This window comes from Salmo trutta, chromosome 23, assembly GCF_901001165.1.
Source record: "Salmo trutta chromosome 23, fSalTru1.1, whole genome shotgun sequence".
Taxonomy (NCBI): Eukaryota; Metazoa; Chordata; class Actinopteri; order Salmoniformes; family Salmonidae; genus Salmo; species Salmo trutta.
In genome coordinates this window covers 39,671,167-39,794,278 of record NC_042979.1, presented here as the reverse complement: position 1 = coordinate 39,794,278, position 123,112 = coordinate 39,671,167, and the positions used below count along the sequence as shown (strand labels likewise).

Here is a 123,112-nt window from a genome sequence, read left to right as displayed (position 1 = left end):
GAAATAAGTACACTTTACATGTTGCATTTATTTTTGTTCAGTATATATACACTGCTCAAAAAAATAAAGGGAACACTAAAATAACACATCCTAGATCTGAATGAATTAAATAATCTTATTAAATAGTCAAAATGAGGCTCAGTAGTGTGTGGCCTCCTCGTGCCTGTATGACCTTACAACGCCTGGGCATGCTCCTGATGAGGTGGCGGATGGTCTCCTGAGGGATCTCCTCCCAGACCTGGACTAAAGCATCCGCCAACTCCTGGACAGTCTGTGGTGCAACGTAGCGTTGGTAGATGGAGCGAGACATGATGTCCCAGATGTGCTCAATTGGATACAGGTCTGGAGAACGGGCGGGCCAGTCCATAGCATCAATGCCTTCCTATTGCAGGAACTGCTGACACACTCCAGCCACATGAGGTCTAGCATTGTCTTGCATTAGGAGGAACCCAGGGCCAACCGCACCAGCATATGGTCTCACAAGGGGTCTGAGGATCTCATCTCGGTACCTAATGGCAGTCAGGCTACCTCTGGCGAGCACATGGAGGGCTGTGCGGCCCCCCAAAGAAATGCCACCCCACACCATGACTGACCCACCGCCAAACCGGTTATGCTGGAGGATGTTGCAGGCAGCAGAACGTTCTCCACGGCGTCTCCAGACTGTCACGTCTGTAACATGTGCTCAGTGTGAACCTGCTTTCATCTGTGAAGAGCACAGGGCGCCAGTGGCGAATTTGCCAATCTTGGTGTTCTCTGGCAAATGCCAAACGTCCTGCACGGTGTTGGGCTGTAAGCACAACCCCCACCTGTGGACGTCGGGCCCTCATACCACCCTCATGGAGTCTGTTTCTGGCCGTTTGAGCAGACACATGCACATTTGTGGCCTGCTGGAGGTCATTTTGCAGGGCTCTGGCAGTGCTCCTCCTGCTCCTCCTTGCACAAAGGCGGAGGTAGCGGTCCTGCTGCTGGGTTGTTACCCTCCTACGGCCTCCTACGGCCAGTACATCTCCTGATGTACTGGCCTGTCTCCTGGTAGCGCCTCCATGCTCTGGACACTACGCTGACAGACACAGCAAACCTTCTTGCCACAGCTCGCATTGATGTGCCATCCTGGATGAGCTGCACTACCTGAGCCACTTGTGTGGGTTGTAGACTCCGTCTCATGCTACCACTAGAGTGAAAGCACCGCCAGCATTCAAAAGTGACCAAAACATCAGCCAGGAAGCATAGGAACTGAGAAGTGGTCTGTGGTTACCACTCCTTTATTGGGGGTGTCTTGCTAATTGCCTATAATTTCTACCTGTTGTCTATTCCATTTGCACAACAGCATGTGAAATGTATTGTCAATCAATGTTGCTTCCTAAGTGGACAGTTTGATTTCACAGAAGTGTGATTGACTTGGAGTTACATTGTGTTGTTTAAGTGTTCCCTTTATTTTTTTGAGCAGTATATATATATATATATATATAAGTATGTATAGCTCAAACAGAAGTCCTATGGATTATCTTGGCAAAGGAGACAAAATGACAGAAAATGTGAATGACTCGTTCTGATATTTTCACATGAATTAGGTGTTTAATGATTTACACAAAATAATAATAATAAAAAAAAAATCTTAAACAATTCAGTACACTGTCAGAAATAAACAGTCATGTCTTCATGAGGAATTTGGCCTCATGAACATCGACCCTTAGACTTACAGCAATATCTCCAAGCATGACAGCAGGCACTCATCTAATATCCTAAAGCACACATTCATTTCCTATGAGGCTTTCCAGAAACCCATCCCAGAACTTTTAACCCTACAGATACATCCCCGTTGTTCCTGATGTCTGAAAGCAGGAAGTTGCCCCACTGTGAATGACAGAGACTATATCACTGAGTCTATATCACAGCAGCATTATGGCAAGCACTGCTGTCTTCACCTCCTTTCTTATTTCTGAAAGAGCGGTCTGAAGATTTACGAGACCGATCCCGTGTCGCTGCCACACCATTACAGCTATGGTTTTTGTAGTGTCTTATGTCAGAAAAGCCCTTTCCACATCTCTTGCAATAATAAGGCCTAACTCCAGTGTGGACCTGCATGTGGGCTTTGACATTGTTAGCTTGGCTGAAACCTCTACCGCAGACGTCACATTTGAATGGCTTCTCTCCCGTGTGGACTCGCTCATGCCTTTTGAGATTGGTGTTGACTGAGAAAGTCTTGTCACAATAACTGCATTTGAAGGGCTTTTCACCTGTATGGGTTCGCTCATGTCCTTCTAGAGCTTGCTTAAGAACAAATTTCTTTTCACAGTATTTACAAGCGTAGGGCTTTACTCCACTGTGAAGTCTCATGTGATAGTCCAAAGTATTTTTATAGGCAAAGTTCTTTCCACAAATGGAACAAGAGTATTGCTTTTGTCCCGTGTGACTTCGTTGGTGGTTTTTCAGAGTTAGCATGGAGCTAAAGCCGTTCAAACACACATCACAACTGAATGGCTTTGTTGAGGTTCCCACTCTCCTGGCGGTTCGCTCTCTCGTTCTCTCTCTTCTCTGTCGTTCCCTCTGCTTCTCTCCTTCAGCTGTGTGCCATTTTAGATTGTGTCGTCTCATTTGAAAATTGTACATAAAAGTCTTTCCACATAGGTCACACATAAATGGTTTGGTTGCCCCATGACGGTGCATGTGAGCTTTTAGGTCGGTGGACTGAAGGTAGCTTTTCCCACACACTTCACATTTGTACGGTCTCTCCCCTGTGTGAAGAACTTGGTGTCTCTGAAGGTTGGCTTTATGGCCGAAAGCAGCTCCACATGTCTCACATTTAAATGCCTTCTCCCCTGTATGAACAACCATGTGATTTTTGAGGCTGCTGCTTGTCATAAAACCCTTACCACACTCAGAACATGGGTGCGGACGTACACCTGTATGTGTTCGCATATGAATATTTAGGCCACCATGCTGTCTGTAACTCTTTCCACATACAGAACAGCTGTACGGTTTTTCACCGGTGTGGATTCTCTCGTGCTCGATAAGCAGTTTCCTTGATGTGAAACCCTTGTCACAAGTCAGGCACTTGAACGGTCTCTCCACTGCATGAACAAGCTGATGTCGTTTGAGATCTTTCTTGGTAGACAAAACATTTCCACAAATTTTGCAACTGAATGTTTTTTCTCTGTGGCGCAACATGTGATGTTCGAGCTGCTTGGACATTTGGAATGTTTTGCCACATTGACCACAAGTGAATGGCCTTTCTTCTGTGTGAATTAGCATCTGATGTACCAGTGTGTGAATTAGCTTGTGAGCTTCCAGTGACCCCTTCCTGCTGAAGGTCTTTTCACAAACATCACACTTGAAGGGTCTTGTGTGAGTTAGCTTGTGTTGTACCAGTAGGTTGTTCCGGCTGAAGGTCTTCTCACAAACATCACACTTGAAGCATTTGGTTTCTTTGGATCGTGTCCTTTTAGTAGTATTGCTGTTTTTCTGTCTTTCATGGCTGTCTCTCCCATTGTCCCCTGGCAGAGCAGCTCTCATATGCTCAACGTTGGATTCAGTGTCTCTCGGGGAGGGGTCTGTATTCAGTCCATCTGTGTCTCCCAGAGAGGAGTCATTCTCCAATGAAGATGTCTCTGTGGGTTTACTGCAAAAATTTGCTGGACCTAAAGACAAAAAGGATTATGAGTATACATATATACACAAACACATAAAAAACTATAAATTAAGCAGGTTTTACAAATGAGGATTATACAAAACTAATTTAATTCAAAATAAGTAGCCTTGTCCGAGCTAGAACGGCCCATATAACCGGAGCCTATAGATCTTCTGTTTATGTAGCATGAGGCATCTTGATGATGTACAAATAAAGCAGCTGGACAGGATGCTAGTCTGAATCTTTTTTTTACATTAGCATTAAAATAAACATACGTTTACCAGCCTGTGAATTGTTTTCAAACAACTGGGCCATATTCATTAGTGCACACTGTAGCAAAACGTTTTGCAAATGAAAGTGAAAACAAACATTCAGGTAGTCCCTTCCCCATAGACAGCGCATCCAATAGGTTAGCTAAGCTTCCCCCCAAGTCAATTTAATTACATTTGCCCATATTATGTAAATTACTCCTGTCTTTATAGAAATCAAATGATTCAAAATACTAAACCAGAGAGCATGATATAGCCACAGAGGATCATTAGTGTCTCCCAAAAAATAATTGTGGATGGTTTTAAAATCACAAACGCATAGCCTAAAGTTGGAAAGCGCGCAATTTCAGCAGCTTGGCAAATGCTCCGAATGTATGCAAAGAAAAAGAAAAGCATTGTTCAGAATGTTATTTTTTGCAAATAGAGTTATTATAATCTTAAATTTATGACTACCCAATTAGGTCTTCATGGGTACAAAAAGTTGGACCCCTTCCGAAATGGACCTGGGGCTTTCCCACCCGGACCCGATATACACTATCATTCAAAAGTTTGGGGTCACTTAAAAATGTCCTCGTTTTTGAAAGAAAAGCACTTTTTGTCAATTAAAATAACATCAAATTGATCAGAAATACAGTGTAGACATTGTTAATGTTGTAAATGACTATTGTAGCTGGAAACAGCTGATTTTTAATGGGATATCTACATAGGCGTACAGAGGCCCATTATCAGCAACCATCACTCCTGTGTTCCAATGACACTGTGTTAGGTAAACCAAGTTTATCATTTTAAAAAGGCTAATTGATCATTAGAAAACCCTTTTCCAATTATGTTAGCACAGCTGAAAACTGTTATTCTGATTAAAGAAGCAATAAAACTGGCCTTCTTCAGACTAGTTGAGTATCTGGAGCGTCAGCATTTGTGGGTTCGATTACAGGCTCAAAATGGCCAGAAACAAATTCCTTTCTTCTGAAACGCATCAGTCTATTCTTGTTCTGAGAAATGAAGGCTATTCCATGCAAGAAACTGAAGATCTCGTACAACGCTGTGTACTATGTTACGTACGTAACATAATGGGGGCTCATCCGGGATAATCCATTAAACCCACCGGACCCTGCAACACTGAGCTCTCTGTGGTAGGTAATTGAGGTGTGATGGTAGGTTGTGAGTTTGGATGACTTGTTTAGTTAGCGTGTATTCGGAAAGCTGCAATGTACAAAATGGCTGCCTCAGCCATTTCCAAGTTCTTTGAAGCGCCCTCTATTGATCGTTTGGTGGGGTTGCGGAAAGTAGACCTTTTCGCTATAGCTGACCATTATGGACTCTTCGTCCCTGAGAAAGCCCTAAAGGCTGAGCTTTTGGTGCTAGTCAGGGAGAATTTAGTGAGAGAACGAATTCTCTCGTTGAAAGAGGATGAGGGGGAGGCTTCAGGAGAGGAGAAGTGTAGACCTTCCGATGCCAAGTCGGAGGACGGTGCGGAGGAAGGGGTTGCTCGTACCCCCTTTACATTGCCCCGATTTGACTCTTTATCTGCTGCTTCGGGTCATTCAGACGGGACCGCTAGGCTGAAGGTGAGGCTGGCCCGTTTAGAAATGGAGCAAAAAGATAGAGACAAATGTAATTTGATCTAGAAATGAGGAAAACGGAAATCGACAAGGTGAGGATCTGACAACTGGAGCAAAGATGCTGGCTCCAGTGTGACTCCACACCCTGCTCATCATGAAGCCCACTTTGACATGAGTAAAAATATAGCTTTAGTCCCTCCATTCCGGGAGTTGGAAGTTGATTCCTATTTCTCTGCTTTTGAGCATGTGGCCGCTGCGCTGCATTGGCCACTCAAGGTTTGGCCGCTCCTGTTACAATGTAAATTGTCTGGGAAAGCCCAGGAAGTAGTAGCTGCTCTCTCCCTGGAAGACAGTTCACACTATGATACAGTTAAAACTACTGTGTTGCGGTGCCTGAAGCTTATAGGCAGCGCTTCAGGAACCACAAGAAACCCTCTCACCGTACGTTTGTTGAGTTTGCAAGGGACAAAGAGTCTCTGTTTAATCGCTGGTGTTCAGCCAGCAAAGCTAACACCTTTGCTGATATTCGGGAGTTGATGCTGTTGGATTTTTAAAGCAACCTTCCTGATAGAATTGTAGTTCATTTAAGTGAACAGAAAGTGGTGACATTGGCCCAGGCAGCAGTGTTGGCAGATGAGTACGTTGACACACAAGACTGTCTTTGGTGCACCTCGTTTTGAAGGCTGAACAATTACGTCATCAGTGCCTTGTTCAGGTCGCTTTTCCTCTGACAACCCTAAGCCTTTTCATGAAACCCGTGAATGTTTTTAATGTCACCAAAAGGGTCACGTGATTGCGGACTGCCCGGTTTTGAAAAATAAACCGAAACAGTCCCTGTCACCGTCCCCAAAAATGAAAAGTGTGGGTTTAGTCAAGTCTTTGGCTCGTCCGTGGGACCGAGTTATTGATTCAGCATTTGGGAAACTGGATCCTATCTATGCTCCGTTTATCTCTGCCGGTTGTTTTTCCTTAACTGGAGAACAAGCGGATCAAAAGCCCATACAAATCTTACGAGACACCGGTGCAGCGCAGTCAGTAATCGTTACTGATGCTTTACCCTGGTCTCCTGAAACGTATTGTTGCTCGTGTGTCATATTACAGGGTATAGACACAAAAACAGTACCTGTACCATTACACTGGGTCCACTTAGTGTCAGACTTGGTATCAGGACGTTTCCGTCACGGTGTAGTGTCTACACTGCCAGTAAAAGGAGTCACATTGCTACTAGGGAATGATATCGCTGGTGGTAACGTCACTCCTGTGTTTCAGTGGTAGTAGACAACCCAGAAATCAAAACAGCAAATGATAAATTGGTTCAAGCATTTCCCCATGTTTTTCCTGCTTGTGTGTTAACGAAGGCACAATCTCGAAAGCTAGGAGATGTGGTGGATTTGGCTAGTTCCATTTTTGAGAATGTTGAAGTAGAAGACAAAGCACCGGGTATTCCTTCTGTAAAGCCGACGGTTTTTACCCCCATAAAAACTAAGGCAGGGGAAAGCGAAATTGCGCCCCAATTACAAGACATTCTTGTGTCTGTCACCCCCGAGAAGGTGATTGAATGTCAAAAAGGAGACACCAATTATGTGATAAAGACCCCAGACCGAAGGCGTTCTTCCCGTGCGAGTCATGTTAATATGCTGAAAGCATATTATATACACGTGACTCTCCAGACAGCTCCTCAAGTAAGACGGTCCAGCCCGCCGTCTCCAGTGTGGCTGCGGTGGTGCTGAAGCCTGGCTGGGACCTAGAGGAGGATAAGGAGGACGGGTTGGAGTTACGCCATACGTTACAGCAGTGTGAACGCTTATGTAATTCGGAAATGCTGGAAAAGTTATCCTCTCAAATGGAACATTTGGATAACGATCAAACTAATGATCTTATCCTATTGATAAATAGTTTCCTCAATGTGTTTCAGGACGTTCCAAGACGCACGTCCATCTTGGAACATTACGTGGATGTGGGGAACGCTGCTCCTATACGTCAGCATCCGTACCGGGTTAATGCTAAAAAAAGGTCTTATTTATTACAGAATGACATGGCAAAACCCAGTAACAGCTCCTGGGGTTCCCCCGTGTATTCTTGTTCCTAAGCCTGACGGTACGTCTCGCTCATGTACGGACTATCGTCGAGTAAATGCCGTTACAAAGTCTGATTCTTTTCCTCTACCTCGCTTAGATGACTGCATTGATAGAATTGGCTCTGCTGCTTACGTTAGTAAGTTAAATTTGCTAAAAGGTTATTGGCAGGTGCCGCTGACCTCTCAAGCGTCTGACATCTTGGCTTTCGTTACACCTGATAACTTCGTACAATACACTGTGATGCCCTTTGGAATGTGTAATGCACCTGCTACTTTTCAGCGCCTAGTTAATATTGTGTTTGCAGATGTGCCAAATTGTACGGCTTACCTTGATGTGGTGATTAATTCGTCTACTTGGTCTGATCATCTCTCCACCTTAAAGTGTGTTTCAGCGGTTGGAGAATGCTTCTTTAACCCTCAATTTGGACAAGTGTGAGTTTGGGAAGGCTACTGCGACTTACTTAGGGAAGCAAGTGGGACAAGGTCAAGTGCGCCCAGTAACTGGCAAAGTGGAAGCAATTGTTGCTTTTCCTGCTCCCACGACTGGCCGCCAGTTGAGCAGATTCCTGGGGATGGTAGGGTACTATCATACATTCTGTAAGAATTTCTCGACAGTAGTAGCTCCCCTTACATCTCTGCTTAGTCCTAAAGAACCATTTAAGTGGTCCAAGGACTGTAACTATGCTTTTGAGTCTGCCAAAGCGCTACTTTGCAGTGCCACCGTGCTTGCCGCCCCCAACTTTGACAAACCTTTTAAGTTGGAGGTAGACGCTAGTATAGTGGGGGTGGGTGCGGTTCTCTTGCAGGAAGATGAGGGAGTGGATCGACCCGTCAGTTTCTTCTCCCGTAAGTTCAACTCGTGTCAGTCAAGGTACTCCACCATTGAACAAGAGACACTGGCTTTATTGCTAGCCTTACAGTTCTTTGAAGTATATGTGGGCTCTAGTGCCTTGCCACTACTAGTCTTCACGGACCATAATCCTTTGGAGTTTTTGAAGCAAATGTACAAATCAGAACCGCCACCTTATGAGGTGGGCTCTGGTTGTACAAGGATACAATGTACAGATGGCCTATGTGAAGAGCGTCGGCAACCACATTCGCCGAGCCCCATCACGGGTTTAGTAACTAGGGAAGCGTTAGGTTTTGTTACTGCAAACTCTTATGTTTGCATGTTTTGTGGTGGGCGTGTTACGTTCCCCAGTTTCTGTGTTGTGGTTTTGTTTGTATGTGTGTGTTTCAGGATGGCTTCCTGAAATTCCTTTAAGCAGCTGATTGGTCGGCCACATCGATGATTGGAGAGCTGACCCCGCCCCCTCGTCAGGATACAGCTGTATCCAATTACAGACTCCTTCTCCAGCTTTAAAAACCAGTGTTCCTTTGTAAGAGAAGAGAGCTGAGGGTTATATCATATGTTGGTTGTTTCCCAGAAAGCGATTTGGTGTGTACTATGTTAGTTGTTGCTGAGAGAGCTGATTGTTATGTTCACGGACAAGAGGCCCGCGGGCATAGCTAACCCGTAGTATTCACTGTTTATGCACACTAGGTAAGACCTGGGCGGACCACCCCCTGTATTTTGGTCAGCGCACCAGGTGGTGCTAAGTATAGGTAAGTAGTGGGTAGGCAGGTAAGGTAGGAGAGGGGGCTTTGACATTTACTTTCTTTGCTTTGGTTCCGTTCAGCCCCTTTCCCCCAAATTTACAGTGTGAAGGAATAAATTCCCAGTAAACGGTAAATTCTCTGCCTTTGTCATCCTTACTCGCACCTACAGTCCCATACCTCTTTCACTGCACGGGGAGTTGAGTTGAAGCAGGGTGTTCCGTTCCCTCTTCCTAGAGGCGTACGTAACATCCCTTCACAGAACAGCACAAACTGGCTCTAACCAGAATAGAAAGAGGAGTGGGAGGCCCCGGTGCACAACTGAGCAGGAGGACAAGTACATTAGAGTGTCTAGTTTGAGAAACAGACACCTCACAAGTCCTCAACTGGCAGCTTCATTAAATAGTACCTGCAAAACACCAATCTCAACGTTCACAGTGAAGAGGTGACTCCGGGATGCTGGTCTTCTAGGCAGAGTTCCTCTATCCAGTGTCTGTTCTTTTGCCCATCTTAATCTTCTATTTTTATTGGCCAGTCTGAGATATGGCTTATTGGCCAGTCTGAGATATGGCTCTGCCTAGAAGGCCAGCATCGAGAAGTCACCTCTTCACTGTTGACGTTGAGACTGGTGTTTTGCGAGTACTATTTAATGAACTAACCAATGAGCTGGGCTTTACGGGAGTATCCGGAAACCATGTCTCGGTCGCAAAATGTAGCTACTAACCTTGTACGACAGCATGCCTTTAAATTTTGGATAAAAATTATAAGGATATTCAGAGTTATGAAAACTGGTTGTTTTGCAAATGTTGAACTTATATGGCTACTAATACTTGGAAAGCTAAGTCAAAGTCCAAGTATACAGATTTGACGATATTCTTGCAGAAAAATGGAATATGAATGAGAATGTCTCTTTCACGATTTGCCCAAATGTAACTGGGGACTTCACACTAAAAGTCCTGTTGTTCAGTTATCCGTCTGAATCTTTGCACATACACTGCTGCCATCTTGTGGACACTATCATCATTACAACCAGAGTGATGACTATAACTATGACCTTTCTCTTGCATTTCAAAGATGGTGGTAGAAAAAGACCAGTTGGTTTTTTCTTTGTATTTTCTTCTACCAGAAGTATCGTGTTATATTCTCCTACATTCAATTCACATTTCCACAAACTTCAAAGTGTTTCCTTTCAAATGGTACCAAGAATATGCATATCCTTGCTTCTGGGCCTGAGCTACAGGCAGTTCGATTTTGGTATGTTTAGGTGAAAATTTAAAAAAAGGGGGCTATCCGTAAGAAGGGATATACAAATTTTTGTTTGCTTTTCTTTAAAAAAACAAAATTTCTAAGTGACCCCAAACTTTTGAACGGTAGTGTACATAAAACATTTTAATATAGAGAGACCTGTTCCATATAGACAGGTAGGATCCAAACCCAGTCCAATTTGAATGAAGGTAGCAGAAGATTTTTTTTTTAAGCTACTTTATTAACCAGGGCTGCGCCACAGTAGGGAGAGAGGTGCCTCTCTAGCAAGCAGGGGAGGGGCATTACTGTGACCAAGTGATGCAGGGAGCGAGAGACAGCAACCAACCAAGCTGACTCGTGCTATAGATGGGTTAGCTGTCAACGTCACAAAAAACTATGCACATGGTTCAATAGGGCAGAAGTCTGAGTTGTGTATTCTGGATGGCCAGATAGCTACCAACAATGACAAGAAACTGCCATTGTGGGGAATCGTGACTCGTTTCAGTTTTCATGATTGTCAACATCATGATCTGTATCTAAGTGACTAGTTTGAAGTTCCATAATGATCTTGATTTCATCAATTGAGTCCACTTTGATAGACAAATCTATTTCATCCATCGACATGGTTTCCAAGACCACTGATTCAGAATCTTTTGTTTTAGCTTGACCATTATCTTGCATTCATCTAGATTCAGGTAACAGGTTGCTGTAACACCCCCCTTTGACTTCGACAACTTCTATAGTTTAAAAACGGTACAGAAGCAAACGTGTGGATATGAACATTATCTTCAAAACATGTTTAAATCCTGTTTTGTTAAGAGTTGATAGTAGTTAAAAACCATAACTTCCAGCAAAATTACTCAATGACACCAACAGATCTTTCAGTAGGCTTGGGGATTGGAAACAGCAACCTTTCACTTACAGGCCCAACACTTAACCGCTAGGCCTGCCCTAGTGTCTTCCTTTTTTATGATGGTATAATATACAATCATTTACTGATAACTTGACACTCCCATCATCTATATCTGAGCTACACTATACATATCAAAGTATGTGGACAACACTTAAAATTAGTGGATTCGGCTATTTCAGCTTCACCCGTTGCTGACCGGTGTAAAAAACAGAGCACACATCCATGCAGTCTCCATGCCTCACCCAATGTGGTACGGATCTGTTCTTTTTTTAAATTCCTTATAGCTGGAACTTCCATCAGGAGCTAGCCAGCTAACTAGCTGCTAGTCTTTGTTAGCCACGGCTAGCGGTCCTCGCCTTTTTCCCCCCGGAATCAGCCAGCCTTAGCTCGGACAATCACCTGCCAGTCTGCACAGCGCGATATCAACCCAGAGCATATTGGACTGCCTCTCTCCACCATATCACCGGATTCCTGCCACTCTGGATCATTACACCGGATCATCGCAGCTAGCTAGCTGCAAACGAGTGGCTACTGTTAGCTAACGCCTCTGTCCCGAAGCAAGCACCAGCTAGCCTTGAGCTAGGCCCATATACCAGCTAATTCTAGGGCTACAATACCTCCTTTGCCAGTTGGCCTGGACCCTTTATTATCAACATGGAGCCCCGCCAACCCATCACGACTGGACTGCCGACGTGATTTCCCGATGTCTCAACAGGCTATTCTGTTACGATATCGCAGCAGAACCATCTACTAGCCCCGGGCTGCTAGCTTTTTCTGAACGCTGTGTCCCCTGCTTGCCCAGCATAGTTGTGACTATCGAACAGCACCCTGACTCACCTATTGCTACTCGTTTGACCCTATGATCACTCGGCTACACAGCTGATGCACCCTGGACTGTTTCAATAACACGGTACATCATTATGTTTACCTGTCGGCCCCAGCCTCGAACTCAGGTCCTGTATGTACCTAACTGACCCGCTCTGCTCATTCATCGCCATTTACCCGTTGTTGTCTTAGCTGTCCTGATCAACACCTGTGATTGCTTTATGACTCTCTAATGTCAATATGCCTTGTTTACTGCTGCCTTGGCTAGTTTTTATTGTTTTATTTCACTGTAGAGCCCTCAGTCCCGCTCAAAATGTCTTAGTTCTTTCGGCCCACCCCACACATATGCGGAGACCTCACCTACGTTAATTGATGCGTGACGATGAGAGAGGTTTCATCTCTAGAGGCAACGCATAGGTTTACCTCCACTGTACTCACATCATACCATACCCTTGTCTGTACATCATGCCTTGAATCTATTCTACTACGCCCAGAAATCTGCTCCTTTTATTCTCTGTCCCCAACGCACTAGACTACCAGTTCTTATAGTCTTTAGCCATACCCTCATCCTACTCCTCCTCTGGTGATGTAGAGGTTAACCCAGGACCTGTAGCCCCCAGTTCCACTCCTATTCCCCAGGCGCTATCATTTGTTGACTTCTGTAACCGTAAAAGCCTTGGTTTCATGCATGTTAACATTAGAAGCCTCCTCCCTAAGTTAGTTTTTTTCACTGCTTTAGCACACTCCACCAACCCTGATGTCCTAGCCGTGTCTGGATCCTGGCTTAGGATGGCCACCAAAAATTCTGAAATTTCCATTCCCAACTACAACATTTTCCACCAAGATAGAACTGCCAAAGGGGGTGGAGTTGCAAACTACTGCAGAGACAGCCTGCAGAGTTGTCACGCTTTCCAGGTCTGTGCCCAAACAATTTGACCTTATACTTTTAAAAATCCACCTTCACAGAAATAAGTCTCTCACTGTTGCCGCTTGTTACAGACCCCCCTCAGCCCCCAGCTGTGCCCTGGACACCATATGTGAATTAATTGCCCCCCATTTATCTTCAGAGTTTGTACTGTTAGGTGACCTAAACTGGGATATGCTTAACACCCCGGCCGTCCTACAATCTAAGCTAGATACCCTCAATCTCACACAAATAATCATGGAACCTACCAGGTACAACCCCAAATCCGTAAACACAGGCACCCTCATAGATATCATCCTGACCAACCTGCCCTCTAACTGCACCTCAGCTGTCTTCAACCAGGATCTCAGCGATCACTGCCTGCGTCCGTAACAGGTCCGCGGTCAAACAACCACCCCTCATCAAACACTCCCTAAAACACTTCAGCGAGCAGGCATTTCTAATCGACCTGGCCCGGGTATCCTGGAAGGATATTGACCTCATTCCGTCAGTAGAGGATGCCTGGTTATTCTTTACAAGTGCTTTCCTCACCATCTTAAATAAGCATGCCCCATTCAAAAAATTTAGAACCAGGAACAGATATAGCCCTTGGTTCACTCCAGACCTGATTGCCCTTGACCAGCACAAAAACATCCTGTGGCCTACTGCATTAGCATCGAATAACCCCCGCAATATGCAACTTTTCAGGGAAGTTAGGAACCAATATCCACAGGCAGTTAGGAAAGCAAAGGCTAGCTTTTTTAAACAGACATTTGCATCCTGTAGCACAAACTCCAAAAAGTTCTGGGACACTAAAGTCCATGGAGAATAAGAGCACCTCCTCCCAGCTGCCCACTGCACTGAGGCTAGGAAACACTATCACCACCGATAAATCCACGATAATTGAGAATTTCAATAAGCATTTCTCTACAGCTGGCCATGCTTTCACCTGGCTACCCTACCCCGGTCAACAGCTCTGCCCCCCCCACAGCAACTTGCCCAAGCCTCCCCATTTCTCCTTCACCCAAATCCAGATAGCTGATGTTTTGAAAGAGCTGCAAAATGTGAAGCCCCCCAAAAAAATCAGCTGGGCTAGACAATCTGGACCCTCTCTTTCTAAAATTATCTGCCGCAATTGTTGCAACCCCTATTACTAGCCTGTTCAACCTCTTTCGTATCGTCTGAGATCCGCAAAGATTGGAAAGCTGCCGCGGTCATACCCCCTCTAGACCCAAACTGTTACAGACCTATATCTATCCTGCCCTGCCTACGAAAGCTAAGTTAAACAGATCACCGACCATTTTGAATCCTTGAATCCTGAATACCTTCGCCGCTATGCTTTCCGAGCTGGTCATGGGTGCACCTCACGCTCAAGGCCCTAAACGATATCATAACTGCCATTGATAAAAGACAATACTGTGCAGCCGTATTCATCAATCTGGCCAAGGCTTTCGACTCTGTCAATCACCGCATTCTTATCGGCAGACTCAACAGCCTTGGTTTCTCAAATGACTGCCTCGCCTGGTTTACCAACTACTTCTCTGATTGATTTGACACACTGAACTGAGGGCCTGCTGTCCGGACCTCTGGCCGTCTCTATGGGGGTGCCACAGGGTTCGATTCTCAAGCCGACTCTTTTCTCTGTATACATCAATGATGTCGCTCTTGCTGATGGTGATTCTCTGATCCACCTCTACGCAGACGACACCATTCTGTACACCACTCACTGGCTGCCCATGGCCTTCCCGTTTTGGCCCATTTGCTTCTGTTTGGTTCCTAGTGATTAAGACTTTGGTTTGCTAACCATTATTCAAAATAACACAATTTGAAGGATTACCTGCACAGACTGACATCGCGTTAGTGACAGTGTTTGCTTGACTGACATTCCCTGGCAATGTTGAAGCCGCTGTCATTCCAGAGAACATTGAGAGACCTAAAACATAACAAGCATAATTACCTTTAACACACATTCACCTTTCCCTTTCTTCCCACAAAATTGTGTGATTTAGGCCTAAATGTATTTGAAAATAAATGATCAGTAGGCTAAGAACACCAATAACTAGCTTTAGCTAAAGCCTAGGCAGGTAGCCTAGTGGTTAGAGCATTGGGCCAATAACAGAAAGGTTGCCAGATCGAATCCCCGAGCTGCCAAAGTAAAAATCTGTTGTTCTGCCCCTGAGCAAGGCAGTTAACCCACTGTTCCTAGGCCGTCATTGTAAATAAGAATTAGTTCTTAACTGACTTGCCTAGTTAAATAAAAAAATAATGACTATTGGCTAGCTAGCTAGGTCTATAACACTCACCAACTGGTGGAATTGCAAAAATCATTCCATTGAGCAGAATATGTGTGGGTCCTTTCGGTTCTGCTTGTGCCTGCATTTTAGCCAGTGATGCTCTATAATTTTCAGCCTTCTCAGTCAATGCCTTCATATCTTCATTCATCTGCTCCACCTTGGTTTTCAGAACTTCATCCATCTGCTCCACCTTGGTCTTCAGTTTATCGTTCTCATTATGTAAACTTGAGGAGACCACTAGGAATAGTTGGCAAATTTTACGAATAGCCTCCTCTGTCACCAGATTCATAATTGTGCAAAGCTGTGAAGAGAAATTGAAAAAAAAAAATGTTACCTAAATAGTTAGTTAACTTAGCTGTGCAGTCAGCTACGCTCCAAAGAAAATTATGTGAAAACACTAAGTTAACGCGGCAGGTAGCCTAGTGGTTAGAGCGTTGGTCCAGTAACCGAAAGGTTGCGAGATCGAATCCCCAAGCTGAAAATCTGGCGTTCTGCCCCTGAACAAGGCAGTCTTCAAGCCGTCATTGTAAATAATTATTTCTTCTTAGGTGACCTGCCTAGTTAAATAAAAGGTAAAACATTTTTACAAAAAAAAAAATCCCACAATTAGCTAACGGCTAGCAGTTAGCTAACTAGCTAGCAACTACCGTAGATAAGGAAATTGCAGGAAGCTGGCTAATTTAGCCATAGTTACACCAAATATTCCTATAGTTGTTACACAACGTTGGATAAACTACTAGACAAGCTAGTTAGATAACGTTACGCGTTAACAGTACCATACGTTGCCACAGATAGAACAATGAGGCAGATATTTTTCCGGATGTATAACTAATTGGGTTACTTTAAAAACATATTTGACGCAGTTAGCTCAACTCTGTTCTCACCTCGCTCTCCGGATTGCAAACGTAAGAGTTTGGCACGGCGGTCAAAAATTTGCCAATTTCTGTCATTGCCGTCTCGACGACAACGGCCATAATAGATGTTGTTTCTAACTGAAACATTTTGTAAGCTGTAGCCATTTTGCCCTCACACTCACTCACATAACAGCTAGCCATCTGTCACTTAGCATCGGCAGTTCCTTCCTGTACGCCGCATTTTCAAAATAAAAGTACTCCTGACTTTTACTTGACATTGTTTTCTGGATAAAAAAAATTATCATAAAATTATACTTTGAACTTACTTAAACATACATTTATTGAAAATGCAAACAATTCATTATAGAATTCAATTAGCAAAGATAGAACGATAGAACTGTACTATTACATTTTAAAAACTATATTGGTGATGCTTTTCATTATAATCCCCTATGAAAAACAACAATAATAACACAATAGCAACACTGTTGCTGGAAGTTTTAATGGTTTTTAACTGATGTCAACTCTAAACCTTCAATTTGCATACTGGACCTTGTTCCAACTACACTACTGAAAGAGCTGCTTCCAGTGTTTGGCCCTCCTATATTGAACATAATGAACGGCTCGCTATCCACCAGATGTGTACCAAACTCACTAGTGGCAGTAATAAAACCTCAATTGAAAAACCTAAACCTTGACCCTGAAAATGTCAAAAACTATTGGCCTATATCAAATCACCCATTCCTCAAAAAAAAAAGCTGTTGCGCAGCAACTCACTACCTTCCTGAAGACAAATAATATATACGAAACGCTTCAGTCTGGTTTTAAACACTCGTGAAGGTGTTAAATGACCTTTTAATAGCGTCAGACCAAGGCTCTGCATTTTTTCTCGTGCTCCTAGACCTTAGTGCTGCTTTTGACACCATGTATTACACCAAGGTGAAGTTGGTTTTATATTCACACATTCGGCCATTCAACAGACATTCAACAGACATTTAACAAACATTTAACAAACATTCAACAGACATTCAACAGACATTCAACAGACATTCAACAGACATTCGCCAAAATCCATTTACAAATGTAAAAACCAATAACTAATTCATTGATTGTCACAGAAACATAAAAATAGATATGGTTTATTCTATAACTGTCTAGCATACTTTTAAAACCTTTGTTTTGAATACAGATTCCAATTTTGATTTGATAGAAATACATAAAATCTCTCAAATGCAATTTAAAGCTGATATAAATCGATAACTAATTCACCGTTTGTCACAGAAACATTAAACTAGATGTGATTTATTCTATAAATGTCTAGCATGCTTTAACAACCTTTGTTTTGAATAAAAAGTCCAGTTTTGATTTGATGGAAATACATAAACTCTTTCAAATGCAATTTAAAGCTGTATAAATCAATAACTAATTCATAGTTTGTCACAGAATCATCAAACTAGATATGATTTATTCTATATTCTTACAACCTTTGTTTTGAATACAATTTCCACTTTTGGCGAATGTCTGTTGAATGTCCGAATGTGTGAATATAAAACCAACTATACCTCGGTATCGAACACCACATTCTTTTGGAGAGATTGGAAACCCTAATTGGTCTAAATGGACAAGTTCTTGCCTGGTTTAGATCTTATCTGTCGGAAAGATATCAGTTCGTTTCTGCAGATGGTTTTTCCTCTGACAAATCAATTGTAAGTTTCGGTGTTCCTTAAGGTTCCTTTTTAGAACCACTATTGTTTTTACTATATATTCTACCTCTTGGTGATGTCATTCGGAACCATAACGTTGACTTTCATTGCTAAATCAAATCAAATCAAATTTGATTGGTCACATACACATGGTTAGCAGTTGTTGCCCACCCTGGAAGCCTGTGTTTCAACTCAGACAAAACAGAGATTCTCGTTCTAGGTCCCAAGAAACAAAGTGATCTCCTGTTGGATCTGACAATTAATCTTGATCTTACAGTCGTCTCAAATTAAACTGTGAAGGACCTTGGCGATAACTCTGGACCCTGATCTCTCTTTTGACAAACATATTAAGAATATTTCAAGGACAGCTTTCTTCAATCTTCGTAACATTGCAAAAATCCGAAACTTGTTGTCCAGAAATGATTATCCGTGTGAGAGACTCAGACTCAGTCTCAAACTTTGTCTTTATCGAAGACTCATCTCTTCAGTAGGTCCTATGATTGAGTGTAGTCTGGCCCAGGGGTGCGAAGGTGAGTTGAAATGCACTGGAGCGACGAACCGCCCTTGCTGTGTCTGCCTGACAGGCTTCCCTCTCTCCGCTGGGATTCTCTGCCTCTGACCGTATTACGGGGGCTGAGTCACTGGCTTACTAGAGTTCTTCCATGCCGTCCCTACGAGGGGTGCGTCACTTGAGTGGTTTGAGTCACAGACATGATCTTCTTGTCCAGGTTGGTGCCCCCTCGGGCTCGTGCGGTGAAGGAGATCTTTGTGGGCTATACTCAGCCTTGTCTCAGGGTAGTAAGTTGGTGGTCTGCGGATATCCCTCTAGTGGTGTAGGGGCTGTGCTTTGGCAATGTGGGTGGGGATTATATCCTGCCTGGTTGGCCCTGTCCGGGGGTATCGTCGGATGGGGCCACAGTGTCTCCCGACCCCTCCTGTCTCAGCCTCCAGTATCTATGCTGCAATAGTTTACGTGTCAGAGGGCTAGGATCAGTCTGTTATATCTAGTATAATTCTCCTGTCTTATCCAGTGTTTGTGTTTCTGAATAGCCCTTTGTGACATCTACTGGTGTAAAAAGGGCTTTATGAATACATTTGATTGATTGGTTGATTTAACAAAACAGGATTTTAACATGTTTTGAAGAGAAAATGTTTCTTTCCACATGTTAGCTTTGGCACCGTTTTAAAATATAAACGTTTTTAAAGTGAAAGGGAAGTGTTTCAGAATCATCACACCGTCTACTAATAGGATCCAGTGTCATACCATGAAAGTTTGCGTCATTGGGACGTTTTTATGGGGTACAGACACTGTCACCTGTTACCTGAATCTAGGGGAATGCAGGATGATGATCAAGCTAAAACAAATGATTCTGAATCAATGGTCTTGGAAACCATGACAATGGAGGAAATTGATTTTCAGCCCATCAAAGTGGAATCAATTAAAATAAAAAACCTACAAAAATATGATGTAGAACATTCTGTCAATAACAAACGTACCATATTGGGTGAGGCATGGAGACTCCATGGATGTGTGCTCTGTTTTATACACCGGTCAGCAACGGGTGAAGCTGAAATAGACGAATCCACTAATTTTAAGTGTTGTCCACATACTTTGATATGTATAGTGTAGCTCAGATATAGAGGATGGGAGTGTCAAGTCATCAGTAAATGTTGAAATGAAACAAATGCAACATTCTAAATCAATTAACTTTGAAACCATGATGTCTATCGAAATTGAATCAATAGAGGATATATTGCTTCAGGGCAATTGAATAAAATATATTTTCTCAGGTAAAGCAACAATTTTCAGAATCAGTCCCAGATAATTCAAATGTTACAAGAACTGAGGACATGATGGTCTAAATTATACCATCATAAAAAAGGAAGACACCAGGGCGGCAGGTAGCCTAGCGGTTAAGAGTGTTGGGCCTGTAAGTGAAAGGTTGCTGTTTCCAATCCCTGAGCCGACTATGTGAAAAATCTGTCTGTGCCCTTGAGCAAGGCACTTAACCCTAATTGCTCTGGATAAGAGTGTCTGCTAAATGACGAACATTAAAAAAAAGTGAATGCACTAGAACACTAAAACATCAATGCAGTGTTGCAAATCACAGGAGATCCAATGCACCCTTCCTTAAGATAAAAGGTTATTGCTCCCAGAAATCATTTGAAATGGAAGGACTGAATCCAAAAAATGTATAGACATCATTCAGAAGTCTCTTACAAAGGAAAAATAGTACACCAAGGGGACAGATTAAAGGCTACCCACTGAGCACAGATGTCAGATCAATGTCTAGTTTTGACTTACATTTGGTTGAGTTGTCAACTAACCGTGAATTCAACGTGAAATCAACAACGAATGTCACCATGTCATTGGATTTAGGTTAAAAGTTTGGTGAAAAAAATACAAAATGCCCTTACGTTGATTACCTTTTGCAAGTCCAATCAGTTTTCCACGTTGATTCAACTTCATCACATTGATTTCATTGGTTGAAATTATGTGGAAACAACACTGATTCAACCAGTTTTTGCCTAGTGAGTAGGCCCTTTAAGGGACCTGAGCGAAAGGTGGTAGCTGAAAAGATGAAAAACATAAAAGCTTTTAAATATTACAATGAGGCACTTTCCAGTGCAATTAAAGAGTCACTGTCTGCTTTTAACCAGAATGGAGTAGGTTCTAGCATTGATGTGCTGCGCAAAATGTAAACTTAACGGTCAGAACCTCGAACTTCCAATAATTTAGACAGCATAAATTACAAGCCATGCTGAACAAACAGTTTTTTAATGTGGAAACATTACTGTCATGTACAGTATGTGGTGCTGCATCAAAAAGGCAGACAGTGTGCAACACATTCCCACATATTTTGTTAATTAGACTTTCGAGAGCACAATTAAGTGAATTGAACACCAATTAGAACCCCAAAAATTGCATCTACCTTCTTCTCATGGAGAAAGGGAATACAAAATATGATCAATTATCTTCCAAAAATGTCAAACAAGATTGGAGGACACTACCGGGCTGTATCATTTGACATTTTAAATAACAAGCAAATTACTAACTAAAGCAAAGGGTTACCCAGGGTGCTTTGCGAACCATCCTGGCAAAAGTTGTGAGCCAAAAATACTAAGAAGGAAGTTAATTTAAGTAAAATATTTTGCAGAATACGATTTTTTTGTGATCACGCAAAAAGGTTATTGTAGGCCTGTATGTCATGGGCTGGATCTGAACTCTGGTCTCCCATGGGAGAAACCAATTCCCTCTTGGCACAAGGTTGACACTGACGCTGAAGTCGCAGGGAGGACTAACTTTATACATCAAACCCAAAGAAGTTCATACTTAGAATGATCTGTTTTCTTCATCCATCTGAGACAGTTTATCAATAGTCCAGCAGGTGGTGATCTTGTATGTTATATATTTGCACCCTGACCTGTATTACTGTAACATGACAAGACTTGTTCTCAACTTTTAACATAACATATTGTAGCTTACATACATATAAGAAAGCCTACTAACTTAGTTCGCTTTCAAACGTCTCATTTGGAAAAGGCCCACAGGATTGATTGTATGTAGAGTATCAAAACTCACTGTTTTCACAACTCCATATGTGTAGTTCCCTATCAGAATCATAACTCAAATAATGTAATCATAGTTTAGTATTAAACAAATAACAGTCATAGAAACACAGACATGTTTAAGACTCTTGAAATGAACCATTGGATTAAATTGTTTTGGCAAGATGAAATTGATAAGCCTATTGAAACTGATTATTGATTAGGCCTATTGAAATTCTGTAGGCTGTTAGAAAGGAGGGAGGAGGGAGGGGATACCTAGTCAGTTACACAACTGAATGCATTCAACTGAAATGAGTCATCCCCATTTAACCCAACCCCTCTGAGGGGAGGTGTTTTACGCTGAGTTGCAACATGCAATCATCCAACCGAAATGTGTTTAGGGCCCTCATGGCTAGAGCCCGCCCTGCACACAAGGCTATAGAGACAGTAATGATTCGTTAGATCACTCTAAAATCAAACAAACACAGCACATGACAGACGGCACAGCTCAAACATGAGTTCCCTGGATAATCAGATGGGTAAGTACACTCAGTTAATAGTATATTAACGTTCTTGTTGTATATATGATACTTGTATGAAAGGAAGTTAAATGTAATAATATCGTCAACTAGAATTGGTATTTATATCAGTAGACTACTGTAGTGCAAACCCATCAGGTCAATGCAATAATACTTTATATATTTTGTTCAGTTATCATTAAACGGGTCAATGTACACAAAGTATGCTCCTTTATACTAACTTTTCATTCAACTAACAGTAAACATGTAGAAATACTGCTGTCAAACATACAGTATATTAAGTATATCCAATATAGCTAAATTCAAATTACTTTATTGTAAAATGTCAGATCTTCTTTTGTGGTTGACACAATCAATAATAAATACAGAGATAAATACAGAGCCAGTACCCAGTTGCCAGGTTTTCATTGTTTTTCTCTTTTTTTTATGTTAAATGTGTCGGGTTAAAAAGGACACCATCAGCTGCATGTTTAATTAGCACAGGTTTCTTAGTTTCCTGCACATTTGTTTTTCTGCATATGTATTGAATTATGGCAGTACCTGCCCTGCTTGTAATTTCATGTTGATGGTTGGAGAATTTAAAAAAAAATGTCTCTTAAAAACTATTCTATGATTTTTAAGAAGATGTTGAGACACTTTTTAAAACATACAATAAAGAGCATTTTTGATAGTGCAAAATGATTTTATTGGACATGTCATGTGATTGAGTGGGATCTCCATGGAATATCAGAAGAATAATATGACTCAAAGTAACATCACATGAATCTATGGTCAATAAAATATACTGTAGCCAAAAGGACAATGTAAATGAATCGAAATCTTGAAAAGGGGCAAACATTGCAAACATGCAATTCTGTGCCAATAGTGAAGACCTTGTCTTTGTCAACCAACAGAGCAGGCAAAGCAAAATGATGAGCTGAGGATTGTTTTGGTTGGGAAGACTGGAGTTGGGAAGAGTGCAGTAGGAAACACCATCCTGGGAGAAACCACTTTTACATCCAAGTTATCTTCCTCCTCTGTGACATTGGTGTGTGACAAAAACAAAAGGAATGTGGATGGGCAAATGGTTGCTGTCATAGACACTCCAGGCTTGTTCGACACCAAATCTACCCAAGAGGAGATACTGAACGAGATCAAAATGTGCATCACTTTTGCTGCTCCTGGTCCCCATGCGTTCCTGATTGTGATCCAGCTGGGTAGATATACAAACGAGGAGAAAGAGGCGGTGAACATCCTCCAGCAGATCTTTGGCAAAGAGGCAGAAAAGTACACCATAGTGCTTTTCACTCGTGAAGATGATCTACAGGGAGAAAGTATTGAATCATTCATTATGGGAAGTGAAGTTAGTGCAGATTTAAAAACCTTGGTCTTTGAAGCATGCCACGGGAGATATCATGCCTTCAACAACAGAGACCTCAATAATCGCTCTCAGGTCTCTGAGCTGCTTGAGAAGATCAACAACATGACCATAATGGATGGAAGACAGCACTACTAGACCAACAAAATGTTCCAAGAGGCTGAGAGAGCGATTGAGGAGGAGAAAGATAGGATTCTGAAAGAGAAAGCAGACCAGACAAGGAGTGAAATGGAAGCACAGGAAATGAAATATGAAGGAACCGCTCTTGAGGAAGCGAAGAAGAAGCTGATGAGAGAAAAGGAGAGAGCTGCAAGAGATATAGCTGAAAGAAGAAATCGAGTTTTGAAAATAGCAGGCTTCACTCTTGCTGGAGCAGCTTCTGTTGGAGCAGCTCTGTTGGAGCAGCTTCTGTTGGAGCAGCTTCTGTTGGAGCAGCTTCTGTTGGAGCAGCTTCTGTCTGTTGGAGCAGCTGTGGTTGCCCTCAGGAAAGGGACCTGTGGAATACAATGACAGACAACAGTTTTGCCAGACTTTTAGTGTTTGCTGAAATGTTCAAACCATAATGATTAGGGGGAGCACATATTATACAGAAACACACTTATTTGGCATAACGTGTACATTTAAATAAACGGATGTGTTTAAAGATAAAAACATTTGAGGCGTTTGGTCTGAGGTACAGTTGATCCTAGGCTATGTAATTGTAGCATAATATCATACTTTATAAGTTTCACAGGTACTGTATATCCATATATTCAATATCCATATTTCCCAATATACTTCAATACTTATTGTATTGTCATTTTTCACTTTACAGTTTAAATCTGAATGTTTTCCTCGATAAACTATCATTAAATACATTTTTTTTAAATGGTTGGAAAAACTTCAGTGAAGCCTATTGCATGCAGAAATATGTTTTTAAAATAAAAGTTTCAGTGAAATGGAACTGTAATAAAAAAGCTAAGACAAAAACATTCTTGAATTGAGTTTGTTTATGGTTTAGAAATCATTTTGAAATGGAAATGTTGTTGAATTTAATATGCAACATACAAAAAATGTGCTGTGTTGTCAATAATTTACTTAATAAATGAATAAATAAATCACAAAAATAAGAGTGAAAGGAGACTGAGAGGATATCAGTAATGGCAGTGAATACCGGTGTTACAAAAATATGGCACTGATCAGTAGCATGAACGTTTGGTCTAAACACAGCTGTTCAGTCTGTCTAAAGCTATAATTCACATTTCAGTATTTCATGACTGAACTCTTGCTTCAGGTGCTAACAGCAATGACCTGAGACTGGTGTTGGTCGGCCTGAGTGGAGTGGGGAAGAGTGCAGCTGGGAACACCATTCTGGGCCAAAAGGTGTTTGATTCCAGAATCAGCTTCAAACCAGTAACACTGAAGAGTGAGAGACAAGAAGGAGAGGTGTGTGGGAGGAGAGTGATAGTAGTGGACACTCCAGGTCTGTCCAACAGTGACCTCTCTGAGGAGGAAGTGAGAGGGGAGATGAACAGGGCCATGACTCTGTGTGAACCAGGTCCCCATGCCTTCCTCCTGGTCATTCAGCTGGGTCGCTTCACAGAACAAGAGAAGAGCATAGTGGAGACACTCAAGGAGCTTTTACCTGCCAACATAGATGGAGACACAATGGTGCTCTTCACTTATGGGGAGAGACTGGAAGACACAACTATAGATCAGTTCATCCGCGAGGATAGCAATCTGGAGAAGCTGGTTAAGAAATGCAGGGGTGGATACCATGTGTTTAAAAACAATGACACCAACAACAACAATCAGGTTAGAGAGCTTTTAGAAAAAATAGAAACCAGACTACAGAAAAAGCAGAATAGCTGGTCATGGTGCTGGAAAGGGGCAGTTGGTTGCTTTATCGTCATTGCAGCAGTGATGATAGTAAAACTGTTGTTAAAAAGGTTACAAACACGTCCCCCACACATCCCTCCTGTCCCAGATTCCTGTCCTGTTCCTGACATGGTCTCTCCTGTCCCTGACATGGTCTCTTCTGTCCCTGACATGATCCCTCCTGTCCCTGACATGGTCTCTTCTGTCCCTGACATGATCCCTCCTGTCCCTGACATGGTCTCTTCTGTCCCTGACATGATCCCTCCTGTCCCTGACATGGTCTCTTCTGTCTCTGACATGATCCCTCCTGTCCCTGACATGGTCTCTTCTGTCCCTGACATGATCCCTCCTGTCCCTGACATAGTCTCCTCTGTCCCTGACATGATCCCTCCTGTCCCTGACATGATCCCTCCTGTCCCTGACATGGTCTCTTCTGTCCCTGACATGATCCCTCCTGTCCCTGACATAGTCTCTTCTGTCCCTGACATGATCCCTCATGTCCCTGACATGGACCCTCATGTCCCTGACATGGACCCTCCTGTCCCTGCCACTGTCCCTCCTGTTCATGAGTCATTTTGGGAAATGGTGACACCAAACAACATTATTTTCACAGCGGCAGTAGGACTGACTCTATTGGTCTTCATAAGAAAAATAATTAGGAAATAATGAGAGGTTGGTTGGATGGGACAGAATTTCCCACATCTGTGAGTGCCAAATGAAATGAATACTACAATTATACACCTAGGTTTACTCTTTTTGAATTTTTAGAACATTTCTTATTGAATGTTAAGAGAATGGGTGACAGGTTGTGTTTGAAGAATATTAATAAAACAATATAAACATGCAAAAACTGATTTAGAAAGTCTGGGTTATTATTGCTGGATATTATGCATATAAGCTATTGTATGGTTTTCATAAGGTCTGTTGTCACAAGAAAAACAAGTGAGGTCATACCGATGTGCATGTATTGCTACTTTGCAAACATAATCTGGGCTTCTATTGTGAATATGATTCTAGCTTTAAAGATAAGAACGTTCCAATGTGGATAGGTTAGGGTGAGTAGCCTAATAAAATACCTGCAGCCAAGATGCATAACAGGCATTGTTAAAAGACCTACACACAAGTTCAAACTAGTTGAAGTGTCTTGGGGCATTGAGAGACATGGGTGTTGAGAGTGATGGCATGTCTAAACCACCAGTGACTGTAACTATTCGCTCTTTGCCATCTGAAACCCTGCATTGGGTTCAGCTCCACATCCTCCTCATAACCAGAGTGAAACTATGCTGTAATTTAATCTGAACATACCAGTCCATGCCCTAAAAGAAAACAATGTTCAAGTAGTTCATTAGGAGGTATTATGTGCATAACTGCCCTCAGGTTGCTGCCCTCAGGTTGCTGCCCTCAGGTTGCTGCCCTCAGGTTGCTGCCCTCAGGTTGCTGGCCTCAGGTTGCTGCCCTCAGGTTGCTGGCCTCAGGTTGCTGGCCTCAGGTTGCTGCCCTCAGGTTGCTGGCCTCAGGTTGCTGGCCTCAGGTTGCTGCCCTCAGGTTGCTGCCCTCAGGTTGCTGCCCTCAGGTTGCTGCCCTCAGGTTGCTGCCCTCAGGTTGCTGCCCTCAGGTTGCTGCCCTCAGGTTGCTGCCCTCAGGTTGCTGGCCTCAGGTTGCTGGCCTCAGGTTGCTGGCCTCAGGTTGCTGGCCTCAGGTTGCTGGCCTCAGGTTGCTGGCCTCAGGTTGCTGGCCTCAGGTTGCTGGCCTCAGGTTGCTGGCCTCAGGTTGCTGGCCTCAGGTTGCTGGCCTCAGGTTGCTGGCCTCAGGTTGCTGGCCTCAGGTTGCTGCCCTCAGGTTGCTGGCCTCAGGTTGCTGGCCTCAGGTTGCTGGCCTCAGGTTGCTGGCCTCAGGTTGCTGGCCTCAGGTTGCTGGCCTCAGGTTGCTGGCCTCAGGTTGCTGGCCTCAGGTTGCTGGCCTCAGGTTGCTGGCCTCAGGTTGCTGCCCTCAGGTTGCTGCCCTCAGGTTGCTGGCCTCAGGTTGCTGGCCTCAGGTTGCTGGCCTCAGGTTGCTGGCCTGTCCTTGGTCTGTCTTTACACAGTAGTTATGATGCAAAACATTTACATTGCCACTATGACCAGTGGTTTGCTGTTGGGAGTTTTGGGCAGAGTTTAAGCATACTGTAATTGGACAAATGCATTTGTTAAAAGGTGAAATGCAAATTGACTGGATTTTTTGATCGGTTGCTAGGCTAACAAACAATAAAGTTATATGCCCAAATTTGATGCAAGATTAAAATCCTTCACGTCAAAGTAGAATATAGAAGAAAACTTCTAATTGATAGTGTAACAAACAGATTGTTTTCAGATAGGCCAGACTTCAACTAGGTTGAATATCATGGTATCATGGTAAGTAAACAGATCACGCAACAATGAATTACAAAAATATATTGTTTACTACAGTGTCATTACAATGTCAATAGTTCAAGCAGGGGTAAGCATGAGACATTCCATTGTTCATAATGTATTCTAGATTACAGTAGACAATTATTGCACTTAAGTTGTAGGACACAGCACTCTGTTTAAGAGATACTGTAGCGAAAGGCACAATATGATAACATCACAAAGGTAACTAAAGAGCAGCACAGCAAACAGTAATGGGCCACACCAAGCTACCAAGTTAACTACAACAAGTACAACTAGTCATAAGGGAGTCCTGATTACATTATAGAATATCAAGTTTCCCCCTTTCAAAATAACACATACGAACAATGAAACGTTGTGCACTACCTGGCATTGGTCCAAGATGCCACATCTAAACACAAACCATTTTTGCTCTTACTTTAATAAATGTAACAATACACTCAACATCAATACTGTAAAATCCCCCGTGCACTAGCACCGCAGCTTGGAGTCCAGCAGTTACCTCTCCCTGATAGGGCTCGCGCCCAGAATGCACCTTGCTCCCCATTTAAAGGGAAGGGGCGCAGGTGTGCGCAATCACCTCTTTAGCCCGGGAAGAAAGTAGACATAGTCAAGAACCGGGTTTCCACTAGTTACCACAGCCACAAAGTCCATATTGGCTATAATCGTAAAAAGTTCACCAAAACTAAAAATAGCCTTTTGGTCTTAATTTAAGTTTAGGCAAAAGGATAGCATTGCGGTTAAGGTTAGCAGTGTGGTTAAGGTTAGGGTTATAATCACATTTAAAGAAGATCATTTGTAGAAATAGGCAGGTTTAAGATTTTGTGGTTGTAATAACTAGTGACGGCCAATATAACAAAACACATTTTCCATAATACCAACATTCCAAATGAATACATGTAACCGTTTACACAGGCAATTCTGATATTTTTTCCACTAATTTCTTTTTAGATTTTTTTTTTTTTTTTTTACATCTGATATTTTTCAGAGTTGATCTAAATGGTTAAAAGACCAATTAATTAATTTCAAGATCAGAATTGGGCTGCCTGTGTAAACACAGCGAAGGAAATCTTGGCCCTGTTATAATAGTATTGCTGAAAATGTGCCTTCATATGCTCCAGCTACTTTATCTGCGACTGTTGAAAGTCATGCCATGTGGGCATATATAGCACTTGTCTGAGAGGTAGGTTAAAGTATAAAGATCAATATTGTATATAGTAGTAAAACATATCATAGTAAAACGTGTTTACAAGAGTCCTATTCTCTAACTATGTGTCAAATGATTTCATGAGAAAATGTTTCTTCTGTTAGGGTGTGGCCGATATCCTTGGATGAATCTCAATAGTTGTATAAGAACTTGTTAGGCACTTTATTAGGCTACACCCTAACAGCATTGTTAATAAGCATTCTTAAAACACCGACACAAATGTTCCAACCCTGAATGATTGACTACTGGCTCTTTGCCACCTGAAACCACCTGCATCCTCCTCACAAACAGAGTGAAACTAGGCCTCCTCACAAACAGAGTGAAACTAGGCCTCCTCACAAACAGAGTGAAACGAGGCCTCCTCACAAACAGAGTGAAACGAGGCCTCCTCACAAACAGATTGAAACGAGGCCTCCTCACAAACAGAGTGAAACGAGGCCTCCTCACAAACAGATTGAAACGAGGCCTCCTCACAAACAGAGTGAAACGAGGCCTCCTCACAAACAGAGTGAAACGAGGCCTCCTCACAAACAGAGTGAAACGAGGCCTCCTCACAAACAGAGTGAAACAAGGCCTCCTCACAAACAGAGTGAAACGAGGCCTCCTCACAAACAGAGTGAAACTAGGCCTCCTCACAAACAGAGTGAAACTAGGCCTATGCTTGAAAGGGCTGAATACGTGTTTTCACAGCAGCTATGAAGCAGACATTGGCTAGCTAGCCACCTCCAATAATTAACATAATGTCATGCCAAATAATGACAGTTGCTGTTTTGCATGACAGGCCCTCAGGATCAGCGGCGATTTTAGCATGTAAATCCTGGCCAGCAAAGACACTACACAACACAACACTTAGCAATACATCAATTGCACTACAACGGTGACAAACGGTGCACAGTGGTGGAAAAAGTACTCAATTGTCACACTTGACTAAAAGTAAGGATATGTTAATAGAAAATGACTCAAGTAAAAGTGAAAGTCACCCAGTAAAATACTACTTGAGTAAAATTCTTAAAGTATTTGGTTTTAAATATTCTCAAGTTTCAAAAGTAAATATAATTGGTAAAATGTACTTAAGAATCAAAAGTAAAAATCCTTTCATATTCCTTATATTAAGCAAACCAGACGGCATCATTTTCTTTTTTTGATTTAGCCAGGGGCACACACCAACACTCAGACATAATTTACATTTGTGTTTAGTGAGTTCACCAGATCAGAGGCAGTAGGGATGACCAGGGATGTCCAGGGCCCATCGAGCTTGCCTAGAGTTGAGGCGCTTGGCAGTGCGGAGATATTCCAGGTCCTTGTGATCAGTCCACACTAGGAAGGGACGTTCTGCCACCTCTAACCAGTGCCTTCACACCTCCAACTCCATCTTCATGTAACGCCTGTCGTTAGAATTAGACCAAGGTGCAGCGGAGGATGTGTATTCATTATTAACGATTTTAATGAACATAAACACTCTATACAAAACACGAAAAGAAACGACAGCAAACAGTCCTGTCTGGTCCCAAAATGAACACCACAGAAAACAATCCCCCACAAAACCCAAAGGAAACACATGCTCCTTATGTGTGACTCCCAATCAACAACAACGAACTTCAGCTGTGCCTGATTGGGAGCCACACACGGCCCAAAACAAAGAAATACAAAAAAACTAGAAAAATAACATAGAACGCCCACCCAATGTAACACCCTGGCCTAAACAAAATAAAGAACAAAAAACCCCTCTCTATGGCCAGGGCGTTACAGTACCCCCCCCCCCCCCCCCCCCCCCCCCCAAGGTGCGGACTCCGGCCGCAAAACCTGACACGGAAGGGGAGGGTCCGGATGGGCCTTCTTACGGCGGCGGCTCAGGTGCGGGACGTGGCTCCACCCTCGGCGTCGCCCTCTTAGGTGGCGCACCTGGCCGCGCCGAAGGTCTGGTGGGCAACCCTGACTGCGCCCGGCTGGAGGGCGGCAATGGCTGCGCCCGGCTGGCGGGCGGCGATGGCTGCGCCCGGCTGGCGGGTGGCGATGACTGTGCCCGGCTGGTGGGCGACACTGTTTGCACCCGGCTGGTGGGCAACCCTGACTGCGCCCGGCTGGAGGGCGGCAATGGCTGCGCCCGGCTGGCGGGAGGCGATGGCTACGCCCGGCTGGCGGGCGGTGATGGCTGCGCCCGGCTGACGGCCGACCCTTGAAGCGCCCAACTGGCGGGCGGTGATGGCTGCGCCCGGCTGGCGGGTGGCAATGGCTGCGCCCGGCTGGTGGGCGACCCTGGTTGCACCCGGCTGGCGGGCGGCGATGGTTGCGCCCGGCTGGCGGGCGGCGATGGCTGCGCCCGGCTGATGGGTGGCGATGACTGTGCCCGGCTGGCGGGCGTCCCTGGCTGCGTCCGGCTGGCGGGCGTCCCTGGCGGCTCCAGCGGCACTGACCCAGGATTCACCAGGCTGAGGAGACATGTTAGAGGCCTGGCCCTAGGCGTTGGCACAGGACTCACTGGGCTGGCGGGCGGCTCTGACTGCTTCGGACAGGCGGGCGGCTCTGGCGGCTCCGGACAGGCGGGCGGCTCTGGCGGCTCCAGGACAGGCGGGCGGCTCTGGCGGCTCCGGACAGGCGGGCGGCTCTGGCGGCTCCGGATAGGCGGGCGGCTCTGGCGGCTCCGGACTGGCGGGCAGCTCTGGCGGCTCCGGACTGGCGGGCAGCTCTGGCGGCTCCGGACTAGGGAGACCCACTGGAGGCCTAGTCCTGGGAGGTGGCACAGGACGGACCAGGATGGGGAGGCCCACTGGAGGCCTAGTCCTGGGAGGTGGCACAGGACGGACCAGGATGGGGAGACCCACTGGTGGCTTGGTCCTAGGAGGAGGCACAGGACGGACCAGGATGGGGAGACCCACTGGAGGCCTGGACCGAGGAGGAGGCACAGGATAAACCGGGCTGTGGGGGAGCACTGGAGTTCTGGTATGTACGCTCGACATGCTTACTCCAGGCTGAATGCCCACTTTGGCCCGGCACGGGCGGAGAGCAGGCATTGGGCGAACTGGACCCTCCCAGCGCTCTGGAGACACAGTGCGCAACGCCGGCGCAGGATAACCTGGACCGAGGAGGCGCACTGGAGACCAGACGCGCTGAGCTGGCACAACCCGTCCTGGCTCGATGCCTGCTCTCGCATGGCAACTGGGGGGGCTGGCATGTAGCGCTCCGGGCTATCAACGCGTACTGGGGACACCGTGCGCTTTACCGCATAACACGGTGCCTGACCAGTACTGCGTTGCCTCCTGTAAGCACGGGGAGTTGGCCCAGAATTAAATCCTGGCTCTGCCACACTCGCCGTGTGCCCCCCCAAAAAAATTTTTGGGGGCTGCCTCTCGTGTCCGTCACGCTCCCTTGCCTCGTACCAGCGCCTCTCAGCTATCGCCGCCTCGATCTCCCACTGCGGGCGGCGATACTCCCCAGCTTGAGCCCATATTCCACCTTCATCCAGTAATTCCTCCCATCTCCAGGAATCTTGAACGTTCCTCTCCATTTTTTCCAACGTCCATGAGTCCCGATAGATCTTCTCCTGGTTCTTCTCCTTCCTCCGCTGCTTGGTCCGTTTTTTGGTGGGGGTTTCTGTAACGCCTGTTAGACCAAGGTGCAGCGGAGGATGTGTATTCATTATTAACGATTTTAATGAACATAAACACTCTATACAAAACACGAAAAGAAACGACAGCAAACAGTCCTGTCTGGTCCCAAAATGAACACCACAGAAAACAATCCCCCACAAAACCCAAAGGAAAAACATGCTCCTTATGTGTGACTCCCAATCAACAACAACGAACTTCAGCTGTGCCTGATTGGGAGCCACACACGGCCCAAAACAAAGAAATACAAAAATCCTAGAAAAAGAACATAGAACGCCCACCCAATGTAACACCCTGGCCTAACCAAAATAAAGAACAAAAAACCCCTCTCTATGGCCAGGGCGTTACACTTCACCGAGAGTAGTTCTCAATTTCCCACGTCATAGTTCCTCTCAGCGGGATTAAGACAACGGAAAGGAAATGGCAGGGATCCTGCTTTTGGTCCTGAGCAGAACGCTGGGACAGGACGGACCCGACGTCCGAGGCATCGACCTCCACCACGAACTGACGGGACGGGTCCGGATGGATTAAGATGTGAGCTGTAGTGTACCGAAGCTTGAGGTTTGAGAATGCCCGGTCAGCTGCTGGAGACCATGTGAACGGAACCTTGGGAGAGGTGAGTGCTGAGAGAGGGGAAGCCAGGGTGCTGTAAACCAGGGTGCTGTAACCCTGGCTGAAGCGGCGGTAGAAACCCCAGGAAATGTTGCACTCTGGATGTGGGTTGAGGCCAATCCACCACCACTGTCACCTTGTCAGAGTCCATCTGAATATTTTCACCATCCAGGTCCCTTTTGTTTTAGTCACACACCGATGTCACAGAGGAAGATAACTTAGACGTAAAAACGTTTTCTCCCAGGATGGTGTTTTGCCTGAAACGAGCACACATTATACAGAAACACACTTATTTTGCATAACGGTAACATTTACATAAGCTGAAGTTTTTGAAGATAAAACATTTTAGGTGCTGGGTGCAGTTGATTCTAGGCTAATTGTAAAATAATATCATACTTTATATACTTTACAAAACATACAATAGGTTTGAATTTAATGTGCAACAAACAAAAAATAAATGTGCTCACGATAATCTACTTGATAAAATAAAGGTTTAATAATGGCAAATAAATAAACCCCCCAAAAAGAGGGAAAGGAGGTTACGAACATAAGAGAAAGTCAACTAACATGATTTACTTCAAACGTCTCATTTGGAAAAGGCCCAAAGGATTGATTGTATGTAGAGTATCAAACTTACTGTTTTCACAACTCCATATGTGTAGTTCCCTATCAGAATCATAACTCAAATAATGTAATCATAGTTTAGTATTAAACAAATAACAGTTATAGAAACACAGACATGTTTAAGACTCTTGAAATGAACCATTGGATTAAATTGTTTTGGCAAGATTAAATTGATAAGCCTATTGAAACTGATTATTGATTAGGCCTATTGAAATTCTGTAGGCTGTTAGAAAGGAGGGAGGAGGGAGGGGATACCTAGTCAGTTACACAACTGAATGCATTCAACTGAAATGAGTCATCCCCATTTAACCCAACCCCTCTGAGGGGAGGTGTTTTACGCTGAGTTGCAACATGCAATCATCCAACCAAAATGTGTTTAGGGCCCTCATGGCTAGAGCCCGCCCTGCACACAAGGCTATAGAGACAGTAATGATTCGTTAGATCACTCTAAAATCAAACAAACACAGCACATGACAGACGGCACAGCTCAAACATGAGTTCCCTGGATAATCAGATGGGTAAGTACACTCAGTTAATAGTATATTAACGTTCTTGTTGTATATATGATACTTGTATGAAAGGAAGTTAAATGTAATAATATCATCAACTAGAATTGGTATTTATATCAGTAGACTACTGTAGTGCAAACCCATCAGGTCAATGCAATAATACTTTATATATTTTGTTCAGTTATCGTTAAACGGGTCAATGTACACAAAGTATGCTCCTTTATACTAACTTTTCATTCAACTAACAGTAAACATGTAGAAATACTGCTGTCAAACATACAGTATATTAAGTATATCCAATATAGCTAAATTCAAATTACTTTATTGTGAAATGTCAGATCTTCTTTTGTGGTTGACACAATCAATAATAAATACAGAGACACTCACTGTTCATCAACAAGTACATCCGTTCATAATGGGGTCTCTGTGCGATATCTATTAATACATGAGCTTGTTTTCTTATGAGGGTGCTGTCCACAAACAGGAAATGATTACCCTCTTAAGTGAAACATTCAAGTTGATTATTTTGTTTATTAATAAATAACGAACTGAACTGAAACACAAGCCAGTACCCAGTTGCCAGCTTTTCATTGTTTTTCTCTTTTTTCTAAGTAAATGTGTCGGGTTAAAAAGGACACCATCAGCTGCATGTTTAATTAGCACAGGTCTCTTAGTTTCCTGCACATTTGTTTTTCTGCATATGTATTGAGTTTGATATTGTGAGGCTCACAATTATTTGATTGGACATGTCATGTGATTGAGCGGGCTCTACCTGGAATATCAGAAGAATAATATGACTCAAAGTAACATCACATGAATCTATGGTCAATAAAATATACTGTAGCCAAAAGGACAATGCAAATTGATCGAAATCTTGAAAAGGTGTAAACATTGCAAACATGCAAATCTGTGCCAATAGTGAAGAACTTGCCTTTGTCACCCAACAGAGCAGCCAAACCAAAAAGATGAGCTGAGGATTGTTTTGGTTGGGAAGACTGGAGTTGGGAAGAGTGCAGTAGGAAACACCATCCTGGGAGAAAGTGCATTCATGTCTAAGTTATCTTCCTCCTCTGTGACATTGGCGTGTGACAAAAACAAAAAGGACATGGATGGGCAAAAAATTGCTGTCATCGACACTCCAGGCTTGTTCGACACCAAATCTACCCAAGAGGAGATACTGAACGAGATCAAAAAGTGCATCACTTTCTCTGCTCCTGGTCCCCATGCGTTCCTGATTGTGATCCAGCTGGGTAGATTCACAGACGAGGAGAAAGAGGCGGTGAACATCCTCCAGCAGATCTTTGGCAAAGAGGCAGAAAAGTACACCATAGTGCTTTTCACTCGTGAAGATGATCTACAGGGAGAAAGTATTGAATCATTCATTATGGGAAGTGAAGTTAGTGCAGATTTAAAAACCTTGGTCTTTGAAGCATGCCATGGGAGATATCATGCCTTCAACAACAGAGACCCTAATAATCGCTCTCAGGTCTCTGAGCTGCTTGAGAAGATCAACAACATGACCATAATGGATGGAAGACAGCACTACTACACCAACAAAATGTTCCAAGAGGCTGAGAGAGCGATTGAGGAGGAGAAAGATAGGATTCTGAAAGAGAATGGAAATAAGACATGGATAGAAACTGAAGCACTGAAAGGTAAATATGGAGGAATTGCCCTGGATCGAGCAATCAAGGAGCTGACGCAAAAAAAGGAGAGAGCTGCAAGAGAGATAGCTGAGAAAAAAAATTGCATATTTGAAAGCAGCTGGCTTCACTCTTGTTGGAGTGACTTTTGGAGCCCTCACGAAAGGAACCTGCAATGTACAATGACAGACAACAGTTTTGCCTGACTTAGTGTTTGCTGAAACAAGCACAAATTATACAGAAACACACTTATTTTGCATAACGGGATACATTTACATAGGCTTAAGTTTTTGAAGATAAAACATTTTAGGTGATGGGTGCAGTTGATTCTAGGCAAATTGTAAAATAACATCATACTTTGTATACTGTCCAGATGTATCTATTTTTTCATGTTCATTCAAATTTCACAGCTATATCCAGATATATTCTATTTTTTTTAATATACAATACCTACTGTAGTTGTCATTTTTCATTTTAGAGTGTCAGTGTCAGGTTTTGCGGCCGGAGTCCGCACCTTGGGGGGGGGGGGGTACTGTAACGCCCTGGCCATAGAGAGGGGTTTTTGTTCTTTATTTTGGTTAGGCCAGGGTGTTACATTGGGTGGGCGTTCTATGTTCCTTATTCTATGTTTTTGTATTTCTTTGTTTTGGGCCGTGTGTGGCTCCCAATCAGGCACAGCTGAAGCTCGTTGTTGCTGATTGGGAGTCACACATAAGGAGCATGTTTTTCCTTTGGGTTTTGTGGGTAATTGTTTCTGTTAGTGTTTTGCACCTGACAGGACTGTTTGGCTGTCGGTTTTCTTGTTTTGTTTTGTATAGTGTTCTTTCTGTAATTAAAATAATGATGAAGACTAACTCCGCTGCACCTTGGTCTACTCTCTCTCACGACAGCCCTTACAGAATTACCCACCACAAGAAGACCAAGCAGCGGAGAAGAGGGCAGATGGAAGTCCAGGAGGACTATAGGAAGCAGCGCGCTTGGGAGGAGATGGCATCCTGGTCGCTGGAAGTATTGGAGGCAAGAATAGACTGGACTTGGGAACAGCTATTTGACCATTGCAGCAACCTGCCGGGGAAGCAGGTGGAGGTGAAGAGGCAGCCCCAAAAATTATTTTTTGGGGGGGGGCACACGGGGAGATTGGCGGAGTCAGGCGTTAGACCTGAGCCAACTCCCCGTGCTTACCGGAAGCGGCGTGGTACTGGTCAGGCGCCGTGTTATGCGGTGGAGCACATGGTGTCTCCAATGCGCGCTCATAGCCCGGTGCGCTACATCCCAGCCCCCCGCAAGTGCCATGCGAGGATGGAACCAGAGCCAGTCGGGGTGAAGTTGGAGGTGAGCGAAGGGAGTGAAGCAGAGACAGTGAAGGAGTTGATGGGGAGATTGGAGGAGAGAGATATGAGAGAGCTGCTGTGTTGGTGCATGAGGCACGACATTCGCCCTACGGAGCGTGTCCTCGAGTTGATGTCACCTGAGTCAGCTCTCCATACTCGTCCTGAGGTGCGTGCTAGCCGTCTGGTGAAGACTGTGCCAGCACCAGGCCTCCTGTGCACCTCTCCAGCCCTGCACGTCCTGTGCCTGCGCCCAGAACCAGGCCTCCTGCATGTCTTCCCAGCCTGGTGAGTCCTGTGCCTGCGCCCAAAGCCAGGCCTCCTGCATGTCTCCCCAGCCTGGTGAGTCCTGTGCCTCCTCCTCGGACCAGACCTCCAGTGGGTCTCCCCAGCCTGGTTTATCCTGTGCCTCCTTCTTGGACCAGGCCTCCAGTGGGTCTCCCCATCCTGGTCCGTCCTGTGCCACCTCCCAGGACTAGGCCTCCAGTGGGTCTCGCCAGTCCGGAGCCGCCAGAGCCGCCCGCCAGTCCGGAGCCGCCAGAGCCACCCGCCAGTCCGGAGCCGCCAGAGCCGCCCGCCAGTCCGGAGCCGCCAGAGCCGCCCGCCAGTCCGGAGCCGCCAGAGCCGCCCGCCAGTCCGGAGCCGCCAGAGCCGCCCGCCAGTCCGGAGCCGCCAGAGCCGCCCGCCAGTCCGGAGCCGCCAGAGCCGCCCGCCAGTCCGGAGCCGCCAGAGTGGCCCGCCTGTCCGGAGCCGCCAGAGTGGCCCGCCTGTCCGGATCTGCCAGAGTGGCCCGCCTGTCCGGATCTGCCAGAGTGGCCCGCCTGTCCGGATCTGCCAGAGTGTCCCGCCTGTCCGGATCTGCCAGAATGGCCCACCAGCCGGGCGCAGCCAGGGTCGTCCGCCAGCCGGGCGTAGCCATCGCCGCCCGCCAGCCGGGCGCAGCCAGGGTCATCCGCCAGTCGGGCGCAGCCATCGCCACCCGCCAGCCGGGCGCAGCAAGGGACACCCGCCAGCCGGGCGCAGCCATCGCCGCCCGCCAGCCGGGCGCAGCCAGGGTCGTCCGCCAGCCGGGCGCAACAAGGGTCGCCCGCTAGCCGGGCGAAGTCAGGGTCGCCCACCAGACCTTCGGCGCGGCCAGGTGCACCACCTAAGAGGGCGACGCCAAGGGTGGAACAGAGGCCACGTCCCGCACCTGAGCCGCCGCCGTAAGAAGGCCCATCCGGACCTTCCCCTTCAGTGTCAGGTTTTGCGGCCGGAGTCCGCACCTTTGGGGGGGGGGGGGGTACTGTAACGCCCTGGCCATAGAGAGGGGTTTTTTGTTTCCTTATTTTGGTTAGGCCAGGGTGTTACATTGGGTGGGCATTCTATGTTCTTTTTCTATGTTTTTGTATTTCTTTGTTTTGGGCCATGTGTGGCTCCCAATCAGGCACAGCTGAAGTTCATTGTTGTTGATTGGGAGTCACACATAAGGAGCATGTGTTTCCTTTGGGTTTTGTGGGGGATTGTTTCTGTTTAGTGTTTTGCACCTGACAGGACTGTTTGGCTGTCGGTTTCCTTGTTTTGTTTTTGTATAGTGTTCTTGCTTAATTAAATTCAAAGATGAACACATCCCCCGCTGCGTATTGGTCCACGTTCTCAGACGATGACTTCTCTGTTTCGTCTGACGAAGAAGACAGCCGTTACAGAATCTCAATAGTTGTATAAGAACTTGTTAGGCACTTTATTAGGCTACACCCTAACAGCATTGTTAATAAGCATTCTTAAAACACCGACACAAATGTTCCAACCCTGATTGATTGACTACTGGCTCTTTGTCACCTGAAACACAACATTGCGTGCAGTTCTGCATCCTCCTCACAAACAAAGTGAAACTAGGCCTGCAGTCGTGGCAAAAAAAATAATATTAATTTTCAAAGTCTGCTGCCTCAGTTTGTATGTTGTCAATTTGCATATACTCCAGAATGTTATGAAGAGTGATCAGATGAATTGCAATTAATTGCAAAGTCCCTGTTTGTCATGCAAATGAACTGAATCCCCCAAAAACATTTCCACTGCATTTCAGCCCTGCCACAAAAGGACCAGCTGACATCATGTCAGTGCTTTTCTCGTTAACACAGGTGTGAGTGTTGATGAGGACAAGGCTGGAGATCACTCTGTCATGCTGATTGAGTTTGAATAACAGACGGGAAGCTTCAAAAGGAGGGTGGTGCTTGGAATCACTGTTCTTCCTCGGTCAACCATGGTTAACTGCAAGGAAATACGTGCCGTCATCATTGCTTTGCACAAAAAGGGCTTCACAGGCAAGGATATGGCTGTCAGTAGAACTTCAAGGAGAGTGGTTCAATTGTTGTGAAGGCGGCTTCAGGGCGATCAAGAAAGTCCAGCAAGCGCCAGGACCATCTCCTAAAGTTGATTCAGCTGCGGGGTCGGGGCACCACCAGTACAGAGCTGGCTCAGGAATGGCAGCAGGCAGGTGTGAGTGCATCTGCACGCACAGTGAGGCAAAGACTTTTGGAGGATGGCCTGGTGTGAAGAAGGGCAGCAAAGAAGCCACTTCTCTCCAGGAAAAGCATCAGGGACAGACTGATATTCTACAAAAAGTACAGGGATTGGACTGCTGAGGACTGGGGTAAAGTAATTTTCTCTGATGAATCCCCTTTCTGATTGTTTGGGGCATCCGGAAAAAAGCTTGCCCGGAGAAGACAAGGTGAGCGCTACCATCAGTCCTGTGTCATGCCAACAGTAAAGCATCCTGAGACCATTCATGTGTGGGGTTGCTTCTCAGCCAAGTGAGTGGGCACACTCACAGTTTTGCCTAAGAACACAGCCATGAATAAAGAATGGTACCAACACATCCTCCGAGAGCAACTTCTCCCAACCATCCAGGAACAGTTTGGTGACGATCAATGCCTATTCCAGCATGATGGAGCACCTTGCCATAAGGCAAAAGTGATAACTAAGTGTCTCGGGGAACAAAACATTGATATTTTGGGTCCATGGCGAGGAAACTCCCCAGACCTTAATCCCGTTGAGAACTTTGGTCAATCCTCAAGAGGCGGGTGGACAAACAAAAACCCACAAATTCTGACAAACTCCAAGCATTGATTAAGCAAGAATGGGCTGCCATCAGTCAGGATGTGGCCCAGAAGTTAATTGACAGCATGCCAGGGCGGATTGCAGAGGTCTTGAAAAAGAAGGGTCAACACTGCAAATATTGAGTCTTTGCATCAACTTCATGTAATTGTCAATAAAAGCCTTTGACACTTACTGTATGAAATGCTTGTAATTATACTTCAGTATTCCATAGTAAGATCTGACAAAAATATCTAAAGACACTGAAGCAGCAAACTTTGTGGAAATTAATATTTGTGTCATTTTCAAAACTTTTGGCCACGACTGTATACTTGAAAGGGCTGAATACGTGTTTTCACAGCAGCTATGAAGCAGACATTGGCTAGCTAGCCACCTCCAATAATTAACATAATGTCATTTCAAAAAAGAACAGTTGTTGTTTTACATGACAGGCCCTCAGGATGCAAATGTTTATTCTTGTCCAGGGCTGACACATCTGATTCAACTAAAGAATGCAAGTAGGAGAACAGTTCATATTTGTCATTCAAAAGGAATGTGGCCCAATAGAAAAATCTGACAAAACTACTAATTTACGGAATCTATTTATATGTATAAAATAGATAAGGCCTAGGTAATATTAGGAGAACAAAACATTGGAATGCTTTATTGAATAAGGCATGGTTTGAATTGCTCCATTTCACTGTCATTAAAATGGAAAAAGCAAAACAGCAGTTCAATTTGGATCCAGGCTATAGTTTAAAGAAAATAAAATTATATATAAGAGTTAAGCAACTCGGACAATGATAATCACCTATATAGTTTACCAACTCCCCAAAGGGAGCACGTTTTCTTAGAGCATTGATAGCATGCAGGTCTCCGGACCGAGACATTGGGGGTTCGATTCCACCTTCTGACAGATCAATCTCCCTCCTTTCCATTACAATACTTTATGGAGTATATTTCAAGTAAGCATTTCATTGGACGGTGTATACCATGTGTATCCTGTACATACAAATAATAAAACTTGAAACTAGTGTATTCCTCATTGTTTTCAAGTTTTGCAGAACTAAAATAAACTTTGATAAAAAAAATATGTTACAACAATTCTACATAACAGCAGCTTATGAGCTTGGTGTAGGCACAGAATTATTCACCACCATATTACAGTACATGTTGTAAAAAATATCCAATTAAACAATATACTGTATATAGAAAAATCGAGTGTACAAAACATTAAGAACATCTGCTCTTTCCATGACAGACCAGGTGGGTCCTGCTTTTAATTACGTTTAGCTTATAAACGCTTCATAAAGACTTCATAATGCCTTCATAAGCACCACATACATGTTTTACAAAGCATTTATAACCGTGTCATGCTTAAAAAAGTGTTCATAATTGCAGCCTAACTGTGTGACATAATCACCAATGTCAAATGTGACATAAGCCACTATGTCGATTATGATATAAGCATGTGCTTTATAACGGATGAAATGTTGTGCTCATAGCTGCAGAAAGTAGTCTGGGGGTGCTGCAATGGGAGGGGGGGCGGGGGGGTTGCCTGTGCTGCAGATGGCTGTCTCAGTCCGGTAATACAGGACTTTTAAAGACTTTTAAATATACTTTCGTGATATTTGTTTTCATAACATTTATTTTTTTCTTGTGATTTTTCAGGGAGTGCTGCAGCACCCTCAGCACCCCTACTTCCCGCAGCTATGGTTGTGCTGAAGGATGGCATATGCTCTAAAGCACTGGTTCTCAATCTTGGTCATGGGGACCCAAAGGGGTGCACATTTTTGTTTTTTCCCTAGCACTACACAGCTGATTCAAATGATCAACTCATAAAAAGCCTTTTTGTGCTAGGGCAAAAACTGATTGAGGATTGAGAACTTCTGCTCTAAAGTGTTGTCATGTTAGTCATGTACATTACACCTAATCTCGTTCACAGACACTTCCACCCAAACACACGGAAGGTTTGGTGGACCAATGCATCAAACTTGGCCTTGATTAGTTCGGCTTAGGTTTCAAATCAAATTTTAAGAAAATAAATTGTGGACATAGGCAGGGTTTAGCCATAATTATGACTTTTTGACTGTGTTTAGTGACTATGACAAATACTTTAGTCAGTAAGGTCACACCTATAGCATTCTATGGTCACTCCCACTAAGGCCAACTTTGAATGGTTGATATCCCAGGCTTGTGTATGCAATAGCCTGGGGACAACGTTACATAAAGAAATACTTACCTTGATGAAAGCCCCCAACCTAAAGAAATTGATAGTGTCTTTCTTCTGAAATCAAGTTACTTGTTCCTCAGTACACAAACACAACAAAAACGAGCCCTATCGCGCGGTGCTGGGCCCAATCAGGTCTTTGAGACATTCACCCACTCCTCCGCTAAAAGATCAGCCACAAAATATTGGCACCAGTCTAACAGGTTGTAATCAAGCTTTGCAGGTCCATCAACTCATTTAAATACCTCTCACAACCTACAGTAACCTGTGGATCATGAGAGAACCTTAAATCAGCATTACATGAATAGCTTATTTAATGACACTTCATGTAGTGTCCCGTAATACTTAGTTTGAAGTGAGACACCTTCGGTCTTTCATAACAAATACATAAAGACTCTATATCACATGGCGCTGTACTTACTATAAAGTTAAACACCTTTGGTCATTCATAGCACATACATAAAGGCTTAATGATGTAAACACAAAGGTATTAACACTTAGTGATAATTCCTTAACAGCTTAAACAAATAAACATTAAAGACATGTTTAAACCATACTGTAACGACCCTGCCCAGGGTCATTACAATACTTTTTTATTTTACCTTTATTTAACTAGGCAAGTCAGTTAAGAACAAATTCTTATTTACTTATTTCCTTTTATTTGTCCATTTTTAAAACAATACAAAATTAATGAAGTTTCAAAAAGCCTGCAATGCAATTCCATTGAACATTACACAGGGCTGTGAATAGTGTAGCTTGACCCTGAGCTGGTGGATGAATGGTTTATTGCCTCTCTTATTGCCTCTCTTAACAAAAAGAGTTAGCAGGTCTGTTAGGAAATGCCTTTGTCACACCATCTGGATAAGGGCATTTCTGTGCTGTGCCAGAAACTGTAAATGGAAAGATGGGAAACTCCATTCAATTAGTATTATTATATTTGTCTGTCATTTACTAATCTCATGACGTGACTATGAGACATAGCTGTATCTTGGGGATTTGTAATTAGCTGAACCTGCTAACTAGCTAAATTTCGGCTAGCTAGTAATTGATGTGAACCTAACAAAATTATTTGAATTAACGATTAAGGTTGCTACAGTATGTAATCTACACCAACACTTAACTATAACAAACTCATTTAAATTACAATAAATAAAGGTTAACTTGTTTTTCGCTGTCCAATGGCAGCAGAAGTGGGGATTTGATTTGTGAACTCATCACATGATTAACATCTCGTCAGCAACACAATAAAAAACTTCCGGGTCAAGGAATTTCGAAAATGTTCAAAATAAAAGCCCCCCACGTAATTGTAGAAGTGTCAAAACCATTCATGATATATTAAAAATAATTGTTAAACATTAACAGTGATTCATATTTGTTCATATTTAAGTGACATTTGCATTCAACTTGGGTTTTAAAACATGTTCCAAGGTCAAATAAATGTCCCCAATGTGAATCACTGTATATCGAATAGATATTGGCTTAGAGCAAGAACGATTCTGGGTGCCCCAGTAAAAGTACTGTAGTGTGGCTGGCCTTTTACTCCCATATTCCAATTGCGGCCGAATCACATCACATGTGAGCTTACTGCACGACAGAAAACCCGCTAACCAAACAACAGTGCAGGGCATGCTCACTGAATTAAAGGATAACTACATAAACAATATACGATTCATAAATTTTTCCCAGACCTCAAAAGTCATTCCCTGATGTGGTTTAAGCATTGTGAACAACGAAAATCCATTTTTGTTATTTTTATGGAATGGAAGTAGGCAAAAAAAAACGGATTTTAAAAGGCCCTACCAACGTTTTTTGCTGTGCATGACTGCACTTTAGAGTGTGTGTCATCTTGCAGCACAGCATTTTGGGGGAAATTGAGGTCAGGTCCATTATTGACTATGCACCTAAGTGGGAAAGAGGTTGTGCCATGCTAGAAATGTTTTAGTAAAATATAATATATACAATTTAGCGGACACTTATCCAAAGCAACTTACAGTCATGCGTGAATACATTTTTACATATGGTTGGTCCCAGGAATTGAACCCAGGCATTACAACTCAATATTAGTTTGTGTCTTTGTGACATCAGCTGATGTAAAAATGGCTTTATAAATAAATGTAATTGATTGGAAGGTGTTCTTAATGTTTTTAACACTCAGTGTATAAGCCATAATAAGGGTGCACGACTCCAGTCCTTGAGGACTGAACATTATGCTGGTTTGTGTTCTTTTTTAATAACAGTTTTATATGAACTTGGTTGAACTCAACTAATATCAACTTATTCAAATAAAAGGTAAACCAACAGGAGTGAAATTTCAGTTGAGGACTGGAGATGAACCAAAATAGGAAAAGTAAGCAAACAGCAAACATGAGATGATCCTAGTGTGCTGGTTTCTTGTTACCCTTCTTTTCTCCAGGGGATGCGAGCCCTTCTCAACTTGACCACAAAGAACCCAACATCCACCGGCAGACTGAGGATGAAGCACGTCATGAGGAAGACGAGCAACAGCGCACTTCGTGCATTTCTTCTGCCTCATCAAAGCTCCCTGTGAATGAGACCACCAGCTTTAGCCTCTTTCCCTCATATCTATGTCTGGCTTACACAGTGGTGCCTAAACATACATGAGACATAACAGGATCAGTATGCATGGAGGGAGTCTGAGATGAATAGTAAGTCTTACCTACAGCACTGGTCAGGGGCGGACTGGGAAAAGAAAATACACACCAGCCCACATCACTGCATGCGCTGACAACCCCCTCCCACCCCCAACCTACACACCCTACTTACACATGCAGTACTGTTGACACATTTACATTTACGTCATTTAGCAGACGCTCTTATCCAGAGCGACTTACAAATTGGTGCGTTCACCTTATGATATCCAGTGGAACAACCACTTTACAATAGTACATCTATATCTTTTTGGGGGGGGAGGGTAGGGGGGAGGGTTAGAAGGATTACTTAATCCTATCCCAGGTATTCCTTAAAGAGGTGGGGTTTCAGGTGTCTCCGGAAGGTGGTGATTGACTCCGCTGTCCTGGCGTCGTGAGGGAGCTTGTTCTACCATTGGGGTGCCAGAGCAGCGAACAGTTTTGACTGGGCTGAGCGGGAACTGTGCTTCCGCAGAGGTAGGGAGGCGAGCAGGCCAGAGGTGGATGAACGCAGTGCCCTTCTTTGGGTGTAGGGACTGATCAGAGCCTGAAGGTACGGAGGTGCCGTTCCCCTCACAGCTCCGTAGGCAAGCACCATGGTCTTGTAGCAGATGCGAGCTTCAACTGGACACAACAGTTACAGTAGAGCGTTTCTGTACCAGTGACTGGTGAGACATGGTCCTCCTCCTCTTTTTTATCTTGCTCATGATAAAAAATACAATATGTAAAAACACCACTAGAGATACACAGCTGTAACTGGAGATACAACTCACCACTATAAGTGTTCCTCTGCTCTAGCCATTTGGTTGGCCTCCCTGTTGTTCTGTCTCACTGGCCAATCAGAACACGCTCCATGGCTAAATATGTGGTTGCTTCAAGTTGTGTATTTACGGACTTTTTTGTATTGCGTCCAATTTTAATGTTACTTAATTATTTTTTTAGCAAATTAAACGAAACGGGGGAAACCATTTTTGTTGTAATAATCTTTTTTTCTAAATACGAGATTCACCGGCACATCTTTCGAAATGCTGCGCTTCTGCTCTCAAAATCCATGCCAATAACTGTTACCGTTAAGACCTGCTTTTTGCCTTAACTTCCCATTAGCACTGCATGGAATGGTCACTTTTGCGCTTGTTTTTAAGGCCACACCTCAAATATTGCCACCCCTCCCACCTCAGCTCAAGCGAGCTGATGTTAGACAGGTATATTGTCAAACCTGGCATTAGGGCTGGAAAATGCCAGTGCGCCAGGTTTTACACGACGAACTTGCAAACTAACGTACGTTTGACTCCTGAACCACCAACAGCGCCAGCCGGAAATAGAGCCCTAAGTGTTACAAAGCTAACATTCCCCCTGATGTCTCTGGTGCCACTTACTTTTACAGCTGGTGGAACCAGCCCATGATTTGGCCAATATAGTACTTTATTAAGAAGTATGACGCATAAGACTACTGAGGTGTTCAACAAATAAGTAGTTTCATCTAACAATTCCAAGCTGGAATACATGATTCAATATATTTTTGTGCAACCTAATCCAGTGATGTTCATGAATTTTCGGTTGACAATTAGATTATAGTTGCTATATGTTACTGTCTAAATAGGAAACCAGAATTTCCAGATTTGTTCAATAGAGATTAATTACATACATCTTTATGTGCACTAATTAATATCATAGATATTAATTCATTATAAATGGATAGAAGGCCTGTGACTGAACTTCCGCTTTTGGAAAGAAACAACAGACAGTACAGGCGAGTCCATCTTAACTCCTCCTCCACATTCACTGGATTGGTTGAACAGTTCAGAAGAGAACCTCCCGAAACAGAATTTCTTGTCTGGACCAGTATGTAGGGGATCTAGTTTGAGGAGTTTATTTTACGCCTGCTACGTTAGGTTAACTGCACGGTTACATTTGTGACCTGGGGCTCCCGAGTGGTGTAGTGGTCTAAGGGACTGCATCAAAGTGCTAGAGGCGTCACTACAGACCCTGGTTCGATCCCGGGCTGTATCATAGCTGGCCATGATCGGGATTCCCATTTGGCGGTGCACAATAGGTGTTTTACTTGGCTCATTGCGCTCTAGCGACTCGTGGCAGCCTGACCTTGGTCGTCAGGTGAACGGTGCGGCTGGCTTCCGGGATAAGCGGGCGGGTGTTATGAAGCGCGGTTTGGCTGGTCATGTTTCGGAAGACGCATGACTCGGCCTTCGCCTCCCGAGCCCATTTTGGAGTTGCAGCGATGAGAAGATCGAAATTGTGGAGAAAATGGAAATACTATTTTGGATTTCGCAGTGCTTTCTGCTCATGCCCATCTGTAGTGACGGAGATTCAGCAATAGGTGGAGAAACAGCCCACTGAATAACTTGTAGGCCCTAGATGGCAATGTTACAGTGCATTTCTTTCTAAACAATACTATAGTATTTTATTAGAATTGAATCAGTATTTTCAGGTTTATCATCAAGCTTGTGCCATATATCCTCTTAATTTAAGGTGACTATGGTCTACTATAATTAATTGTGTGGTATGATGCATTCCATTTACTCTGCTGGGATTCCCTGTCAATTGGCAATTAGAGTCATAGACTACAAAGGAAACACTTCATAATGGTACAGGAAGCACCTCCACCAGTGCCAGGGTCTGATTGGCCACCTGGCAAATGCCAGATAGGCTGGGCCATTTTTTTCGTTGGCTAGTTTGGTTGAAGTTGACACATTTTGTAAAAGATGACATGGCCAGCGCCCAGGGGCCTGTTATACTAATCGATAATGAGCCTTTGGCTGATCAGTGGGCAACAGCCTACCAAGGTTTTCTGATAGGCTGAGCAGAGGCCACGCAAACTCTCATTCAACGTCAAATGCGGCATCAGCAAAGAGACCTGCTCCAACTCTGTCATCAGTTACACAGCCAAGATCATGGATTGTAAAAAAATAAAGAAAAAGGTGCCTATAAACATGGAAAGAGCAGTGTACATCATCACCTCACTCAAAACTTCCTATTTTTAGGAAGCTTTGTCTCTTTGTCCCATTTGAAGAGCTTTCTGTAGGTATAATTTTTATTTCTCAACTCAATAGCAACTATTTTTCGAACAAGATATTTATTATGGCTTTGAGATATGCGCACTGGCCATTGTGAGGACAGTTGTAGGCTGCTCATGGGTAGTAGCATACAACTGCAAAGTTATTTTAGCAAATACATTTACTGTTGGATAAATACATCGCTACTAGCAGTGGGTATTGTATTTGGAGTTAGTGATCAAGTTAATGTTTTGAGTTTCCACTACCTCAACTGTTGAACCATAGGGTAATTAATTTATGATATTCATTAATAACGAAGCAGTACAACAGTGTTGTGTAGCACGGCATCTAGGAATCCACAACTCCACGGTCTTTGTCACAGATGGGTTATTGCTGCAGACTACCACACCGGGTTCCACTCCTATCAGCCAAATAAAAGAAGTGGCTCCAATGGGCACACGATCACCAACACTGGACAACTGAGGAGTGGAAAAACATTGCCTGGCGGGATGAATCACAGTTCCTGTTCCATCATGCTGTTGGTTGTCAGGATTTGGCGTAAGCATGGCGCCATCCTGCCTGGTGTCAACGGTACAGGCTGGTGGTAATAGTGTGGGGAATGTTTTCCTAGCACACGTTAGGTCCCTTGATACCAATTGAGCAATGTTTCAATGACCTGATGAATTCAGGCTGTTCTGGAGGCAAAAAAGGGTTTGACCCAGTACTAGATGGGTGTACCTAATACACCGTGTAAAGGCATGTTTTTTTTTTTTTTTTTTTACATAAAGTGTAAAAACAAGAATTCCTTAAATTCCTGCCCAATTAGTCACCTGAATAACTCACCCAGTGGTCATATGTAGCTCAGTTGGTAGAGCATGGTGTTTGCAAAGCCAGGGTTGTGGGTTCGATTCCCACGGGGGACCAGTACGGGAAAAAATGTATGAAATGTATGCATTCACTACTGTAAGTCGCTCTGGATAAGAGCGTCTGCTAAATGACTAAAATGTAAATGTAAATATGTAGCTGACGGACAAAAGGTGAATATCTAGCTTGATACTTTCACATGAATTACATTTTTAATGATTTACACAATAGAAAAAAAATAACATATTGGAACCAATTCAGCACTGTCAGAAATTAACAATGTTGCCATGAGAATGAACATTGACCATAAACTTTCCAAGCATTATGGCGGCCTGCATCTCATTTTCTACAAGGCTTTCTTGAAACTCACCCCAGAACTTTTAACCCTACTGAATACATCCATGTTGTTCCTGATGTCTGAAAGCAGGAAGTTGCCCCACTGTGAATGACAGAGATAATATCACTGAGTCTATATCACAGCAGCATTATGGCAAGCACTGCTGTCTTCACCTCCTTTCTTATTTCTGAAAGAGCGGTCTGAAGATTTACGAGACTGATCACGTGTCGCTGCCACACCATTACAGCTATGGTTTTTGTAGTGTCTTATGTCAGAAAAGCCCTTTCCACATCTCTTGCAATAATAAGGCCTAACTCCGGTGTGGACCTGCATGTGGGCTTTGACATTGTTGGCTTGGCCGAAACCTCTCCCGCAGACGTCACATTTGAATGGCTTCTCTCCCGTGTGGACTCGCTCATGCCTTTTGAGATTGGTGCCGACTGAGAAAGTCTTGTCACAATAACTGCATTTGAAGGGCTTTTCACCTGTATGGATTCGCTCATGTCCTTCTAGAGCTTGCTTAAGAACAAATTTCTTTTCACAGTATTTACAAGCGTAGGGCTTCACTCCACTGTGAAGTCTCATGTGATAGTCAAAAGTATTTTTATAGGCGAAGGTCTTTCCGCAAATGGAACAAGAATATTGCTTTAGTCCTGTGTGAATTCGTTGATGGTTTTTCAGAGTTAGCATGGAGCTGAAGCCATTCAAACATACATCACAACTGAATGGCTTTGTTGAGGTTCCCGCTCTCCTGGCGGTTCGCTCTCTCGTTCTCTCTTTTATCTCTCGTTCTTTCTGCTTCTCTCCTTCAGCTGTGTGCCATTTTAGATGGTGTCGTCTCATTAGAAAATTGTACATAAAAGTCTTTCCACATAGGTCACACATAAATGGTTTTGTTGCCCCATGACGATGCATGTGAGCTTTTAAGAGGGTGGACTGAAGGTAGCTTGTCCCACACAATATACATTTGTATGGTCTCTCCCCTGTGTGAAGAACTTGGTGTCTCACAAGGTTTCCTTTATGGCCGAAAGCAGCTCCACATGTCTCACATGTAAATGGCTTCTGCCCTGTATGGATTACCTTGTGTCTTTCGAGGCTGGATTTAGTCATAAAGCGCTTACCACACTCTGAGCATGAATGCGGACGTACACCTGTATGTGTTCGCATATGATAACTCAGGCCACCACTCTGTGTGTAACTCTTTCCACATACAGCACAGCTGTATGGTTTTTCACCGGTGTGGATTCTCTCGTGCTCGATAAGCAGTTTCCTTAATGTGAAACCCTTTCCACAAGTCAGGCACTTGAACGGTCTCTCCACTGCATGAACAAGCTGATGTCGTTTCAGATCTTTTTTGGTAGAGAATGTATTTCCACAGATTTTGCAACTGAACGTTTTTTCTCTGTGACGCAACATGTGATGTTCGAGCTGCTTGGACATTCTGAATGTTTTGCCACATTGACCACAAGCGAATGGCCTCTCTCCTGTGTGAATTAGCATGTGACGTACCAGCAAGCGGTTCCGGCTGAAGGTCTTGTCACAATCATCACACTTGAAGGGTCTTGTGTGAGTTAGCGTGTGAGATTCCAGTGACCCTTCCATGCTGAAGGTCTTTTCACAAACATCACACTTGAAGGGTCTTGTGTGAGTTAGCTTGTGTTGTACCAGCCGTTTGTTCCGGCTAAAAGTCTTCTCACAAATATCACACTTGAAGCGTTTGGTTTCTTTGGATCGTGTCCCTTTAGTAGTATTGCTGTTTTTCTGTCTTTCATGGCTGTCTCTCCCATTGTCCCCTGGCAGAGCAGCTCTCATATGCTCAACGTTGGATTCAGTGTCTCTTGGGGAGGGGTCTGTATTCAGTCCATCTGTGTCTCCCAGAGAGGAGTCATTCTCCAATGAAGACGTCTCTGTGGTTTTACAGCAAATCTTTGCAGGACCTAAAGATAAGGAATATGAGTATATACACACACACACACACACAACACTATAAATGAAATCAGGCTTTACACATTACCAAGCTAATTTCAAAATTAAAATAAGTTGTCTTGTATTCATTGGTTTCAGTTTCAAATCATGAAAAACATGTTCAATTTATGAATTCAATGATTCAATTTATGCATTACACATTAAAAATATTGAATTGAAATGGTTTCTGTTGTTGGCACTGAAATCGCTCAATACAGAAAGCCCCATTGGGCCAGAGCCTATAGATCTCCTGTTTCTGTTGCATGAGGCATCTTGATGTAGAAATAGACAAGCTGGACACTCGTCTAATTTAGTTGGTCAAATAAGTCTACCAATATATGGTGGTCCATGCGATCCAGTTCCTTGGGACGTCCTAAACCCAATGAAATTGGAAATTAAAATGGTTAGGGAGTGGACATGCCATGGATTCCGGATTGAACTGACCCAACCCTTATGGCAATATCAATATTTTTTACATGAGCGTTAAAATAAGCATATTTTTACCTGGCTGTGTATTGTTTTCAAACAACTGGGTCATCTGCGCGACCTTGGTCTTCAGTTTCACGTTCTCATTTTGTAAACGCGAGGAAGCCACTAGGAATAGTTGGCAGATTTTACGAATAGCCTCCTCCATCATCAGATTCATAATTGTGCAAAGCTGTGTGGAGAAATTGAAACACATGTTACCTAAGTAACTAGATAAGCTATACGCTGCTACAGCAAAGATGCGAAACCAATAAGTCTGCAAACTAGTTAACGTTAGCTAACAAGCTTAGCCGAAGGCTAAGATAGCTAGCTAGTAACGTTAGCCTGCTAGAGAAGCTAGCTATTTTAGCCATAGTTATACCATATATCATGTGGTTAAAAACCAACGTTGGATAAACTAGATAGCTAACGCTACGCGTAGTCACCAGTATATTTACGTAACTTTAGCTCACCTCTCTCTCCGGATTGCTAACATTGGCGTAAGAGTTTGGCCAAAGTTTGTTAATTTCTGTAATTGCCGCCTCGACAACAACGGCCATAATCGATGTTGTTTCTGACTGGTACATGTTGTAAGATGTAGCCATTTTGCCCTCAGACTAATTTGCATAGAATAATAACCACGCTAACTAGCTAGCTATCAACTGCCAGCAACGGGAAGCTAGTCGTCAGAAATACTGAGACGGCCGTGTCTCCGTTTAACAATGACAGGAGTTGTCCCAAACACGGGAAGGCAGGGATTTGGCTAGAAGGGATACTGTTTTTGTCAAAATTGACTTTTCGTAGCAAGTTAGAAAGTACGCAGAAGATTTGGATAATTAACGTAGCAGGTCAGGACATTGTTAGATTAAGGTTAGGCAAAGTGTTTGCTAAAATGCCCCCCAATCTTTTCTCCAAACTGTATACCAAAGTTTTTTTTATAACTATTCCCAAGAAAGACCACAGCCTGTCGTTTCCAATGAGAGCAAATTCATCATAGTGGGCAGAACAAGCCTATCAGCGCGTTCTAGCATGTATTTGCATGGAAAATAACTAAATTCGCCCTTCCACTCTGTCCGTAACAGATTTTAGTTTTGGGAACAGAAAATTACTGAGACCAAGTGTTACATCGCTGAGAAAATGAGCAGAATGTAGGCCAAAATCCATCTTCGACCACTGTGCTTCCTCTCACCACTCTATTTGGTGGTGAGTGGATACGCCAAACGGATACTTCACATTTATACATCTGGTAAAATATCTGTCTCATATCTGCGTATACCTTCTAGACATGACCGGAAAGCAGGCAGTCTTTGGTTGTCGCTAGTTACCACAGCCACAAAGTCAAAATAGGTTATATCGTACAAATTCACGACCCCCCCCCCCCCCCCCAAAATATAGCTTTTTGGTCTTAGTTTGCAGTGTGGTTACGGTTAGCCTTAAAATCGGATTTTAAGAAGATATTTTAGAAATAAACCGGTGTATGACTTTGTGTTTGTGGTAACTAGTGACCTCAGTCTTTTCCTTCTATGGTATTATGGCAGGCTGCAAACATACGTTAGAAGTGCATGCTGCCACCTACTGTGTGGGCTGTTCTGGAGTGTGAATTCACTACACTTTGTGACAGAAAAAGGACTAAGAGTTTCTAAACCCAGCGGTGACACTTGCGAAACAGACAAAGCCGACCAGGCGGGGGGTTGAGAAGTCAATGAGAGAAGTACAAAATTCTTCCATAAGTAGTTGAACATGTAACAACTAAGACAATGATATTTGTGACTAACTTTCTCACTCATTCATTCACAAGTCATCAGCTCTATCTGTGCTGATGGTAGCAATCACATTCACGTAGCAGTGTTTAGAAATATATTATATTCTTATTTACAATAAAAGTGACTCCAAAATAACACAATACATTATTTACCATTCACTTCTATTGGGCACAAAATAAACTGAAACAACCAAAACCAATAGTAAAACACATCCAACAAATTTGTAGAATCTCAAGTTCGATGTAGTCATTGTGTGCTATGAATATGGGAACAAATACTTAACTTTGTACTACTTTTTTATTAGCATGGCCTTATTTCAAGGACAGCATATTGGATGACTGTCATTCATATTCCATTCAAACCAGATCAGTGTAACATCGATAGGTTTAGGCTACTATATGATACTCCCAAATTTTCCCATCATGAGGTTTCTACAACCTAGCCTGTCTCCTCCCCTTCATCTACACTGATTGAAGTGGTGACATCAGTAAGGGATCATAGCAACAAACAAAAAAAGAAAAAAAAAAGCTCCATAGACTTGAATGGTATTCTTCATTCACTCCACCACCAGAGGGAAGAAATCCCCATTTACCTACAGGCTGCTATAGCCTATATATTTATTTAGTTGTCCCCCATGATATGTGGCATCTATGGACAAAGGTCTTAAACCAATATTGTCTAGACTGGTACTTAAAACATGACCAATAAACATGCACGTGTGCGTGGTCTGGAACAGAAATGCATATAAATCAATCAAGGATATTGTTATTGTAACAATTTGGTACACATGTTGCGAACACAGTCGAGACTCAACATATGTTAGAACATTCATATCAACCACATGGTAGCGCTCTAACAGGCACATGTTTATATCTGTTGATCTGTTTGAAATTTGGCACACATGCTCAGGGATATGAGTCTAGCTATCTCACGCACTATCAGACACCACTGGCCCAATTTTGACAAAACTTGGATGAATGATGCGTTTTGCCATAGAGATCTGGCATTTACAAAATTACACTGATTGGCCCGGGGGGGGGGTGACGTTTACTGTTGCCTTGTTTGTCATTGTATCGTTTTCATGGAATTCATCCGAATACATTTTCAATAATTATTTTTATCAGCTCCGTGAAAAGAGTGAGGGAGCGCTGCTCCCCCATGCTGTAGCAGCAATACATCCCTGTTCCTTTGTCTCATGCCCTCCTGCACACGTCTCACATCTAAGGAATCCACTTCCTACACACTGCTGCAACATGACCATAAGCTTGGCACCTAAAACCTTGTAATGGGTTCAGGACAAAAGCTCTTTCAGGATAACTGACATTGATGGGTAAAGATGCCATCAAAAGTCAGCGTCTTCTCTGTTTCACCATGCTCTCCACCGGTTCTGCGTCTCACCAAACAGCGGGCATAAGTTGATCCTCCTCAACACTTAATGTCACTCCAGTTATCACTCCTTTCAACGGGGGCATGCTTCGGAGAGCAAAGCAAGTCACCAGTCTGATCCCAAGCAAAAATAAACATCAGTCCACAAAGAGATACAGTCCCCAACCTCTTTTCCAGTTTTAGAATAAGGCTGTAACGGAACAAAATGTGGAAAAAGATATGGGGTCTGAATAATTTTCAAAGGCACTGTACACACAGTATATTTGGGAAAGTATTCAGACCCATTTACTTTTTCCTCAATCTACACACAATACTCCATAATGACAAAACTAAAACAGGTTTAGAAATTGTTGCAAATTTATTGCAAACAAACAGGAATACCTTGTTTACATAAATATTCAGACCCTTTGCTATGAGATTTGAATTTGAGCTCAGGTGCATCCTGTTTCCATTGATCATCCTTGAGATGTTTCAATAACTTGATTGAAGTCCACCTGTGGTAAATTCAATTGATTGGACATGATTTGGAAAGGCACGCACGCACACACATCTATACAAGGTCACTGACAGAGCTCCAGAGTTCCTCTGTAGAGATGGGAGAACCTTCCAGAAGGATAACCATCTCTGCAGCACTCCACCAATCAGGATTTTATGGTAGAGTGGCCAGACGGTAGCCACTCCTCAGTAAAAAGCACGACAGCCCGCTTGGAGTTCGCCAAAAGGAACCTAAAGGACTCTCAGACCATGAGAAACAAGATTCTCTGGTCCTATGAAACCAAGATTGAACTCTGGCCTGAATGCCAAGCGGCACATCTGGAGGACACCTGGCACCATCCCTATGGTGAAGCATGGTGGTGGCAGCATTATGCTGTGGGGATGTTTGTAGCGTCAAACACAAGACTCAAAGGTATAATCGCTGCAAAAGGTGCTTCAACAAAGTACTGAGTAAAGGGTCTGAATACTTATGTAAATGTGATCAATTCTGTATTTGTCTTAGTAAAAAGTGATTTAAAAAAAATAAAAACCGGTTTCTGCTTTGTCATTATGAGGTATTGTGTGTAGATTGATAAGGGGGGGAAACTACTTAATACATTTTAGAATAAGGTTGTAACGTAACAGAATGTGGACAAGGTCAAGGGGTTTGAATACTTTCTGAACGTACTGTAGATGCAAAGGTAAAGACAAATTTGAGTAATCAAGGCGACAGACATACACATTCAATAACACCTTGCACAATCTTGTCTGCATCTTACTGATCTTGGGTGTAATCATTAGTCCAACAGTTGTAAACGAGAGTTTCTATTGGACAAATTAAGGTATGTTTATCCCCGTTTCGTTCGCTTCCCTTTAACAGAATCGGCAGAATGAATACACTTTTTAAAAAAACCCTTTTCTTCCCCAATTTTGTGGTATCCAAATTGGCAGTTACAGTCTTGTCCGTCCGGGAGTTGCAGCGATGAGACTCGGGAGAGGCAAAGGTCAAGAGCCACGCGTCCTCTGAAACACAACCCAACCAAGCCGCGCTGCATCTTTGACACAATGCCCACTTAAACCGGAAGCCAGCCACACCAATGTGTCGGAGGAAACACCGTACACCTGGCGGCAGTGTCAGCGTGCACTGCGCTCGGCCCGCCACTGGTGCGCGATAGGACAAAGACATCCCTGCCGACCAAACCCTCCCCTAACCCGGATGACACTGGGCCAATTGTGCGCCGCCCCATGGGTTTTCCGGTCGTGGCCGGCTGCGACAGAGCCTGGACTCGAACCCCGAATCTCTAGTGGCACAGCTAGCACTGTGATGCAGAGCCTTAGACCCCTGAATGAATCACACGCATACACAGATCACTTTCATAGCAGCCATATAAAAACAGCATGACCCCTTTAATCACTTGATAATTCCTTCCCGCCTCTATGCACCCTTTCCCTTCATTTGTGGACATGAGACATAACAGGATCATTATGCATGGGAAAGAGTCTGAGATAAATGGTAAGTCTTACATACAGTACTGGTGGAGTTGCTTCCTGTACCATTATGAGGGGTTTTCTTTGTTATCCAGGACACTGATGACCAATAACAGGGAATCCCAGCAGAATGAACTCATCACACCACTCAATAAATTAGTGACCTTAAAATCAGTAGGATATGACAAAAACGTGTTGATAAAAATGAAATACTGTTGTAACAATTGTATTGACCCTCATAAAATAGCCTGCTATAGTATGTACGGAAAGAAATGAACCGTTGCCATCTAAGGCCTACAAGTTATTCAGTCCACAATTACAAAACAAAGGAGGAAAAAGGTCTAGGTTGAGGTCAAGATCTATTGCTCACTATTATTCACTTTCACTTAAGATTCTTCATAGAAAAAGACCAGTAAGCCCTTTTGCAACAGTTTTTGTTTATGGGACTTTGAACAATTCATGATTATTTATTCCACACTGCCCTAAGCCAGTAAAGTGCTGCTTCTACAGAACAAATCTATTACGCACCCTAACAAATTATGAAAGTATTAATTGTAAATGTAATAATTATAAAAGTAGGACTGATGCAAGGCTTTTGTCGAGCAGAAAGGTAAGAAACATTTAAAAAACTTGGGAATACTGGGAAAAGTTGTCAATTACTTGCCTGCCCAATTTAAAATGAAAAAGAACCAACATCCAGGGAGACAACCAAAGTTTAGAAACCAGGAAAAAAAGGTCTTCAGGTGCATTTTAATGCCAACATATATACAGTGAGTATATCAACCATTAGTAATACCTTACTAATATTGCGTTGCGCACCCCCCCTACCACCATACCCGTTTAAAAGGCACTTAACATTTTTGACATGCCCATTCACCCAGTCTATGTCATGGAAAGAGCAGGTGTTCTTAATGTTTTATACACTTAGTATACGTATACACTGTATAAAAAAAATTAAAAAAAGAAATCCTTAAAAAATGTTGTCCAATCAGGACAATCACCTGAATCACTAATCTAACGGTCCTATGTAGCTGACGTACAATAATGTAAATGAGAAGTTCTGATATTTACACATGAATTAGGTGTTTAATGACTTACACAATAGAAAGAAAACATCGTAAATGATTCAGCAGTCAGAAATAAACGTGTCCATGATAATGTGGGCTAATGAACATTGACCCTTAGACTTACAGCAATATCTCCAAGCATGACAGCAGGCACTCATCTAATTTCCTAAAGCACACATTCATTTCCTATGAGGCTTTCCAGAAACCCATCCCAGAACTTTTAACCCTACAGATACATCCCCGTTGTTCCTGATGTCTGAAAGCAGGAAGTTGCCCCACTGTGAATGATAGAGATTATATCACTGAGTCCAGGGGCGAAAATCTGATATCAACTTTGGAGGGTACAATTAAATGAAATTTTCTCAAGAGCAATTCCTGAGGGGGACACCAAAATTAGTGCTGTAACACATAGCCTACATTGTAATAGGGTAAATGTATATTGAGGAACCAAAGAAATAAGGTGTTCGCCGTACTCCTAACTACCGGTACCCAAAACTACATAACTAATCACAACAGCAATACCATTGCCTTTAACAAATCTTAGTTCAGTCACCAGTTTAAGTTGAGAGTGGGGGTGTACATGGCATTTTCCAATTATGTTCCTATTATACAAGTAAAAAAAAATGGAGAACCTTTCATAATGTTGCCAAACAAAGACTCAACAAACTTACCTGAGACTCACCGTCTCTGCCAGTCTGTCCCTGCATATCTGTCCCCAGCTCTGCTGTCTGTGTGCCATCTGTTGCCTGCTCTGCCTAATGACATCATTGTGAAACATTTCCATTAGAACTTCATTTCTTTCTCATGAACATTTTATCAACTAGTCTTTGAGATATTAGGCTACTAGGGTTCTTACTTTGTGTTTTGGTGTAATGAAAAATACTCTGATGTCCGTCTTTTATTTTTCTGCCATTTTTCTACCTGGCTGGCTGGCTACACACACAGTGTGTAGGTTATTTACAGTAGGAGATGGGCTTCTATCATCTTATCTTTTATCATTCTATTTGGGCTTCGATCTAAAAGGTAGCTAGCAAATGTGAAACGGATTAAAATGACAAGAGTTGACAGCTGTATGAGTTCACCATTTACACAACATATGCTGTAACCTTTTGTAATTTTAATAGTTTGTTTCATATTGGCTGGCTTCCAACAATAGCTGAATTTGCAAAGCTAGCGAGCACCAATTCAGTTTCAGTGGTGTTTGCTATAATCTTTGCTACCCGGGTTAAATAAAGGTGAAATAAAATAAATAAAAGTTCCCTTACGACAATTTAGCTTTTGCAACGAGACCATTAAATATATTTAAGACAATGGTAGAAGAGAGTGTAGTTCTGTTCAGTTTGGACTCCAGTTTATCGCTAACCTTATCACAGGGACTTTGAAGCACTAACTTACATAATCTGCATGCTGATCTTGGAATAAATTGACGATAGCAAAGATTCCATCTTTGACGAGGCCACATAAATGGAATAGGTACTAGCTAGCTTAATAGTTAATATTTGCGCGCTAGCTCTGCATATTCAGCTAGTGTGTGCGCGCGATTGACTGGATTAACCTCACGTCAGTTACGTTCATTGAGTGCCTTTCAGACAGTGGATACGACCCCTCTGTTACCTTGCCAACTAAGGAACTGGCAGTGGATCAAACCATTGAGGCAAAGGGTGGGGTGGGGTCGCAATCTTTTGAAACTTAACGCGCTATTAAGTGTCTATAATCAGCACAATTGCATTCATTGCGTATTATTAATATTATTTAAATTACATAGTTATGTTTCAGTGATACATTGGGGGAGACAAATCATATTTTTCCCAGGAGGGGGGGGGGGGTCGTGTGTCCCCCGGGATTTCCGCCTCTGACTGAGTCTACATCACAGCAGCATTATGGCAAGCACTGCTGTCTTCACCTCCTTTCTTATTTCTGAAAGAGCGGTCTGAAGAGTTACGAGACCGATCACGTGTTGCTGCCACACCATTACAGCTATGGTTTTTGTAGTGTCTTATGTCAGAAAAGCCCTTTCCACATCTCTTGCAATAATAAGGCCTAACTCCGGTGTGGACCTGCATGTGGGCTTTGACATTGTTAGCTTGGCTGAAACCTCTACCGCAGACATCACATTTGAATGGCTTCTCTCCCGTGTGGACTCGCTCATGCCTTTTGAGATTGGTGTTGACTGCAAATGTCTTGTCACAATAACTGCATTTGAAGGGCTTTTCACCTGTATGGGTTCGCTCATGTCCTTCTAGAGCTTGCCTAAGAACAAATTTCTTTTCACAGTATTTACAAGCGTAGGGCTTTACTCCACTGTGAAGTCTCATGTGATAGTCAAAAGTATGTTTATAGGCAAAGGTCTTTTCGCAAATGGAACAAGAGTATTGCTTTTGTCCCGTGTGAACTTGTTGGTGGTTTTTCAGAGTTAGCATGGAGCTGAAGCTGTTCAAACACACGTCGCAACTGAATGGCTTTGTTGAGGTTCCCACTCTCCTGGCGGTTCGCTCTCTCGTTCTCTCTTTTCTCTTTCGTTCCCTCTGCTTCTCTCCTTCAGCTGTGTGCCATTTTAGATGGTGTCGTCTCATTTGAAAATTGTACATAAAAGTCTTTCCACATAGGTCACACATAAATGGTTTGGTTGCCCCGTGACGGTGCATGTGAGCTTTTAGGTCAGTGGACTGAAGGTAGCTTTTCCCACACACTTCACATTTGTACGGTCTCTCCCCTGTGTGAAGCACTTGGTGTCTCACAAGGTTTCCTTTATGGCCAAAAGCAGCTCCACATGTCTCACATGTAAATGCCTTCTCCCCTGTATGAACAACCATGTGATTTTTGAGGCTGCTGCTTGTCATAAAACCCTTACCACACTCAGAACATGGGTGCGGCCGTTCACCTGTATGTCGTCGCATATGAATACTAAGACCACCATGCTGTCTGTAACTCTTTCCACATACAGCACAGCTGTACGGTTTTTCACCGGTGTGGATTCTCTCGTGCTCGATAAGCAGAGTCCTTGATGTGAAACCTTTGTCACAAGTCAGGCACTTGAATGGTCTCTCCACTGCATGAACAAGCTGATGTCGTTTCAGATCTTTCTTGGTAGACAAAACATTTCCACAAATTTTGCAACTGAACGTTTTTTCTCTGTGACGCAACATGTGATGTTCGAGCTGCTTGGACATCCTGAATGTTTTGCCACATTGACCACAAGCGAATGGCCTCTCTCCTGTGTGAATTAGCATGTGTCGTACAAGCAAGCGGTTCAGACAGAAGTTCTTCTCACAAACGTCACACTTGAAGGGTCTTGGTTTACTTAGCTTGTGAGCTTCCAGTGACCCCTTCCTGCTGAAGGTCTTTTCACAAACATCACACTTGAAGGGTCTTGTGTGAGTTAGCTTGTGTTGTACCAGTAGGTTGTTCCGGCTGAAGGTCTTCTCACAAATATCACACTTGAAGCATTTGGTTTCTTTGGATCGTGTCCTTTTAGTAGTATTGATGTTTTTCTGTCTTTCATGGCTGTCTCTCCCATTGTCCCCTGGCAGAGCAGCTCTCATATGCTCAACGTTGGATTCAGTGTCTCTTGGGGAGGGGTCTGTATTCAGTCCATCTGTGTCTCCCAGAGAGGAGTCATTCTCCAATGAAGATGTCTCTGTGGGTTTACTGCAAACCATTGCAGGACCTAAAGATGAAAGAAATGAGTATATACACACACATTACAAAACTATACATTAAACAAGTTTTACAAATGAGGATTATACTAAACTAATTTCATTAACTGAAAGTAAGTAGCCTTGTCTGATCCATAACGGCCCATAGGTCCGGAGCCTATAGAGTAGGGCTGGGCGATATGGCCTAAAAATCATCTCTCTATTTTTTCTAACTCATTTTCTACACACTTTATATGTTCTCTAAATGAAATGTGTTGTACAATTAAAAGTAAAATACACTGCATTTCAAACAGTCAGCAATAATCTAATGAATTCAGGACTTCTGAAATTATACCTAGGCTATTAAAAAGCCGTCCACATGACCCACTAATATTTTAATTATTTTATCAAAATAGTTGAACCTGATTTTTTGCAATAATCACTGATCTGGCTTTTACGTCTGTCTATGAAAATGCCCTTTTGGTTAAACATTTAACCAGAACCATGCATAATCCAAATTCACTAATGACCAACTTCTTGTAGTAGGCGTTATAAGAAATTAACACCGGTCTCAAACAATCTCAAGCCCAGGTGCTAGCAAATAGCCAGCTAATCTTTATATTTAAAGTCTAGCCAACTTGGATCTATTTGCTAGCTTGCTAGTTAACAAGGCAGAACAGTTGAATTGTTATGAACACACCCTTCTGTCCATCTCCAATTGTTTGAACAGCATTCTAGCCTGTCCTCTTTGTTCATATATTGAAATCAAGTGGCCTACCTTATTTCTCAGAATGACAACGAGTTGCTTATTCCTTATAATATAGTTTATGCTCATTGCACATTTATAAAACAGACTAGACATCTAGTATTACTGTCTGTGGCTAAAATGCTGCTATCGGTATGTAGTACCGCAAGCAACAGAAACTGAGCATTAGTTTTCCAGTATCAATGTTCGTTGATACTCACGTTTTAATAGGTTATTCGCACAATTTGAGTTGAGACATACAAATGGTATCGTTAGACGTTAACTTCTCTATTACAGTAAAATTGTGTTTCAGTGTCAATATGACTAGTCCTGTTGTACCAAACCTCAAATGCAAATAGAGTTGAAACTGCTTGTTGTCAGAGAGGAAGTGATCTTTACTCTTTGTTGTTGTGAGTGTCAAGGGGAGGGGCTTGGTGGCAGGGGGAGAATGCACACAGTACAGGGATGAGCGAAGGAGATGAGACCAATAAGACAAATGCTCATAAAAATGGGAAATAAACTCAGCCTAGATTCTTGCGATACAGGCATTTGGAACGCTGCACTAACACACGTATCAATTAATTTGATATATTGCCTTGCTCTACTATAGAGCAAACTTATGTCGTATGAGGTATCTTGATGTACAAATACACTAGCTGGACAGGACGCTAGTCAAATTTCATTAGTCAAAAAAATCTACCAATACATTAATTTATATAAAAAAAGTTTACATGAGCATTAAAATAAACATTCCGTTTTGTAGCATTTGCTTCCTAGTGAATAAGACCCTGGTCTGGTAACCATTATTCAAAATAAAATTCTCTTAAGGATTACCTGCAAAGACTGACATCGCGTTAGTGACCGGATTTGCTTGACTGACATTCCCTGGCAATGTTGAAGCTGCTGTCATTCCAGACAACATTGGGAGACCTAAAAACATATCATAATTACATTAAAACACGTTCAAAACGCTGTTGCTTTTAACTTTCTTTCCACAAAATGATGTGTGATGTAAGTCATGTAGGCCTAAATTGATACAAAAAAAACAAAAAAAAACAGGCCAAGAACCCTATTAGCTAACGTGCTAGTTATAGCTAAAGCCTAGGCAGTAATGACTAGGTAGCTAGCTAGCTAGGTCTAAAACACTCACCAACTGGTGGTATTGCAAAAATCATTCCATTGAGCAGAATATGTGTGGGTCCTTTCGGTTCTGCTTGTGCCTGCATTTTAGCCAGTGATGCTCTATAATTTTCAGCCTTCTCAGTCAATGCCTTCATATCTTCATCCATCTGCTCCACCTTGGTCTTCAGAACTTCATCCATCTGCTCCACCTTAGCTTTCATATCTTCATCCATCTGCTCCACCTTGGTCTTCAGTTTATCGTTCTCATTATGTAAACTCGAGGAGGCCACTAGGAATAGTTGGCAGATTTTCCTAATAGCCTCCCCTGTCACAAGATTCATAATTGTGCAAAGCTGTGTAGAGAAATAATAAAAAAAGGTTACCCAAGTAGCTACAGTGAGGGAAAAAAGTATTTGATCCCCTGCTGATTTTGTACATTTGCCCACTGACAAATAAATGATCAGTCTATAATTTTAATGGTAGGTTTATTTGAAGAGTGAGAGACAGAACAACAAAAAAAATCCAGAAAAAACATGTCAAAAATGTTATAAATTGATTTGCATTTTAAATGAGGGAAATAAGTATTTGACCCCCTCTCAATCAGAAAGATTTCTGGCTCCCAGGTGTCTTTTATACAGGTAACGAGCTGAGATTAGGAGCACACTCTTAAAGGGGGTGCTCCTAATCGCAGTTTGTTACCTGTATAAAAAGACACCTAGTTTGATACATGCAACCAAATGGAGGAAATTATAAAATGGCCTAGCAAATGGCGGAAATAAGCAGAAGGTTGCCTAAATTAGGGGTGAAAGTAGCTATACAGTCCTGATCGAACTGTGCAGGTAGCCTACTTTTTGAAGTGATTTGTTTGAAAACATCATCACACAACACCCATGATATGCAAAACGGGATACGATGTTAATGTAACAGTGTAGGTTCCGTCCCTCTCTTCGCCCCAACCCGGGCTCGAACCAGGGACCCTTGCACACATCAACAACTGAAACCCACCGAAGCATCGTTACCCATCGCGCCACAAAAGCCGCGGCCCTTGCAAGGCAAGGGGAAACCCTACTTCAAGTCTCAGAGCGAGTGACGTCCCTGATTAAAACGCTATTAGCGCGCACCACCGCTAACTAACTAGCCATTTCACATCGGTTACATTAACATGCCACAGTATCAGCATATACCAGGCATCTTGTCCGGGTTTCTCATAACCGGGATATGCTGTTTACGTGTCAACTTAAAAACAGAACACTTGAGTATCCCGAATAATAACAGGACATTGGTGTGCATGTAAACGTGGTCAATGAGAAGTGAAAAATTATTCCTTAGTTGTTCCTTTTCTCGAAATCTAAAGGCACAACGCCGATGACACTGCTTCTCAAAAGGTCCAATACTTTGATAACTAGACTGCTAATACCTTAAGAGTTGAGTAAAATGTTCCTTTAAGTAGCTGAACATGTTATTAAACAGACCTCCTGAAAGTTACAAACTGACACGTTTTCATTTTCGCCGTTTATATTGCAGTGTCTGATTTGACGGCCTGCACATGCGCAGTTAGACCTGGTGCATAATGGTGCATTCAAGACAATTGGTGACGCATTCAAAACTGGGAACTAGTAGAAATCACATAGTCAGTAATCTTCAGTTCGGATCTCGAGAAAGAAGCCAGAGTTCCGGAGTTGGATGACCATTCAAAACGATATTCCCAGTCGAAGCTTGTCCATTTCCGGTTTCCCAATTGTCTTGAACACACTGAAGTCAGAAATGACTGAGTTACCAGTTCCGAGTTCCCAGTTGTTTTGAACGCGGCATAGCTAGCCAACGTCAGTCACATTGACATCGCTTACAAGCGTGATTGGGGATTTCTATAGAAGCAGTTTCTGTCCATATTTATACTGTACTATCTTTGCTATTGCACTCTATAGCTAACTTGCAAGCTAACGTAGTCATAGTTACGCCAAATACTATCATAGTGGATAAACTACTAAATTAGCAAAGATTATGGATATACTGACAAGATACTTGCCTCCACCCTAACAATTGAGTGAGATGCTATGCTACTAGGCCTCATGCTATAAATATGTACAGCCATTTCGAGACAACTCCGATGGTGTTTTTTTTCTCTCGCTGAGTTGCTGGTCTGTCACGTGTCCTACTTATGCCAGTACACTCGTAACCTACGACCATTACAAAAACTTATAATCAAATAAACTTTTTTATGCCCAAATTCAACACTTATTGACCTCCATACAAAAACTCCTTTCTTGGTTGGCGAAAAAACGCTACATGCCGTAGGGAGTGTGACTTCCCGCCGAATTAGGCCTCTATTTACCTCATCCTCTCTGTTACTAGACAACCTAACGTGTAACCAAATATTTATTTTAATAATTGTTGTGTGGTGTAACTTTAGCTAGTTAGCTAAAGTTAAACGTTACGTAGCAAGCTCAACTCCGTCCGTCACGTAGCCAGAGATCCATAGTCTTTGCTGTAGTGCAATTTGCACTGTCGGCTACAGCTACTCACCTCTCTCTCCGGATTGCTAACGTTAGGGTAAGAGTTTGGCACGGTGGGCAGAAATCGGCTAATTTCTGTCATTGCCGTGTCAACGACAACTGCCATAATCGATGTCGTTTCTGACTGAAACCTATTATAACAAGTTGTAGCCATTTTGCGCTCAGACTGACTATTTTGAATTTGTGGCGTACAATCTAGTGGAAACCCAGCACCTGCCAGCAATGAAGCTAGTTCAAACTTGGTCACGTGATCATACGCCTCTTTCAAAATAAAAGTCGGTCGACTTCGAAATGCAAACAAATGTTTTGTCAATTAACAAAGATCTAAGTTTCTGTATTATTTTCAAGTATATTGGTGACGCTTTTAATTATAATCCTCTGTGAAAAACAACATGGTTGATGGTTTTAAAAGTTAACCAATGTCAAATAGGATTAACATGTTTGAAGAGAGCATTTTCATATCCACACGTCTGCTTCTGTACCGTTTCAAACATAGAAGTTGTCAAAGTGAAAGGGGCGTTTCAGAATCCTCAAACCCTCCACAAATAGTGCCACGTTCAAGACAACTCGAAAATGTCAGCCTTGGAAACTCCTTGTAGAAAGAAGAGGTGAAAAATATCAAACAGTGCCCTTGAGCAAGGCACTTGACCCTAATTTCTCCTGTAAGTTGCTCTGGATAAGAGCATCTGTTAAATAACTCAAATGTGTCATACCATTAAAGTTTGCATCATTGGGGCATTTATGGGGTACAGCTACTGTTGCCTGAACCTAGATTTTTTAAATTTTATTGAATTAACTAGGCCCGTAAATTTAGAACAAATTCTTATTTACAATGACGGCATACCTCGACAAACCCGGACGACGTTGGGCCAATTGTGCAACGCCCTATGGGACTCAATCGCAGCCGGATGTGATACAGCCTGGATTTAAACCAGGGACTGTAGTGCCGCCTCTTGCATTGAGATAGACTGCTGCGCCATTCGGAAGCCCGAATGCAGGATGATGAATGCAGGATGATGGCCAAGCTAAAACAAAAGATTCTGAATCAATGGACTTGAAATCCATGCCAATGGAGGACATAGTTTTGTCTATCAAAGTGGGATCAATTGATGAAAACAAGATCATTATGGCACATCAAACAAGTCACTTATATACAGATCATGATGTTGATAATCAGACAGATGCTCATATAGAGGATGAAGGTGTCAGATTACCAGTAAAGACTCAACATCAATGGTCTTGGAAACCATGCCAATAGAGGAAATAGAATTTCAGCTTTTCTAAGTGGAATTAATTGTTGAAAATAAGATGAGTACAGCAACACAAACTAGTAACCTAAATAATGATTATGATGTTACATTGATAAACATAACTCAGAGGATGGGAGTGTCAGGTCATCAGTGAGAGATGAAACAAATTCAACATTCTAAATACGCTGCGGTCTATCAAAATGGAATAAGATGAAAGTGAATTTAGGATGAGTGAACAAAACATTAAGGACACCTGCTCTTTCCATGACATACCAGGGATCATCTAGACTGAGCCATGTCCCGAATTTTGGTCTTGAGCGGATGGTCTGGCAGCCGGAACATAATAATAAATCATTTGTAATGTCAAATCGACTGCAAGAAGCCCAAACAGATATTGACTAACATAATTTAAAATCTTGCTTACATTTGTATACGATCTCTGTTGTGTGGGAACAGACTTCCAAAATTAAAATCACCTAGAGCTGATTTCCTGGTGTTTTTAGTCTTTCATATCCAACAATGAAAACATTTTTTTTTTTTGCCCAGCAAACTTGGGGAGCCAAATAAAGCCACCCGTGGGTCACCAGTTGGGCAACCTTGAGATAGCTTGACCAGGTGAAAGACATTGAGGGTGAATGGGCAAGACAACATATTTAAGTGCCTTTGAATGGGGTATGGAAGTATGTGCCAAACGCACTGGTTTGTGTCAAACTGCAACGCTGCTGGGTTTTTCACGCTCAACAGTTTCCTGTGTGTATTAAGAATGGTCCACCAGCCAAAGGACATCCAGGCAATTTGACACAACTGTAGGAAGCATTGGAGTCAACATGGGCCAGCATCCCTGCGATACGCTTGACAGTTTGTAGTCCATACCATGACGAATTGAAGCTGTTCTGAGGGCATAAGGGGTGATGCAACTCAATATTAGGAAGGTGTCATTAATATTTTGTATACTCAGGGGCGATTTCGCAGACACCGATTAAGCCTAATCCTAGACTAACTGCACTGAAACTGGACTAACTGAATTGGCTTTTCTAAGACATGGTTTAATAGTCTCAGACTTGCCCTAGTCTAGATTTTTAAAAAGTCAAACTTCCAGAAGGACTATTAGAGTTAATCTAGATCTAAGTGAAAGCTTAGATTAAACCTGTCCAGAAGTAGGTTTAACTTCAGATTAATGGATGTTGGCCCCCAGGTTCACCTTGGCTCCCGAGTGGCGTAGCGGTCTAAAGCACTACAGACCCTGGTTCGATTTCAGGCTGTATCACAACCGGCCGTGATTGGGAGTCCCATAGGGCGGCGTCTGGGTTAGGGTTTGGCCGGGGTAGGCCGTCATTGTAAATAACAATTTGTTCTTAAATCGACTTTCCTAGCTAAAGCCAGGGCTTTCATCTGACTCTCTACAGAAGGCCCATCCCTCCTAGTACTTATCACCTTGAGATTTTTGGCATCTTGGACCTTCATTGTGAAACAGGAGATTTGTGTGGTGTAAGTGAACCGACTATTACCAATAGTCCACAAAGTCTGCAATGCTTTATGTGAACTGTAATAAATCCCTTGTGGGGACAAACTAATTTTGATTGGCTGGGCCTGGCTCCCCAGTGGGTGGGCCTAGCCCTCCCAGGCCCACCCATGGCTGCACCCCTGCCCAGTAATGTGAAATCCATAGATTAGGGCCAAATTAATTTATTTCAATTGACTGATTTCCTTATATGAACTGTAACTCAGTAAAATCTTTGAAATTATTGCATGTGGCATTTAGATTTTTGTTCAGTATAATTAGGCTAATCTATGGATTACTTACTTACCTTAGTCTGAGACGCCCTAGTCTAGAACCAATTAATCTGAAGTCAAGCAACATCTCAGAAAAACATTTTTTAAATCTGGATTAGTTTAAGTCGAATGAGCCTAGTACTGACTTCAACTAAAGTCAGTCTGGGAAACCACCCATCAGTGTATAAAACTGATTAAAGCAACAATTTTCAGCATCAGTTCCAGATAATAAAAATGTTACAATAAATTATACCATCATAAAAAAGTAAGACACTGAGAATACATGGGAAGGGACTAATGCGGATACAACTCAAGAATCAAGTCCTAAATGTATTATTCAAAAACCATAAATGCAGTGTCGCAAAAAAAATTTGATCCAATGCACTTCAAGCTAAAAAGGCTACTTTTCCTAAAAGTAATTTGAAATGGAAGTAACTAACCAAACAAGTTAAAGAGACATTCTCAAGTCTCTTACAAAGGAAAAATAGTACACCAAGGTGAACAGCTTAAAGCTGGGCATTAAAATCATGGGCATTCATATGGAGTTGGTCCCCCCTTTGCTGCTATAACAGCCTCCACTCTTCTGGGAAGGCTTTCCACTAGATGTTGAAACATTGCTGCAGGGATTTGCTTCCATTCAACCACAAGAGCATTAATCCCCGCAGCAATGTTCCAACATCTAGTGGAAAGCCTTTCCAAAAAGTGGGGGAGGCTGGTATAGCAGCAAAGGGGGGGGACCAACTCCATATTAATACCCATGACTTTGTAATGAGATGTTACATGAACATGTGTCCCACATACCTTTGGTCATATAAAGTATTTCCACACTATGAGGTTGGAATAATACTGTGAGAATGATAATTACCTTTTAGAGTAAGAGTTGTTTGAAAAGACCGGCTGACATTTCAGCCTGTTTTGGTGGGATGGAGTTTCTGGCGGCCTGGTGATAAATGAGTTAATAGCCCAATAAGGAAGAGTTCCAAACCTCTGCCAATAATAGCACTTTTCCCCTCCCCACTCCAACAGTCCCAGCAAAATTCTTGCTTGAGAAATTGCTCATTGCTAAAAAGCTATTTTAAATATATTTAACCATTTTAATTGAAAACAAGCAAAATTAGGTACTTCAATTGTTACCAAGAAATTATATGATATTGATATAAAAACAGCTGAATTGGACCTTTAAAAACAAGAATTCCTTCAAAATTCTTGCCCAACCAGGACAATCACCTGAGTAACTAATCTTGCGGTGCTATGTAGCTGACGGACAAAGTATTAATGTGTAGTTCTAATATTTTCACATGAATTAGGTGTTTAAGGATTTACACAATAGAAGAAAAAAAAACACAGTAAATGATTGAGCACAGTCAGAAATATACAACGTCTCCATGATAATGTGGGCTCATGAACATTGACTGACAGACTTATAGCAAAATCTCCAAGCATTACGGCAGGTATGCATCTCATTTCCTACGAGGCTTCCCAGAAACTCACCCGAGAACTTTTCACCCTGCTGAATACATCCATGTTGTTCCTGATGTCTGAAAGCAGGAAGTTGCCCCACTGTGAATGATAGAGATAATATCACAGAGTCTACATAACAGCAGCATTAAGGCAAGCACTCCTGTCTCTACCTCCTTTCCTACTTCTGAAAGTGTGGTCAGAAGGTTTACGAGACCGATCACGTGTTGCTGCCACACCATTACAGCTATGGTTTTTGTAGTGTCTTATGTCAGAAAAGCCCTTTCCACATCTCTTGCAATAATAAGGCCTAACTCCGGTGTGGACCTGCATGTGGGCTTTGACATTGTTGGCTTGGCTGAAACCTCTCCCGCAGACGTCACATTTGAATGGCTTCTCTCCCGTGTGGACTCGCTCATGCCTTTTGAGATTGCTGTTGACTGAGAAAGTCTTGTCACAATAACTGCATTTGAAGGGCTTTTCACCTGTATGGGTTCGCTCATGTCCTTTGAGAGCTTGCTTAAGAATGAATTTTCTTCCACAGTATTTACATTCATGGGGCTTCTCTCCACTGTGAAGTTTCATGTGATAGTCCAAAGTATTTTTATAGGCAAAGGTCTTTCCGCAAACGGAACAAGAGTATTGATTTTGTCCTGTGTGAATTTCTTGATGCTTTTTCAGAGTTAGCATGGAGCTGAAGCCATTCAAACATACATCACAACTGAATGGCTTTGTCGAGGTTCCCACTCCCCCAGGAATGTTCTCTCCTTCAGCTGTGTGCCATTTTATATTGTGCTGTCTCATTTGGTAATTGTAAATAAAAGTCTTTCCACATAGGTCACACATAAATGGCTTGGTTGCCCCATGACGGTGCATGTGAGCTTTTAGGTCGGTGGACTGAAGGTAGCTTTTCCCACACACTTTACATTTGTACGGTCTCTCCCCTGTGTGAAGAACTTGGTGTCTCTGAAGGTTTGCTTTATGGCCGAAAGCAGCTCCACAGGTCTCACATTTAAATGGCTTCTCCCCTGTATGGATTACCTTGTGGTTTTCAAGGCTGGATTTAGTTATAAAGCTCTTACCACACTCCGAGCATAAGTGTGGACGTTCACCTGTATGTCTTCGCATATGAATACTTAGGTCATAAGACAGTCTGTAACTCTTCCCACATTCAGCGCAGCTGTGTGGTTTTTCCCCGGTGTGGATTCTCTCGTGCCCCATATGCACGGCCCTTGATGTGAAACCCTTTCCACAAATCAGGCACTTGAACGGTCTCTCCACTGAATGAACAAGCCGATGTTGTGTCAGATCTTTCTTGGTAGAGAATATACGATCGCAAACTTTGCAACTGAATGTTTTTTCTCTGTGACGCAACATGTGATATTCGAGCTGCTTGGACATTCTGAATGTTTTGCCACATTGACCACAAGCGAATGGCCTCTCTCCTGTGTGAATTAGCATGTGACGTACAAGCAAGCGGTTCAGGTTGAAGACCTTGTCACAAACATCACACTTGAAGGGACTTGTGTGACTTAGCTTGTGAGCTTCCAGTAACCCCTTCCTGGTGAAGGTCTTCTGACACACATCACACTTGAAGGGTCTTGTATGCGTTAACTTGTGAACTCTCAACAACTCTTTCTTGCTGAAGGTCTTCTCACAAACATCACACTTGAAGCATTTGGTTTCTTTGGATCGTGTCCTTTTAGTAGTATTGCTGTTTTTCTGTCTTTCATGGCTGTCTCTCCCATTGTCCCCTGGCAGAGCAGCTCTCATATGCTCAACGTTGGATTCAGTGTCTCTTGGGGAGGGGTCTGTATTCAGTCCATCTGTGTCTCCCAGAGAGGAGTCATTCTCCAATGAAGATGTCTCTGTGGGTTTACTGCAAACCTTTGCAGGACCTAAATATAAAAAGGAATATGATGACACGCATTGTAAAACTGTGGCCCAAGTTAAGAGGACATAAGAAAACAAAGTTGTCCAAAATCAATTTGGTTAATTAGTCAAATAAAAATCAACCAATATATGGCAATATTTTGCAACAAAACGAACACAAGCGTTTCTTGGACAAGTTCAGGTAGTCACTCACAATTTTGGTTCCTAGTGTCCTGCTGAATGCTGGAGCGCATTCAGCAGGACACAACGGTGTGCAACATTTGATTCAACAGAAACAGCGCCGTTCTGAACGACCAGTCCAAGAATGTTGTGATTAAGTTGGCCCAGAGCGTGATTGTTTGCGGCACAAGTTTTGCGATTTGAAACAGTCACATATTGATCAGGCCAAACCAACTTGACCCACCAAACATACCTAAAAGATTGAAGAATAGCGTGTGCACCATTCAGGAAAAACATGTAGTTCAGGTACAACCCATCACGCAGCCAACAAACATTGAACTAAACCGTAGACAACATATAACTAAATTGAATGCACCCCTAGTTTGTCAACAATTATTGAAATGAACACCAACTTGAGGATATTACCTGCACGGACTGATGTTGCATTAGTGACAGGGTTTGCTTGACTGACATTCCCTGGCAATGCTGGACCCGCTGTCATTCCAGGCAACACTGGGAGATCTAAAAGTAACATGCAATATTACATTGAAATATTTACAACTCTTTTCCCTTTCTTTCCACACAATGTGTGTGATGTATCTTTGATAGTTTTGTTTATCAACTTACAGGGGGAAAAAATAAGCTAACTTGCTATAGACAGTAATGACTGTAGGTCTACAACACTCACCAAGTGGTTTAATTGCAAAGATGATGCCATTGTGCAGAACATGGGTAGGTCCTTTCGGTTCTGCTTGTGCCTGCACTTTAGCTAGAGACATTCTATAATGCTCAGCCTTCTCAGTTATTGTCTTCATATCTTCCTCCATCTGCTCCACCTTGGTCATCAGTTTCCCATTTTCATTTTGTAAACGTGAGGAGGCCACTAGGAATAGTTGGCAGATTTTACGAATAGCCTCCCCCATCACCAGATTCATTATGGTGCAAAGCTGTAGAGAAATTTTTAAAAGTAAACTGGTTAGCTAGCTACTAAACTGAACAAAAATACAAAACACAACATGTAGAGTGTTGGTCCCATGTTTCATGAGCAGAAATAAAATATTCCAGAAATGTTCCATATGCACAAAAAGCTTATTTCTCTCAAATTGTGCACAAATCTGTGAGCATTTCACCTTTGCCAAAATAATCCATCCACCTGACAGGTGTAGCATATCAAGAAGCTGAATAACAGCATGATCATTACACAGGTGCACCTTGTGCTGGGGACAATAAAAGGCCACCTCCAACATCATTTCAGAGAATTTGGCAGTACGTCCAACAGGCTTCACAACCGCAGACCACGTGTAACCACACCAGCACCACCACACATCTGGCTTCTTCACCTGTGGGATGGTCTGAGACCAGCCACCCGGACAGCTGATGAAACTGTGGGTTTGCACAAGCAAACAATTTATTCACAAACTGCCAGAAATCGTCTCTGGGAAGCTTATCTGCGTGCTCGTTGTCCTTACCAGGGTCTTGACCTGACTGCAGTTTGAAGTCGTAACCGACTTCAGTGGGAAAATGCTCACCTTCGATGGCCACTGGCACACTGGATAAGTGTAAACCACTTTCCTGTGGATATTAGACTACCTAACAGTATACAGCCAGCCACAGCTAGCTGCAACATAGCTTAGGGCTTGCCAGAAGATGCTGACCCTACTGTTACGCTTGTTTGCACTGGGGTCGAATGCAATCATGGTTACATTAAGACACCTCAAGTCTGGGATGGGACATGCACATTTTACCTTTATCAACACTGTGAAATTGAACAGATTGAAATACTGCTAGTATAAAAGAGCACAAAGCTCAATCTGAACATTAACACTAGTCTCTTGATGTCTGGTTAAATTGATAAGCACCTTGATAGGGCTTGGTTCATGCTCCCACAGGGACATATCTCCATGTTACAGCGCTTGTTTACGTGAGACAAAAGGCAACCCACCTGTGCCAATAAGTTATCTAGCATGCTCCGAACACCTGTCTGTAAGCGTAACTCGGGAAGTGTAGTTTCGTTGGATGGAGGCGCCCAGCTGTATGGATCTATGCAAAACTGATACAGTATGTACATTTTTTATTTGAATGATTTTTCGCTGATTAAAGATAAAGGACATTTTTTATCCTTATTATGGACGTTTCTAAACGTTATAACAGCGCGTCGGGATTGTTCACATGTAGTAGTGGGCGAAGCTAATGCCTGAAAACTGTAGGGAGAAGGGAGAATGCCGCCTAGTTTTCGAGAGCTAATGCCGCGTTTACGTGCTAGTCGGAAATAGGAGCCTCGTTCAACCAGTTATCAAGTCGGAAATGTCCGAATTGCCTAGTTCCGACTAGGACAAGAACGCGGCATAAGGTATAGCAGTAGTGACGTTACCTAGCTAAACAATTGAGAAAGCTAATTATCTAAAACTTTTGTTCGACGTTAACTGTAATCACTACGCACCCATCATCACGCTGCTCAGTAGTGTTTGTCAGTGCTCACCTCTCTCTCCGGTTTACTGCAGTCGTTAGCGTCCGAGTGTTGCGCGTTTGAAAGATGGCTAATTTCTTTCATTACAGTCTCGACGACAAAAGCCATAATCGATGTTGTTTCTGACTGGAACATATTGTAAGTTGACATTTTGCCCTCAGACTCATTCACCTAACGTTAAAATAAAATATATAGCTAGCTACATGTATATAGCTAGCTACATTTTGTTGTTGCTACGGCTGTGAAGCAGGCAATAACAGACATTTTTTGAAGTAACGAGGATTCTTCGCTGACGTTTAACGGCGGTTGGCATCCAATAAATGTTGCATTACCGCCATCTACTAGACTGGAGTACAACTCCCTTATACTTTGCTTGAATTTTTAAATAAATACATACCCTACCATTAACACGACACTCAGAAAAATATTTTTAAAAAATAACACCATTCTACTCCACTATTTGAAATCTATTTAGTCCTCCTACCTGAAAGGATGGGACACCACCGCTTAATAACACCCTGTAATTCGTCTGATGTCAAGTCTTGCACACCCAAATACCTCTCTGCATCTGCCACCTCAAACTACATTTTTCGGAGACTTGCGTTCTATCCCTGCAGTACAGTTGATAACCATTGCTATAAATCCAATCTTACTGAAACATATCACTTGTTGACCTATCCCTCTGTACTGGTACAGATCTACTACTCACACCACTCCTCTCAGGATCCCTCCCCCTTGACCCATCTTACTCTACTTTCTTCACTGCCTCAGCATATGACAACTTCTGCAGTACTCTAACCCTGGAAACTGTTATGGGTGTAAGATGGCACAGTGATGCCATCTGTTGGTAAATGTTAATTACTGCAACTCCAGTGTTTTACCGGTGTGCTTGAAATACCCGGATGTAATTGCAATATACTGAACAAGACTGGTTACTCGCATCCATGCCTCTGTCTCGTCATTTAACATTCAAACAGAAACCTCAACTGGCCTCTCTCGCACGGGACATTTCTGATCCCCAGCCCCATGGGCACCCCTACAATTAACACATACCACTACTTTCCCTTGTCTCATGCCCTTCTGCACACCTAGGAACCTCTCTCCTACACACTGCTGCCACATGCCCATAAGCTTGACACCTGTAACAACGTAATGTATTCAGCACAAAAGCTTGTACAGGATAAAGTATATATCCTAACATCACTGTCGGGCAAAGACGACATAAAAACTCAAAAGAACAGACAATGACTCTTCTGTTTCACCAGTCAGTCACGTCACCCTGTGTGTCGCACCAAACGATGAGCATCACAAACACCGGGAATCTTCCTCTTCAGTTGGTCAACTTTTACATTTACTGCTACACCAATTATCACTCCTTTCAATGGCACCATTTTTCTTGAGAGCAAAACAATTCACATGTCTTGCTCCCATTAGTTTAACGCGCAGCGCCATCTCCCTCTGACCAACAGAAACACAAACAATTATTACGACCACTTCTGGTTACCCTCACCGATTCCACAGCACCCAACTCTGTTTTTAGCCGCCCTGCAACCACAAATGGATCAGCCAAAAGGCAAGGGTCCACTTTTTCCAAAAACTTCACTCCTACTGTCAGACATCTTTACCCTGACCCTCAGTGCAAGCCTCAGGCTCCGATACTTCAACCTCATTCACTTCCATTTCTCCTCCTGTCTTCAGCTCACTCTGCTACTTTCTACCATCCTTCTTTAACAAACCATCTCCCTTTTTTCCACAATTTTTAACCGACTCAAGCTCACCCTCTTCCTCGCTTTTTCCCTCCATTCTTCCTCCGTATTCTTCTCCTTATGATAATACTGCACTTCTCCTGACACGTCTTGTTCTTGCTTTCTCAAGGGACGCCATTTAACCGGCTGTCACAATCTCCGTACAATCACCACAAACCCCTCGGGATTTTTTACCTTTATTTAACTAGGCAAGTCAATTAAGAACAAAATCTTATTTTCAATGAACAGTGGGTTAACTGCCTGTTCAGCGGCAGAACAACAGATTTGTACCTTCCCCAAGAAACGAGGATAGTAAACTCTTTCAGTGTTGTCAACTAATTTTCAGGGGAAGTTGCTAGAGACAGGTCGATTTGTTGCTAAATGACGTTGTGATGTCATTGCGTGATGACGTCATTACGTAGAATACACAATAACGTTACTCAAATTGACTGGCCATCTCGGCGAAAAATATGATTTGACATTTGTTAGTTTTGATTTGTTTGTATATTATCATATATTTTTATTTGTAAAAGTAATATAAACACAACATTTTATATGATCACATTTTTATTTTTAAACAACACATTGAATTATTGAACAATTACATATTATTGAACAATTACATTTTATTTATTTTCTTTTGAACTAGTAAACCTACACATTCTGAACAATTATAGTTTTACGCAGTGTTTTGGTAGTTAGTTATCATGCTACCTAACGGATCAACAATTACAGGTACAGGCTAATAACAAGGTATATATGCTATCTTATTGAACAAGCAACTTAACTCAAATAATGATATATGCACTAGGCATCTCTCTCCAGTTCTCTCCAGGTTGTTGTGCTGCTTGGCTGGCTCAATGGTTTCCTCCAGATATTGCCACTGTTTTCGCACACACTGCAGTACACACTGCCACCATCAGCTGTGTGTCTCCGCCAGTTCCAGAAAGTCCACTCCTTGCATATGTACTGTAAATATGATGAATCATAGATTGGCAAGGAAATCCTCATCTTCACTGTCCAACTGCATTGTCACGAAGCTGGAACCAGAGGATGGAGTGGCCTTAAAGCTGTATGCTGCTGTGGTGCCAAACTGCTGCAGAACTTCACTTGGTAGTTTATGCTGGTAACAGGTATCACCAGCCAGCTTCAGTGCGTACCGCACCAGGAGTATGGAGTTGAGAGTGTGCAGTGACATTCTATTTCTTAACTTTGACTTGACCACACTCATTTGGCTGAACAACCGTTCAACCTCCGCATTTGAGTGTGGCAAAGAGAGGGCAGCGAGTGCAGCTTTGCACAGTTCTTCAAATGGATTTGACCCGGAAGAATCCGTGTAGTTATTGACTTCACTCCAAAACTCGACTATTTTCAGTTGAGTCCCACCTAAACAGATGGATGTTTCTCCATTGGGAAACAATTTTATCAATTGTTTGGGGCTGGTATCCCAGTAGCTCAGTTACTTTAATAATTTCATTGGTGCCTTTATTGTGCTTTAGCGTTTCCTTAACACTGAACAAGGCCATGTTTCGCAAGGCTTCAAGGTTGTCTGGGAGCCTTGCTTGCAGCTCCTTGCTTAAAGCAACAATGTAGTTGATGCACTGTCTCCAAATGACCTTTTTGTCCTCTGGCACAAGACTGAGTTGGTACACTGCTCGCGAAAAGGTAGCGAAGGTATGGTGATGGACTGAGATTTCCATCAATGACATCCTTCAGAACATACATTTTTTGCCATAGGGTTGACTACTCTGCTGCAAATTGATGTTAAGCGGTGTACCAGATTGTCCAAAAGCTTGACAGGATCTGTTTTGCTCTCCCTCAAATGACTTCACTGCAACTTGTACGTCGGACAGGATTGATTTCAATAATGTCAGGTAGACATAGTTGGTCTCGTCCATGTACATGATGTGGAGCACATCTGCCATGTAGCAACGCTCACTGGCCTTGGTCAACTCAAAGTGGAGTTTCAGTTCTTCCCACTGGCTCAATATACGAGTTACCACAGGCTCAATCGATAGCCAACGTGTGGCACACACTTTGGTGATCTGCAGGGGTTTCTGGCCATAATTAATTGTGGCATACACTGCTTTTTACACCTTGCACCGTTTTGGGGAAATCGAAAACCAGTTGTAGGTTTCCCTGATTAAGTACTCAACACTCCTAGGAATGGTTTCTTTGGATCCTGCACAGACAGCCACTTGTAAAGAATGGCACACAGAGCGGATGAGTACCAAATTGGGAAATGCACATTCTTCCTTTAAAATCATGTCATCCCGTTGTGCACCCCAGTCATCACGGACGCAATATCAGTGCCAATACCCTGAAGATTCTCTTTTTTAAAGTTACACTTCTCAAGAAACTCAACTACCGCCTTTGCTATTGATCTGGCATCGCCACCCTCCAATTCAACCAGCCCGAGAAATGTGGACACAACGGTTCTTTTTTTAGCACTGAAATACCGAATCACCACACCCAGGTATTTCGAGACACTGACATCGGTGGACTCATCCAAAAGGAGACTGAACTTCTTATCCCCCACATCTGATGTTACCCTTTTGAGAAAAATAAGGACCCAGTACTCCCCTAATCATTTCTGTGCACTTGGTAGTTTGTTGCTGCCACAGAATCTGAAAAGGCAGCTATGCAAGCCATACTTAAATGGTCACATGCTAGCAGCAAACAATGCTCTGCAGTGGCCATTGCCATAGTAGGTTCTGCGCTTTTGCAGTTATCCACTTTTTTAACCAACTGTGGTAATTTTTTATTTTTTTTATTTATTTTATTTCACCTTTATTTAACCAGGTAGGCAAGTTGAGAACAAGTTCTCATTTACAATTGCGACCTGGCCAAGATAAAGCAAAGCAGTTCGACAACATACAAAAACACAGAGTTACACATGGAGTAAAACAACATACAATCAATGATGCACTAGAAAAAAAAAATAAAAAAAAAAAAAAAAAAATAAGACTATATACAATGTGAGCAAATGATGTGAGATAATGGAGGTAAAGGCAAAAAAATGCCATGGTGGCAGAGTAAATAAAGTATGGCAAGAAAAACACTGGAAAGGTAGATTTGTAGTTTGAAGAAAGTTAAAAGTTAAAATATAAATAATATGGTGCAAAGGAGCAAAATAAATAAAATAAATAAATACAGTAGGGGAAAAGGTAGTAGTTTGGGCTCAATTAAAGATGGGCTATGTACAGGTGCAGAGATCTGTGAGCTGCTCTGACAGCTGGTGCTTAAAGCTAGTGAGGGAGATAAGTGTTTCCAGTTTTAGAGATTTTTGTAGTTCGTTCCAGTCATTGGCAGCTGAGAACTGGAAGGAGAGACGACCAAAGGAGGAGTTGGCTTTAGGGGTGACCAGAGAGATATACCTGCTGGAGCGCGTGCTACAGGTGGGTGCTGCTATGGTGACCAGTGAGCGGAGATAAGGGGGGACTTTACCTAGCAGGGTCTTGTAGATGACCTGGAGCCAATGTGTTTGGATGTAGACTGGGTTGTGAGGGTTGTATTTATTTATATGCTTTGTATATCTGATTTGCAGTACGCACAGTATGCCCGGCAATCATCCCCAATTACTGGTGTTAAAATCAGGTACAGACTCTTTTCTGTACAATTTTGATTGAGACATGTTGATTGATGTTATAGGTTCTGTTCAAGACCAAACATTTGTGACCAACTATATTAATTGGGTTTGTCTCGTCGAACGCATACTACTGCTGCTGCAGTCAGCCAACAATGATTTGCAATTTGCTGAAATTGCTGCTGGCCTGCTGCTGCCTGTGCACGAGCTGAGTGACTGCTGCTGACGTCACTCACAATGCACCTTTGCAGCCAGGCACGTGTGTTGTGACTGAGTGTGTGTGACAGAGAAAATCGTTTTTGTGTCATTTAGAGGGAAAATGCGTGCATTTTAGCGTTTGAGTCACTTTTCAAAAGTTGCTAAAAGTTCCAAATACATTTTTTTAAAGTAGCTAAATTTGTTGCTAGGTGCTGTTTGAAAAAAGAAGTTGCCAGGGTACTCTGAAAAGTTGCTAAATCTAGCAACAAAATTGCTAAATTCGCATCACTGATCTCTTAGGTTAATAAATGGAGGAACGTATAACGCCTGCCCAGCATACTATCAGCCAATCACGTTCACGTTGTCATGGTGTGTCACATGGTTGCTAAATTAATCGTCACGAAAACCTTTGTAAAGAGCTAGGGTATAGTCACAGAACAATGAGATTAGATTCAAAACAATTGGGAACTCGGAAATCTCACACTTCCGAGCATTCAAAACAACTGGGAACTTTGAAAAAAAAACATGCTCCAACTGGGAAAAATCGATTTGAAAGGTCATCCAACTTGGTATTCTAACCAGGGAACTCGGGCCTCTTTCTAAGGCTCCGACCTGAAGATCACTGACGTCATGATTTGACCTCGTATTTTTACAATATCCCAGTTGTTTTCAACGCGGCAAATGGGCGTTAATACGAATCGAGTTTAGGTTCACCATCTCTTAATTTCTTAAAATACTTATTGCAAAGATTTTTTTATAACTAAACCAAGATAGACCAAAGCCTGTCGTTTCCAATGGGAACAAATTAGTCAAAGTGGGCAGAACAAGCAAGGAGGTGGGCAGAGCCAAGCACGAGCTAGTGAGATCCTATTGGCCCGTTCTAACATCATCTGCATATTTCCATTACAGAACGCCTACTCTGAAGTGCGCTTGTGCAATAACTTAATTAGCCTTTGCACTCTTTCTAAGCAACGCAATTTTTTACAACTTTGGCAAAGGGTAAAGTCTACAAGATTTAGTCCGCTTTGTTCATGGCATATTCTAGTTTTGGGATCAGAACTTGAGATCAAATGTTTCATCGATGAGAATATGCAGAATCCATCTTCTTCCACTGCCGTCCACTGGGCTTCCTCTTACTACCATATTTGGTAGTGAGTGGAAACACCAAGCAGATGCAATTCTAGGGGCTTTATTGGCAGGGAAACATATGTTTACTTTGCCAAAGCATGTGAAATAAACAAAACATTTACAGTAAATATTACACACACAAGTTCTAAAAGAATAAAGACATTTCAAATGGAATGCGTCGTTATTCTTGCCAGAAGCACAGATAGAACAATGAGACACACACACACACACACACACACACACACACACCCATAAAATGAGGTGAAACTGAGCTGCACTTCCTAACCTCCTGCCAAATGTATGACCATATTAGAGAGACATATTTCCCTCAGACTACAAACTCAAAGAATTCGAAAAAAAATACAATTTTGATAGACTCCCATATCTATTGGGTGAAATACGACAGTGTGTAAATACAACCCATATAAAGAATATATACAGTGTTGTAGCGATGTGCAAATAGTTAAAGTACAAAAGGGAAAATAAATAAATATGGGTTGTATTTACAATGGTGTTTGTTCTTCACTGGTTGCCCTTTTCTTGTGGCAACAGGTCACAAATATTGCTGATGTGATTGCACACTGGTATTTCACCCAATAGATATGGGAGTCTATCAAAATTGTATTTGTTTTTGAATTCTTTGAGTTTGTAGTCTGAGGGAAATATGTCTCTCTAATATGGTCATACATTTGGCAGGAGGTTAGCAAGTGCAGCTCAGTTTCACCTCATTTTATGGGTGTGTGTGTGTGTCTCATTGTTCTATCTGTGCTTCTGGCAAGAATAACGACGCATTCCGGGAATGGTCAGTGCCAGAGCCATAAGTTGTGTTCGAATACTCATACCACAGAACAATGAGACAGATATTTCACTAGATGTATAAATGTGAAGCATCCGGTTAGCGTTACCACTCACTACCAAATATGTGAGGAAGCCCACTGGCGGGCAGTGGGAGATGGATTTTAGCCAACCTTTTGCAAATGTTCAATTAAACACTTGATCTCAATACCGTTTTCTGTTCCAAAAACTAGAATCTGTTATGAACAGTGTGGACTAAGTTTTGTAGACTTTACCCTTTGCATTAGTTTTTAAAAATTGTGCTGTTTAGGAGTGCAAAGGCAAATTCAGTTATTGTACATGCACAAGACTATCCTACCGATCCTTGACTTCGGAAATGTCATTTACAAAATAGCCTCCAACACTCTTCTCAGCAAATTGGATGTAGTCTATCACCGTGCCATCCGTTTTGTCACTAAAGCCCCATATACTACCCACCACTGCGCCCTGTATGCTGTCATTGGCTGGCCCTCGCTACATATTCGTCACCAAACCCACTGGCTCCAGGTCATCTACAAGTCTTTGCTAGGTAAAGCCCCGCTTTATCTCAGCTCACTGGTCACCATAGCAGCACCCACCTGTAGCACATGCTCCAGCAGGTATTATTCACTGGTCATCCCCATAGCCAACTCCTCCTTTGGCCGCCTTTCCTTCCAGTTCTCTGCTGCCAATGAATGGAACGAATTGCAAAAAAAAAAATCACTGAATCTGAAGTCTTAAATCTCCCTCAATAACTTTAAGCATCAGCTGTCAGTGCAGCTTACCAAGCATTGCACCTGTACACAGCTCATCTGTAAATAGCTCACCCAACTACCTCATCCCTATATTTATCTTCTTGCTCTTTTGCACCCCAGTATCGCTACTTGCACATTCATCTTCTGCACATCTATCACTACAGTGTTAATGCTAAATTGTAATTATTTCACCACTATGGTCTATTTATTGCCTTACCTTCATAATCTTACTACATTTGCACACACTGTATATAGATTTTTGTATTGTGTTATTGACTGTACGTTTGTTTATCCCATGTGTAATTGTGTTGTTTTTGGTCGCACTGCTTTGCTTTATCTTGGCCAGGTCGCAGTTGTAAATGAGAACTTGTTCTAAACTGGCCTGCCTGGTTAAATAAAGGTGAAAAAAAAACACCTCCCAGAGTAGGTGTTCCCTAACAGAAAGGGACATTCCAAGGATTCCAGTTAACACAGACCATTTTGGAATCCTCCAGAATAAGAGTCCTGTCCTGTTTACTTTGTAAACAAATAATTAGGGGGAAAATATGCCCTATTATCGACATATTTAATACTAGTTATCATCCAAATAATTTAATGTATTTTTAAGCTATTGTGATTTCTATGACCATTTTATGCTTGAACAATTTTTGTTGTTGTTGGACTATACACAAATTTCTGTAAATTGTGTTGCAGTAAAAGTGGGGTCCATTCTACCCAGGAGCACCTCTAGTTTCTAAATCCACCGTTTACACACCCAGGGTGGTTGTGCAAATTTTTTGGCCATTAATACTGGGAAATCTGCTTAAAGTCCTCCAGTCTCCCTTTCACCTCATTTAACTCCTGATTTACTTTAAAAAAGGCTGATCTCAATAGGTGGTCCAGGTATGATGTGACATGACAAGTGGGGGCCTTACCTCTTATATTTTAGCAGAAGAGGAATTGTCACATACAAAAACAAACTTTTTACATTGCCAGGAGTCCTACCCAAACAAATCATATTGATTAATATTAGTGCCTGTTTTTAATTGTATTTAAAATAGTGCCATATTGGTTAAATCAGACCATTTGTTTTGTAAATATGAATTTGACCTATAAATTATTAGCAGTTGAATTAAATATACTAAATCCTTATCAATCTCATTTCTGAAATAAGTAATTACCAAAGCCATTCAATTGTACCACATGTCCTGTTTGTCAATGCAAAACATTACACTATAAATACAGGTAAAATATTTATGAAAAAATGATCTCCTCCATTCCACAGAAATAACAATTATAATTCATATTCAGCTTGGAACTTTACAAAACATTTGTACGTGGTCTCATTCATTAGGACTATTCCTTCTATGAGTTCGCAGATGTCTTTTTAGACTTGATTTTAACTTCAAGTGAGTTCCACACAAATGACATTGAACTCCCTCCCCTGTATGAATCTTCATATGCGCTGTCAGGCTTCCCTTCAGACTGAAGCATTTGCCACATTCGTTACAGCGATGTGGTTTCTCCTCTGTGTGAGTCATCATATGCTTTGGAAGGCTTCCCTTGTCGCTGAAGCATTTGCCACATTCTTTGCATTGAAATGGTTTCTCCCCAGTGTGAATCCTCACATGCTTTATCAGGTCTCCCTTAAAGGTGTAGGCTTTGTCACATTCTTTGCACTGATGCGATTTCTCAGTGTGATTTTTCTGATGCACTTTCAGACCACCTGCAGTCGTCATGCATTTCCCACACACATCACATTTAAAAGCCTCCCCTGTATGAGTACCCATATGATTTTTCAGGATGGACTTGTGAAGGAAACGTTTGCCACATTCAGTGCAGCAGTGTTTTTTCTCCTCTGTGTGAAGCTTCATATGCTGGGTCATATGGTCCTTCCGGATGAAACATTTCCCACAAGTGTCGCACATGTGTCGTCTCTCCTCACTGTGCCGATATTGCCGATGCCGTTGCAGATTACGTGCTTTCTCAAAGCATTTTCCACACACATCACATTTCAGATCAGGAAACTCACAGTTTTTTTTCTTTGGCTGTCCTGTTAGTCTCTCTTCACTGTGCAGATTTAGCTGATGCCTTTTCAGACTACGTGCTGCTGTAAAGCATTTCCCGCACACGTCACATTTCAGATCAGGCAACTCACTGGTTCCTTTCCTTGGCCGTCCTCTTCCTCTCTTTGATTTGAGAGGCTTTAATCCTGACAGTGGTATTCTACTCTCCACTCCATCCACGTTTCCATTTTCACTGTTGTCACTGTCTGGACTTACTTCAGAGGGGGGCTCATAGTCACTGGTTGATTCAGATTCTCTGTTGTGGCTCTCGCCATCAGATTCTGTTTGGTTCTCCACAGTTATGATGTTGAAAGTGTCCCACATAGACTCTTCGGTATCCGACTCCACCGGCCCCAGACCAGGGCTCCATTCCTGCTCACAGTGACTCTGGTCAGGAATAACCTCTTCAGTGAGAGTGAGCTGCTGGAGGTCTGGAGAAAGAATCAAATGTATTTATTTAACTAGGAAAGTCAGTTAAGAACATTCTTATTTACAATGACGGCCTGCCCAGGACAAACCCTAACCTGGACCAATTGTGCTCCACCCTATGGGACTCCCAATAACGGCAAGTTATGACATAGCCTGGAATCGAACCAGGGTCTGTAGTGACACCCCTTGCACTGAGATGCAGTGTCTTAGACAGCAGTGCCACTCAGGAACAAAATAAATGCCGAAATTGAAGAAATAGGACTACTTTGACTGATTTATCGGATTGAACACACGAGTCCCAGTAAAATATAATACCTTTTCAAAAACGGATTAAAGACCATTTTAGACAAAATGGCATATAGAACACTTTTTTTTTAAATGCATTTAATGGACAATGGTCACATTTTCTTTAAATATTTCGTCGTGAAATTGGTATGCTATTAAATTGTAATTAAAGTAATTGTACATGCTTGCTAGCTAACGTTATGTAGTTAGCCATTCTACTTGCGTATCCCCCACATCTTTTATTGTTACTCGTCAGTATATGCTAATGTACTAACCAAAGCCTCACATTTTAATGATTCATATTGGCCTACACTGTAAATGCATGTCAAACAGAAACACGTCGTCACAAACCTGCTAATCTTTGCAATTTTATCTCTGGTTTGAAAACCAAATCCAGCAGTTTTCGTAGACGTACAACCGCCCGCTTCAAACGGAAGATTTCTCCCTGGTACTCTGCTATCGTTGTTTTAACTGCCACGGATATCTCCAGGGGAACTGCAGCTAATTTTTCATCGAGAACCTCATTAAGTACCTGTAGTTTAGACATTGTGGGGTCGAAAAAGAGTGGGAGAAGCTATTGATTTTTGTGCTGCTTAAGAGTTGCTATAGCTAGCTAGCTACAAAAACTGGTGCGAAGTAGGCCAGAATGACTAAGTACTTCCAGGTCTGATTTTTGGGAATATTTCAGAATAAGAGTCCTGTATCAAATCAAATAATGTTATTTGTCACATGCTTCGTAATCAACAGGTGTGGACTAACAATGAAATGCTTACTTACAGGCCCTTCCCAACAATGCAGAGTGATATATAATATATATATATATATATATATAATATATATATATATATATATACCGGTCAAACGTTTTAGAACACCTACTCATTTGAGGGTTTTTCTTTATTTTACTATTTTCTACATTGTAGAATAATAGTGAAGACGTCAAAACTATGAACTAACACATATGGAATCATGTAGTAACCAAAAAGGTGTTAAACAAATCAACATATATTTTATATTTGAGAATTTTCAAAGTAGCCACCCTTTGCTTTGATGACAGCTATGCACAATCTTGGCATTCTCTCAACCAGCTTCATGAGGTAGTCACCTGGAATGCTTTTCAATTAATAGGTGTGCCTTGTTAATTTGTGAAATTTCTTTCCTTCTTAATGCGTTTGAGCCAATCAGTTGTGTTGTGACAAGGTAGGGATGGTATACAGAAGATAGCCCTATTTGGTAAAAGACCAAGTCAATATTATGGCAAGAACAGCTCACACAAGCAAAGAGAAACGGTAGTCCGTCATTACTTTAAGGTCAGTCAATCTGTTAAATTGAGAGAAGACGTACACTTTGATGTGAAGGAGCTGGTTGTAGCCCAGGAGAACGCAGCTGAAGCCTTCATGGAGTGTTTGGAACAGGAGATCGCTGAGCTGAAGAAGAGCGAGGTTGAGCTGGAGAACCTCACACAGAGGCACACATCCATTTCCTGGAGGTAACCTCACTGAATGATTGTCTGTCTGTCATTGAAAAAGGTACTCATTATTGTGGGGTGGGTTTCCCAAATCCTTCATAGGATGCTGGTAGTACGTATATAACATTATTTTACTTGTCAACCTAGACTCACATCTCTTGAACATCAAAGAGCTTCATTGATTGACTGTCAAACTCTCTTTCTCTCTCCTCCCCCTGTCAGAGTGATGCTTTACCATTTTTATTTAACCAGGTAGGCCAGTTGAGAACAAGTTCTCATTTACAACTGCGACCTGGCCAAGATAAAGCAAAGCAGTGCGACAAAAAAAACATACCAGAATACCATGCCATATTCTGTGAATCGATTATACATTTACAAATGTTAGTCATTCAGCAGATACTCTTATCTAGAGCGATTTACAGAAGCAATTAGGGTTAAGTGCCTTGCTCAAGGGGACATCAACAGATTTTTTACCTAGTCGGCTCAGGGATTCGAACCCCCAACTTATTGGTTACTGGCCCAAAACTCTTAACCGCTATGCTACCTGCCGATAAATTAATCTCAGAGGGTTGACTGTCACATATTAAGCTCTCTGTAGTCTAGATAGATTAGAGATTATTTCTCCCAAATCCTAGGATTGTGAAAATGGAAGTTCTCTCTGGGAAAATTAATGTATTAATTTCTAATCCAGCTAATGTTTTAGAGGTATTACCTCTGAAGACAGCATAGGAGGAGAGTGAGAAAGTGTTTCTGTTTATTTGTTTTATTTCAGACTTTGATGCTACTGTACATAATTTGTAAACCAGTGCCAATTATGAATGCAAAAACTATGAAAAATGCTTATGATAGGCCTAGTACTATCAAAAAAATATTGTGATAAGTGGTTGTTTTACCTACGTTAGTTGAAGGCACGGATTGTACAGTGCTCTGGATAGGTGTTTGCTAAATGACTAAAATGTAATGTAAAATGTCAGCATAACACATTACAAGGCAGCAAAATACAATTCAACATGTATTTATTTTTTATAAATAGCTGACAATGTTCCAGCAAAGTCCCATGAATTTCACATGTGAGGGTGGGTGGCAGGATAAGCCTACGACAAAGTTGTACATTCAAACTGTGGGTAGAATTAGAAACCCTGCATTTTCAATAGTCCTTTGCTGGAATGTTACAGATAATATCTTCCTTATTTTTAGTCTGCTGGACTAAACCAAAGCAAGTATGTAATGACATCACTAGAGGGCAGCAATATAGAGGGGAAGGGGGAGAAATGTACTAGCCCTGAGTTGACCACAGTCAGGTTATGCCTGGATGTGAAGTGTGCTACATTCAAATAAACCACCTCTGCATCTCTCCTATGGTTGGACAACACAATAAGGAATTTCTCACTTGGTTTTGATGTCTCTGGCATCACTGTACCTGGGACATCTAGCCTACATCTAGCTTTATCGGGGCGGCAGGTAGCCTAGTGTTTCAACCATTGGACTAGTAACCGAAAGGTTGCTAGATCAAATCCCCGAGCTGACAAGGTAAAAATGTCATTCTGCCCCTGAACAAGGCAGTTTCTAGGTGTCATTGAAAATAAAAATGTGTTCTTAACTGACAAGTTAAATAAAGGTAAAATAAAACATGACTTGCCTAGTTAAATAAAAACATATACATATTACCTGGACTAACCTGTGCCCCCGCACATTGATTCTGTACCACGTGTATATAGCCTCGCTACTGTTATTTTATTGTTGCTCTTTAATGATTTTTTATTTATTTATTTTTACTTTAGTTTATTTGAGTAAATACTTTCTTAACACTTATTTTTCTTACAACTGTATTGTTGGTTAAGGGCTTGTAAATAAGCATTTCACTGTAAGGTCTACACCTGTTGTATTCGGCGCATGTGACAAATAACATTTGATTTGATGAGCATTTATGCTGTCGTTCCTGCAGGCTGCATATAATATATTTAAGCAATAAGGCACGAGGGGGTGTGGTATATAGCCAATATACCATGGCTAAGGGCTGTTCTTACACACAACGCAACATAGAGTGCCTGGATACAGCCCTTAGCGGTGGTATATTGGCCATATACCGCAAACCCCCGAGGTGCCTTATTGCTATTATAAACTGGTTACCAATGTAATTAGAGCAGTAAAAATACATGTTTTGTCATACCTGTGGTATATGGTCTGATATACTGCGGCTATCAGCCAGTCAGCATTCAGGGCTCGAACCAACCAGATATAAAAAAAATATATATATATATTTTTTTATTACTGGGTGCGTTCGAGCCCTGAATGCTGACAGAATATATATATATATATATATATATATATATATATATATATATATATATATACATATATATACATATATATATATATATATATATATATATATATATATATATATATATATATATATATACATATATATACATATACATATATATATATATATATATATATATATATATATACATATATATACATATACATATATATATATATATATATATATATATATATATATATATATACATATATATATATACATATATATATATACATATATATATATATATATATATATATATATATATTCTACAGGGTTGGGTAGGTTACTTTCTAAATGTAATCAGTTACTTTTAGATTACTTTCCCCTTAAGAGGCATTAGAAGAAGACAAAACATGTATGTTACCAATTGAACAACATCTATTGCAGGATAAATCAATGTTAAAGTGTACATAGCTGGCCATACATGGATGTTACATTTTACTTTATGGTTTGGTTATGTAGGCTTCTTCTAACCCATCAGCTTTCTACTACATATAATAATAAGATAAAATTTTATATTTATCACTTTATATTTATCACTTATAAGTCCAAAATGGATGTAGCAACTACATATTGTTCTTTTAAGTCTATAAAATGTGTACGAGTTTGAGAATGTGTCCATTAAGCCTAAGGATAAAAACATTTTTATCAGCGTGAATTAGATTAAGCAATAAAACCCCCACTTTTATTCCATAGGCTGGGTTCCGCACTATGCAGCTGTCGCAAGAGCTCATTTTTCACTGACTGTCCACTGGTTTCAAAAACAATGTTTGATAGGCAGCTTAAACTTCTTGAATTCAACCATTATTTGGTTTAAATATCACACATTTAGATTTGTGAACAGCCATCCACAAAAACCACAATCCGTAAGGCGCAAATAGCTAAATGAGAGAGTAGCAGTGTGATTCACATCAATGCGCTATGTAGATATCAATAATAAGTGATGTCCGTATCACCGTAGACTACACCACTGTTGTCATCCTTACCTCCAAGCGTTTATTCAAGTTAGATCATCTTTGGATGCCGACACCAGTTGCACCATTGGAAGACATAACTTGGACTGTAACCTACAAAAGCCTATTCCTATAATATTTTTCCCGCGATCCATCAAATACATTTGGTGTGTCATCTCGCTCAGGTGGAACAAATTTAAATTTGCGCCTTTTTTTCAATGCTGATTTGAATGTCACTGAGAAAACAGAGAAGTGTCAAATATTTTTTATCGTAAACATTCTTTCTGAATATAAAAGTAATCCTCAAAGTAATCACATGTTTTTTCAAAAGTATCTGTAATCTAATTACAGTATTTTTGCTAGTAATGTAACTGATTACAGGTAGTTTCTTTGTAATCCCTTACATGTAATCCGTTACTCCCCAACCCTGTATTAACTGTACCAGTCAAAAGTTTGGACACAGTTACTCATTCAAGGGTTTTTCTTTATTTTTACTATTTTCTACATTGTAGAATAATAGTGAAGACAACACCATATGTGTTATTTCATAGCGTTATCATGTAGTAACCAAAAAAGTGTTAAACAAATCAAAATATATTTTAGATTTTAGATTCTTCAAAGTAGCCACCTTTGCCTCGATGACAGCTTTGCACACTCTTTCCATATTAGGTAAAGGGCTTGTGGAAGGAGGATCTCTTTCTCTCTCTCTCTCTCTCTGATATCTGTAGATACAGTATTTATACACTAAACAAAAATATAAACGAAACATGGGACTAACACTTTACATGTTGCGTTTATATTTTAGTTTAGTGTATATACACGCTACAGATATCAGAGAGAGAGAGATACATCCTCCTTCCACAAACCCTTTACCTAATATGGAAATCAGTTCCATATTACAAACAGGGCATTATCTCTTATGGATGGCATTTTGCTTTTCAGAGGTGAGAAGCAGGTCAATACAGTGTAGCTATATTACTGTGATTTGTCATTAGGCCTATCACAGACACTACTAAATATTAAAGTGTTTGAAACTGTTTGAAATACAATAGATGAACTAGCAGGTTATTTCAGACATTTTAGACTACTGTTTTGTCCTAATACAACCTCACAATGATTGAATCCTACAAATCCCAGAATTCCGACGCCAAATAGTGTTTCGTCACGTGATTCATGAAAACGTCAAGGTGTGTTTTGTTGCACGAGAGTGGCGCAAAAGGTTTTTTCTATGAACTGGCAGAGGCATGAAGTGGTTCTTCTATAAAAAGCGACCTGGATGAAAACATAAAGACACATTTCGTAATTTCCAGAGGACATCTGTCGAAACCAAGAGTAAGATCTATTTAGCGGTAGGAGGATGGAGATTGAGAAGAGGACAAATGGATTTGAATACACTGATCGGAGCAAGTCAATTAATGGTATGTCGCCTCTATCATTTATTTTCCATTGTGAAATTAACCATAACTCCACTTTCCCAAACACCCATGTAGCCTAATTAATCAAATTAAAGCAGAAGCTGAGGCTATAACCACGGTGATGTTGGCAAAGTGGTTGCCATTTATAACGCTCTGACTCCCCAACCCAAATAAAGTGCAAGGGCAACGTTGAAGTGAACGGCTCTATAATGTGAAACCATTGTCACATTGACTGGGGTGGGCTGACAGCCTAATTATGTGACCAGTGCTACTTTTTAAATGTTTTTCTTTAAAAATAGGCTAGGCTACCTACCATTAGGCTATTCCAATGTTATTTAAAAAAAAATATGTATTTAACCTTTTATTTATCTAGGCAAGTTCTTATTTACAATGACTGCCTACCCTGGCCAAACCCGGACGACGCTGGTCCAATTGTGCACCGCCCTATGGGACTCCCAATCATGGCCGGTTGTGATTCAGCCTGGAATCGAACCAGGGTCTGTAGTGACACCTCTAGTACTGAGATTCCGTGCGAACTCGGGAGTTGTAAAACACATGGTTTTCCTTAGGCCTACATTTAGTAAATTAGGTGAACACAATGTTAGTAAAAGTTGAAAATATTCGATTTCTAGGGTACAATCGGTGTTATCTTTTTGAATGGCCTTGGATATATTTTGTCAGAAATGTTGTATCAGGACCGAACATTTTTAAGCCTAAGTGACAGTGATAAACAGCCCATTGACAGATCGTCTTGCAACAACCAATGTAGCCCACAGTGCAGAATCATAGGCCTACCATCAGGTTGATCAATATTTTGTTCTCAGTTGACTAGAAACTCTCTATAGCAAAACACAGTGCAGTGAAACTATCTAAGCAAAACACAGTGCTTTATACTGACATTGATTGTTATTAATTGAGCTGTGTCAGCAATTGCGGTTGAGTCTATCATAAACAAGATTTCTAAAGCAATATTGACTATATTCCTCCTTGATTTTCCAGTGAGGTAGTTTAGTATGCTTCAAGCAGCATCAGCAAAATCCACCTAATTAAAAGACTTGTAGGCTACACCTACTTTTTGTATAAGCTGTATCAACATCCATAATTAGTCAATGCAGATGGTTAAATATGAGTATTTATTCTATTGTCACAAATCTGAAGAACTAGTCTTGAAATTACTTGAAAGGTTATGCTGGTGATTAGTATGTAATCCATCCTAATTATTCTGTTTATTGATCTCTTTAATTTGCCTATCATTAAGTAAAAATACAATTGAATAAATGTAACATTAGACCTCTCAGATTATTCCAGGTCTGATTAGTCTGTTCCAAGATTGAATCATTTCATTTTTGGGGGGTGGATCATTTTAGGCCATAACACAAATTTGACACATTCTTTGTATGCATTTTGGATGTCTTTATTACAATTAAATGGTATTGTAGGCATTTAATGTTAACTAAGGAAAATTCCATGGTAACAGAGTCACACTGAGGCAGATGTTTCACTTTTAAAATGTATGTCAAACAAAAACCAATGATTGCCAAGTTAAACCATACAATACTACGCACAAGGACTACTTTGAACATTTTCCAAAAACACATTTACTTAAAGAACATTGCAGATGCAAAGTTTGGTAACAGAATGGCAGCACAAGCCGTCATTCTATTACGAAACTTTGCATCCGCACCATTCTAAAAGTAAATAGGTTTTTGGAAGAGTTTTAGTCCTTGTGCAATTAGTGATAGTTTGTTTAACTTTGCAATCATTGATTTTTGTTTGACAAACATTTTAAAGTGAAAAATCTCTCTAAGCATGACACTGCCATCCGTTTTGTCACCAAAACCCCATACACTACCCACCATTGCGACCTGTACGCTCTCGTTGGTTGGCCCTCGCTTCATACTTGTCGCCAAACCTACAGGTTATCTACAAGTCTCTGCTAGGTAAAGCCCCGCCTTATCTCAGCTCACTGGTCACCATAGCAGCACCCACTCGTAGCATGCGCTCCAGCAGGTATATCTCACTGGTCAACCCCAAAGCCAATTCCTCCTTTGGTCGTCTTTCCTTCCAGTTCTCTGCTGCCAATGACTGGAACGAACTGCAAAAATCTCTGAAGCTGGAGACTCATATCTCCCTCACTAGCTTTAAGCCCCAGCTGTCAGAGCAGCTCACAGATCACTGCACCTGCACATAGCCCATCTGTAAATAGCCCATCCAACTACCTCATCCCCATACTGTATTTATTTATTTATCTTGCTCCTTTGCACCCCAGTATCTCTACTTGCACATTCGTCTTCTGCACATCTACCATTCCAGTGTTTAATTGCTATATTGTAATTACTTCGCCACCATGGCCTATTTATTGCCTTAACTTAACTCATTTGCACTCACTGTATATAGACTTTTTGTTTTCTTTTGTTCTACTGTATTATTGACTGTATGTTTTGTTTATTCCATGCGTAACTCTGTGTTGTTGTATGTGTCACACTGCTTTGCTTTATCTTGGCCAGGTTGCGGTTGCAAATGAGAACTTGTTCTCAACTAGCCTACATGGGTAAATAAAGGGGAAAAAATTTTAAAAAATTATGTGGAATTGCCTTCAAGCTACAAGGACATGTCTCTCAATTGTGGTGTTACCAGGTGTAACCTGCAGATCAAAGCCTAAATAATAACTTGTTTTTCTAGTTTATTTCTGTAAGATGGACCAGTAGGAGGGCTACAGCTGCTGAACACAAATGATGTTTGTGTCATTCTACAAATAGAGGGCTTTTTAGGAAGTGTAATTTAAAAATGAATAAATAAATTCACCAAATGTTAACATTCTGTCATGAATAGGACTATGGCCGGTCATTACATCTTGTCAGCTGGTAATTGTCTAGAAAATAATTGCCGGTCTTACGGTAATTGACCGTTAATTAACATAAACATGTTGAGCATCTCCTGGCTTCCACGCATAGTCTGCAAGCCACTGATGCAGACCTTTGGAACATCTACATAAAAAAGTCTACATCAATTTAATATAGCATATACCATCACAATAAATCCATTTTATTTTAGACAGCTCTAAAGAAACATATTAAGAAAATGTAGTCTATTTCAAAAGAACAGAATAGCATGCTCTAAGTTGTCTTTACGTTTGGCTATGCCATATGGCTGTGGGCTACACGAGTTCATTTAGCAGACAAGATTTGCTAAGAATTCCATGGCATTATTTTAAGTATGAACAATACAATTGAACATAAAATAGAAAGGATATTTTCCCCAAACGATTTGCGAGGGAGTGCGCACATGTGGCTATTCTGTGTTGATCGGTTAACAAAGAAACAGGTCCTCCTATATGCTTAATTTAGTTATTTATGCAAATGTAGTTGTGATACAAACGTTGGGCTATATGTTTTGATTTTTAAAACATTCTAAGTCTGCATGATGCGACTCTAGTGATGATTTAAAAGTTGCATGAAGGTATGAGCTCTGCTTTGTTCCTTGCGCAGGCTGCACACACTTCATCAGTCTCTCATTCACAATTTGACGAGAACTTGATAATATTCTCACCAGGCCTCAAATTTCCCGGCGGCATCCCCCTTGTGTGGCCGTAATGCCCCCTAAAAAAATCCATGCGTTTTGCTGCGTGGCCGTTGTGACCTTAGGCTGAATATAATAATTATAATTCCCTTCTCCCGGCTGCCAATTGCCGTGCTCTGAAGCACCTCTCACTCACATAGCTCTCTCAGATATCTCAATTGTTATTAGCCAATGCCTGTCATGTGATCGGGTCCTTCTCAAAGGCATCTGAAGTAGACTACAAGGAAAGACAGACACATCAGGGACGCAACTGTGTGCTTCCTTCTTATCGAATTCCGAGGCGCATGTTGGCTGACGCATCTTCAATAAGATGAGTAGGCCTAACGAACAGCAAAAGCACTAGCCTATGTCAATCTACTATCCGCTGTAGTACAATGGTTGACCTATTCTGTGTGAGAAATAAAAATTCCAAACATAGTCTGGGACAGTTGTGGGATGCGATAGATCCCAATTGAATACAACCAATAGTATCAAAAAACCTTTTAAAACAATTAGGCTGGTCGTTTGGCTTAACATTTTTCGAAACTATTAGGCTATTTCTTCACGTTATAAGCGCAGCAATGCGCACACGGCAGTAGGCTATAAGCGCAGATGTAAAAAAAAAAAATGTAATCAATTAGCAGGAAAATACCTTTCTCAGTAGTGACCGCAAATGCCATTATGCATGTAATGCTTTATTATAAAGGTCAATTTTTATGGTGAAAATTATCTAAACCTAACTTTAAACTCACGCATCGCCTATGTATGCCGGTTAGGCTCTACACTGGTTGTAAAGCAGATTGTGTTATTTAGTTCAGGCCACTTTAGTTGTGATACAAACCTTATCAGGCTACATGAGGTGTGTGACTATGATTTGAAAAAGTTGCAAAAAAAGACGTGCTGTTCCTTGCAATACTGCACCCGCTGGGCATCATTCACAGGTGATAATACTTAATTCACAAGTGAAAGGCTAAAATTGTCACCCCACCAGACTATTCTTAGTTTAATATTGTCTTTACATATACTGAATAATAAACAGTACCAGTCAAAAGTTTGGACACACCTACTCATTCAAGGATTTTTCTTTATTTGTACTATTTTATACATTGTAGAATAACAGTGAAGACATCAAAACTATGAAATAACACATGGAATCAGGTAGTAACCAAAAAAGTGTTAAACAAATCAAAATATATTTGAGATTCTTCGAAGTAGCCACCCTTTGCCTTGATGACAGCTTTGCATACTCTTGGCATTCTCTCAACCAGCTTCACCTGGAATGCTTTTCCAACATTCTTGAACGAGTTCCCACACATACTAAGCACTTGTTGGATGCTTTTCCTTTACTCTGCGGTCCAACTCATCCCAAACCATCTCAATTCAAATCAAATCAAATTTTATTGGTCACATACACGTGTTTAGCAGATGTTATTGCGGGTGTTGCAAAATGCTGGTGCTTATAGCTCCGACAGTGCAGTAACAAGTAATATCTAACAGTTTCACAACATTTACACGTACATCTAAGTAATGAATGGATTAAGAATATACGTTTATGTCAGAGCGGCATTGGACTAGGATACAGTGGAGTATAGAGTACAGTATATGCATATGAGATGGATGATGCAATATTTACAAACAATTAAAGTGACTAAGATACCGTATAGATTACAGTTTACACAGATGAGATGAGTAATGCAAGATACGGAGACATTATTAAAGTGGCTACTGTTTCATTTCCTTAAAGTGGCCAGTGATTCCTAATCTATTGTGGAAGCCAGGTCATCTGATGCAGTACTCCATTACCCTCCTTCTTGGTCAAATAGCCCTTACACAGCCTGGAGGTGTGTTGGGTCATTGTCTCGTTGAAAAACAATTGATATTCCCAATAAGCGCAAAACAGATGGGATGGCGTATCACTGCAGAATGCTGTGGTAGCTATGCTGGTTAAGTGTGCCTTGAATTCTAAATAAGTCACTGACAGTGTCACCAGCAAAGCACCATCACACCTCCTTCTCCGTGCTTCACGTTGGGAACCATACATGCAGAGATAATCTGTTCACCTACTCTGCATTTTACAAAGACAGTGGTTGTAACCAAAAATCTCAAATTTGGACTCGTCAGACCAAAGGACAGATTTCCACCAGTCTAATGTCCACCGGTCCAAGCAAGTTTCTTCTTCTTATTGGTGTCCTTTAGTAGTGATTTCTTTGCAGAAATTTGACCATGAAGGCCTGATACACACAGTCTCCTTTGAACAGTTGATTTTGAGATGTCTGTTACTTGAACTCTGTGAAGCATTTATTTGGTCTGCAATTTCTGAGGCTGGTAAATCTAATGAACTTATCCTCTGCAGCAGTGGTAACTCTGGGTCTTCCTTTCCTATGGTGGTCCTCATGAGAGCCAGTTTCATCATAGCACTTGATGGTTTTTGCAACTGTACTTGAAGAAACTGAAGAAAGTTATTGAAGAAATTACTTGATGTCTTAAAGTAATGATGGACTGTTGTTTCTTTTTGCTTATTTAAGCTGTTCTTGCCATAATATGGACTTGGTCTTTTACCAAATAGGGCTTTCTTCTGTATACCACCCCTACCTTGTCACAACACAACTGATTGGCTCAAATACATTAAGAAGGAAATAAATTCCACAAATTAACTTAAAACAAGGCAAACCTGTTAATTGAAATGCATTCCAGGTGACTACCTCAGGAAGCTGGTTGAGAGAATGCCAAGAGTGTGCAAAGCTGTCATCATCATTTTAGTAGAGACCATCACTGTTTTCTCACGCAGTTGCATAGCCTATAGAAATGTTGCACAACATGATCTCATGGGCTCTCATGAAGTGTTTGATTTGATTTCCCATTACATTTTCATTGATGTCAGAGTGACTACAGGGACAACAGAGTGCTGAGTACCAGACAGTTAGCAAGTTTGGTAGGCTACTAATGACCATCAGCAGCATCGGAGCTGGGCGAAGCATAGTTACCATGACTAAACGGTCACTTGGAATTTGACTGCGTTAATGACTCGTGACTGCCGGTGTGGCGGTAATACTGTCACCATAACAGCCCTAGTCATGAAGAGTACATGTTCAACTTTATTAACAAACATGTTTTGCCATCTCAAGATTAAATTAAGAAAAATTACTATAGAAGTCACAGGTTTGATGATTACATGTTAAATCAGCCATAAACTCTTGCTTAGTTAAAGGTGAAATAAAACTCCCCGTGTGACGGGGGAATGGAAGCGGGTTGTGTGCAACAGGAAGGGGTTAACAAAAACAAACAAAAAACACATTTCCAGCCTATCTTTCAATTGGTAACTGGGTTGACATTTTATCCTTGACACGCACAGTTTTTTAAATAATTTAAAAAGGAGTAGTTTTATCATATTAAAATGAGAGTTAAGTTCATGTTACAGGGTTAACCATAAACCTGAGGGTCAAATGTAAATCAATCACTAAGTAAAGATCTTCAGGAACTACTTTCCCAAAGCAACAAATTAACCAATGCTTTACAATGATGGTGAAAACCTGTGAAAATCTTGCGTTTAAGTGAGTTAAAAAGTTGGACAAATGTTATATGGGACATGTCAAAATTGATATTTTCAGAGAAAACAATTAAATATTTTAATGAAAACACACTGCTATTGGAATTGTTTAATATGGTTTAGTTAGAGCATAAATGTATGTGATCCAACTGTTAAAATAAAATGTGCAAATGTAAATAAAATGCACACATACAGATAGCAAAAGGTCTCTCTATTCATATGGACCCCTAAAATGTTTTTCTAATTAAGATTTTCATGTATATGATTGAATGTTAGCCTACTATTTTCTTACCATGAGTGTAGGTTATTATTTATGCTCTGTGCAAATGTGTAGTCATTTTCTTAATTGAAACATTTTATATTGTCTCTTACTAATTTTAGGTAAATGGTTGTTTTCGGGGGAATTCTCTGCCCTCGCGTTAACTCCTGTACCTCATGTATTATTTGACTCATTTTTAAGAATCCTTTTTTGTTGGACATTGAAGTCACATTACATGACTATGACTCATAACAAAATCGAACATCAACAATTCAAACTCTGCATGTTTAAGCTTTGTAATTTGAATGTAACATGTTTACATTTTCTTAATCATTGTTTAAGCTTCTGGTATGGTAAATTATACCCTGACTGTGGAGCAAGTTCCCCATTTTAAGCTACTGATCAGCCAAGGAAATAGAGCTGAACAATGATGCATGGATCTCTTGTAAGATTCTCTCTGTCTCGTCAGTGTGTGTGTGTGTGTGTGTGTGTTTCTCTCTCAATATGTGTGTTCAGTCCTGCTCCTGCTATATCAAGGATATAATGTGACACTCTATGTATCTCTCTCTGTGTGGTCGTTGTGCGTGTGTCTCTGTGTGCTAGCCTGGAGGAAAAAGCCTGGCAGATGTTTGAGATGTAGCTGGCGAGTCTCTCTCTCGCTCTCTCTCTGTGTGTGTGTGTGTGTGTGTGTGTGTGTGTGTGTGTGTGTGTGGCGCGACTGCAGGGACATGTTGATCTCTCTCCCCCCTCTGGGAAATAGTTGTTCAACTGTTGAGGCCACGGGGGTGGAATGACATAGAGGGGGTTCTCTATTGTCCATGTCGCCCCTTCTCCCCTCATCAATCCTGTTGAGGCTCTCTGAACAATGATACAGGCATACAGTACGGGGGAAGCAGTCTATTTTAGGGAGGAGAGAGAGAGGTTTTCCTCTGTCTGCATTGTGAGGAGTAGCTTAGATCTGGTCAATCACACTTCAGCATGCTACTGCTATGGCAGCGACTCTGCGTGCATGCGCACACCCACTGTCTTATTATCCATCTATGTCACAGATCGCTGCGTGAAGTCTGTTCCCCCTTTATTTAACTTAGGTCATTTTTAACCATGATGGCGTCATGAGCAGTGTTTTCATAATGACTTGAATTTAAAATGATCATTCACACTGACCATTATTCATCTATAACTTTTCATCAATGACTTTTCATTCATGCATGTTGCAATTCATATCCTGTCACTTTCTCTTTGTCTATGAACTTGCAGCCTTTCTCCTCCAGAAAATGTTATTTGTTTCTCAAACAAATGGCCAACCCGTTTTCTAGTAGAACTTTATTTTATCGTGTAACAGCTTCTAGTAGAATTATATTTTCTGGAGCGAAATATTTGATCACTGCCATGAGATCGCATAGATTAGAAGGTGTCCTGCCAGAGTGACTTGGTGTTTTCATCTGATGCCAAGAGTAGATAGTGTGCTTTGCTTTTTCAGCATTGTGTTCATTAGGTGACGCAATAGAAAACAAAAATTGTTTCTTATTTGTCCTGGAGGTCCCCTGTTTCAGTCCGTTTTCATTCATGCAGTACCCACAAAACACCAGTCTCATAGTCTCATCGTCAACAGTGAAGAGGCAACTCCGGGATGCTGGCTTTCTAGGCAGAGTTCATCTGTCCAGTGTCTGTTCTTTTGCCCATCTTAATATTTTCTTTTAATTGGCCAGTCTGAGATATGGCTTCTTTTTTTTCCGCTCTGCCTTGAAGGCCAGCATCCCGGAGTCACCTCTTCACTGTTGAGACTGGTGTTTTGCGAGTACTATTTAATGAAGCTGCCAGTTGAGGATTTGTGAGGTGTCTGTTTCTCAAACTAGACACTCTAAAGTACTTGTCCTCTTGCTCAGTTGTGCACCGGGGCCTCCCACTCTTTCTATTCTGGTTAGAGCCAGTTTGCGCTGTTCTGTGAAGGGAGTAGTACACAGCGTTGTACGAGATCTTCAGTTTGTTGGCCATTTCTCACATGGAATAGCCTTCATTTCTCAGAACAAGAATAGACTGATGAGTTTCTTTGCCTCTTGCCATTTTGAGCCTGTAATCGAACCCACAAATGCTGATGCTCCAGATACTCAACTAGTCTAAAGAAGGCCAGTTTTATTGCTGCTTTAATCAGAACAACAGTTTTCAGCTGTGCTAACATAATTGAAAAAGGGTTTTCTAATGATCAATTAGCCTTTTAAATTGAAAAACTTGGATTCGCTAACACAACGTGCCATTGGAACACAGGAGTGATGGTTGCTGATAATGGGCCTCTGTACGCCTATGTAGATATTCCATTTAAAAATCACCTGTTTTCAGCTACAATAGTCATTTAGTCATTTACAACATTAACAATGTCTACACTGTATTTCTGATCAATCTGATGTTATTTTAATGGACAAAAAAATTTACTTTTATTTCAAAAACGAGGACATTTCTAAGTGACCCCAAACTTTTGAATGGTAGTGTATATGGTTGAGATGCCCTTTAACAATGCCGTACAATTGAATCTATATAGTACCTTCTCTAGCGGCCCAAGGTCTACAGCTCCTTATGGATATGAACATGACAAGCGAGACACACACAGACACACAATCCACCTCCTACCTCAGCGAGTTGGCCTTTCATCAGGTCCACAACAGCTGAATGGCGTCCTGGAACCTCTAATGGTGTTGCTATTGGAAACTCTCTCTCCAGTTCTGGATAGCCCCCCTGTGCATACCAGTGTGTGCAATCCGCAGCCTTGACCTCCCACCCCTGCTTGACCCCTCAGATAGAACAGAAAAGCGGTCATAGGGGGCACGTATCGAGCAACAGCATTTACATGATCATCCAACCTATTTGACTTTGGCCTTGTCTTGAAGGTTGCTTTATGTCCGTGCTACGATATGTTTTAGCAGTGAATGCTACTCAGACCCATGTAGGATGGATGGAACTCCAGGGTTTCTTTCTGTATAGAAACGTTTTTTTTTTGGTCCGGCTATGTCCCAACAATTAAAATAATACTTTTTGGGATGTAAAAAATGTTTTCAGTGGAAACTTAAACGACTTAAACCAGATATAAAGTATGTTGAAAAGATAATGGACCAATATAATGTTTAAATAAGATCATTTTTGAGAACCAACAATCACCAATATAAAAGCTATACAGTCAGGGAAATCTACAATTCCGATGTATTCCGTATTTTTGTCATTGCGTTGGGCTCCTTTGAATTGTTTAATGTTTGAGTCACTCGGATAGCATAAGCCATGGCAAAATATGTAGAATTTAAGTTTATTTTTAAAATTTTATTTCACCTTTATTTAACCAGGTAGGCCAGTTGAGAACAAGTTCTCATTTACAACTGTGACCTGGCCAAGATAAAGCAAAGCAGTGTGACAAAAACAACACAGAGTTACACATGGGATAAACAAACATACAGTCAATAACACAATAGAAACATCTGTATACAGTGTGCAAATGAAGTAAGGAGGTACGGCAATAAATAGGCCAATAGTGGCGAAGTAATTACAATTTAGCAGTTAACACTGGAGTTATAGATGTGCAGATGAAGATGTTCAAGTAGAAATACTGGTGTGCAAAAGAGCAGAAAAACAAACAAATATGGGGGTGAGGTAGTTGGTTGGATGGGCTATTTACAGAGGGGATGTGTACAGCTGCAGCGATCGGTAAGCTGCTCTGACAGTTGACGCTTGAAGTTAGGGCGGGAGATATGTCTCCAACTTCAGTGATTTTTGCAATTCGTTCCAGTCATTGGCAGCAAAGAACTGGAAGGAAAGACGGCCAAAGTAGGTGTTGGCTTTGGGGATGACCAGTGAAATATATCTGCTGGAGCGCGTGCTATGGGTGGGTGCTGCTATAGTGACCAGTGAGCTGAGATTAGGCGGAGCTATACCTAGCAAAGACCTATAGATGACCAGGAGCCAGTGGGTTTGGCGACGAATATGTCGCGAGGACCAGCCAACGAGAGCGTACAGGTCGCAGTGGTGGGTAGTATATGGGGCTTTGGTGACAAAATGGATGGCACTGTGATAGACTGCATCCAATTTGCTGAGTAGAGTGTTGGAGGCTATTTTGTAAATGACATCGCCGAAGTCAAGGATCGGTAGGATAGTCAGTTTTACGAGGGTATGTTTGGCAGCGTGAGTGAAGGAGGCTTTGTTGCGAAATAGGAAGCTGGTTCTAGATTTAACTTTGAATTGGAGATGCTTAATGTGAGTCTGGAAGGGGAGTTTATAGGCTAGCCAGACACCTAGGTATTTATAGTTGTCCACATATTTATAGTTGTCCATATATTGTCCACATAAGTCAGAACCGTCCAGAGTAGTGATGCTAGTCGGGCGGGCGGGTGTGGGCAGCTATCGGTTGAAGAGCATGCATTTCGTATTACTAGCATTTAAGAGCAGTTGGAGGCCACGGAAGGAGTGTTGTATGGCGTTGAAGCTCGTTTGGAGGTTTGTTCACACAGCGTCCAAAGAAGGGCCAGATGTATACAGAATGGTGTCGTCTGCGTAGAGGTGGATCAAAGAATCGCAGAGAAAATAGTCGGCCCGAGAATTGAACCCTGTGGTACCCCCATAGAGACTGCCAGAGGTTCGGACAACAGGCCGTCCGATTTGACACACTGAACTCTATCAGAGAAGTAGTTAGTGAACCAGGCGAGGCAGTCATTTGAGAAACCAAGGCTGTTGAGTCTGCCGATAAGAATGTGGTGATTGACAGAGTCGAAAGCCTTGGCCAGGTCAATGAAGATGGCTGCACAGTACTCTCTTTTATCGATGGTGGTTATGATATCGTTTAGGATCTTGAGCGTGGCTTTAAGTAAAGTAGCTTTAAAACTGCACATGTTTCTCTCCGACCACATGGCAAATGTGTAGAATTGCTGGAAATTAGCTTTAAAACAGCAACATTTTGTCATTGCGGCCAACAGGAGGGCCTATAATATTTCCGGTCAGCGACCACACAAGTGGTCATGCCCACAGCCATACCACCTAAGCCCAATTTTGACCCTGATAAAAAAAACTCTGAACTCTATTCAGACCCATATAGAATGGATGGAGCTCAATTGTTAAACTACCAATAATGCTAAGGGGTGGACCTCATTGGCTTTAGAGTGCTTGTCTGCTTTGTGGCACCCACATCCTCTGACTGACTGTGAAGTGTATTGATGTGAGGCGTGTACATGTAAAATATTGTTTAACTTCTCTAGGGTAGGGGGCAGTATTTTGACGTCCGGATGAAAGGCGTGCCTGTAGTAAACTGCCTGCTACTCAGGCTCAGAAGGTAGGATATGCATATTATTAGATTTGGATAGAAAACACTCTGAAGTTTCTAAAACTGTTTGACTGATGTCTGTGAGTATAACAGAACTCATATGGCAGGCAAAAACCTGAGAAGATTCCAACCAGGAAGTGTGGAAATCTGAGGTTTGTAGTTTTTCAAGTGATTGCCTGTACAGTATACAGTGACTTAGGGTTCATTTTGCACTTCCTAAGGCTTCCACTAGATGTCAACAGTCTTTAGAACCTTGTTTCATGCTTCTCCTGGTACTGGGGAGAGAATAAGAGCTGACTCAATAAGTAGACTGCCTGAGGCCAATCAGCTGTTTACGGCGCAGTCACGCAGCTGCGCCATTGCTTCTTTTCCTCTGTAATGAATACACTATTGTCTGGTTGGAATATTTATGATAAAAAGACCCTAAGGATTGATTGTAAACATCGTTTGTAAACATCGTTGTTTCTTCAAACGGTAATGGAACTTTTTGACTTTTCCTCTAGGGTTTTGCGCTCGCTCATTGTGCCTTTGGAATAGTGATCTGAACGCGCAAACAAAATGGAGGTATTTGGACATAAATATGGAGTTTATCGAACAAAACGAACATTTATTGTGGGAGTCCTGGGAGTGCATTCCGACGAAGACCAGCAAAGGTAAGTGAAGATTTATAATACTATTTCTGAGTTTAGTTGACTCCAGAACTTGGCGGGTAGCTGTATAGCTTGCTTTGATGGCTGAGCTCTGTACTCAGAATATTGAACAATGTGCTTTCGCCGTAAAGCTATTTTGAAATATGACTCAGTGGTTGCATTAAGGAGAAGTGTATCTATAACTCTTTCAATAACTGTTGTGAATTTTATCAACGTTTATGATGAGTATTTTTGTAAATTGATGTGCTCATTCACCGGAAGTTTTGGGAGGCAAAACATTTTTTGAACATCACGCGCCAATGTAAAATGGGGTTTTTGGATGTAAATATGAACTTTATCGAACAAAACATACATGTATTGTGTAATATTGAGTCCTGGGAGTGTCATCTGATGAAGACCGTCAAAGGTTAGTGATTCATTTTAGCTGTATTTCTGTTTTTTGTGACGCCTCTCCTTGCTTGGAAAATGGCTGTGTGGTTTTTCTTGTCTCAGCGCTGTCCTAACATAATCTAATGTTATGCTTTCGCGGTAAAGCATTTTTGAAATCGGACAATGTGGTTGGATTAACGAGAAGTGTATCTTTAAAATGGGATATAATAGTTTGAGAAATTTGAATTATGAGATTTTTGTTGTTTTGAATTTGCCACCCTGCTATTTCACTGGCTGTTGAATAGTGTGTCCCGCGGGTGGGACGCTAGCGTCCCACATACCCGAGAGGTTTTAAGTGTTGCAGGTAGAAATGTAAAGTATAGAACAGACAAATTACTATGACATTTGTTTGTGGCATAGAGAATTTTGGTTTTACAATTGCGTTTTCCCAAATCCTGAACAACCGTAGGCCTACACAAAACAAAGTAGGTATGCTTTTTAAGCAGCCTTTCAAATAAACAAATTAATAGTAAACTAAAGACCTTTTGAAAATGTCAAACCCCCCCCCCCCCAAAAAAAAACATCTCAACTATCGATCGGTTGTCTTTAAATCGTTTTGTGTCAGTGACAGAGAAAGAAGCACCACAGCTTCTCATATGACCTTTCTTTGGAGAAGGAGGGTTTGAAGGTGATAAAGGAGATATACACTGAGTATACCAAACATTAGGAGCACCTTCCATTCAAAGGCACTTCAATCTTTTGTCTTGTCACCCTCTGAATGGCACACATACACAATCCATGTCTCAATTGTCTCAAGGCTTAAAAACCCTTTAACCTGTCTCTTCTCCTTTATCTACACTGATTTGAAGTGGATTTAACAAGTGACATCCATAAAGGATCATAGCTTTCACCTGGTCAGTCTCTGTTTTGGAAAGAGTGGGTGTTCTTAATGTTTTTGTACACTCAGTGTAAAACTGTGTTGTGTTACTGTAGAACACCATTGTCAGTTGGTACAGTAACAATAGCCAGAGGAATCCCTAGATGCACCTTTTGTCAGGGCTCTGTGATTTTCAACAACTGGGCCATAAAATCCCCCCTCTGACTCTATGCGAATTTTGGCTAGAGGGAGGCGTTTTGCGGGTCCTCATAACAATGAACTTGGCTACTAATAACGACAACGTCCTTTGCAGCATCGTCAAATAGTCTTCTGGCTTTTTTTACCACAATAAAATGCTGAGGGACGGGAACTCTATTCCTCTATGGCTGTATGGTCTCTGTTCCTCAGCGACTTGGGCTGTAAGGCCTCTGTTCCTCAGCGACTTGGGCTGTAAGGCCTCTGTTCCTCAGCGACTTGGGCTGTAAGGCCTCTGTTCCTCAGCGACATGAACTGTAAAGGGGTCTTGCAACCTTGGCTGCAGAAGGTGAGAGGCACCACAGCATTTAAGAACTTCTGTGTTGGGGGACTGGGAAGACTGCTCTTGATTGCCAACCAGGCTTTACTTCCTGAGAAATAAGGGAGAGGAACAGAGCTAACCAGCGGGCCAAACTAATTGCAATTTCTTGTTAACATTCTTTTAGCAGAAACATTTTATTTATCTGGTTGTAACTTTGTTATTTCACCAAAATATGTCTTTCCCATGATGTCTTGATCTTGTCACATAAAGCTGGTTTTATCTGGTAGTAATCTATACTGAAAAAAAATGTAAACGCAACAATTTCAACGATTTTACTGAGTAACAGTTCATATAAGGAAATCAGTCAATTGAAATAAATTATTTAGTCCCTTTTCTATGGATTGCACTTGATTGGGCAGGGGTACAGCCATGGGTGGGCTTGGGAGGGCATAGACCCACCCATTAGAGAGCCAGGCCCAGACAATCAGAAATTAGTTTTTTCACCACAAAAGGGCTTTATTACAGACAGAAATACTCCTCAGTTTCATCAGCTGTACGGGTGGCTGGTATCCGATGATCCCACAGGTGAAGAAGCCGGATGTGGAGGTCCTGGCTGGCGTGGTTACACATGGTCTGCGGTTGTGAGGCCGATTGGACGTACTGCCATATTCTCCAAAACAAAGTTGGAGGCGGCTTATGGTAGAGAAATTAATATAAAATTTTCTGGCAACAGCTCTGGTGGACATTCCTGCAGTCAGCATGCCAATTGCATGCTCCCTCAACTTGAGACTTCCATGGTGTTGTATTGTGTGACAAAACTGCAGATTTTAGTGGCCTTTGTCCCCAGCACAAGGTGCACATGTGTAATGATCATGCTGTTTAATCAGCTTCTTGATCTGCCACAGCTGTCAGGTGGATGGGTTATCTTGGTGTAGTGTGGTTCGTTCTGCGTTGTGTACTTTTAATTAGGACACTGCCACAACTGGAATTCTGATGGTTGAATCATTTTTATTCGACCTGCACACGAAGAGACAACACACAATATGTTAGCCCTCGGCGCAGTCACAGCTCTCGAGCACCTTGCTAGCTGAAGGTCCGGCAAAAGAGCGGGAACTGCATACATACATTCAGTGCCCAAGAGCACACTATACAATACAATTAAAATGATATACAACATATTCGGAAACAAAATAAAAGACATACCTGCACACGAAGAGACAACACACAATAGGTTAGCCCTCGGTGCAGTCACAGCTCTCGGGCACCTGCGTGAGCACATAGCAACTCACTCAAACACGGTCCCAAATACTCCCGAGTTACAATAGGTACCCTAATTAGCGAGCTTGGTGAAAGTTAACATAAATCTTTATAATTGTTCACATTGTAACAAAACCTATAATTGCGTAACAGCAATTTATGTAACTTTACCACAGTTTTATATTGCCAAATTACGGCGCCAAGGACAACATACCTTGCTAGCTGAAGGTCCGGCAAAAGAGAACGATAAAAGGGTCCGTAAGTATGGATAACCCGCGATGGACCAAACCAAAATATACAAACTTTTACAATTAGGTGTATTTACAATATAGATATCAAAAAATGTTTGTACACCGAAAAATAACATTAACTATGCTGCTGTAATTAAATAAAGAAAACACATTGAATTATTATTATTAACTTATTAACATCCCCTCTTGACCTGGCCTACTTGAACTGTCCTTGTGTGCAACTTGGTGCATAATCTAGGGGAACAACATCACTCTACTACATTGGCAATGGAGAAATTCTCACTAACAGGGATGTAAACAAATTTGTGCACAAAATTTGAGAGAAATAAGTCACAAAAAGCTGGTTTTATCTGGTTATAACAAGAGACCAGTTGGTTATAATCTATTTATATGTCTAACATATGCTGTCTTTCCCATGGCATCTTTATCTTGTCACAAAAAGCTGGTTTTATCTGGTTGTAACAAGAGACCAGTTGTAATCTGGGTATACGATGTTTCCAGTTTACAATGAGAAAATTACCTATATCGAGTCAATCAAGGAAGTGAATTGAAGTTCAATTCATGAGTTGATCAAATCCTCACACAGGCTAAAAATTAACTTTAGTTCATGTCTTGAATTAACTGAATTGCAAACCGACTGGAACCCAACCAGCTGAGAGAGATGTAGCTTGGGAAGCAAGGAGAGTTTAGGTATGATAATGGCTTCTAAGATTTCAAAAACAGATGTCACGTCCGGATACTTCAGCAAAAAACTCAACAGAAGTGGGCGGGCAGAGCGAGGCGGGTGGAAAGGATGAGACAGGCAGAGTAGTGACTGTAGCAGGATAGCCCATATATCCAATTATCTTTGCTGATGAATTGGTGTAAATATGGTAACTCCTCAACCCTTAGCTACCTCTTCCAATTAAAATCTGCAACAAAAAAAATGGAAAAATGTGTCACTACAGCGCCAATAAAAATAGAGAGACGTTCTAATTGAGTGAGCTGTCAAAGTGGACAACCGGTTTGCCCGGCTTCGGTTGGGTCTTTACTTTTCAAGACAATGCATTCTAGAATAAATCAGACACACCTCGCACGCTTGCTTCTGGTGAGTTTAGTCCATGAGATGGAGTTAGGAGTACTACGTGATTGATTGTCACACAAAGGTTTTGACTTGGAGTCATGGTGTTTTGAGTGGTGATGTTTCACCAAAGATTTAGTGGACATGCTAAGTTGCTCTATTCTTTTTAGCCAATCTTAAAATGTCAACCTTAGACGGTGAGCAAGGGGGAAAGGTCACAGTCAACAGCAAAAATACACACTCAATGGGCATTCTAACTGGAATCCCCCAGGAATGTTAGGATTCCAACACAAACTGACCATTATTCCGAATGACTTGCTGTGGATTGCAAGTTGGAGCTGCTAGACTAAGTCTAACTTGATTTTGGTTGGAATTCCAACGATTTTAGATTTTTCCAAATAGGGGAAAACCTTTTTTCTCTCATACTGTTGCAATATTGTTTATAACAATATACTGATCAAATAAAGACACAATACACCCCACCCCCTAGGTAAACCCAATCTTGCCTCTCATTCCAATCTGTGTTTTATTCCTCAGTATGTGCTCTAACTCTGTATCACAGCCTGTTACATCGTTCCATTCCCCAGTCCCTTTGTATTCATATCAAGATCTGATCAGTATTGGTGGGGGATAGCCTCTCGGTCATCAGTCATCCCATCAGCCCCATGGTATACACTGGCCAGGCCTGGTATCTAGCTCGTAAATCTCCGCCCTTTTATGTTGAAAGGGAAGATGTCCCTTTGAGCTTGTCACTCAGCATTGTGGTGCAATAACATCACCCTCCCCAGGCCTTTCCCCATGTAATAAACGCCAACTCCCTTCCCCGATTGCCTCCGACCACGTCATAAACGCCAAACCCCCGCCTGCCGCTGACCAAGGCTTGACCTTCTGGAGGTGTGTGTGTGTGTGTGTGTGTGTGTGTGTGTGTGTGTGTTTGTTTGTTTGTAAGGGAAAAAAATGACTATTGACACTTCTTATCACTGACAAAATCACTTTCACAGGTACCTCTCCTTTTCCGTGGGTAGCAAAGGTTATGTGTGGGGAATGTGTGGAGGGGGAGAGAGGAGCATGCCTGGGCTCTATCCCAAAAAATCTGCCATTTTCTCTCTATCAACCCACTTCTTTCTCTCTCACTTTGGGAGACAAGTGACATGCCACACTGCTCTAGTTATGAACTTGTGTGCGTGTGTGCATGTGTTTGGCAATGACAGAAGGCTGTCTGATGGTAAAGATTGAGCCCTGGGGAGAAAGACTGGACACTGGCCTTCAGTGACCAGGGGGAAAAGGTCATCTGGAGGAGGGTCAGTGACCACTGGGTAGCACTCTCAGAAAAGGGCTCTTTCACAACATTTAGCGGCCATTTTAGGTATAGATTGACAATGACGGACAGAGCTTGATTGACAGCGGATCCCAATCCAGTCTGTGGTGGAGTCACAGTGAGAGTTGTTTCTTTGAAGCTACAGAGGCTAGGGTTACATCAGAGTGCTTTACACAACTGGCAGAGATCGATCATCGTAAAATGCTCATAGTTAACAGTTTTGTGCCGTTTTTGTTGCTCTGATTACAAAATTGCTTACATTATTAGTCTATCACTTACTAGGGATGTGCATCTGCCCTTTCTTTCAAAGATGATTCAATATGCATCTAGATACATGGGCTTTGATATGATACAGCAGGGCTCCCAACGGGTGGCCCGAGGGTGGTTTTCACGTTTTATTGGTCACATACACGTGTTTAGCAGATGTTATTGCGGGTGTTGTGAAATGCTTGTGTTTCTGTCTCCAACCGTGCAGTAATATCTACAAATTTCACAACATAGACACAACACACAAATCTATTTAAGAAAATAATAATTTATCTTTATTTAACCAGTTAGTCCAGTTGAGAACAAGTTCTCATTTACAACTGCAACCTGGCCAAGATAAAGCAAAGCAGTGTGACAGAAACAACAGAGTTACACATGGGATAAACAAACATACAGTCAATGTTGGAAAGGTGGCATCCTATGACAGTGCCACGTTGAAAGTCACTGAGCTCTTCAGTACCTGCCATTCTGCTGCCAATGTTTGTCTGTGAATATTGCATGGCTGTGTGATTGATTTTGCACACCTGTCAGCAACTGGTGTGGCTGAAACAGCCTAATTCACTCATTTGAAGGGGTGTCCACGTACTTTTGCCCACTATTTAATGGCAGAGGGGAAGAAGATAAGCTGTGGATGTATAGAAGCTTCAACCAATGAAACAACCCTGGGGTGTATTGGGCTGTAGGACCAGTTGAGTCACAAAAGAAGTAAGGTATTTACGGAACTTAGAAAGTTGCATGAGTGAAAAATGTTAGCGACCCGGCAGTTTGTAACATTTTAATTGTTTCTCTGAACCGATTCAAGCTACTTTTGGATCGGTTTGGAGTCCTGCGGTCCGTTGCACTCACATCTTTAACATTTGAACCAGATCCCAATCCGTATCAATGATATCGTTACACGCTTAGCACTTAGGGTACCTCCGAGTTAAGTTTACCACAGAAACAGCTGTCTCTAAATTGCCGCTAGCTGTTAATAATAATAATCCTGTCAAACCTGGCACTTTGTTTACACTGTGACATAATAAAGAAATAGGGTTACAGAAGCTAGGATCAATCAGAGCACTGCCCATTGTGGCTTACAAAATGGTCAACCATTTTGCTCCCCGGCATTTCCCTTTTAGTAAGCACTATGGTGAAGCTTGACATTCCAGTTTCCTCACATTACAAAGTCGAATTTCAACAACGACAACTGGTCCCTTTTGAGAGTGAAATCCATTCTGAACCCACCTACAGTGCCTATCATAAGTATGGATTTCTTCGTATTGTGTTACCAAGTAGGAGTAAATGGATTAAGTTGTCATTTTTTTTTTGTCAACATTCTACACAAAATACTCGTTTCAAAGTGGAATAAAAAATTACAACATTATTTAAAAAAGATGAATGAAAAATAATACACATATGTTATTTAGAAAAGTATTCACACCCTGAGTCAATACATGTTAGAAACACCTTTTGGCAGCGATTACAGCTGTGAGTGTTTCTGGGTAAGTCTCTAAGAGCTTTGCACACCTGGATTGTGCAACATTTGGCCATTTTATTCTTTTCGAAACGCGCCTTCAGCTTGGGGCTGTTATAAACACAGGGTGGACAGGAGGGTGGAGTGCATGATGGAGTATTGTCCTCTGTAGTCTGCAGTGGTCAGACCTGGTTGTGGAATGCCGTGGGTGGACACTGGATTGGCCTGACACACACACACACACACACACACACACACACACACACAGGGACATAAGTATTCACCCCTCTTGGATTCCTTCACATTTTGTCTCTTACCACGTGGGATTACAATGAATTTAAAAGTATTTTTTTTGTTGACAATCTACACAAAATACTCCAGTGTCAAAGTGGAAGAAAAATTCTGCCATTTTCTAAAGATAAATAAAAAATAAAACACAAATTTACGCTGAGTATACCAAATATTAAGAACCCCCGACGTTGACTCCAATGCTTCCCATAGTTGTCAAATTGGCTGGATGTCCTTTGGATGGTAGACCATTCTTGATACACACTGGAAACTGTGGAGTGTGAAAAACCCAGCAGTGTTGCAGTTCTTGACACAAACCATTGCACCTGGTACCTACTACCATACACCGTTCAAAGGCACTTACATCTTTAGTCTTGCCCATTCACCCTCTGAATGGCACACATACACAATCCATGTCTCAATTGTCTCAAGGCTTAAAAATCCTTCTTTAACCTGTCTCCTCCTCCTCTTAATCTACACTGATTTAAGTGGATTTAACAAGTGACATCAATAAGGGATCACAGCTTTCACCTGGATTCACCCGGTCAGTCTATTTCATGGAAAGAGCAGGTGTTCTTAATGTTTTGTATGCTCAGTGTATGTTGTTTGATCAGTATTCGCCCCCTCCAGTCGATACATGTTAGAAACATCTTTGGCAGCGATTACAGCTGAGTCTTTTTGTGTGAGAGCTTTCCACACCTGGATTGTGCAATATTTACCCATTTTTATTATTTAGAAAATGTTCAGGCTCTGTCAAGTTGGTTGTGGATCATTGCTAGACAGCCATTTTCAAGTCTTGCCATAGGTCTTGAAGCAGTTTAAGTCAAAACTGTAACTAGGCAACTCAGGAACCTTCACTGTCTTCTTGGTAATCAACTCGTGTATTTTTGGCCTTGTATTTTAGGTTATTGTCCTGCTGAAAGGTTAGTTAGTCTCCGAGTATCTGGTGGAAGCAGACAAATCCAGGTTTTCCTCAGGGATTTTGTTCTTTTACATTTCTTTTTAACCTGAAAAACTCCCCAGTCCTTGCCGATGACAAGGATACCATACCCATAACATTATGCAGCCGCCAGCGTAAATATGGAGAGTGGTACTTAGTAATGTGTTGGATTTGCCTCAAACATAACGCTTTATATTCAGGACAAAAAGTTCATTACTTTTTTTGTTGCAGTATTACTTTAGTGCCTTGTTGCAAACAGGATGCATGTTCTGGAGTGTTTGTATTCTGTACAGGCGTCCTTCTTTTCATGTTGTCATTTAGGTTAGTAACTATGATGCTCCATCTTCAGTTTAATCCTATCCCAGCCATTAAACTCTGTAGCATTTTAAAAATCCCCATTCGCCTCCGTGGTTTCCTTCCTCCAGTAACTCAGGAAGGACACCTGCATAGTTGTAATGACTGGGTGTACTGATAAACAATCTTAAGCCTAATTAATAGCTTCACCATGCTCAAAGGGATATTCAGTGTCTTTTTTACCCATCTACCAATCAGTGCCCTTCTTTGTGAGGCATTGGAAAAGCTCCCTGGTCTTTGTGGTTAGATTTGTGTTTGAAATACACTGCTCAACTAATATTTGGGGGATGAATACTTATGATCAGCACTGTATTTTATCACTACACATTCTAGCCATTGCTAATGTACTTTACCGCTGCTATGCTGACCTAGCTAGCCTATAGCTTAACCCTGTCAGGTCTCACTCTTTCGGATATGTTAATTAGAGGACTTCCAAGACGCGCCTTCAGCTTGGGGCTGTTATAAACACAGGGTGGACAGGAGGGTGGAGTGCATGATGGAGTATTGTCCTCTGTAGTCTGCAGTGGTCAGACCTGGTTGTGGAATGCCGCGGGTGGACACTGGATTGGCCTAATGTACACGGACACACACACACACACACGGACACACACGGACACACAGGGACACACAGAGACACACACACAGGGACACACACGGACAGACACACAGGGACACACACACGGACGGACACACAGGGACACACACACACACACAGGGACACACACACACACACACACAGGGACACACACAGGGACACACACACACACAGACACACACACACAGGGACACAGGGACACAGGGACACACACACACACACGGACACACACACACAGACACACACACACACACAGACACACACACACACAGGGACACACACACACACAGGGACACACACACACACAGGGACACACACACACAGGGACACACACACACAGGGACACACACAGGGACACACACACACACACAGGGACACACAGGGACACACACACACGGACACACACACACAGGGACACGCACGCATGCACACACACAGGGACACGCACGCACACACACAGGGACACGCACGCACACACACAGGGACACGCACGCACACACACACACACACACACACACACACACACACACACACACACACACACACACACACACACAGGGACAGGCACGCACACACACACGGAGACACACGGGGACACACACACACACAGGGAGGGACACACACGCACACACACACACACACACAGGGAGGGACACACAGGGACACACACACACACACACAGGGACACACACACACACAGGGACACACACACACGCACACACACACACACGCACACACAGGGAGGGACACACACACAGGGAGGGACACACAGGGACACACACACACACACACACAGGGAGGGACACACAGGGACACACACACACATACAGGGACACACACACACACACACAGGGAGGGACACACAGGGACACACTGACTTTCCCATCCGGAAACCCAAGGTTTTTCTGGACACGCCTCTATCTGGTTTCTGTCTGGGGAGGGAGGTTGGATGAAATGTAGTTTTTTGGGAATTTGGTTGGAGATTGGTTAGAGCCTGGAAATTGACTGAGGGGGCTGACTGAGGGGGCTGGATGCTGACTGAGGGGGCTGGATGCTGACTGAGGAGGTTGGGGGCTGACTGAGGAGGTTGGGGGCTGACTGAGGGGGCTGGATGCTGACTGAGGGGGCTGGAGGCTGACTGAGGGGGCTGGAGGCTGACTGAGGGGGCTGGAGGCTGACTGAGGGGGCTGGAGGCTGACTGAGGAGGTTGGAGGCTGACTGAGGAGGTTGGAGGCTGACTGAGGAGGTTGGAGGCTGACTGAGGAGGTTGGAGGCTGACTGAGGAGGTTGGAGGCTGACTGAGGAGGTTGGAGGCTGACTGAGGAGGTTGGAGGCTGACTGAGGAGGCTGACTGAGGGGGCTGGGGGCTGACTGAGGAGGTTGACTGAGGGGGCTGGAGGCTGACTGAGGGGGCTGGAGGCTGACTGAGGGGGCTGGAGGCTGACTGAGGGGGCTGGAGGCTGACTGAGGAGGTTGGGGGCTGACTGAGGTTGACTGAGGGGGCTGGAGGCTGACTGAGGAGGTTGACTGAGGGGGCTGGAGGCTGACTGAGGGGGCTGGAGGCTGACTGAGGGGGCTGGAGGCTGACTGAGGAGGTTGACTGAGGGGGCTGGAGGCTGACTGAGGAGGTTGGGGGCTGACTGAGGGGTCTGCTCTTTGGCCTTTTTAATGACCTGGATAGTTGAAGTGATTGTTCTGGATCAGGTGAAATTGAATGGCTAGCTGGATCTTGAATGAGCTGCTTGCTCCTCTGATGTCGGTGAAATCCTCAGGCTTTCTGAGCTTTGAGGAGCAGCTGTTCCTCCCTTGGAGGGAAAAGGCATCTCTTCTTGGCTTTGAAAGCCATTTTTTGAATACTTTTCAAATGCACCCTTATTTCCTCCTTTTATCAATGATTTGTTCACCAGCAGTCAAACATGGCTTTAATGGCTGCATTGGACCTTTTAAGCTATGTTCGCAAGCACTCACAAAGGTGCACATACACAGACACACACACACAGCATGGCCCAGATGGTCTCTGTTCCGCTTGGTCGACAGAGGGGCACCACAGACCGCCCTGTCCATGCCTGCCACCAGAGAGGCATAGTCCCGCTCGACACTTGTTACATGCAGTGAGGATGATCTCTCTATAACTGTGCGTGCGTGTGTGTGTGGGTCAAAGGTGAAAGACAGACTGAGTTACATACTTTGTTGTGTGAGGTCCTCATGGCTAGGGACGTCTGTAGATCAAGAGTAGACCCTCCAAGGTCAATGAGAAAGGGAAACCTGCCGGAGTCACTAAATGAACTGAGTAGTGATAACTTAATCTAATCTAGTTAGTATACTGCTTGTGTTTAAGTCATACTTACTTAATTCATCTTATGCTGAATGTTATGAGGGGGTTATGGTATGTTGATTCTGTCATATCTCTATCCAATGTACTGGTTGTTCTTGGTTCCAGTGGGAGGCACTATTGGTGCTGGAGCTGGGTGGTGCTGGAGCTGGGTGGTGCTGGAGATGGTGTTAGATTAGTGAAAAGCATGAGCTGGCGCGCATCTCAAAAAGTTAGTAGAGGTGCTGACTAACGGAGAGTTAGCTGTAGGCTATAAAAATAGTTGCACACTTTATATCAGGGATGGCCAACTTTGATGGGGGTGGGGACCACAAAAAAATCTGTTTTCATTATGAGGGGCTGTAGTTGCTCGCAGGTCTGCGTACCCACACATGCATTCGACCATGATTATTAAGTTTAGATAGCTGGTCGGTAAAATAACTTGTTGGGTGACATGGCCTAATTGAGTGACTATCAGTGACTGACATAACAAGAGAAACACTTGGGATTCACATTTTGTAATTGCACGTTGTGTATTCTACAATTCTAATTTGTAAGTTGAGACCTCGACTGAGCTTCCCCAAAAAGAAATATACAGTGCATTTGGAAAGTATTCTGACCCCTTCCCTTTTCCCACATTTTGTTACGTTACACCCTTATTCTAAAATTGATTAAATATGATTTTTTTCCCTCATCAATCTACACACAGTACCCCATAATGACAAAGTGGAAACAGGTATTTAGAAATGGACAAATGTATTAAAAACAGAAATACATAAGTATTCAGACCCTTTGCTATGAGAATCAAAATTGAGCTCAGGTGCATCCTGTTTCCATTGATCATCCTTGATGTTTCTACAACTTGATAGGAGTCCACCTGTGGTAAATTAAATTGATTGGACATGATTTGGAAAGGCACACACCTGTCTATATAAGGTCCCACAGTTGTCAGTGCATGTCAGAGCAAAAACTAAGCCATAAGGTTGAAGGAATTGTCCGTAGAGGTCCGAGACGGGATTGTGTCGAGGCACAGATCTGGGGAAGGGTATAAAAAAATGTCTGCAGCATTGAAGGTCCCCAAGAACACAGTGGCCTCCTCCATTCTTATATGGAAGAAGTTTGGAACTGCAAAACTGGGAAATCAAGGGAGAAGGGCCTTGGTCAGGGAGGTGACCAAGAACCCAATGGTCACTCTGACAGAGCTCTAGAGTTCCTCTGTGGAGATGGGAGAACCTTCCAGAAGGACAACCATCTCTGCAGCACGCAGGCCTTTATGGTAGTGGCCAGACGGAAGCCACTCCTCAATAAAAGGCACATGACAGCCCACTTAGTTTTCCAAATCGCAACTAAAGACTCTGACCATGAGAAACAAGATTCTCTGGTCTGATGAAACCAAGATTGAACTCTTTGGCCTGAATACCAGGAGTTAAGTCTGGTGGAAACCTGGCACTATCTCTACGGTGAACCGTGGTGGCGGCATCATGCTGTGGGGATGTTTTTAAGCTGCAGGGACTGGGAGACTAGTCAGGATCAAGGGAAATATGAACGGAGCAAAGTACACAGAGATCCTTGATGAAAAACCTGCTCCAGAGCGCTCAGGACCTCGGACTGGGGCGATGGTTCACCTTCCAACAGGACAACAACCCTAAGCACACAGCCAAGACAATGCAGGAGTGGCTTCGGGACAAGTTTCTGAATGTCCTTGAGTGGCCCAGCCAGAGCCTGGACTTGAACCCGATCGAACACATGACGGTCAGTCAATCCGGAAAATTTCAAGAACTTTTCAAGTTTCTTCAAGTGCAGTCGCAAAAACCATCAGGCGCTATGATCAAACTGGCAAATGAGGACCGCCACAGGAAAGGAAGTCCCAGAGTTACCTTTGCTGCAGAGGATAAGTTCATTAAAGTTACTAGCCTCAGAAATGGTAGCACAAATAAATGCTTCAGAGTTCAAGTAACAGACACATCTCAACATCAACTGTTCAGAGGAGACTGCGTGAATCAGGCCTTCATGGTCGAATTGCTGCAAAGAAACCACAACTAAAGGACACCAATAAGAAGAGGAGACTTGCTTGGGCTAAAAAACACCAGCAATGGACATTAGAACAGTGGGAATCTGTCCTTTGGTCTGAGGAGTCCAAATTTGAAAATGTTGGTTCCAACTGCTGTGTCTTTTGAAATACGCAGAGTAGGTCAATGGATGATTTCCACAGGTGTAGTTCCCACCGTGAAGCATGGAGGAGGAGGTGTGATGGTGCTTTGCTGGTGACACTGTCTGTGATTTTATTTAGAATGCAAGGCACACTTAACCAGCATTGCTACCACAACATTCTGCAGCGATACTCCATCCTATCTGGTTTGTGCTTAGTCCCACTACCATTTGTTTTTCAACGAGACAATGACCCAACACACCTCCAGGCTGTGTAAGGGCTATTTGACCAAGAAGGAGAGTGATGGAGTACTGCATTAGATGACCTGGCCTCCACAATCACCCGACCTCAACCCAATTGAGATGGTTTGTGATGAGTTGGACCGCAGTGTGAGGGAAAAGCAACCAACGAGAGCTCAGCATATGTGGGAACTCCTTCAAGACTGTTAGAAAAGCATTACAGGTGAAGCTGGTTGAGAAAATGCCAAGAGTGTGTAAAGCTGTCATCAAGGCAAAGGGTGGCTACTTTGAAGAATCTAAAATATACTGCTCAAAAAAATAAAGGGAACACTTAAACAACACAATGTAACTCCAAGTCAATCACACTTCTGTGAAATCAAACTGTCCACTTAGGAAGCAACACTGATTGACAATAAATTTCACATGCTGTTGTGCAAATGGAATAGACAACAGGTGGAAATTATAGGCAATTAGCAAGACACCCCCAATAAAGGAGTGGTTCTGCAGGTGGTAACCACAGACCACTTCTCAGTTCCTATACTTCCTGGCTGATGTTTTGGTCACTTTTGAATGCTGGCGGTGCTTTCACTCTAGTGGTAGCATGAGACGGAGTCTACAACCCACACAAGTGGCTCAGGAAGTGCAGCTCATCCAGGATGGCACATCAATGCGAGCTGTGGCAAAGTTTGCTGTGTCTGTCAGCGTAGTGTCCAGAGCATGGAGGCGCTACCAGGAGACAAGCCAGTACATCAGGAGACGTGGAGGAGGCCGTAGGAGGGCAACAACCCAGCAGCAGGACCGCTACCTCCGCCTTTGTGCAAGGAGGAGCAGGAGGAGCACTGCCAGAGCCCTGCAAAATGACCTCCAGCAGGCCACAAATGTGCATGTGTCTGCTCAAACGGTCAGAAACAGACTCAATGAGGGTGGTATGAGGGCTCGACGTCCACAGGTGGGGGTTGTGCTTACAGCCCAACACCGTGCAGGACGTTTGGCATTTGCCAGAGAACACCAAGATTGGCAAATTCGCCACTGGCGCCCTGTGCTCTTCACAGATGAAAGCAGGTTCACACTGAGCACATGTGACAGAGTCTGGAGACGCCGTGGAGAACGTTCTGCTGCCTGCAACATCCTCCAGCATGACCGGTTTGGCGGTGGGTCAGTCATGGTGTGGGGGGGCATTTCTTTGGGGGGCCGCACAGCCCTCCATGTGCTCGCCAGAGGTAGCCTGACTGCCATTAGGTACCGAGATGAGATCCTCAGACCCCTTGTGAGAACATATGCTGGTGCGGTTGGCCCTGGGTTCCTTCTAATGCAAGACAATGCTAGACCTCATGTGGCTGGAGTGTGTCAGCAGTTCCTGCAAGAGGAAGGCATTGATGCTATGGACTGGCCCGCCCGTTCCCCAGACCTGAATCCAATTGAGCACATCTGGGACATCATGTCTCGCTCCATCCACCAACGCCACGTTGCACCACAGACTGTCCAGGAGTTGGCGGATGCTTTAGTCCAGGTCTGGGAGGAGATCCCTCAGGAGACCATCCGCCACCTCATCAGGAGCATGCCCAGGCGTTGTAGGGAGGTCATACAGGCACGTGGAGGCCACACACACTACTGAGCCTCATTTTGACTTGTTTTAAGGACATTACATCAAAGTTGGATCAGCCTGTAGTGTGGTTTTCCACTTTAATTTTGAGTGTGACTCCAAATCCAGACCTCCATGGGTTGATAAATTGGATTTCCATTGATTATTTTTGTGTGATTTTGTTGTCAGCACATTCAACTATGTAAAGAAAAAAGTATTTAATAAGATTATTTCATTCATTGAGATCTAGGATGTGTTACTTTAGTGTTCCCTTTATTTTTTTGAGCAGTGTATATTTTGATTTAACACTTTTTTTGGGTCTCTGCATGATTCAATGTGTTAATTCATAGTTTTGATGTCTTCAATATTGTTATACAATGTAGAAATAAAGAAAAACCCTTGCACAGTTGAAGTAGGAAGTTTACATGCACCTTAGCCAAATTCATTTAAACTCAGTTTTCACAATTCCTGACATTTAATCCTTGTAAAAATTCCCTGTTTTAGGCCAGTTAGGCTCACCACTTTATTTTAAGAACGTCGAATGCCAGAATAATAGTAGAGAGAATGATTTATTTCAGCTTTTATTTCTTTCATCACATTCCCAGTGGGTCAGAAGTTTACATTCACTCAATTAGTATTTGGTAGCATTGCCTTTAAATTGTTTAACTTGGGTCAAACGTTTCGGGTAGCCTTCCACAAGCTTCCCACAAGTTGGGTGAATTTTGGCCCATTCCTTCTGACAGAGCTGGTGTAACTGAGTCAGGCTTGTAGGACTCCTTGCTCGCACACGCTATTTCAGTTCTGCCCACGTAGTTTCTATAGGCTTGAGGTCAGGGCTTTGTGATTGCCACTCCAATACCTTGACTTTGTTGTCTTTTAAGCCATTGTGCCACAACTTTGGAAGTATGCTTGGGGTCATTGTTCATTTGGAAGACCCATTTGCGACCAAGCTTTAACTTTCTGACTTATGTCTTGAGATGTTGCTTCAATATATCCACATAATTTTCCTGCCTCATGATGCCAACTGTTTTGTGAAGTGCACCAGTCCCTCCTGCAGCAAAGCACCCCCACACCATGATGCTGCCACCCCGTGCTTCACGGTTGGGATGGGGTTCTTTGGCTTGCAAGCCTCCCCCTTTTTCCTCCAAACATATCGATGGTCATTATGGCCAAACAGTTCTATTTTTGTTTTATCAGACCAGAGGACATTTCTCCAAAAAGTACAATCTTTGTCTCCATGTGCAGTTGCAAACCGTAGCCTGGCTTTTTATGGTGGTTTTGGAGCAGTGGCTTCTTCCTTGCTGAGAGGACTTTCAGGTTATGTCGATAACCTAACTCATTTTACCGTGGAAATAGATCATTTTGTACCTGTTTCCTCCAGCATCTTCACAAGGTCCTTTTGATTTTGTTCTGGGATTGATTTGCACTTTTCGCACCAGAGAACGTTCATCTCTAGGAGACAGAACGCATCTACTTCCTGAGAGGTATGAGGCACTGAGTTTGAAGGTCGGCCTTGAGATACAGGTACAGCTCCAATTGACTCAAATGATGTCAATTAGCCTATCAGAGGCTTCTAAAGCCATGACATCATTTTCTGGAATTTTCCAAGCTGTTTAAAGGCACAGTCAACTTAGTTATGTGAACTTCTGACCCACTGGAATTGTCAATCAGTGAATTGTTTGTGAAATAATCTGTCTGTAAACAATTGTTGGAAAAATTACTTGTGTCATGTACAAAGTAGATGTCCTAACCGACTTGCCAATACTATAGTTTGTTAACAAGAAATTTGTGGAGTGGTTGAAATACGAATTTTAATGACTCCAACCATAGTGTACGTAAACTTCCGACTTCAACTGTGTGTGTTTGTTTGTGTATATTATGATATATATATATATATTTTTATCTGAGGTCCTTCAAAAGGGCCAATGGCTGCTCT

The 123,112-nt window shown here is 42.3% G+C and overlaps 6 protein-coding genes and 1 long non-coding RNA gene across 17 annotated transcripts in view; 3 read left to right on the top strand and 4 right to left on the bottom strand.

Annotated features, from left to right (window-relative positions):
• Positions 1 to 1,550: 1,550 nt before the first annotated feature.
• On the bottom strand, positions 1,551 to 52,871 carry LOC115160034 (zinc finger protein OZF). Of its 6 annotated transcripts, none has more exons than XM_029710271.1 (4): positions 16,198 to 16,389; positions 15,323 to 15,614; positions 14,857 to 14,952; positions 1,551 to 3,638 (listed from the first exon to the last, which is right to left on the bottom strand). In XM_029710271.1, exons 1-4 carry the CDS (start codon positions 16,366 to 16,368, stop codon positions 1,885 to 1,887), a joined length of 2,313 nt encoding a protein of 770 aa, XP_029566131.1. In that variant the 5' UTR covers positions 16,369 to 16,389; the 3' UTR covers positions 1,551 to 1,884. The 6 variants fall into 6 exon arrangements, with proteins under 6 accessions (XP_029566131.1, XP_029566132.1, XP_029566135.1 ...); XM_029710272.1 differs by having other exon boundaries at positions 16,354 to 16,382; XM_029710277.1 differs by lacking the exons at positions 1,551 to 3,638; positions 14,857 to 14,952; positions 15,323 to 15,614; positions 16,198 to 16,389 and adding exons at positions 49,121 to 51,204; positions 51,565 to 51,605; positions 51,737 to 51,890; positions 52,171 to 52,871.
• LOC115160038 (GTPase IMAP family member 7) lies at positions 21,829 to 26,026 on the top strand. 3 transcript variants are annotated; one of them, XM_029710287.1, is made up of 3 exons: positions 21,854 to 21,958; positions 24,589 to 25,325; positions 25,368 to 26,026. In XM_029710287.1, exons 1-3 carry the CDS (start codon positions 21,934 to 21,936, stop codon positions 25,836 to 25,838), a joined length of 1,233 nt encoding a protein of 410 aa, XP_029566147.1. In that variant the 5' UTR covers positions 21,854 to 21,933; the 3' UTR covers positions 25,839 to 26,026. The 3 variants fall into 3 exon arrangements, with proteins under 3 accessions (XP_029566148.1, XP_029566147.1, XP_029566145.1); XM_029710288.1 differs by lacking the exons at positions 24,589 to 25,325; positions 25,368 to 26,026 and adding an exon at positions 22,852 to 24,286 and having other exon boundaries at positions 21,829 to 21,958; XM_029710285.1 differs by having other exon boundaries at positions 24,589 to 26,026.
• On the top strand, positions 33,969 to 36,235 carry LOC115160039 (GTPase IMAP family member 7-like). Of its 2 annotated transcripts, XM_029710290.1 has the most exons (3): positions 33,969 to 34,143; positions 35,082 to 35,596; positions 35,709 to 35,844. In XM_029710290.1, exons 1-3 carry the CDS (start codon positions 34,119 to 34,121, stop codon positions 35,742 to 35,744), a joined length of 576 nt encoding a protein of 191 aa, XP_029566150.1. In that variant the 5' UTR covers positions 33,969 to 34,118; the 3' UTR covers positions 35,745 to 35,844. The 2 variants fall into 2 exon arrangements, with proteins under 2 accessions (XP_029566150.1, XP_029566149.1); XM_029710289.1 differs by having other exon boundaries at positions 34,001 to 34,143; positions 35,082 to 36,235.
• Positions 52,872 to 59,654: 6,783 nt separating the features above from the next.
• On the bottom strand, positions 59,655 to 66,755 carry LOC115160035 (zinc finger protein 708). The gene is made up of 4 exons (XM_029710278.1): positions 66,735 to 66,755; positions 63,406 to 63,730; positions 63,090 to 63,185; positions 59,655 to 61,542 (listed from the first exon to the last, which is right to left on the bottom strand). Exons 2-4 carry the CDS (start codon positions 63,716 to 63,718, stop codon positions 59,738 to 59,740), a joined length of 2,214 nt encoding a protein of 737 aa, XP_029566138.1. The 5' UTR covers positions 63,719 to 63,730; positions 66,735 to 66,755; the 3' UTR covers positions 59,655 to 59,737.
• A 5,525-nt stretch (positions 66,756 to 72,280) lies between these two features.
• Positions 72,281 to 75,349, bottom strand: LOC115160040 (uncharacterized). The gene is made up of 4 exons (XR_003868986.1): positions 74,903 to 75,349; positions 73,112 to 73,370; positions 72,850 to 72,945; positions 72,281 to 72,676 (listed from the first exon to the last, which is right to left on the bottom strand). It is a non-coding gene; the product is annotated as an uncharacterized LOC115160040 (long non-coding RNA).
• An 8,671-nt stretch (positions 75,350 to 84,020) lies between these two features.
• On the bottom strand, positions 84,021 to 86,537 carry LOC115160033 (zinc finger protein OZF). The gene is made up of 2 exons (XM_029710270.1): positions 86,226 to 86,537; positions 84,021 to 85,591 (listed from the first exon to the last, which is right to left on the bottom strand). Exons 1-2 carry the CDS (start codon positions 86,419 to 86,421, stop codon positions 84,438 to 84,440), a joined length of 1,350 nt encoding a protein of 449 aa, XP_029566130.1. The 5' UTR covers positions 86,422 to 86,537; the 3' UTR covers positions 84,021 to 84,437.
• Positions 86,538 to 91,765: 5,228 nt separating this feature from the next.
• The window catches only part of nr6a1b (nuclear receptor subfamily 6, group A, member 1b), a 173,170-nt gene continuing 141,823 nt past the window's right edge, over positions 91,766 to 123,112 (top strand). For 2 of the 3 annotated variants that reach the window (XM_029710267.1, XM_029710266.1), the window contains exon 1: positions 91,766 to 92,045. In XM_029710267.1, the coding sequence (XP_029566127.1) occupies positions 91,985 to 92,045 (61 nt within the window). In that variant the 5' untranslated portion in view covers positions 91,766 to 91,984. The remainder of the gene's footprint in view (positions 92,046 to 123,112) is intronic. The other variant, XM_029710268.1, reaches the window with a different exon arrangement.

Bases quoted from the DNA above. Each gene is read 5' to 3' on its own strand.
- LOC115160035 (XM_029710278.1), bottom strand. From the start codon at position 63,718: ATGAATCTTGTGACAGGGGAGGCTATTAGGAAAATCTGCCAACTATTC. The intron at 63,186-63,405 runs GTGAGTGTTTTA...ATATGTTTTTAG, and splicing joins TTTTGCAATACCACCAGTTG to GTCTCCCAATGTTGTCTGGA. The intron at 61,543-63,089 runs GTAATCCTTAAG...TTTCATCTTTAG, and splicing joins CGCGATGTCAGTCTTTGCAG to GTCCTGCAATGGTTTGCAGT.
- LOC115160039 (XM_029710289.1), top strand. From the start codon at position 34,119: ATGAGTTCCCTGGATAATCAGATGG. The intron at 34,144-35,081 runs GTAAGTACACTC...GTCACCCAACAG, and splicing joins TTCCCTGGATAATCAGATGG to AGCAGCCAAACCAAAAAGAT.
- LOC115160033 (XM_029710270.1), bottom strand. From the start codon at position 86,421: ATGTCTAAACTACAGGTACTTAATGAGGTTCTCGATGAAAAATTAGCT. The intron at 85,592-86,225 runs GTTTGTGACGAC...TTCTTTCTCCAG, and splicing joins AAAATTGCAAAGATTAGCAG to ACCTCCAGCAGCTCACTCTC.
- LOC115160038 (XM_029710285.1), top strand. From the start codon at position 21,934: ATGAGTTCCCTGGATAATCAGATGG. The intron at 21,959-24,588 runs GTAAGTACACTC...CTCTTGCTTCAG, and splicing joins TTCCCTGGATAATCAGATGG to GTGCTAACAGCAATGACCTG.
- LOC115160034 (XM_029710271.1), bottom strand. From the start codon at position 16,368: ATGGCTAGCTGTTATGTGAGTGAGTGTGAGGGCAAAATGGCTACAGCT. The intron at 15,615-16,197 runs GTGAGAACAGAG...TTCTCTTCACAG, and splicing joins TTTGCAATCCGGAGAGCGAG to CTTTGCACAATTATGAATCT. The intron at 14,953-15,322 runs GTGAGTGTTATA...GTTATGTTTTAG, and splicing joins TTTTGCAATTCCACCAGTTG to GTCTCTCAATGTTCTCTGGA.